The sequence below is a fragment of the Pezoporus flaviventris genome, unplaced genomic scaffold (genome assembly GCF_033815535.1).
Source record: "Pezoporus flaviventris isolate CSIRO_AGI_PZ_B2104156 unplaced genomic scaffold, CSIRO_AGI_Pfla_v1 ptg000025l, whole genome shotgun sequence".
In the NCBI taxonomy this organism is placed as follows: domain Eukaryota; kingdom Metazoa; phylum Chordata; class Aves; order Psittaciformes; family Psittacidae; genus Pezoporus; species Pezoporus flaviventris.
Genome location: NW_026892573.1, coordinates 25,471,696 through 25,615,874, shown reverse-complemented (window position 1 = coordinate 25,615,874; position 144,179 = coordinate 25,471,696). Strand labels below are relative to the sequence as shown.

The 144,179-nt window shown below is 41.5% G+C and overlaps 1 protein-coding gene across 3 annotated transcripts; it reads right to left on the bottom strand.

Moving 5' to 3' along the window:
- Positions 1-25,293: 25,293 nt before the first annotated feature.
- Positions 25,294-119,455, bottom strand: SLC36A4 (solute carrier family 36 member 4). Of its 3 annotated transcripts, none has more exons than XM_061457899.1 (11): positions 119,343-119,455; positions 111,221-111,344; positions 110,376-110,466; positions 109,195-109,283; positions 107,873-107,968; positions 107,034-107,118; positions 101,124-101,351; positions 99,892-99,990; positions 90,161-90,330; positions 86,106-86,275; positions 25,294-26,101 (listed from the first exon to the last, which is right to left on the bottom strand). In XM_061457899.1, exons 1-11 carry the CDS (start codon positions 119,368-119,370, stop codon positions 25,890-25,892), a joined length of 1,392 nt encoding a protein of 463 aa, XP_061313883.1. In that variant the 5' UTR covers positions 119,371-119,455; the 3' UTR covers positions 25,294-25,889. The 3 variants fall into 3 exon arrangements, with proteins under 3 accessions (XP_061313883.1, XP_061313881.1, XP_061313884.1); XM_061457897.1 differs by lacking the exon at positions 25,294-26,101 and adding an exon at positions 37,516-41,672; XM_061457900.1 differs by lacking the exons at positions 25,294-26,101; positions 111,221-111,344 and adding an exon at positions 37,516-41,672 and having other exon boundaries at positions 119,343-119,407.
- Between the last annotated feature and the right edge of the window lie 24,724 nt (positions 119,456-144,179).

The window sequence follows — 144,179 nt, the reverse complement described above, 5'->3', positions numbered from 1 at the left end:
CTCCTCGATTGTAAAGCCTGACTAATCAAGTGTAAACACTTCTTTTCCTGTATCTCCTTAATTTTATGAGTACCTCTTCTCTCTTTATTAGACTGAGCAATGGCCAGATAATTCATCGTCCCTGAGAGACAATAACAGCGAAGAGCTCTGGAGAAGCCCCAGTGAAGAAAAGCTGGACTTCTTTTATTTCACATATTTTCTATTTCTATTCCTTCCTGCACCTATTTTTAATAGACTAGAAAGCATCTGTTAAGTAATAGTTACTTTGCCAACAGTGTCTTTAATTATTACAGGATCCTAGATCTACTAAACAGGAGGAAAGACACAAGTTCATATCCCTTTTGTTTCCAAAATCAAAGCTATTGCCTCCTGTGCCAATACCAAAGAGTGATAAAACAAAACAAACTTTGGCTTGCATCCATGTTTACAGCCTCGTGTATCTTCCTAAGCTACAGTGTGGTGACACTGATCCACTTCACCCTAGGGAAACTTCCAAAGGAAATCCCTTTTGAAATGCCTTTTATGACTTATTTTATATATGCTGTATTTTGGCTTCCCAAGCTTTTTCCAAATTATATTTGTTGAACAATATGTTTAGAGACTCCATAGTACTAAATTCTAGTAGAATTTGGTAAACTTATACTTCAATTGCCAAATCTTTACCACTACAGTGTGCTAAGACCATGACTTTATTACTAACTTACTTTCACTTTCTACTCTGTTGCTAGTCAAAATCAATTCCAGTTAACGATTCCAGCTTAATATTCCTATGCAGTTGACATCTCTGTTGCAGGAAGGTGCTACACTTCCGTGGGTAACATGCCAACTTCATTATATCAAGAAGCTAGAGTCTAAATGAAGAGGATTATTCAAAGTCTGCTTCTTTTCTGTCCTCGTATCTGTTAGTCTGACAAAAATCTTAGTAAGGTTAATGCTTCAAGCAACACCTATTGAGAGCACCAGACCACCTGCAGCACAAATTATCTGTTTTCCATTATTTGGAAACTTTAATCTCCATGCAATTAATCAAAAGTACAGGCACAATTTAAAGGTACGTTCTTGTGGCTGTGAGGAAGCATATTATTTGTAATGTAATAGTCTTTATTCCTCGCGTCTTTGTTCCTCACTGTAGAGGGTAGAAGCCCACATGCAGCCTCGCCAGAGGTTGAGTCCCGGCTATACTGAGCTCTTGTCCAAGAATAAGCAATTTAATTACTGACAACAAACCGGCAAATTAACTGCAGTCACTCAGGAGCTGACTACAATTACAGGAGGTGGTTTCTCCAGGATATTCCCATTAGAAAGAGAAGAACCAGCAGCCAGCAACCTGTGGTACAAAACTTGTAGTCTTATACTACCTAATACACGCACCTGCATTTTGGTAGTATCCACAGGTATATATGAAAACCAAGTGGTTAATGGACTCATAGTATGTGTAATACTCTACCTATCTCTTTCTGGCTGCAAATTGTTTTCCATTAAGCACCCAGCAAGTAAGTAATTTCTTTCAGTGGTCCTCCAAACTCAGCACTAGTGTAGCATCTTCAAGCTCCCCTTTGGTAATGAGTGGTTTCCATTTATCCCTGGGGTGCAATCCTATTTTTGCACTCCTGCCAAAACTCTGAGGTACCTCATTGGTGGTGATACTTCCAGGGTCACTTCCAGTATACACCGTTACTTTCATTTCTTTTACTAATTCCAGTGTTAGTGACACTTCCAGTAATTCCTGAAAAAGACGGAATTTGTCACAGAATGCTAGAAATACTGAGGTTGGGAGGGACCTCTGGAGCTCACCTGGACTCATCCCAGCTCTAAGAAGGACTAGACTCAACTTATCAGGGCCTTGACAAGTAGTTTTGAATGTTTCCAAGGATGGAGGTACCTGAGCCTCTCTGAGCACCCACCCTAGTGCTGCACAGTCCTCATGGTGAAGGCTCTTTCCTTTCTACTGATTCAAAGTTCCCCTTGTCACAACTTCCGTCCATTGCCTCCTGTCCTTTCTCTGCACACCTCTGAGGAAATATTGGCTGTATATTCTCCACAACTCTCCTTAAGAGAGTTAAAACTTGCAACTAAATCAACCCTTAGCTTCCTTTTCACCAGGCTAAACATAGGCAGTCCTCAGAAATCATATACACCTCCATGTTAATGGCCCTCCACTGTGCTCTCTCTTGTTTGTTGATACCTTTTGTTCATCAGAGACCCCCAAACCAGACAGGGTTGTGCAATTCATCCCTCTTCTTCCCTAGTGTGAATCTCAGAAGTTCAATGTCTGGAATCACAGCTTGGTTCTGGTATTGCAGAGCATCCAGCACCATGGGACTCTGCACCTCCATGGGTTTTGTCTAAAAAGCAGTAAAAAGGTTACAGGCTTCAAGCCTGGAAGTGTTTAACATGCATGAAAAGCACACAAATGCCTTCACGATTAGTGCATCAGACAAGAAAACAGGACTGAAACTATTAGAACTATTGATGAAAGAAGAAAATAGAAAGCCATTAGGCTATCTAAATTGTGGAATATTTGTAAAGCATGAAAGCCATGTCCACATGCTGAGACCTGTCAAGAGTACAGAGACCATAAGTTAAAACCTGTAAAATTAATCAAGCATGTTGTTTCTGTAGGCAGAAGACAGCTGGTAAGTGACCCTGGCCTCCCTGCTGAACACCAGGCTCACTGCTGTGCACATTTACCTTCTACTGAAAGATTCATGAGCCATTTCTCAGCCAGATGGAGCAGACTCCAGGCTCCATCCACAGGCATGGGGGTACCAGGTGAGTGGTGCAGGCTTTAGCTGAGCCCTGCAGCTGAACTGGAGAACTCAGAAATTAATCAGAGCATCCCAGTCAGGGGTGGCAGGAGGTACCTAAGGACAGCAGCTCCAGCCCAGGAACCTCCTCACACAGCTGAGGACCTGGGAAGGAGCTGGACTCTACAGAGCATCTCCTTCTGCACACTGTCAACAGGGGCTTATTTGTAGCTGCTGCCTAAAACCTGCCTTCACTGAAGTATGCACATAGGAATTACATCCTTTTCTTTTGTTCCAATAGAATTATTTCACCATGGTATAAAATCACACAAAAATAAAACTTTAAAACATTTTTTTTTCTGTAGTACTACATATATATATTATAATATGGTTCAGCATGTCTTACCTTTAAAATCAACCCTTTTTTCTCCAATATCATGAAAATACAAAGATTAACAATGAAATAGAATGTTGGTCTAAACTGACTATGACTAACAGAATGCACTTTGGAAAGGTTCATTTTTTTCTACATGAGATGAAAAACAGTTGTCATCACTCTCCCGTGAGACAGTCACTGTAATTTCTGTTCTATAAGGATGCAATTACTGTGAGATGTTAAGTCCCCTCTAAAAGATGCTTGAACTCACTGCAGGGCCATTATAATTTACCAACATCACTTCACAGAGATCTCGATGATTTTTCTGCCATTCGGTTTCAGATAATATGGCCTCAATGACTTCAAGTTTCATTTAAATGTCAAATTCAGATTAGATCTCCAGCATGGCTGAATTCTGACCACCCACTTTGATGTGAAATTATATGGCTAGGTTGATAGAGCCCACACTCATAAGCATATTGCGTCATTTTAAGTACCCAGAGAAGTAGATAGCTTTGTCTAGAAAGACAAAAAAGGATAGTAATGGAAATCAGTTCAGGACAGGAATCTTAGATGACAGTCGTCCAGCTCAGAGAAGAGAGAAACTGCAGAGAGCAGTGCCTTTGATGGAGTATTTCTCATGAGTTAGGGTATAGGACAGATATCAATTTATACTTGGTATATTTGTATCGGTTTAGTTAGCAAATCTTCACAAGTGTGCTGGTTTTAGCTGGGATAGAGTTAATTTCCTTCATAGTAGCTACTACTAGGCTATGGTTTCAATCTGTGCTGGAAACAGTGTTGATAGCCCAGGGATGTTGTAGCTGTTGCTGAGCAGCCCTTACACAGAGCCAAGGTCTTTTCTGCTCCTCACACCACCCCACCAGAGGAGGCTGAGGGTGCACAAGGAGCTGGAAGGGGACACAGCAGGGACAGCTGACCCCAACTGATCAATATCTCTTTGGAGATACTAAAAAAAAAAGTCTATACAAGGTGCTAGGCAATTGGATCTCAGTCCTTTCCAACCTCAACTATTCTGTGATTTCATTATTCTGTCTGAAAAGGAATAATAGTTTGTTTTCCCTTATATATATAATCTTTCAACCAGCCTGACAGTGTCAAAATCAGGTCATCTCATCACATTAATGAAGGGTGGGATTGTTACACTGGGATATCATGGGTGTTTTAGTGACTGAAAGTGAACATCATACACAGTTGGGATGAAGGAAATCCCGATTGCCAGGTTTTATTCCTAGTATCACTGCTGTTTTGATGAATGAAATGGTTTAACCTCTCTGTGTCTTACTTATCTACATGAATAATGCAAACACATTTTATTCCTTTATATAATTAGCATTGAATGTGGTTTATCAGTTAATGTCCTTAGCAAGCTTGGAGATCATTATGTGAAAGGCATCACGTGTAGTACTAACATCAATTATTGAAACAGGTATATTAACAGGAGATAGAGATTAGCAGGAGAGAAATAAAGACCAAACTAACACGTGTCTTTGTGGGGTTGTACAACTGACTGACACAAATATTGCTTATTAGTTAAATACAGGCTCTACAATGCACGTTTGCAAGCATTCGATATTGACAAACAGAGCACCCATTTGGCCAAGTCCCAGGCTGTCTCCAAACCTCAGAATAAGAAACTGAGTCAAAACATAATTCAGAGTGTAAGCTCAAAAGTCTAAAAAATTAATGTTAGTCATCTTCATTAAAGCAGCCTTCCTCATGCAATCACTTCAGCCCCATATTCTTCCTTCCTCTGAGCAAAACCAGCACCGCTGCTTTGAAATAAATATTTGAGCATTAAATCACAGAATCACAGAATGGTTGAGGCTGGAATGGACCACTAGTGATCATCTAATTCAAACTCCCTGCTCAACCAGGGTCACCTAGAGCACATCACTCAGGTTTGTGTCCAGACACTTCTTGAATATCTCCAGGGAAGGAGACTCCACAACATCTCTGGACAACCTATTTCAAAGCTCAGTCACCCTCACAATAAAGATGTTCTTTCTCATGTTCAGGTGCACTTCTTATGGTTTACAACAGAGTCCATTGCCCCTCACCCTGTTGCCTTATACCACTGAGAAGAGTCTGGACACATTCATTTGACACCCTACCTTCAAATACCTACATATATATATATTTCTCATATGTGTGTGAACCTCATGAAGTTCAACAAAGCAAATCACAAGGTCATACACCTCAGCTGAGACAGTCACAGGCATGGCTACAGGTTGGGCAGAGAAGTGATTCAAAGCAGCCCTGCAGCCAAACGGCTCATGCATGAAGTCTGTTCCTGAAGCACTTCACCCTATGGAAGACACCCACGCTGGAGCAGTTACTGAAGAGCTGCAGCCTGTGGGAAGGACTCACACTGGAGAAGTTTATAGAGGACTGTGTCCTCTGGGAAGGACCCCATGCTGGAGCAGGGGAAGAGCGTGAAAAGGAAGGGATAGCAGAGATTACATATGATGAACTGCCCTCAGTCCTGTTCCCCATTCCTCAAGGGGTGGAGGTAGAGAAATCAGGAATGAAGTTGAGCCCAGGAAGAAGGGAGGGGTGAGGGGAAGGTATTTTAAGGTATTTTTCTTATTTCTCATTATCTTACTCCATTGTTAACTTGCAATAAATTAATTTCCCCATGACAGTAATTGGTAAGTTACCTTCCTATCCTTATCTTGACAGATGAGCTTTTTCATTGTATTTTCTCTACGTATCTTGCTGAAGAGGGCAGTGATAGAGCAGCTTGGAGGGCACCTGGCAGCCATCTATGGTTAACTCATCACAAGCAGTTCATGCGAATTGAACTTGTTATGCCAAACCTCATTATGCTGCTCTTACCAGAACAGCAGCACAACAAGGCTTGGCATACTCATCCTGAGAAACAACCTGACGTGTACCCATGAGACTTGAGCCTGTAGCATCAAAATCATAGCATTGCAGTCAGCTTGGAATTTCATCCTTTTGAGGAAGTCTGAAGAGTAGGTGCCATAATGGCTTGGTCAGTGATCAGGAATGTTACCCAGATAAAAATAACAGAACTGATGCACTGCTGGTTCCCAGTAGACTGTGTCTTCCCCTTGGAGGGAAGGGACTTTGAGGTAATCATCTGTTCCTCTTTCCCCTAAACCAAGGGCAGGCTTTCAAACAGAAGGTAGATTGGAAGCCTCCCATGGTGTACCATACCCTAATCCCAGTGACCATTATAGTTAAATGTATTTCTATCCTCTTCTGTTAAACCATTAGTTAATCAATGACTAGCTTTGAACACCAGGGTTATACTCATTAAGTTAACTTTAAATAAATCAATAACAGATAAAATTCCTATTGGTTTTGGGCAGGCTTTAAAAGAGGCAATTTAGAAACTGATTTTTCAAGGGTTCAACTCTAGCAATTGGCAAGGGCACAAAAAACCCCTCAGCTTCCATCAATGTTATAAATGTTTTTATAGAAACATTAAAGTAACATTTTCAAGGGAGTTCAGCACCCCAGATTCCCAGCCTGCCTGAAAAACCTGCTACTGGCTTGGTACTGAAATACCTGCTGAGAGTTTACATCAGTCACTAGCTTTTAAAGGCAAAAACTCTGTGCTGCCTACCACAAGCAGAAGGGGACTGCTCAGTACATACTCAGTACCAAAGGAAAAAATAATATTTTCTGAAGGAAAAAAAAACCCAAAACATTTTAATGAATGATTTTGCATTTCTTTGTCTATCCATTAGGAGAAAAGAAACAAGGCAATGGAAGAAAACTGCAAGGAGAGAAAATAACTCTTTAGGGAAATGCTAATACCTAACATTTGCATTTCTATTTTTCAGCTAAAGGGCTGTTGTGTGTACTATAATACTATAAAGGAAAGACATAAAATCTTGATTACTTTCATGCCTAACAGCCAAATCCCATTAGTGGGGAAAAACGTGTTTTACCACTTTTTCTAAGTTTAAACTGCTAACATTTTTCACACTTAATTTTCAGATTATACTATAAAAGTCCATCATGATCAAATGCAAGGACCCCACAGACGCTGAGAAAATGAGCCAGGCCACTGGTTGGTTATAAAAAATTCCTAAATAGCCTACCATCAAGGAACAACTAACATTTGGCAATTATCAGGAGCTAACCCCAAAACTGGGAAGTATTTTTCTGTGCCTTAAAACAAGGTATGGGTTTTGAGTGCTAGCTTCCCAAAAAATCTGGAAAAGAGGCAAGACCAAAGCCTCATGTCCTTCCATGGATTAGTCCTTCAGCAGTTACACCAGTAGAAGTTGTTCCAGTAGCTCTAATAGAATCACTTGTGGAGATTTTAATAGCAAGTAGAGTGGAGAAACACATCTCACTGCAATAGCTGTTACCTCTGTGTTCCCTAGAGAGACCCTGCCTGAGCTGAAGTGTGACCCAAATACAGTCACGTTACACTGAATGCTGTAATGAGTGCTACTATAATTATCCACATAGTAGGCAACTCCATTCAATCCAGCATGTAGTTCATGTCAGCCAGTCTAAAGCACATCTTTGCAAATGCCATTCAGAATTAAGCCTGCTAATTGAAATAACAAGCGAAACCCCCAATTACTTTTAATGCTTCCTGATGATTTCTGTAGGGCACATTGTGGAATCCTGCTGTGATTAATTGGCTGGTTGCAAGGAGATAGACACCTGAAGTGTCCCACAGTGCTTTACACCTGATTATTAGCACGCTGGATCATCACCATGACTTGAAAGCATTCAGATGGACAAGAAGAGCATATTGCCGTCAAAATCCCAGCATAGCCACTGGCTAGGGGGAAGAACATAGGAGGCTTCATGTTTAGCATGTAGCAAAAATGACTAGTCATACAATCTTATTATATACGATGTCTAACAGTTCATCTTGTTGCTTCACAGACTATCAAGCTAGTAAAAACAGCAAAATCAGGCCTGATATTTTTCTTTGTTGTAGACAAAACCAAGATTGCTGTTTAGTTTCTTTCATAACTTGAATACCAATAAAGTATCTGTTCTTGTGTGTCTGCCCCTGAGTGATTTTATCCCCCTTCTTTATTCGTGTACCCTCCTCTGGTTTTGAATTATCCAACCCTCCTGATTTTGAATTATCCAACCATTATAATAACCATGCATCCTGGAATCTTCCCATTCTGGGACTTTTTTGGATGCACAAGCATTGGGAGATTCTTGGTCTCAGGATATAGGTTGTTGCATACAGTTCCTCTTTCATGACTCCTTAACTGCTAGGTACATCTGGTCTCTTAATGAAAGTTATACTCACCAGGAATAATCACATAAAACCCACTAAATATTCTCAGGCCTGTTGCGAGCCGTGCTCCCCTTCATCTGCATATTGCCTTCCCTCTTCTTTGAGTGGTTGTTTGAGATGGAGTGACTCACACCGAACACCTTGGGATACCTTCAGCAGATAGAAATGAGATTGCTGAAAGCTAATTTAATTAAAAATGACAGGAACAGCGTGTTTACCTGTCTAATCTGATTTATTAGTGGTCCCCTGCCAGGTAATTTGGATGAGATTCCAGTCACATGAACACATTCACATGCTTGGCCTCTTACAGATATTTAAGAAGAAACGGTTCTTTCTCATGGAGTTTGCAGTGTAAGAAAAATCTGGTCAATTCACTTTCTTTCTTTTTACCCAGTTGGTCCTTTAAGCAAGCCACCACTGAAAGTATGGAGCACAGTTAATTTGGGAGATCTGAAGAACAAAGAGAAAGGCAGGTTTAAGTCAAATTAGCTCTGTCAAAATTTAATTTCTTCTTCTCTGGAATTATTTCTAATATTAAGGAGTTTTTAACAGAACATTCATAACAGGCCCATAAGTGGGTGGGTTATGCCTTCAAACATTCATAATTCAATGGACTGGATGTCGCACAAGAGGAAAGGACTGCAGAAAACAGTCAGTTTATTACTATGTAAACCTATAGTGTAGTATAATATTGCTATTGTCACTAAGAAGTTGCAGGCTTTGTACTTAGCTTTTAAGGCCTCGGGAGAAGGCCGGTCTGGCCTGGTCCATCTGAGCTTTCCTTGATCTGTACAAGCTGCATAAACTTGACGATCTGGAGCTAGACAAAACTGGCTTTGGGGGTAACAAAGAATAAGTATTTCTAACAAACACATGTAAAATGCACCATATATAGTAAATTCAGTCAATGTGGAGTTGCAGAGCAATGAAGAAAGGGTGAGGTGTAAAAGTGTATTAGCAAACACATAAACATGGCCCCATGTGGGTTCTGAAATGTGGGAGACTGCCACCATGCACATCCTAATCCTCCAGCAAATTACTGTGAATGCTGACAACTGGCCAAAACGCTCCCACAACCAAAATGAAACAAGGGGAAAGGTGAGGCAGGAAAGGTCTAGAAACTAAACAGAGTGAGGATAATAATTTTAACTGCATTCCTATCATTATTATTATTGAAGCTTTTTCTGCATTAAAATATTCTTTTTTCTGTAATAATAAGATCTGGACTATCATTGATTCTTGGATTAGGCTTCAGATTAGACAGACTTCAGATAGAAATCAGATTTCAAACACACTAGCAACAAATTCTTGCTTTATAGATGTTTCTTCCGAAATTCCCATTGCCTTACACACTCCCTATCCCTTCCCTATGCTTTGCTCCCCTAACTGCACACTCCAGAGTGGTGGCCATGCTGAAAATGAACCAATGTCAAATGCGGTGTTATATCCAGTGATTTGTTCTGGGAAGGCAGATAAACTTTGCAATGCATCAGAGTGAAGGGAAGATTATCACCAACTTCATTAACGCTGGAACCCTACTCAGTTTTATTATCCGAGCATTATTAGCATTTCAAAACTATCTCATTCCAACAGAATGTAAAATGCAGTAATAAGTACCTGTGAGATTTCTATAGCTATGTCCTGACAGTACAGCAGCAGCATTTTTTTCTACTCTTATTTATTCCTCTTTATTATACATACGCATTTGTTCCAATGTTCTTTTCTATTTTAAGTATAAAACTAGCTGCATTTTAAGAAACAAGAGTTTCGATGCTGTTTATATCTGAAGTGGGTCAGTGATTAAAATAAAAGTTGTATTTTCAATGTAAACTCTCTTAAAAATTACTATTCTCTGTGTTTTCATATTTCAGTGATTATGGCAATATGGGAAGTAAATGCCATATATAAAGAAACCTATAATTTATCCTTTAATACTTTTTTCTTATCTAAAATATATTTCTACAGAGTATCATACAAGCTAATTCTAGCCCAGTTTACACATATACAACACGACCTTTCTTGATGAGAAGCTGAAAGATGCAGGAAATCTAACAGGACACCATATGAGGTGATTTGCAATAGGTTATTCATTTAATCAGAAAAATGAAGAGACATCATGCCTGAAATACCTGTGCAGGGTAATTTTTTACAACATCCACCTCACAATAAGGAAAGAATTTCAGGTGTGCAGGCTGCAGGCTAAAGCTGTTCACTCATTAGGGCAGAGAGAATTCTTTTGTTCTTTGCTTATTCAATTTATATAGACATCCTAACTGATTAAAGTCTTCTTATAACCACAGGAAAAGCAAGTATTATACACTTCTTTCTCTTTTAGTTCAAACTTACCTGAGCTGTTGGTTTATTCTGGACTGAAGAAAACTGCAGCCTTGCACATGATGCCAGGGATTATCCTGAAACCTATGATCATGTTGAAGCTTTGCAGCTCTGTAGTGCCGCAGTTCCACCTGAGGCTACAGCCACTTGGATCCCATCACAGATGAGTGTCATACGCTGGTCAAGGTACTTAAGTCCAAGTTTCCAGCAGTTTAATGCTTGCCATCATTTCTTCCTTTGGTAACTTTTCAAAGGTTTTTCCTCAGTCTGGAGTTACAATTTTCTGAAAATAAACCCTAAATGTTTTTTCTGTCATTTCCATCTTAATAACTCCTTTACTGGCGAAGCGTAGGGATGGGGCATCTAAAGCATCCCATGGGATACATGTTGCATTTTCAGGGCAAAAACTCATTACTTGTCAAATTCATGTGTTCTTACATAAATTTTGTGTCTAGCTATCCATTTTGGTTGGTAGATTTCCTATAGCTCACCAACACTTGGATGGTTCTGAGCACCCCATGTGTTGCTCAAGAAAGCTGGAGGTCAGGGTTAGTGCAGGGTGTTGATCTGACTCTAATTCAACCTCAGTAGTGAGTTATCCAACACCGTGGAGAAAAAAAAACAAGCCATTATGCAATTACTCACTTTTGCACCCTGAACTTTGCTCCCCTGTATCTATGCTTTAAAAATGGGAGCCCTCCTACACCCTGGGAACCATCTGAACCTACCAAGGCAACTTATCCAGCCCTACCACCGTGCCTGCTGGTGGGTCTCCCAAAGGCAAGTTATTCTGACACCAGCAGGCTTTCCCTGAGCATCCAGCCTAACAGCAAGTAAGGACACAGCCACAGGGCAGGCAAGGGGTTAAAGTCCTCAGGTAGTAAGGAAGGGCTGGCTGGGGAACCCAACGCACCCCAGAAACATCAGGGCAGTGCAGCACATCTGGATCACCTGAAGAGTGCAGAGCACAAGGCTTTCTCTGCCACAAGAAAGCATGGTTTGTCACAGCACTGCTTTGCAACAAAGTTCCAAGCCTTAATCTGGATTTGTCCCTTTGTTTTAAGAATAAGCATATTCTTACTTAAGAGCTGCTTCTGGCAGTGCGGTGAGGGCCATAATGGGAGAGTTGGTATGAACGTACTTTCTCAAACAAGTGAAATCATTCCTTTAAACTGTTAGATCAGGAACTGAATAAGTGTTTGTCATCTAATTTCTGCTCTCCCACACATTCAGTGAAGTCAGTGAAAGTTTAGGCACCTAAAAGCTATTTTGGATTGACTTCAGTCTCCTAATCTGTCAAGAAGAACGAAAAGTGAATTCTGTACTTCTCTAATAAGAAGTGATCTCATCGCAATCCACTTATTTCTGCAATTACATGTAGCTCATTAAGAGTGAGTTATTTCACTTAATTTTTATCTCTTACCAAGAAAATCCTATTAGGCAGCTAAAGCAAAAGTCAGCAAACAAGCAGTCAAAATAAACTCTTGCTACAGTAAATCAATTGTTGTGTGCTGAGTTTTATTCATCTTCAGACTTTCTACTCAAAAGCCTTCACCTAAACGTGTATTCTCATCTACTCAGACCTCTAGTAAAATCTTTTGCACAGCTGACACTCCAGAACTTGTTAGTCTGCACTTTGTGACTGACTTTCAGCTGGAAATTATTAAAACTACAGCAACTCCTACACTGCTTTACAGTTGTTGACCCACATTGATTTGTGGTGCTGTGTTGACCATGGATTGAGAAAAGAACAGCATCCTAAAATGAAAAATAGAAGGGAGGAAAGAAATGGACAATAAAACAGAAGTGAAGACTGCTGCCCCTCCTTGGTAGCGGTTATACTGATGCTGGCAATCACACATGACCTCTTGGTGATGTGCCTGGTGCATTGAGCAGTGAAGCTGTGGGGCACCTCATCAGCCAGACTCAGGGTGTCTGATAGGCTCAGTGAGCACTTCCACCAGTTCCCTCAGTACACTTGGAGTTATTTTATAACTATAATACAATGCAGTTTTTATTAGTGCAGTTCTAATGATACTAACACTCATAGTCCAAATGAATCATTACCGAAGAGCTATACACAATCTGAAATTGCTATACACAATGTGGGCTTACTCAGTAGTCATTCACAGAGCTAAACTAGAACAAGATAGGCAATAATCAGTTGGACTACATTGTGTAAATAACATAGGAAAAATTATCTGCCTCCTTGCAAAAGTTTCCAATCTGAATACATTCTTAAAAGTGACAAAGAATGAAATCCTCTGCCTTCTCCTTTGAAAGCCCTTTGGAAAGTAACTAATTTGAAGGTAAAAGCACCAAAAAGAAATCTTCATAATACAGATTGGAAAGAGTTCATTCTTCCTTCCTTCACTGGGTTGGAAGCTGAGAAATATCAGGCTTATTTCTTCTTGTAAGACTTTCACTACATTTGAAAGCTTTTGCCACATAGAATCAACTAGGTTGGAACAGACCTATAAGATCATCAAATCCAACCATTACCGGTTACATTATAAACACTGACAGCACAAAGACACTGCAAAAAGTCATTGACGATGCAAAGCTGATGTTATTTTTACCAAAATACTAATTAAAATGTGAATAGGAGAAAAGCTAAATTAGCATCCTACCCTGAATGCAGAGAAAATCTCACCACCACCTGGTACATGGGGAGGCAGAAGCCACAGGCCAGGGAGGCAGTTCTCTGTCAGTTTTTCCCAAGAATATGGCTGTGTGAATTGATGCTGCATTGTCAAGTACAGAAACAACACCATGACATTATCTAACTATCAGTGAATTAATTAACAGCAATGCTCTTTTGCAAACAATAAGGTCAGGGAAAACTGTGCACACAGAGCAGAAAGAAACAGCCTTCAAATTGATTTTATCATCCTCAAGGGATGCTTTTATTATTCATGGCATGAAATAATGCAATAGCATTACTCCTACAAGAGCAAGAAATATTTTAAATGCTACCGAAGTATTTGGCATGAAATCACCTACGGAAAAGGCCACCCATTTCATCCAGGAGGTCATTCATGAACTGATACTGTGTAATTCCTCAGCTCTTCTTAATCAAGAACAGGTCATTATTTTACCCTCTGGTGACTGAAAGCCTTCATGATGTTGCTGAGAGTTCATCATAGTCATGCTGTCAGAAAGCCAGGCTTGCTGCCTGTAGCCTCCCAAATCCAGCCTCCAAGGCTCTGCCCTCATTCAGTCCTGCACTCTTGAGATCAGACTCCAGTTGGAGTGTTGCCTCCACTGTCTGCCCTTTCACAACTGAAACCTTGGAGCCTTTGCACCCCTACCTTCCCTGAAAATCTCCACAGGATAATTCATCTTCCCTATGACATACATGTGGAAAAAGCCGCTATTATCTCGCTTTCATCTCTGCTAATCTTTGTTCTCCAACTGAATGAGCCATGAAACCCTCTGGCTACTCAGCACTGCTGCCGTCCTTGGGGATGTGAGCATTGAGAACAAGATGAAACACCACTGAATTACTCACTCTTTCTTGTCTTGTCCTTGGGCTTTGAACCTCTGGCATTCCGAGGTGCTCATATTGCCAACCACCCTGAAGAACATGAATCATCCCTTCTTTCTCCCAGATCACAGACTGCAAAAAAGGGACGGCGCGAGTTAGAACATCAATAGATAAATGCTGATACTTTCATTTAACTTTTTAATTTTTCCTTTCTGCCCCTGAACTTAAGCTCTTAATTTTGTCTTTGATAACAATTGATTCAAGTATGATTTTGAGATAAGAATAAAGGAGAGTGAGCAGAAATGCCACCCGCTTTAGAATCTGACAATCTTACAAACACAACTACTTCTGTCATAATGCTTTTCTAACTGTTATTGCAAGGAACTTGATTTTACTGCCTTTATAAACAAGCACAGCACAGCGCTAGGATCCCTGAAAAACAGTGGTTACCAGCTTGCTGAAGTGTCCCACGATATGAGTTCCAAAGGAAGAATCCCTACATGGTATTACCAAATCCCGTCTTCCTTAGTCTCCTCAGCAGAGGCAGTGATCCCAACCATATTTGATTCCAAGTAAGCTCATTTCAAAATCTGAGCTGGGGGACTGGAACTTTTTTAAGTGTTTTGAAGAAAAAAGCGAAAAGCAAAAAGATGACAAAAAAGGGAAGAAACTGTCTGTTACCCCTCAAAAAAAAAAACAGTCTGTCTCAATAAGCAGCGACAGGAAACAAGGTAAAACCCACTGAATTGACCGGTTTGGTTCCAAAGCTAACATAGTGTCAGCAACTTGACAATTTTAATAGAAGCCAACAACTATTTGAAGAATCTGTCATTTAGAAGGACCCTCTGCTTTTTATTGTATCATACACTCTGTCCATTTTGAGATACAGGGAGAGAACAAAAGCAGAAGATGGATCCTTTTCAGAAAAGGATGGGATTAAAACAAAATGCCTTAAAGAAAAGAATATTTGGGGTATCACAGCAAGCACAGTAAGTAATCAAAGGTGTTTGTTAGCTGAGGGGTAGATCCCCATGCTTCTAGTGCTGAAAGTCTGTCCTCTGCAATGCGTATGGTCAGCATCTGTTACGGACAGCGGTAAACAAAAGATGCGAGCAGTTTAGGGAAATGCTGTTATTTCCACTTTTCGTTTTATAAAAAACAAGACAAAGCTGATCTCTGTTTTGCTGGTTTGTTTTGGTTTTTTTTTTTTCTACTAAATTAATTTGAAATGCTGACATCTTATTTTGAGGCACATAATTAAAATAATGTGTTTTGAAACTCACAGTATTGACTGTTGGTTTCATAGGACACACATAAATCATTGTTAGGGTTAGTCTTTTCAATCTTAATAACAGTTTTGCTTCAGCTATTGCCATGCATAGGCTGCTCATCCATCTTAACTACCTCCCCTGACCATATTCCTTGGGCTACTACCAGAATATCCCCACTGCCCTTGATAAATTTCATAGTTAGTCAGAATAAATCAACACATTATCTACGAGTCCCTGGAGTCCTATACCCAGAGGTAACTAAACCAAACCCCTGGTAAGAGATACGAAGAGAAATGTACTCCAATGTCAGTAACTGATTCAAAAGTCAATGCTTCTGAAACATTTTACTTTATTGATGTATTCAGCCATTAGAAGGTCATTTTGGCTGAAATATGAAACTAAATGTTTCATTTCGTTTCCTTATGAAAAAGATACATCAAAATTTAAGTTTTCCTATGAAAAATTTAAAGCAAAAAATCCGTATCATGATCTCAATCTCTTGACTATTAATGTCAGGGTCCATTGATAACAAATGGACAATTTTGATCATTTCCTATAGAGGGCAGCAAGATATGTGTTAGCAAATCCTTTCTGATGACAGTTATCTGAGTGCAAGTGACCATAACTAATTACTCTTTCTTGCCCATCCTTGACAAAGACAATAATAAGATAAAGATGATAAAGATGAAGATAATCATAAAGATAGAAATAAAGATTAAGATGATGAAGATGATGACGATAAAGATGATAAAGATAAAAGTTAAAAGATAAAGCTTAAAGATAAAGATAAGATAAAGATGTCATTATCCAACTCACTGTTAATTATCGAAACAACCATCACTGTAAAATTATCCAACCATATTATCCAACACATACTCAGTGCTTCAGGACACACCTGGAATACTGTGTTCTGTGTCAGTCCCTGCTATACAAAAAGGATGTGGACAGGCTTGAGAGGATCTAGAGAAGAGGCACACGGACTATCCAAGGACTGGGAAGCTGCTGTAAGAGGAAAGGCTGAGAGAGTTGGGCTTGTTCAGCCTGGAGGAGAGAAGGCTCGGGGGAGACCTTATCACCATGTTCCAGTATTTAAATGCTGGCTACAAAGAAGACGGAGAGTGCCTGATACAAGGAGTCACGCAGAAAAGACAAGGGGTGATGGGCACAAGTTATTCCTGGGGAGATTCCAGCTGGACACAAGAGGAATTTTTTTCACAATGAGAACAATCAGCCCTTGGAATAATCTCCCCAGGGAAGTGGTGCATTCCCCAACATTGGACACTATTAATATTCGGATGGACAGGGGCCTGGGACATCCAGTCTAGGTCATGCTTTGCCAAGAAAGGTTATGCCACGTGCTCCTTGAGGTCCTTTCAACCTGGTGTTCTGTGATTGTCAGAAGTCAAAAAACTTTCTGCAAAAGGACAGGAAAAAAAACAAGTTCAGGTGAAAAACTGCGACCCCTGAGACTTTTCTCAGGCTGAAGTTTTCTAAGGAAGAGGTTTTGGATCCAGCAGTGTTTAACAGGCAACTTGAAGTCAAGCATCTGAGCTGGTGTAGTAGGGGCTGCTGTGCTGAGTTACCTCTCGGCACACACTATTTCAGATGAGTACAGCTCTCACTGCTGGAAAGACCAGAATTTGAATTCAACATCACCATAATAACTCAAGGTCCTTTCAATTATAACAAAGGAGTTGTGGAAACTGGTGGTTCTTCTACCACAATTTTCATCTTCTGTGGATAAAAGTCATAGATCTCTACAGCAGAATTATTACTGGTTTTTTTTAATGACTTAAAAGGAGTGTCTCTATTTCTCTTGGGCAGATCAGTCTGACTTTATGATTCATCTTGGATTTGTCATTGTAACCACTCCATGCTCATTAATCCACTATGAACACATATATCTCCTCAAAATCTTAAATTAACATAATGCTTCTATACTCATTTAAACTGGGTTGATGAGACTGATTTAAGATGTAAATAATTGGGTCACATTGGTCTTTATTACTGCTTGTAGAACCTCAACTGAAAAACACCACCTTCTACTGCAAAATATCCTCTCATTGAGACTAAGTTTCAAAAGTGCACTTTTCTGCCCCAAGCAGCACTATCCATGGCAATTTTATGCTTAAAAAAACACAGCAGAAAAATCCTAATTGCATTGCTTTTGGCTATCTTCTCCTTCTCTCATTCGTACATCATTTATCTTCTTTTTAGGAGGTGAAAACATCAGCTCCTCTGTAGAAGGAGACAGCTGTTTTGAAGCAATGGTTTCCCATAATACTCTCCTTTTTTATATTCTCCTGTGAGCCATCAAGGTTCATCAATAATTTATACAGCATATAATTATGTAATAAGGCACAAGTGAGCATATTTTCTATAGCTGTTCCACGCACATAACAAGGCCTTGTTCCCTTTAAGGCCTTGAAGTGCGTGTAGTTATGGACCTATAAAACTTCCCCTAAAGAGCCTTACTGCTCTTGTTTTATGTTCTTTTAAAATATCTTGAGGGCTTTTTTTCCTGGAAAAGAGAAATTTCAGGCCTTCCCAATAGAGAATGTTCTTGCTGCTTTAGCTTCATCCTTTTATATGTGAGTACATTAACAAATAATCCAGTGCTGTCCTGCACTGGATTGCCCATTGCCCAAGCTTCACAGGAGCACATCACAGGAAGGAGAACATGGGATCTCAAGGCAGCAAAATCAGAAACCATTGGGTCTGTTCTTTCCTATTTTAGACAAGACACCTCTAGATGGTCCCGTTTTTGGTATTCCCTTTGTTTTCAACAGGATTCCTTTCACACTCATGCTCTAAAATCACTCCAGATCTCAGGTTTTCCATCCTGCAATGGGCAAGGTGTGTGTTTGCTGACTGAGAGGATTCTTGTAATTCACCTGTAAGCAAAAATACTTGCATCCTGTTCGTGCATCCAGGAACGTTTTGCTTTTTACAGCTAATCCTCCACATCTGTGGAAATAAGAGAGATTCAGAAAAATACCATGAGTTGAACATTCTTATTTACAAGTAAATCTATTTCTTATTGCAGCAAAAATTTCCTTTGTGTTAACCAGAAGCTTCGTTTTGTTAAAGAACAAACACAGAAACTGTATGAAGCCAGTCAAAAGATCCCAGTCAGTCTCCCCAGCAGAAAATGCCTTCAGAAATGGAACCACTATTCTGACAAAATACTCCTTCTCTTTGATGAAAAGCTAAAACCTGTCAAAGAAAACCGAAATTAAAGATCGATTTTCTGATGCATTTGAAGCTAAAGCTTTCCTGGAAAAAAATTAAACATTTCCCAGCAAATTCATTTGTTGTCCAGCTTCTGATGTTCTCCTTTCCATAGACTAAGCAGTGACCTCTTTTTGCCCATGGGTTGTTTTCTCAAACATGATAGAAACTGCTCTCTTTTCACACTAGAATAAACATTCACAGCACTAGGGCAACACCTTTGCCAGACATAAAGCATTGTTGTGCCTGTTCAATGATGAATTTTCACACTTAAGAGCCATTTCTTTGTTAAAATAACTCTTTGCCCTGTGCTAAATCTCTTTGAGGCTAAAGTGCTGCATGGATGTTATGCCTGGTCTTCCTAGGTCCACATACAACTCTTCATCCAGCACCACCAACTGAACCCTCTGGGCCAGGACACTGCAACAGAATATACTAAGGGAAGTACTTTTGCTTGAGTGATAGGTCAAACTCAGTTTTGTCTTCCTGATAGAAAACATCTGTATCAGTCAAGCTACCTGAAGTGTCCTCCAGCATAAGACTGCAGGAGAGATAACTCATCTGGAAGATACTGGTTCTACAGTTAACATCCCCATCTTCAATAACTGTGGTGATACTGGCTTCCTTGGTTACTTTTATAGGCTATCTGGATGTAAAACCTTAAAAACAATGAATGGATGTCTTCAATAAAATAACAAGTTTTCTGCCACAGAAGAAATCTGCAGTTAAAGAAAAACAGGAATATAATGCAAACCTGTACTGCTTTGGCAAATCCATTATTTTCACATATAATTATTTCCCACCCCATATACAAAATTCTTTGAAAATAGTTCTATTCTAGCAGCATGGTACAATGGAAAGAGATGAGAAAAAAATGGGATTTAGGCATCTGAGTGCAGGGAGGACCAGCTGCTGCTGAAGGGAAGCCAAGAGCTGAGGGTAAACTCAGCATGGGCCATGGCCTCACTGACCAGGTACAGTCCTGAGGGACCTGAACATGGCAGACAGCTGGGACTGGTAACAGGGTCCTTTGATAGCCCCAAACATGTCAAGCAATAAATGAAGGCTGAAGTCATCCAGGCAGCCAAGTCAGGAGTGAAATTAAATGGGGCCAGAGACAGAGCTGGACACAAGGCTACAAGACGGGTGTCCATCCAGGAGCTGGGGCTGAAGACAAGTCTGCAGCATGAGTCAAAATGGTCCATCCAGAACAGCAGAGCTGGAGATCAACACCCAGCGCAGTCAGAACCAGTGAGGCCCATTGGTGCCTGATGTTAGGCAAGGGCAATTCAATTTCCACTTCCGCCACGGATTTGCACGGTCTTGCAGCAGTAAGTTAACTCTGTGTGTTTCACTGTATTTTGTAAAATAAGCATAATAAAAGCTTGCTCTAATTGCACAGAAGGGAACTGTGAGACTAATTCACTGTGTTCTGAGGAGCTGTTGTGTCCTCAGGCCAAATGTGTGTTACTGGCAACGTTTCTTAATCTTGTAAGTGCCAATCTGAGCAATAGGCACCAAATTCTTTCCTTCCCTAAAGCCACTGAAGACAGACCATGTTTTGCTGTCATACCTGATCACACCACATGATGACCAAAATATCCTTGGGATTACTATTAAAAGGCAGGCCTATTTCAAACCTACAAAAACACTAAAAAAAGCCAACCAAATAAATGAAAAATACATCTCAGTAACAAAAGTTAAGCTGTATTCATCTAAACACAACACTAAGCTTAGCTAAGTATCAAGTAAACATGCTCTCCTGCACTTGTGACACATTTTCTATGTAGAAAAGGGACAAAACTACACATAATAGATGGATGTCCTTGACGTTCAAGGAATCGAAGCAGCAGGGGTCAGTTGCAGACAGCAGAGCAGGAACCACAGCTTCTGGAACTGTTTCCCATGCTGGTACCATTGCCACTGTATGACCTGTCATTCCATCTCTTTGCTTCATTTTATTATGTTTTTGTCCTTCTTATATTTTATTTACCTGGCAAGAACTACAGAATTAGTACTATTATCCATGTGGGTATAATACTCTGCATAGTTGTACCCAAGTGTGTTTGGTAATGCTTAGGGTTATCATACAGAATAACAGAATGGTTTGGGTTAGAAGAAACCTTAAAGCTCATCCGGTTCCAACCCCCTGCCATGGGCAGGGACACCTTCCACTAGAGCAGGTTGCTCCAAGCCCCGTCCAACCTGGCCTTGAACACTGCTAGGGATGGGGCAGCCACAGCTTCTCTGGAAACCCTGTGCCAGCGCCTCAGCACCCTCACAGGGAAAAACTTCTAATCTCAATCTCCCCTCTGTCAGTTTAAAGCCATTTCCCCTTTGTCCCATCGCTACATGTCCTTGTCCAAAGTCCCTCTCCAGATTTCCTGTAGCCCCTTCAGGCACTGGGAGCCGCTTGAAGGTCTCCCCAGAGCTTTCTCTTCTCCAGGCTGAAAAAGCCCAGCTCTCAGCCTGTCTCCATAGCAGAGGTGCTCCAGCCCTTGGAGCATCTTCATGGCCTCCTCTGGACTTACTCCAGCGGGTCCACATCCTTCTTATGTTGGGAGCCCCAGACCTGGACATAGTTCTACAGGTGGAGTCACATGAGAGCAGAGCAGGAGGGCAGAATCACCCCCCTTGACCCTCTGGCCATGATTCTTCTGGTGCAGCCCAGCATACGGTTGGCTTTCTGGGCTGCAAGTGCATATCCCCTGCAGGTATATGAATAACTGCAAGTGCGTATGTTTAGCTTTCTGTCAACCAACACCTCAAAGTTTTTCTCCTCAGGGCTCCTATCAACCCATGCTGTGGCTGTTAACAGATGAAATTTCACACTTAAGAGCTATTTCTCCATTAGAATAACTACAGATTCCTTTTGCCCTGACTACAAGTAAGTAATGAGCATGGGAAGAAAGCAAGGGGTACATTTATACACATAAATCTGTATTCTGCAGAGTGAAAACTACATGAAACTGTGATCAGAATGCCATGAATATGTGGAATAAGCTCTGAATGACAAAAGAGACACAGGAAAATCACTGCAATTGATGAGTGCATCAGAGTCTTAGAGCGTTTGGAAGGGAGGAAAGATGAATGCAATCATTAATCAATGATGCAGTTTTAGACAAACAGGCAGAGTCAGGAATACTTAAGAAAGCTGCAGAGACAAAGTTTGGCCCATCACCATGTGTACCAAGCTGTGAGCCAACCTTACCTATCAAGAGAAATCAGTGTAGAAGAGTTATCTGTTTTCCAGGAGCATAGCAATAGAACATTATGGAACTTTAATGCAGATTTTCCACAGCTGAGATTTGCAGCAAAAAAATCTGGACTTTTATGGAAACAATGAGTTACCTCCTAAGTCCTTGCAGAACACAGTGATGGGCTGGTTGGTTAGCAAACCAAATCCCTATTCTCCTGCTCACACTGGGGTGTGTGCCAATTTTCTTGTTATTTCTGTGTTCTCTCCATTATTATTTACTTGGAATTTTTCTGACACAATATACATTTTGGGGAGACAAAACCCAGCCCAACACAAACAAAAAATCAACATGAACACAAACCATTTCTGGAAAGGGACCTCCATTGATTTGGGGTTAATGTGTAAGATTTTAGAACCTCCTGCAAGAAGTTTCCTGTGTTATCACTCTAAACAGGGCACATCCCAAGCACATGGCATTTAGAGCCCTTTTCAATATTTCAAGACTTTTATTTGTGGAAAGTAAATTAAAAATTATTTTTTGTTTTTTTCTATTGAAATACACAATAGGAAACATTTCCAAATTACTTTTGGAAGATGCAGGTCCCTGTAAACACAGAGCTCCCTTTGGGACCAGTGTGTTCCAGGATGATTATTTGGCTTGTCCATCTTGCTCCTGTATTTTGCCTAACAACAAGTTTGGCGACATGCCATTGTTAAGCTTCTCTTTGTGAAACTTATTTTTGTCTGAATGTGCAATGAAGATATGTGAATGTTTAAGCTCCAACAAGAAGGTAAATAGGGTAATGATTTTGTGTGTTGCTTTTTAAAACAGAATATCTCCTTGGTTTTGGTGTACAATAACATCCACCAATGGACTAAGTCAGTGAGCAAAATTTTAAGACAAAAAAGGCAAAGGAATGTAAATAAAATTGTGTTGATTCCAATGCAGGAGAGAATTTAGCGAGGAAAAGGACATACTGGGTTCATCATCCTTAAATGAAAGACATTGCAGGACCATTTTTAACAGTGCTATTGAAAAAAAGTGAAGTAAATGAAAGTGTCTGACTAAAGAGAATACAATTAAAAATTTACTTTAGTTGTTTACCCATTTTTTTACTTTTATGACAGCACTTGCAGTTGCCCAGTAACTGTAATGGGATGAGGGAATTAATGCCCAGTTTTCAATGATGTCCTCTTCACCGCAGTATAGCGTTGACACTCAGCTTTTGCCTCAGCATTCCTGGAGATCCTCAGAACTATTAAGTCCCATTAAAATTCATTTTTCTAATCACTGAATCATCTTCCTGATCTCCTCTTTAAATATACATCCCAGGTGTACTGTCACCATGCTGTGCAGACAGGAGTATTTTATAACGTACCTGAACCCAGATTTCTAGAAAGAAATTATCAGTGAATTAAACATTCATATTGCCTCTTCCCTAATGGTACATATGTTTTGTGTATGTGTTATAGAAAGTCATACACATACTTAGTGTGGCTAAAGGAAATAATCATCACTTTTAGTCTCCGGTAAGCCAGCAAGACAATGACCCTTATTTAAATCTCAGTGATGATATAAGGAGGATTTCCATTCAAACGTCACTTGGCTCTGGGGAGGCACTCATATACACCAGCAGAAAGCCACCCTTCTGATCTTTGTCCATGGATCTGTCCATGGGCTAAGTCATCGTTAGCAGTTCATGTGTCCCACTCATGAGACACAGACAAGAGGAGTCTTCTGACAGGCCGGAGGGGAATGGAAATAGCCTCAAAGCCTTGTATTTGTGATGGGGGAAAAAAAGTATTTTAAAAAGTTATTGCCTAATAATAAAAAATTCGGATAGGCAAGAGAGTCAAATGCCATCTTTCCATCCAGTACTACCTTTCCAGACAGGGTTTTTTTTCATCAATGACACATCTGACTTGAGAAGGTTGGAGTAGAATGGAGGATCACCTGAAGCTGCAGATGCCTGTATTTAAGCAGATCACCTTTACAGCTGATGAAGAGACCTTTAAAACAGTAAAGAGGAATCCTTATTTAAAAACATCTTTTACTCATCTGTCACTTTAGAGGGCCCAAGGTGACAGCTTAAGCCTAGACATCTTCATTGCCCATAAGAGAAACTAAGATGCATTGCCCCCTTCTGTGTGCTTGGCTTTTTATCTGTTTGCCCTGAAATGCCCTTTAAAATATTGGAAAACAAATGTTCTTTCCTATTTAATATGCATTATGTTATCATTCAGGTTTACATGGAAAATCAATTTAATAAGACGTAATTAAATTATTATCTGTATCATCACGTATAATTATATGTACATTATGTAAGGCAATAAAAATTTACTAGAGACTTTTGAGGTTTCGAGAGCTTGAGTATCTCTGCAACTTCTGCAGGGGCAAGTGAATATGAGCCCTGCTGGGAAAAAGAAGGAGACAGAGCAAAAAGGAAGCATCAAAGTGAAGAAAACACAGCACAAAAGCAGACTAGTGATGGAAGAATACAGCAGTCATCATTGTGTGCACTGGCATCTAATGGCAAACCAGCATGTCCAACCTTGCTGAAACCAGTGGGTTTCAGCATCTCAGGATGCCACTGCAAACTGGGTTGGCAGCTACAGCCTCAGTTCTTTCATGGGTAGAACTTCCTATGTCATATATCCTACAAAAAGGTCTTTGGGGCTCAAAGGGTGAGCAGGAACACACCCAATCACTTCTTATGAGTCCTAGTTCATAGTACACAATTACAGCTCATTTCTACTTGTGTTTGCCCTCTACAAGTGAGCTCAGTCCCTGTCCTGAAGACAGCCTGAAGATGCTGAGAATGGTGAAGATTCTCTGGGACACCATTTCAGCTAATCACAGTGGAAGGACACAGGGACATCTCATTTGTACAGACTTCCATACAGCCAGTACTACAAGCTCCACTGTGGCAGTGATTTTTCCTGTTGACTCCAGATATTTAGCTGAAAACAGAAAGATCTCTGAGAATGCCTAAGACAGATCTGAGATGTTTCAAGAGAGTGAAGCTCATGTCAGGACTGATGAACTATAAAACCAGCACAGTTAGATGGATAATTGGTTTTTTGTTTAATTTATCTCCTTGCTTTCAATGTTAGGCACAGCTAAATTAATTTTTATTGTGGATTCATTTGAAATATAAGAATAGTTTATCAGCAGATTTGTTAGAATGCAGTGTAAGATGGTGATAGCAGTAAGATTTCATATCCAAAGACCAGTAAAAATATTCTGATAATCACTTTGCCATGAGTGTAGTGCCATATGGTTTGGAAGCCTGAATTGTCTAGGAGACACGACTGCAACTTGAAGACATTAAAAAACCCTCAGGAATAAAACATGAGACACCAGAGGCCAATAAAATAATGATGTTTAAGGTCTTATTACCGCCTTGAATGGCAATGAAGGCTGTGCTGGTTATTGCAGAGTGTCTTTACAAGGAAGAAAATTCTGCACAACGAGAACTAAAATTTTAGGGACAGTGAGTTTCAATTTGCACATTAACATCACTAAATCACACCAATCCACATCATTTGAGAGTCCCACTTCGGGTTTATCTGATGCCTTTAGATGAAAACAAAACGATCTTTGACAACAATTGAACTTGAAGAAGAATGAAAAAGAATGAAGGATAAGAATCTACCCAGATGCAGAGAGATTGTTCTGGAGCTTGCACAATAATTAATCTAGGATGGAAGGATGTGCAACATGCTTTTTCAGGTAATGGTAGGCTGTGCAACACCAGCAAAGTCTGACTAAAAGCACTGGGTGGTTGGTAAGAATATTCTCCCTACCAGAAAAAGACATTTAAAAATATTACTAATAAATGATCACGAAGCTGTTTTATTCTGCCTGTGCTCAGCACACTGACTATGAAAATGGTGTTTTCCTCTGAGTATCCCATCTCTAGGTTGCAGTCATGCCTCACCCGACATATTTTACCTCTAAGCCTTTCCCAGTCAGGACAATTGGTACATTTCTTGTCCATTCATTAAGGGATGTTGGAGGATGGGATCACCAATGCTGCCCACCTCATCATCACTGACAGCCTTGATAGCAATGCTTAAGCAGGCATGACCCGTGGCAGAGATAGCTTCTGTGTCACTGTGTACATTGCTTGCCAAGCACTCCCAGGCCTCTCCAATGAACCTGCAACAACCAGCAACCCACCCTGCAACAGAAATAGCAGGCAAGATTGAAAGCACAGACAGTGCAACCTGTCCAACATCAGGCAATAATCAGGTGATGTTAGTGAATGCTGGTGGAAAGGGTGGCTTTGTTTTCTTCTATCAACCTCTCAGCATTTGTCAGACACTTAGGTGTTCACATACTCAAGGGCTTGTCCAAAGGGGCCTTTCATTTGCCTACAGACTTCAAATGCTACTGCAGTATAAATGCCACCATGTTAAGTGCTACCCACAATGCTACCCACTCCTAGGCCTTGTGCTGAGTTTTTACCCTGTGGCTCTTTTCATTTGTTCTGCTCTGCTTCTGGCTCTAGACCAATTCTTTCTTTAAATCTCCTTTTGAAAGGTTCAGCATGAGAACACTATTCATTTAACTCCTGACAGTGGGCTCATATGTTCAAAAGCACTGCTGCAGAGCACAGAAACTCACTAATGCTCCTTGATGAAATACCCCACAGTTTTTAAAATGACTCAAGGGACAAAAGCATTTTGGCTGTTTTTCTGCTCTATCCCCAGTGATTCACCCACAGAAATATGGAGCTATATGTATGGAAAGCCATTCTGTAAACAAAATGAAAGCTGTTGCTTTGGTTTTGCGCAAGTCCTGTGTCAATCCTGTGGACAGTCTGAATTTAAGCCTGGCTTGAGCTTGCATGAATGAAGACAACACTTGCTGTCTAAGACACAGTCAAGAACTCTATGGAAGACTGGTACCCCTGAACCTGCAACGTGGGCTGACACATCAGCAGCAGCTTTAGGAAGCTTTAGAGAAAGATGCCCATGAGTTGGAAGGATGAAATCACCTGTGCAAACTATTCAAGGATCAAATTGATTGCCTCTAAATGAATTGGGCCAGAGAAAGGAGATAAGTGGCAACTGAGCACTGCTGGAGGGATGCAAAGATTGGAGCAAGATTGGAGTTCAGTGCAAGATAATTTGTAACGGTGAGACAAACTATTCCACTGGACCACAAAATTGAAGGAGCTGAAGGAGAGTCTGAAAACTTAATGCAATAAGTTCTTGGTAGCTAGAAAAGACTGCTAATAAAAGGAAGGATGAAGCACCTGGATTTAGTCAAATAAACAGATTCATGTAACCTTCTTCACACTAAAAAAAAGCCCCTTATTCAAGACTATTGCCACCATGGATCTAAATCAGAGATGTACGTGGAAGGGTGGGAAGGATTTTGCCACACTTTTTTTGACATCTCTTTTCAGGGGGTGATTATTCACATCTGGTGTCATACCCAGTATGAATCAGCTCTAGCTGAAATGAGCAAATAAAATATTCTGTGATAACTTGCCCTAAGCTTCTCCTTCCCTTATCCCCTCAGGGAGCAGCATAAAGGAGGACGACCTTGTAACAAAGCCAAGGGTACCACCTGCCTGTTGCAGAGCTGATCATTCTTGCTCCCCTCCAACAGGAGGATGTCTCCAGTGGATGGTTTCCCATCCCCATGTATCACCTGCAGGGGAAATGAAGTTTGGAATTAGCCCCAGCATCTGGCTGACAGACTGCAAATGCCATCTCCTGAAGAAGAAGGAACTTAACCTAATGTGAGAAAGCAGACTGGGAACAATTCAAACTTCAGGAAAGGAAACAGTGACTGTTCCTGGAGGCTGCTCCTCTCCTGACAGGTATGTACGAGGACCAGAGTATTAGGCATGAATCAATGGCCCCTACACAGGATGACTAGAGAAGCTTGTCCTGCTGCCAGTTCATTAGCAGTGCAGAAGAGAAGGGCCCTTTCATCAGAGATGCAGACATTTTGCTAGAGGGAGAAACAGTTTATGCTCTTTAAATCTGCTTATTCCTGAAGAATTTCTCATTATAAAACACTGCAGAGGAAATTACAGTTCTGTTAATTTTTTTCTTTTTTTTCACTGTCTGAGTACAAAATGAAATCATTCCCTTAATGCATTAACGTGATACCTGCAAATAAATGTAAGAGAAGATCTGGGACAAAACCAGTGCTGCCTACAAATCTGTGAGACTGATGAGGAAATTGGGCAGACTAATACAAAAAAAGTAATTTGTTTCAGATACTACAGCTTAGCCAATGTGATTTGTAGTTCTTTTTTTTTCCCCCTTCTTTCTTCCTCCAGGGAATAGTTTATCCATTATAAAATGCGGTTTTGCCAGGACCAGTTGTTATTAATGAAAAATCCCTCCTGTCTGAATAAGTGTTTTACTCACAAAGCTATCGCATTAAAAGCTGGGAATGCAAATATTGCCCTTACTTTCCTGAAAGGAAGCAAATGATCTGTTACCCACATTTAAAAGGCTGATAGCTGCCTAGACCCAGAGACATTACAGGATACGTTCAGACTCCCTGAGATACAGCAGTACATTCAAGTTATAAGTGGGGTTACAAGCACATTTTTCCCCTCTGCTTTGCATCTCCCTCAGCTCTGTGAACTCATTCCAGGGCCAGGGATAGTCAGTGCTGCAGGAACACGCCAGATCAGTCTCTGCACATCTGGCCTGGACTCGAGGTCATAGAGAAAGCCTGCACAGAAGGCAGACTCCTCATCTACAAGAAGCACTTCAGAAGTACCAAACTAGACTTGTTACAACACTAAGAAGTAGGAGTCACTTTCAGACCCACAACAATTTGAAATGCAGCTCTTACATCTCCTTGTCTTCCTCTCTTTACCAGAGCCACGCTAAGGATGTTTGAAGTGCTATACCCACAAGAATTAAGGATGCAGACTTCTGTGCTATGAATCTAATGCCTAAACTCTTTAACAGCCTAAGCTCTTTAATAGCCTACATGCAAGAGAAGTCACCAACCCAGGCAGCAATTCCTTGGAGGGCAGGTTTGAAAGCTACTTTTCTACCAGGGTAGGCTGCAATTCAACACAGAAGAGCATGGACCAAAATACTCTCATTTTAGGGTAATATAGGTTGGTTTTGGTCTAAATCTTGCCTTCCTCATAGGTAAAAACTGTGCTTGGGCATGGTCTGGCACTCAGAATGACCCAAACTCAACAGTCCCTGTAGAATTTTGCAATCTTTAACATTCAGTACTTTGTTTTCATTGTTGCATTTTCTTCCCTTCCTCCTCTTCCACAATACGCCCCTACTTTTACTTCTCATTCCCATCTTCAACATCTCTGTCTTCAGCCAGCTCCTCTCAGTGTAGGATATGTAAGTGTATTAACACACATTATTCTCTTCCTTCTGCATCATTACTGAAGAAATGACTTGAAAACAGAAATTACAAAGATCTTCGGTTTACTATCTCACTCTGCCAAAAGTACTGCCCTTAGCCCTAGACTTATATGTATTTCATGCCATTTTCAGTCCCAGGAGAGCTCATATTCAGGCTTATCTGAATTCTTTTGAGTGCGAGTTTTAAATATAGCTCTAACGTGCTATAATCCAATAGCACAATAAACTAAATCAATTGCTTTGTTTTCAATGACTCTCTTACTAATTCTGTGGGAAAAAAAAATCTGGCAAGCTTTATCCTTTATGAACATACTAATTTTTCCCTCATGCTGCTGAGGACCAAATCTTTTTCTCTATTAGGCTGGAATACCTCCATAAATGTAACTAACTTTATGCCAGCTTTCCACTAGGTATTTTATCAAACTTTCTGCCTCTTCTTCATAGCCAAGAAGTTCTGGATATTGACCTTAAAAAGTCTTTTCCATAGGAACATACTGACTTTTTCTTGGTTTGGGTTTTGACCATTCATTTTGAGACATTTTGGATCTCATTTGCAAGTGTATTTATTGACACCTTTGTTGGATACATCCAAGTACTAGCAAATCATTAAAAATACTAACTTTCCTTCCTTTCCCACTCTCCATGAAACACAAACACAGTTTCACTGTATTGCAGGCATATTATGAGGAAAAATATGTTACTGTAAGTTAAGGTCTCAGATACTGTGTTAGTGAAGCACATACAGGTAGACAGCTCCATAGATATAATCTATTTCTTCCTCCTTTCCCTTACACTATTGAAAATCATTACACTTCAGCTGTGGTTATATTACTTGTGCTAACACATAAAATACCTTTTTCCATTCTTCTATACTTTGTCCTTCACGGACTCAGGATGGGTTGTTGTCCCAGAGGAAATCACTGAAATGAGGAACAGGAGGAAGATCAGTTTTATGCAATAGAAACCTGACTTAATTATGTCTCAGGGTCTCTGAGTTGATACTTCCTGAGATCAAGTTGTTCTGTGGAATATGCCCTATTTCCATGTATCACCTGAAAAACAAGCCTAAGTCTCATTAAATGAGTCAATTAACATGAAGACTGCTCCATAACGAGGTAACAATAAGCCTTTGAGACCTGCTGGCCTCTGGCATTCCCATCAAGGGGAATATTTCAAAGGTCCTCCAGCACTTTGTGCTGCAAACATCACCACTCTCATAGAAATGATTTCTGGACTTTACATCAATCAGTAGAAGAAAGCCTATCAAAGCTCTGCTCTGCCTGTGTGAAACTAATGCCATAAACCAATTATTTTTACTTCACATCTATAGCCCAGAGAATTCTCTCTTAAGTTTCTCCACATTTGTCTTCTGGGTTTGTGGCAATAAGATCAAAGATCCTGTTGGAGGGGTATTATCAACAGAGCTAGTCCTTTTATTTTCAGAACCAAGTTAAAAACAATGCAGCGCCACATACATCTGCCCAAGGTTCTTTTAGTCTTTTGTTTTGTTCTCTGCAAATACATTTTTCTATTTTATAGCCTAGCTGTTCCCTTTTTTTCCAAATGAAAGGCTATAAATGCAAACAGATTCTGGAGTGAGGCCTGAGAACAATAAAAAACAGCGAGTAAACTAACTTAACCCATCTCACGCCACCAGTTATCGCAGTTGGTGTTGACTATGTAAACAGGTTCCTGCATGAAGAATAAACCTAACGAAGCCTGATATCACACACATCTGTGTTTAATGATGCTCACAGCCTCTTGCTTCCTTCCCTCCTTTAGCAGAACTGCCCATCCATCTCCTAGAAACTGAAGGGGCAAAAGCTGGTGCAAGCTCTGGTTGCTTGCAAAGGTTTGGGAGGGCTGCTGCTGGGCCAGCACACTCCATGGGCAAGCATGATAATCAGAGCAGATGGCAGTCACATCGGGTTCATTGAATGCCTTCCCCTGAGTCACAGTTGTGACAAAACTTTAATGACTACCTTTGGCAAAGTTTCAAAGGTGATGGCTATGCCTTTTTGCCACACTAGTGAATGGGTCGAGGTCAGTGAAGGGTGATGTAATAGGTAAAGATCCATTTATACAACTCAATAATTCATTGTCTTGGCATGTCAGGCTAAAAATCTCAATCTTCCCGAAGAACTGTCACCAGGAAGGAAATAGTGCAGTCCATACACAATCTACTTTGTGGAGAGAGAACAGAAACTTGACGTATTTATCCGTCAAAGAGAAAATCAAGTTGGTAATTCAGGTGTGACTGTTACGCACCTCCATGAGGAATGGATGCAGAGGATTTTCTCTGCAATATATAAATGCCATAGCAAGGCACAAAGATTGTAGTCTGAAGCTAGGACTTGAGTCTGGAAGCAAAATGCAGGTTTAATCAATGAACTAGGCGTAAAGATAAAATCACTGCAGATACGGTTTGTAGTGCATGATGGAAAAAACAGCAGATGTAGTTGATGATGGAAAAAACAGCAGAGTGGATATTAGTAAGAGAGAAGGCATCATTCAGAGCAAGCTAGCATTGAGGAAGTGATTTCACCGAAACAAGTGCAAATTCATATTCCTGTGAAAGAGAAATTAATGAGTTATGCACTGGGTGGAAACAGTAAAATCTGCAAGTGTTATCGTGGACAGACAGCTTAACGTGAGCACACACTGCAGGCCTGTTGTGAAAGACTACAGAAATAAAAGATCACAAAAGGTTACTGTCAATAGCTCAATCTGTTTTCAAAGATAGTCAATAAATCATCTCATTCAGATTTTGGAGTGCCTTTATGGGAGAAAATACAGTGTTCTAAGTCCTGAATGGGGTTTTAATCTGGTGAGGAATAAAAGAAATCATTCTAAAAGATGTCTGGAAGCAAAAAGGAAACAAATATAAAAGAGAAACTACAAACAAAATTCTAGCAGAGAGGGCGACTAAACTCTTAAGCAAAATGCCAAAGGAGATGCTGGATTTTAAGCTGCTTGATGTATTCGCTTTGAATGAGATATATTGTCATTCTTGCGTAATGACCTGAGGCCTTTCTGTGTAAGAGCTGAGGTTTCTGGATGTCAAGCAACAGTCTGCAGTGCACCAGGCTTGGGTTTGGTGATCTCTGGATACCTTTTTCATCTTTAAGCTATATGAATATGTGAATATTGTTGCCTTTACACTTTCACAGCAGCTCCTTTTCTTATTTCAGTCTCTAGCCAAACTGAGAAGGAAACCAACACTTCCTGCCTAGGCTTACAAATCTGTTATATGTTTTATTAATACACACACATTTCTGCTCCAACAGCTGAATTATCCAGTAATGAGCAAAAGAAGAGGTCTTAGTCCCTTACTCGTACTCCTAAGCTATATAACTTTTCATGGGTTTTTGCAAATGCAGTTAAACTCTGCAAAGTGTGAAGTGAAATCAGCAAAGCAGAAGTATGTTTTCTGTGCATTAACACAGCATGTTGGAAAATACATTCTGCAGGTTTTTCCTTACATTGCCTGAGAGGCTGTTCAGCAGCCTGTCATTATCCTGAAGTGCGTTATGCCTTGTAGATATTTATTTTGTGTCTATAGGTATTACAGGTCCAGTGAAAACTGATTTAATAGAAAAGGTAGAAAAAGAATGCTCAGGTTTGTGAGCTGTAGGTAGTGCAGTTATTACAGAAAAGTTTGAATGCGTTTATCAGTCTCCAATTAAAGACATTATTTAAAACGCAGATGCTAACAGCAGCGTTCGGTGAGGAGGCAGGAGATTAACAAGAGGGGTAAAGAAGGGTCAGCTCAAAAGAGAAATGTGTGCTCAATGCACAGTTCAAGCAGCCTTAATCAGGATCTGCTGACAGAGAGGCACTGGGATGGATAAGAGCTTCCAAACTTCCATCTTCTGGATATTTATGACTAAACTAGACAAAGCAGGGGTACATATATTTCCAAGCAACAGTTAACTGCTGAGCTAGATGTCTTATGTATCTTCTGTTTCTGCTTTCAAACTACATTCAGATACACAATAGGATCATCAAACTAGCCCTGAGCATAGAGTTTCCATCCTAAACCTGAGCAATCCCACCAGCTACTGCTGCAGGAACAGGGAGAATGTTTTGTACATCAGTGAGAAAGAAAGAGAAAAGGACAGGCCAAGATCTGCAGGTCCTTGTCCAATATATGCCAAGGGCTGTGCATGGAGCCCCTTGCACTGCACTGCACCACTTTTGCAGCACAAGTTGAAGCATCCCTAAATATTTCAAACTATAGTTAAGCCAGGAGCTCCTCACATGGCTGCAGAAAGCAGTGCTCATTCATGAACTAAGTATTGAAGAGTGAAGCTACACTTGCAGATGAAATCATCAAAGCAGCATAGAGGCTTTAGATGCACATTATCCTTTGCTAGTTATATATCTGCCAGAGGATGGCAGGATATATATGGCAGCATGACTCTGTATCCCCGATGGAGTTCAGGAAAAATGGAGAGGAGCCTTACCAAAAGTTTCTACGATGTTCTAACTTTCTGTTAAAAAGGAAGATACAAATAAACAGGAGGTAGCTATTTTGTAAAACACAGCAGTAACATTTCTTCATTACATCGATGGAGCAAACAGTAAATTACATTGCCTGCCAGAGTTTGACGGAGGCAATTGAACATGAGATGAAAATACTGTTTTACACAGGAGGATGTATAGTATGGGGAAGGCAAAAAGCAATAAATATCTGTATCTTGCAGCAAACATTGCCTGAAGGGAGCCACCCATACCCACATTTATGTACACAGAGCATTGAACATCTGCCATAATTATCTGATGGATGCTCCCTTCCCAAGTACAAATGCGTGAATATAAACCAAGGTTCTGAAAAGTAACTACCAGACCTGGGGAATCTCACTTGCATGTCTGACTTGAGATATTGCAAAACAGAGCCTGTAATTCAGACAGATCTGGGTAATTGCCCCTCTAGTTTTGTTCTTTTGATAGGAATACATTGCATTCCTGATCTTGAAGTGCCTTCCTTTGGTAGCAAAGAAGAAGGGAAAGAGAGAAAAAAGAAACCAGAAAGAAAGGTACCAAACTCTAACATAGCACAGAGGAGGAGAGGTAAACTGTACAGTCTCAACCAAAATAAAGAAGCTATTTCTCTTACAGAGATGTGACAGTGAAGTGTGAAATACAGCAGTGAACAACCACTGCAAAACCAGAAGTTACACTGTCTGAAGGAAGAGTCCAGGCAAGCCAGTCTTGTTTCTTGCCACTGGGCAGTTCACCTCACTGCAGGACAAACTGCACATTTCACCTGTCTCAGCCCCAGAAGAAATACATTGCACTTGAATTAACAAATTTTATTGGCATTGTAATGCCTGTAAAGGATCATGTCTCTTTAGGCTGAACAACAACTGCGGTTGGAAAATCACGATGCCAGCCTGGCCTCCAGCAGTACCAGGATTCACTGCCCTGTTCTGTATCAAAAATTAGGAGTGTTATAATTCAGGACATAGAAAAAGGGTCATCCTGCTGTACTTTAACTTTGCACTTTGAATATAATAAAGGAAAAAAGCTCCATACTATGAATAAAACACCTCCAATGGAGAGGCCCAGGACCAGTATTAAAATGCCCGACAAGCTCCTTACAAACTGCAGCATTACCTCCAAAACAAGAAAATGCCAACATTTACAGGACAAAATCACAGAAGCTGTAAATAGGAACTGGCACTGCATGTGATAGTGCAAGGCAAGGCCTGTTACACAAGTACAATGAATGCATTTTTAAAGAGGAAAGATCATCAGCTGAGCTGGTGGAAACTGATGGGAACAGCAGCTGTGAGCTGAATGGGGGGGGTAGTCTCAGGAAGAACAAGAGCTTGACTGTCTGATGCAGATTTAGTGAATGAAGACAGATCCAGCAGTAGTCTGAGGCTGCAAAAAATGGGGGGGGGGGGGGAAGGTGGGGAGTCCAGAAAGAGCCTGTAAAGGTCTTAGGGAAGAGCTGGGGCCACTGCTTGCTGCTGTGGGATTTTCTCAACAGCAGATCAGTACGGTCGCCACGGGAGGATGTCCTGATGCACTTGGACTGCATCCAGAAAGGCTTTCCAGCTTCCAGCCCCGATCTTCATCTCAGCTTCTGCAGCTGCACTTCACCTGAGACATGGCCCCACACTCTTCCTGTTCTCCTCCAACCTCCGCAGCCCAAATGGTGGGTTTTCCACAAGAGAGCCACATCCCACTCTGGCCGAGTCTTTGACTTTGGTGACTTGAGAATCAGACCCCAGGGCACCTTCTTTCATGAAGTCCTGTAATGAAGAGCTTCAGGCTGTCTAAGCCAAACTTTCCATTAGCGTCTCAGGTTATTTCAGGGCATGCCAGGAGATGAGATTTTCTGCCCAGTGCCTTGAGCAACTTTGTAAGACTTGGCAGGACATTTAGTGCCTGTGCTGTAGGCAAAAAATAGCTTAAACTGTGAATGTGGAGAGGAGGCAGATAAGTAGGTGTTACTACGTGTTGGGGGATGAATGTCCAAAACTGAGCTTTTGGACTCTTTCAATTAGAAGGCTGCTACTTGCCTGCTGCAACTGGTATGGGCTGGTTATAAATTCTGACAACAGCTGGGCTAAACAGAAGTGGCAAATCCTGAATCCTCCAATGAATAAAGAAACCTGAGACCAAGCCATCAGTCACGAGGCAAATGTGTTGAGCAGGGACATCGATTAGACCAGGTTGCTTAAAGCTCTGTCCAACCTGGCCTTGGACACTGCCAGGGATTTTATTAAGCATGATGAAGTATGAAAAATAGAGCACTGGGCTTTGGTTTCTCAAGGCTGGCAGTTGAAAACAACCAAAAAACCGTTCTATTCTGCAAAGCAATTGTATTGGGTATGAAAATGGTCCAAAAAATGAAAAAACTCTGAACTTTCCAATGGCATTTCTATCTCAACATTTAGAGGAATAGATATATCAAAGATACAGTTGAGTTCTGGGGTGTTTACAATATACCGTTTAGGAAAGCTTCTGAAAACTGAGATACAGAATCAATTCTCCCTATGTGTGCCTGGGCAGATACAGATGGGAGTCCTTCCAAAACAAAACTTTGTTTCTGAGTGCCTAAGTTAGAACAGAACCAGAAAGACTTCACGTGCTTCAGTAGTTTTGAGTTCACTCTCAAAGTCAAACCAATCCATCAGGCTAGGAGTCAAAGATTGTCCAGCACAAATTATCCACAGAAGCCATGAAAAGCACTTCCCAAAATTCCACATCCACAAATGTAAAGAGCTATTGAGCTGTTTAAAAAACACTAAAGAAGCTGTTGTCTAAAGAAAAGGTGTGCTGGGCACCCGTGACTGCAAAATCAGAGAAAGGCCAAACCTGAGCAATCCAACCCACAGTACAAATTGCCAGTAAGCACAGGTATGTATGTGTACACACACATACACTACACAGGACCAAATGCACACGGCCAGCAACAAAGATCAACACACACTGGAATCACAGTGCTCTCACAAACAGCACCAATGGCCTGATCCATTTCCCCTCTCTGGCTGATCAGGATGAAAGGCTGTTAATGGAAAAAACATATACACATATACGCACATATACACACATGTACATATATAGAGACACATTATCAAGCTCTCCAGCTTCTGGTTTTAGACATTCAGTCTCCAGCTGCTGACACTGAAGAAACCAGTTATAAATGGAGTTTAGTCAGAAGACAGGAAAGACTGAACTGGTCAGGCACAGACATGGACAGAGAGACACCTCTACTGACCATCCCCAGCTCACATGTGATTAACTGGCCCCCTTTATGTCTACATTAATACAATCATAGAACTCCACTTTTCCCAAAACACTTTGATCCTTTCCCTTCCCACCTTAGGCTCCTGCCCTAAATGCCTAAGTGCAACCCCAAAATACACTTCCCACTGGTGCCAGAGAGGCCCTCAGCCTGTGGCTCCCTTCGTACATTTAGACATTAACGAACTTACTAAAGCACCTCTAAAAAGATGCAGAAGCCTCACTTTACCTGTGCCCTCATGAAAAACCTTGGGGTGGAGGTGGGATTTTTCAGGACTGCCTATGCGACACTGAAATGAGATTCATTATCAATGAAAAGATAGCTCTTGATCTTGTCTGACCGCCTCAAGGCACTCACTTGCCATTCCTTGGATAACTTCAAAGGTAAATTCTGCATTAAGACAGCTATTTCGTCTAGTGATGTAGTAGCAGTGACAGGCAGGATAACAGTGAGTTAGCAGGGTAATATTACTGTAATCTTTATTGATACAGAAGATTTAAGTTACAGAACATTACGCAAACCCCCCTCTTACTTGCCCAATATTTGAGTATGAACAGTTACAGACAAGAAAATGATCCAGTTGCTTATAGTGCAGCTAATTATTAAATTACATTAAAACTGTTAACAATATTATATTGGAAAATATGAGTGCATGTACAGTATATAATAGCCTTCTGTTCCTTGTCAGGAACATAAGCCAATCACATACATTTTTCAGTTTAATTTACCTTGTGCTAAAGTATGTTTCCATCTTATATACATATTCATGTAAACCATACCTATTAAATCTCTCAGTTTCACTCCCTGCGTCTTAACTTGCAATTTATATTACAGTACTTTAAAAGCTGAATGAACACTCTTATTATTCAGAAGAGGTTTCTGTCAGAATTTCCTCTTTTAAATCTTTGGCAATGTTTCACAGGAACTCTCTTATTATTCAGACTTAGTAGTTTTTTACTACATGACATTTTAATCTCATCCAAAGCAAGATACACTGATTCCTGACTCTTTCTATCTGAAAGAGCAGGCCATGCAAATGCACTGTATGAGTGTTAAAGTAACAGAAGTCCTACACTGTAGGAGAAAATTGACATTGTGCAAAATATATTAATAAACATTTTAAAGATTCAAAAGATACAACATTGCTAGACATGAGAACACTGACCCACTGCACAGACACACTACGTCATACCTGGTCAGTCAACGGCAATGCACCGGTTTGAAGATCTGCTCCTTGACAGGCTGCACCCTGGTCAGACACAGCAGTAAGATGTGTAAGGGTTTGTATTTGAGCCAGGTTATCCATAGTTTGATGGCAAAGATTAGATTCCTCAAACCTAGCAAGCTTCTCAACAACTTGCCTGACTTACAGATTGATCTGCTGCATTCACCTGGGTACCAAGGCTGCCTATTTAGGTTGTAGATACCCAGTTCAGCAAAGCTTCATTAACAGTACCATGTCACTTGCACTGTTACTAACTCTGAGTGGTCAAGTCTTTCTGCACCCTGTCAGAAGCACCTTCTCAGAGCTGCTCAGTATGAGACAATTGATGCAGAACAGATGGTATGAATGGATATGACAGTCCTTTATTCTCCAAACACACACAGGTGGAAAGATGCAAAAGTAACAAGAAAAAATGACCTGCATTTTAATCTTACCAGACCTACTAAAAATGTTCCATGTAGAAGTATTTAAATGTCAAGTAAAATATGCTGCACAGAAATACATTCTATGATCAGCATGCAATGTATGGTTCAGGTAAACAACAGATGCATTATGAAACAGATGGAAATGCTTAGATTCAATGTCTTTTAAAACAGTTTAAAGACTAAAAAAACTTTAAGATGAAAAGCTGAAGTGACCTTTTGCTTCTCTAACTACCTGTGTTTGTTCCTCTGTGGCACTTTCATATGAAAGGTTTATTCTGAAGTATCGTACCTGCAGAGACTCATCCCTTTAAAGTGCCTGCCAAGTATTTAACTTTACCCATGCTACAATGAAAATGAACATTACTGTATCTATTAGCTTGAACAAACAAAGACAGTTTGAACTACATGTTAAAATAAATCTTTGTCAGAAATGCCCTCATCAAGATGGAGATGAAAGTGCTGAAATACAGTCACCACATGGTAGATAACTTGGGGAAACATTCTGAAGGGAAAATATATAGATGTATAAAGCATTATATTACTCTAGCACTGTAATGTGTTTCAGTAGTTCTGAGAAATATACTGAAGGCAAGCAAAATGTAACACATTTCTACCTTAATTTGTACAAATACAGTAGAGAGATTTTGGCATACCATATTTCTTGGGGGGAATGTTACCATTAAAAATATTTCTTAGAAAAAGAAATTTCTTCATAACAAGAATGAGCATGATAAATACAGTTCTGTTATCGTACAAAATATAGTGCTTTTAGAAAACAAGACCCAAAAATATAGCTTTATCATTTGGAGTTGAAGTCATCTATGAAGTATAAGCCCAAAAGCCAAACATGGACCCTGAAAAGTCAGGATTCCAGTTGGGAACTTGGCGTTGCAGACTTGGCGAACAAATCTCATTTTGACTCAATTACTGGCTCATCAACTTGTTCTTTTTTTCCTTCCAAAATAGACAAAAGAAGCACAAATCAGTAACGGGCATGTCAGATCCTATTTAAGGCAGAATGTAAGAATGCTAAAATAATGACTATGTGTTCCAATAGAAATATAGATAGGCAGTCTATAGAAAGGCAGTCTACAGACTTCTAGTAACAGATAAAATAATCCAAACAGTATTTCATGCATTTGTATAGCTGAAATCAAGGCTCAAGAAATGGTGTAAAAAATGGTCAGGACAGCAGTTACCTAATGTACAAAAATAAACTGCTTATCATGCAATGTTTTTGCATTGTGAAAGAAATATTGCTCTGAGAAACAACATCCTGCATTTTTTCATTCAAAATTCAAGGGGATATATAACCGCTTTCTAAAAAATACTGTATTTTCACATGTACACCCTAGGTCTCATAAACTGTACCTCTCCACAGAGCACCAGTAGTTGAAAGCAAGTCCTGAGTCACTTCTTCAGAAAACCTGCAGGCAGGTGGTGTGCTTGAAGTAAGGGCTTCAAAACAGACATCCCTGGTGACCCCCCCAGCTCACAGTGCTGTGGAATCATAAGCTCTTTCACGAATAACTCATACCTTTTATGTAAGAAAGTATGGCAAAAGCTCCATTCTAGAAAGTTTTGTCTCATATTTTCCTTTCTCATACAGAAATTAACATTGTGAATCTTTTAAGCTGCTCTGACAGTCAGACCTCTGTGGCTCTGCTGAGCATCACAGTTGCCATTTCCCTGGAGCAGGGGTCTGGCATGCTGAACATCTCATGGTACAGGAACATACAGTAACAGATCACAAAAGGTGGCAAGAACACTCCTAACTAGCTAACTTTTAGCCTAATAAAAGGTCCATTCTTTACCTCTAAACCTTACCCTACAGTCTTGTCCATTCTTCAGCTTGGACATTAAGATGGTCAGCATGAAAGAAACGCCTTTATGCTTACTGTCATGTAACCCACCAGTAGCAGTAGCCTGCTACACTAGCCACAGATGGCTTGGTCCCTCCAATTGCTTGAAACGCCCCCATTGGAGCCAATGTGAAAAGACTGAACAAGAGTCACAGTCATTCTGCACAGTACACTGATTCCAGACATAGTGACTCCCAGGAACCAGAGCCAGGCAACTGCAGCTACCCAAGAACTTCTGCACAGCATACATTCAAGTCCCCGGAAAGGCAATGAAAAACACAGCTGCTCTTTTTTACAAACGCAGTGCCCCTGGTTCACTGGGGTGCACTTCACCCCATCAGAGGCAGCAAGAGAAGGTCCATGCATTACCGAACTCCCACTCCAACCCTTACAACAGAGCTGGAGTGAAAACAGTTATGCCTAGACTTGCTGCCTGGATATGATGAATGGGCTGACTTCCATCTTTTCTGACAAAGAAGGAATCCTGACTTCCTTATTAAAAGAATCTTTCTTTTCTTGCAAATAACCTAAAATCATGTTTCCTTCCTATTTTCATGTATGTACTTTAAATCCTGACATCAATTCAGTTTTTCACTACATGAGCAGAGGCTGGGAACAAAGGAGTTAATTCAGGTAGCAGATGGGAAGGAATGAAGGAAACAACAAGCAAGAGAGTAAGAAAAGGCTGCATGCTATTTTTCAAAAATTCATTTAAAATCCATTGGAATTTGTCCCATACATAGGTCTGCCATCCATCTAGGATTTCTTGTTAAGGAATAAAGTTCACAGTGCCTGGTTATTACTGTAAACCAGCCACCACGTTTGTAACATTGACATCTGCAGCGATGCTCTCTGTTGCATTCGCCAGAACTGTGGATGCAGGATAAATGATTTCTTCAACTGTCACATATGTCCCTGTTAAAAATCCAACAACTCCAATGACAGCTATAAAGATGTCTTTGAATACTGTCCATAAATTTAAGTTTTCCTTGTAGAAAGTGAGGATTTCAACCAGAGGTGGCAGAATCAGTGCCAGAGTGCTGCTGCTGACGGCTCCAACAAAAGAAATCACCAGGTCTAGGCGAGGGATCAAAACCGCTACGGCACCTGAAACACAAGAATAACAATGGTGGCTTCAGACTCAACATCCTCATGAAAAACAAAACCATGACAAACACATCATGTAGTGGTTCAGGCTGTTTAAGAGGTTTTATCATTCACTGTTTTTCCAGCTACAAGTGGTATGCCCTATATACTTGTCTTGACTATAGCTTACTAATGCTTTGTGATTCTACAGATACATGATAGGCACCTTGTGACCAAAGGAAGCTCGGGTAGAGAAAGAGGCGTCCTTCAGGTAACCTCAGGAACACCTAACACTCAAAAATAGGTAAGATAAGTCTTCTATCCCACTGTTACGATGGAACCTACTCAATATCAAACAAAGAGTTTCTTCCACTGCATGAATATGACATTTAAAGACTGGAAATGCCAAACGTTTATACATTAACTAGGACAAAGCTGAATAAAATGAGAAAGGAAAAATGCCAAAGTTAATAGAAGTCACAAAGTACCCACCTCTCTAACTTTTGCAGCCACAATTCCATTCAAGCCATAAATTCAGGCCCTGTGAATGCCTGAACAATACAGGATGAGCACTCAGACCAGACTGACTGGCAAGCATGCTTTATAACTTGCACAGCAATGCACAGTCCGTAAGTAACTTAAAAGGGCAGCAGAAGCGTATTTGCAATGTCTGGTAAAACTCTCAGCTAATGAACATGTTGAATGTGTTCTTCTGAAGTATAAGAGATGGCGGCAGATTTAAAACTGTTAAAAAAAACCTTAACTGAATTTCTGAAAAAGCATGCTGAAAAAGCAGCTCAATCTCTAAACAAAAACTAAGGAGAAAAAGGAACAAAACAGAAGATAAACTGCATTTATACTATGAGGTGACAAATTCTACTTTCACAGGTGAAAGATAAAGAGATACAGCTTGCCCACAAGACAACCACAAACACCATATGGCTTGGCTTTATTCCCTTTGGAATGAAAAACTCTTTTATCATTATCTTCCTGCAGCACACACTATGCAGAGACAGAAAGTACTTCACATCATTTGTCCTCACACTGCAACGATTGCTTTGTCCAATGTTACTAGGGAAGACTACACTCACACAGGAGAAGATGGCTTCTTTACCTGAAACATCTTTACTCTTTACAATGAGAGGTAATCCAGGTCACTGTCCCAACACACAGCAGACCCATAATGACCTGTACAAGGAAAAGGCAGATCCATCCCTTCCCCAGAACTGTCTATATCCATTTCTCAAATGTATGTAAGTAAATTCACTTTTTACAGCACTTTGCATCAGACTTCAAAGCAGTATACAAAAGATTTTATAGTTACATTCTTTTTATTCCTTATGCAGAAAGATACATAAAGAATGACATCAGAATAAACAGCGATTTAACAGAGGTAACATCCCTTTTGGATGGCAACATACAAAGCAAACCAGGCAGCGAGACGCTAAGGAACGTTCTCATGCTGCAGGCATGAGCTGCAACACAAAGTGATCTTCATAAAACCAGCAAGCACAAGGTGTCTGGCACAGCACATGCTTGATTATGCACAACTGTATTTCACCATTTAATTAACTACAATCCATGGGCTCAGAAATGACATCTGGTTGGGCTGTTACACCTGAAATGTTGTATTTATTTGTCTCTACAGTAAATTTGTTTGAGCTTTGCTACTGATACTTTATCATACAAACCTCTTTAGACATACTTCAGTGAAATAATGTAAATAATTGCTAGATGCAGCTAGATTCAACAAATGTAAAGCACGCAGCCAAATTCACTAAGATTGAGTTCTAAATGGATGATCCTATACCTTTACAGTACTGACACCGTTCCCACTGTCAATCACTTTCCTTCAGCCACCTATTTTTACGGACCCACCAGAAATCAGTCTACAATTGAACTTCTGTCCTCTTGTTCTCAGTCTCTTAAAATGAATTACAGTTCTGAGACAGCTAAAGGGCTCCCAACAGTGCAAGCAAAACTTAATGTTTACTGGTTTTGCTGGAGGGCCCAGAGGTGAAGAAAAGAGTTGAGAGCAGTGGCTATGTCTTGAAGAGCTGGCCATGCTGCTTCTAATGCTGCTACAAAGTCCTGTTTCCCTCCACTCACCATCACCACACCAGACTCCCCAGTCTTTCCCTTGGATGTGTTACATATATCAAGCTATGTCACAGGAAAGTCAGCAGTGATCCATGATTAATGTGTTGCCTCACAGCAAAAGCAAGACCCAGGCAACAATAAGTCAAAATAATTTTATATAAAGAATTTTGTCTTGTCCTCACCCTTGAAAATAAAAAATTCATTATATACCTTTTGATTACTACATGAAGTAAGGAAACAACAGAGTTGCCTTTGCCTCAGTCATTCTAACAGCCCCTGTGATCAGTGAAAATGTTCAACAAGAACTATCACCACTGGATGAGGATTGAATCAGGGATTACTTAAGAGAACTCAAACCATAAGGGTATACAGGACATGATGGGTTGTATCCAAAAGAGTTCAAGACAAGGGGGAATGGGTTTAAACTTAAACAGGGGAAGTTCAGGTTAGATATAAGGAAGAAGCTCTTTACTGTGAGGGTGGTGAGGCACTGGAATGGGTTGCCCAAAGAAGTGGTAAATGCTCCATCCTCAGCAGTGTTCAAGGCCAGGCTGGACAGAGCCTTGGGAGACACGGTCTAGTGTGAGGTGTCCCTACCTGCAGCAGGGGGTTGGAACTAGATGATCTTAGGGTCCTTTCCAACTCTAACTAGTCTATGATTCTAAGAGAACTGGCCAATGTCCTTTTAGCACAACTCTATATTATCTTTGAAAGGTCATGGAGACTGGGGGAGATCCCTGGTGGCTGGGGGAAAGTAAGGGTCAAGAAAGGCCAGAAGTATAATCCAGGGAAATACAGCCAAGTCAGATTCACTTTTGTCCTTGGAAAAAAATCAAGGAGCAAATAATCTTGGAGCACATTTTTGAGAAAAGATTGTCTGGAAACAGAAAATGGATTTCTGTACGATAAATCATGCTTGACCAATGATTTATGGATACTGGTACAATGACTTGATTTATGGATGAGGGAAGAGCAACAGATGTCATTTACCTTAATTTTAGAAAGGTCTTTGATATTGCCTGCCACAATATTCTTGTATCTGGATGGAGGGAAACCAGATGGGTAAAAAACTCACTAGACAAAAGAATAGTGGTTAATGAGTCAAGTGGTTAATGAGTCAGCCTGAAGGCTGGTAAAAATCCTACAGCTAGTAGGGAAAAGTAAAAGCTCCCTGCAACCGATAAAAATATGAAATGATCACTCAAAATGACATGAATGATGTCCTTTAAGCCTAGAAAGTGATAATGCGCTCAGTGCAATACTAATGTCTCACAAAAATGTCCCTATAGCACAAAGTGACAGTGTTGAAGGTGAGCCAACATCCTATTTAAGTCCAAATCAATTTAAATCATTGATCATTAATCATAATTCAAAACTGGATTAAAATTAGTATTTTAAAAGTGATAATTCACAGGGAGGTTTATTTCTGAAGTAAAATGGCTTAAAAATATATTAATTCTGGCTTATTTCAGATGAGGTATCATATTATGCAAATAATAGTAGTGCTAAGCACCCTACAAACTAAATACTTTGGTCCCCAGTGAAATTTTAGCCCCTTCTAGATGGGAAGCCACACTCTTGATGTCACACAACCTTAAAAGCTTTTCATAAAAAGCAAATACTTGGATGTAGTACTGAAGTATCTGAATTGGCCTGCTTATTTGGGGCTGTGAAAAGGCAGAGGGCTTTGTTATGATCAGTACTTATTGCATATGGCGTGTTCTATTATTACTACTGACATGCTAATAAATAACTTGTGAATTTACTGCAACTATCAAAAGTAAATTAAAAAATATTGCCCATAAAGAGATAAGAATCCCACTGCAGTGGATGACCAATCCATTTCCAAAGTAATGCTTTGCAACAGCTGGTGTCTCAGGCACAAGTTAGTTAAAGCCTGCTGTGTTGATTGATGATATAGGAAAAACAAGCTGCCAAGTGCCTTTGCTTCCCGGGGAGAGCCACGTGCAGAAGCTAGTTGAGGTTCAGCTTCCTCTGCTGCCAACCTTAGGGAGATTAAGTACTGAATTATGGCCTGCAGTCCAAATCCATCAAAAATTGCAGTCATCTGCAGATGTTTTTAATCTTAATTTGTTGGCATTTCATCTTGCAAAGTAAAGTTCAGGGGGAGCAGCTTGCTTCATCATGCACGGAAACTCAACTACCAAGTGCATAGCTGCCTGCAGCTCAGAACAGGGAAATTCAGGAACACCATGTGTCAGAAGCACCGATCTCCCTCAGAGTCAGCTCAGGGAGAGGTGTGCTCGGTGCAGGCTGGGGCTTACTGCACTGGTCAATCCTTAGGAAAAAATACTAAATTTACATGTGTCTTGATAATCACTTTTAATTCAGTAATCCCACAGAAAATAAATAATCAGATTTATTGATTTCACATCAAACTGTTTTGATTGCCAGCAATCGTATATTCGTCTTTTTTTTCTAATAAACAGACCGCTCAAATAATATGTCCTTTTCACATGACAGTGAACACTTATCCCTTTCTAATAGCAGTAAGTAAATTTCATTGTCACATCATTGCTAGTATTTATTTTACTTCTGGTAAGCCTAAAATTAGCCATCATCATTAGATCAACTAATAAAGCCAACAAAAACATCTTCGCAGTATGTAATACCATCTCCATACTTTGATAAAAATGCTTTCACTAGTTAAAGTTTACTGGAATATTCTTGTGGAAAGCACAGAATGGTTTGGGTTGGAAAGGATCCTATGATCATCCAGTTCAACCCCCCACCATGGGCACGGACACCTTCCACTAGACCAGGCTGCTCAAAATCCTGTCCAACCTGGCCTTTAACACTGCCAGGGATGAAGCATTCAAAACTTCCTTAGGCAGCCTTGTCCGGTGAAATTATGTACATTTGCTGTCTATGGTCTTCATATTACTAAAAACAGTGTAAAATAACACAAAAAAGTGAACTATGGTATGTTTGAAATTCATCAACCCCCCTACCTTTTTACTGTCACAAAACCTGCTGCAGTGATTTCATCGTTAGCTCTGGATCAGACTATATTTATGGTATAATATTCAAATTTGGAGTACTTTTGTTAAACAAAATTAACTTAATTGTTTAAGTATAGGAAAGATCTTGCACTGGGTTTGTTCCCTTAGCATTGATTTGGATGTTGGAGCACTGCTTTACTCTCAACCTAAATTGAAAGAGTAGTTGATTCCTTGCCAAGATCTTTGTGAATATCGATTTAAGGATGCGATTATAACCATGGAACAAATGTTAGAACATTGATCTACCCATTGTCAGTATAAGAATCAATTTAGAAAATAAGTGAATTTTTAAGAGCACAAAATTGCCACAAGTTTTGTCAAGTAGAAGAGATGATACTGCTCTTTCTAGATCAGACAGGGAAGAATTTTCTCTCAGTAGTTTTCCTTTAGAGAAAAAGTCATGAAAGAAACAAGAAAAAGGAATTAAGACAATACTCACAGGAGAAGGGTAATATAAAACTGTATCAGGATGGACTAAGAGGATTTTCCAACACAAGTAAAGAAAAAGGATGAAAAATTATAGTTGAAGTGGATTTAAGGGGCTTATAGCAAGGTAGATCAGTATTGACTTGCTTTTGGGGATAAACAAAAACTGATGGTTAGATCAATCTTGAATGTAAACAGCATGTCAGAGAAAATCACATTTTATAGGTTAGGCATGGCCGAACACTACAGAGCACCATGGAGGACTGTTAACACGGTCAGAAAACACAGGAGGTCAAAATTCTGCTCTGCCTCACCAACAAATATCAATACCTCGGTGGTAATACTCCATATCTGTGTGAATGAAAGTTTGGTGTGTACCCCATAGACTGAATCACCCAGCATGTTTATTGGTTAATTATACTTCATTATTAAAATATTTACTAAAATAAGTAATGTAAATAAGTAGAATATATTTTATGTCATTTGCATAAAATATATAATATTGATTATAGTTAATCATAAAAACAGTACTTAATTTCAGTTACTGGATGAAAAGCAAAGAAGTGTAGCACAAGAACATGTACTGAATTGCACTGAATATGGACAGATTAGGCACACATTGAAGATGATTGCTCCTTCAGACTTGATCTCAATGAGACAGGATATCTATGATATCCTATCACAAAGACCTTGAAGGATCTGTTACAAATGAAACTAAGAAATCTTTCTGTACTAAGGATTGCTCAGATTTTATCCCTCCCTTTTGTTATCACAAGATACCTTATACATGCTCATGGTGATTCTTTTTCAATGAGACAAAGCACTTGAGAATATAGTGTAAAGAAAGAAAGTCCTATAATAAGGAAGAAGAGTAAATGACAAGGTCTTATCCAACCCTTCAACTTATGACTTGAATTTAGTTAGTATATCCAGGTGAGCAGATCATTCAGCCATTTATAAGCATCCTCCTCTTCAGAGTGAGTGGCAATATTTCAACAAGGCAGGGGAAGGAAAATCACATAAAAAGAAAATCAAATAGAAACGTGAAAATGTAACACTGCAAGCATGTGATTTATTTAATATGCTATACACGTTTTCTTAATTTTGCTCTGGTATTTTAAGGCTGTGTACCTTTTTTATGACAAGTGATCTTTAAAGTCCTAACTGCAGTAGGCTGGTGAAGTCATTACAAGGAAGTCACAAAAGACTTCATTCTCATATGGGTCCATCTGCATATCTTTGCTTCCCATTACACATGGTAAAGGTAGAGGAAACAAAACAGGATAAAAGTTTAAAAATTGCTAATTTTGACTAATGGCAGTTCAGAAGACACCACAAGCTGTTATTACCCAGCAATTCCTTTCTATTCTTTTATCAAACAAGACAGACATTTGAAAGCCTGCTGTTGGAAAGCCTATCCCACTCTGCTCAGCAATTGTCACCCGGAGTAATGTGTTTAGCTTTTGGACCCTGATATACAGAAAGGATGTGGAGAGGCTGCAGAGGGTCCAGAGAAGAGCCACAAAGATGATTCAAGGGTTGGGAAGCTGCATGTGAGGAAAGGCTGAGAGATGTGGGCCTTTTCAGCCTAGAGAAAAGAAGGCTCAGGGGAGACCTTATCACCATGTTCCAGTATTTAAAGGGTGGCTACAAGGAAGACAGAGACTGTCTTTTTACACAAGGAGACACATGGAAAGCAAAACGGGTCATGGGCACAAGTTACTCGCAGGGAGATTATGGCTGGACAGAAGAGGAATATTTTTCACAATGAGACAATCAGCCATTGGAATAATTTCGCCAGGAAGTGGGGCATTCCCCAACACTGGACACTGTTAAGATTTGGCTGGACAATGTGCTGGGCCATCTAGTCTAGGTCATGTTTTGCCTAGAAAGGTTGGACCAGATAATCCTTAAAGTCCTTTCTAACCTGGGATTCTATAATTCTGTAATTGTGAGGATCAGGTTATCAAACCACTAATCATGAATAACACTAAGCCATCATTTGTATTTTAGCTTTTATGCTACGTGAAGCACTAGCAAAGAAAATGCCTGGAGTGACTAATTCCAGCTATGAAGTAATTTTTTAAGAAACAACTTCAAGCAAAGCACTGTATCACTTTAATCTAAAAGAAAAAAAGCAGTAGGATGCCAGCATACACACTGGCAGAAAAGTTATCCTTTGATGGCCCTAAGTATTTTCTTTATTGCTAATTGTTTTCAATATACAGAGAAAAAGCTCTCAAATATTTTCAAGGAATGCTGCTTTCACTACCTTTATCCGCTGCAATCTTCAAAAGGCTTACTTGCAATCTGCCTATCATTTCTAGCATCTTGAAAGAAAAACTTTGCACATTTGGCTCTCTGTAGAACAATGTATCTATGCATGAGGGAAAATGTTTTTCCCCATCTATAAATTAGGAAACTATTTTGAAAATAAAGGGCTTTTCTAATTAGAAGTCTGCATTCAGGACCTCCTGCCAGTTGCCATACAGCCTAGGCAGCAGATGTCTTGCTGGGGCTCATTTTAAGAGACTTCCAATCTATTTCCTTTTTTTTTTTTCCACTCAGTATATATTAAATATGGTTATTTTGCTTTTCAAATTGTAAACGTTCTCTCACACTAACCTAGTGATACAGGTGGGTAAGAACAGTTTTCACTCATATTCATATGAGCTCCCACAAGACTGCAGTCAATTGGAGATGCTGACTGCACATCCCATACCTTCCCTGGAAAGCAGAGTTTGCTCTCTACCAAGTAGTGCTACTAAAGGAATGCAATCACTTCTAATCCCTGCCACTCTTAAATTTGAGTAAAATCTTACCTAAATGCCCCTTGTCAGTTGACTGATAACCAGAGTGCCACACACACGTAACTTAAGGAAGTGTCAATTCTCCAGTGAACGATCTGCATGGACAGAATCCATAGCAGGGAATTCACTCAACCACAGTTTGCCTCTACTAGAGCCACAGTTGAGTATCGTATTGGTTTACTTATAGGTAGGAAAAATAATTACCACTAGAAAACTAAAACAAAATGCAAGAATTTGTAAACATAAGATGTACCCAGGTATCTTTAGCCGAGTCACTGCCTTCTTGCTCAGAGGTCAAATCTTTCCACATGCCGCACTTGTGACTAAGACATTAAAACATGTGCATATCACTGCGTGAAACATTATCCCAATCAGTTAGTTTTACTAGTTAGACCATTTTCTTCTACAAACTTATTGTGAGGACAGCATATCCAAGAGAAATTAAAGTCCATACACTTGTGTTGGGTTATGATTTTCTTTTTGTCTGGTTTTGTGGTTTGAGTTAGAAAGCAATACTCTGAAGGAGAAATGGCTTCTGTACGTAAGTTGCAAAAGACTGGTAACAGCATCTCTTAGCATTTTGCTTCATATTTTACATTGTTTCCTGAAGGAAAACAAATACTTTCAATGTTTTGACAATAACTTTCACTTTCCTTTCCTCATAAAATTTCTTTGCTCCCCAGTTACATTCATTTGAGGGAACACTTAGTAGCACATTTCATAGGTCTTATTTAATAGCATGTACCTGAAAACAACTGAGAATTGTATCTACATGACTTTCAAAACTATATTAAGTAACATCATACAAGTTTCCCCACTAAGAACTTGATAGACTTCATTGTCAATTATTCAGGGGACTTTATCTGAGCAAATACTGCTCAGCTGGTGTTCATGAATTTTTTTGTACTCACTTTTTTCCCAAGTTGAACTACTCCTTAACTAAAAACTTCACCTTTACTGAGCTAGCTTCTCAGCAGGAGAGGACAATGTTCAGCATCTTCCAACTTACTAATTAGCCTGCATGTCTCTACTGGCTAATTAAATGTCCTGTCTGCAAAGAGAAAAATTAAGGAATTCACTGGCTATCCCATCCTTGCTTTAAGCCAGAGCCACAGGTAAGACCACTTGATTAAACACGTCACTCCAGGCTGACTGGATGACACTGAAGATACAGACACAACTTTGCAAGAAAGGGACAACAATCTGTGATAAATCCCAAGGCAGGAGAAGTATGAAAGCTGGGCTTCCTTTTCCTTAACCCAAGCTTGTAAGGGAATACTGCAAGAAACAGATAAATTCAGCAGCGCAACACTGAGATAGCATAAAGATGCCCTAGGCAGAATTCTTATATCTAAAATTCCTCTGACTTTACAAGTAAATTTTTCAGGCTTCATTTTCACCCATGCAAAGAAATATAAATGAACAGAAACACCAGCAATATGTTCGCTTTAACAAGGCAGCTTGAAAAAGTAGACTTACTTAGTACTCTAAAACAGAGGGGTCATCCACCTGGGCAATGGACTCATTTGTTCTTTTGCTGTAAACTGGCTTACATGCATCTTAAATGGTTTTCTGCTGATATTTTCTCAGTGTTGATAATGAAAATCATATTTCACTTTTTGATCTACACAACACTTTAATGACTGGCAGACTTGTCACTCTCAGCTCAATATACTGAGCATCAGTTACAGAGCTGCACCAGCGTGAGTAGCTGAAAGCAACAGTGCACCAGCTGATTGCCACACTAATGCTTTTCTCTTAATTAGCTCTTAATTAGCTGCAGTGAAAAAAGGGAGATAGAAGGAGGTGAAAGAGAAGGGAAAGTAATGATTCTCAAAGAAAGAAAATATCAGTGATAATGAATGCAATACAGTTAAGACACTGTGATGATTAACATTTGGACATCTATATCACTATGGCAGGAGTTCACTGTGCTGAATACCAGATAAAAGCACTATCAATTTTATTTCATACAGCTTTCTTTCCTTCCAGAAAATCTCTCATGCCTTCAGGTGAATGAGAATCTCACTTCTGAATTCAGCACAGACTTCTTGTAAATAGACATCAACAGAGAAAGACGGCAAGACTGCAAGGAAGAGGTAATGTTATTTTATTTTTAATCTTATCATAAAATAAAATTGATACAGAATCCCACAATTTTTTACAAGTTGTTTTATACTTATGATGTTAAAGTCCCTGCCCTCACAATTTATAATCAAACAAAAAGCTAAATATAAGATGCAGTAGTTACACATAAGGACAAAAATAGCTGCCTACTTCAATGCTAAGTGGTTTTATATTTTGCTAGACTTGTATGATAGTGTCAGAAATAAAAACATGCCCTACTCTACATTATTGTTCAACTGCCCATGAAATTGTACACTAAAGATGAAACCTTTCTGAAATGATGTTGAAAAGGATCCAAAGCAATTTCATTTCTCCATTCAAGAAAACAAAAATCAATTTCATGAAAATATTTTCCTGTGCAATATTAGAGTTTAAAATGGTATAAAACAGAAAATTCTGAAATTTAGTGGTGGTGTTGGAGACCCATACTTTTAAAAAATACCTACTTTAGTCAAGGACAGAGCTGCCTGAAATGCCTGACAAACTATAATCAACATCACAGCACTGCTTAGTTATGTCTTAACCATGCAATGTGTGATGCAGCAGCCGCAGAACTGTGACAATCACACACTACCCAAATAAGCACACTTTTTACGTCAGAAGTGGTGGCACAGTAGCTCTATGTAAAAACAGTATGGTAGAACTTGGATGTTCTGGCCATTATTCAAGCTTCTACCGTGTTAAGACAGAAAAGAGTAACTGTTAGCAATGCAAAGCCCAAGGAAGTTGTTTGATTTTCTTCTAAAATTTAATGAAATATTTAGTAATCATTTTGAGATCACTAAACTCCCTAAATTGAGACTTATCCTGACTTTTCTGCTCCTTTGTTGACTAAACTGAATTTCTACTCTAGCAATTATTTAGTTTAGTAATTATCCTAAAAGAAGTTTGTTTAGGCACAACTGCTAATACACACAACACTACCATAACTGTGCAATAGAGACCTGCTTTTGGCACATAAGGAACAAGATACAACCTGCTTTCTTGACAGGTACATATTCAGAAATTCTGAAAGCATTATGACTTTTTATTAAATACTCATGCTCACCTATGTCACAGAATACATATGGTTCTTTAACTATAGAGTGGTTAGTTAGAGAAGACCTTAAGATCCTCTAGCTCCTCCATTCCTCTACTCTGCTGAGACCCCTCTTGGAACACTGAGTGCAGCCCTGGTGTCCTCAACATAAGCAGAACACAGAAGTGTTGGAGCAAGTCCAGAGACGGCCATGAGGATGATCGGGGGCTGAAGCACCTCCCATATGAAGACAGGCTGAGAAAGTTGGGGCTGTTCAGCCTGGAGAAGAGTGGAGACCTCATAGCAGCCTTCCAGTATCTGAAGGGGGCCTATAGGGATGCTGGAGAGGGACTCTTCATTAGGGACTGCAGTGGCAGGACAAGGGGGAATGGGTTCAAACCTAAACAGGGGAAGTTCAGGTTAGATATAAGGAAGAAGTTCTTTACTGTGAGGGTGGTGAGGCACTGGAACAGGTTGCACAAGGAAGCTGTGAATGCTCCATCCCTGGCAATAAAAGTAACGCAAATAAATTTAAAGGCCACAGCCCTTCATAATCACATATGCATGTTACATTCTATGGATGTTCTAGAATTAACTAAATACTTTATGGTACTGGATATTAAATACTCTAAATTTTAACTAGTTTCATGTTACCTCACCACATTCTTGTTCAGTCTGGACTATTTATGGCTGATTTCACTCAGTTCTGCTAACAAAAAAAATCAAAGCACAGGACTTTTGAAGAAACTGGACTAAAATCACTGCTTCACAGTTGGCCCAGACATGTACTGAACTGCAGAGACTGATATCAGTGCAACATGATTTCATCCTACAGATTTGCTGTGGCCAGATTTTCAAACTCAGGACCTCAAAAGTAGTCAATATGAAATCTCCCCAGTACTGTATCTCTACATTAGCATCTAAATAAGCAGACTGCTTTCCTCACAGCCTGATCACCTACAGCTGCATAAGACAAGCTAATGAAATAAAACTTATTGGCATAAATGTATCAGCTGTGCAAATCTGAACATCCGAGTGTTTTCATACAGTCAAAGCTAAATATCACTTAAGCACCTCATCAAATCATAAATTGCTTCCTATAGATAAACTGAAATTTAAAGTGACTTAAATGTATTAACACAAGCATAATTCAAGACAAGTGTCTGAATGACAGCATTAAACCTAAGTGTCAGACACAGACTGAAACTTGAAGAACAAAAATAAATCCTCAGGGTTTTGGAATACTCTAAGACAGCAATAGAAAAACATTAGGAAAAACACAAAAGCACTTAAACTTCCACGAATGTAAGTGCTTTTAATATTTGAAATTTTTAGATCTGGACTGCTTATGGAGACCAAATTTTATTTTATATTTTCCCAATTCTACAGAGTTGACTCTTTCGCTGCCAAGAAGTGAACAGGTACATAAAGCAACTTTAACATCTCATTCAGCGTTAATGAAGTTGAAACTTGAATGCTAAAGCAGAGATGGTGAAAGCTGGAACAAAAGAGTTTATTAACATGCAGGTCAGAAGAAAAAACAGGTGATAGGAACAATTTGAAAACTGATGTGATTACTACAAGAAAAGAAATGTAGAAATGCAGCTAGATTTTGTGGAGGACAGGGATTCAAAAATTCAATGACTAAAAGCCAGACAAAACTGGACAACACAGAAAAACAAAGCTTCACAAACCTATTGATTTTGGTTCATAAGCCTTTGCTTAAAATGGAAGATTGCATCTTACTCGAACAGACTTTTGTGATTTTGATTTGGGTTAAGGTATCTATCCCATTCAGCAAAAGGTATTTTGATAAATGTGAAATACTGTAGTAGAAGACACAGCTACTTGTGTTAGCTGCACCAGGGACAGATGAAGAGACTTTGCTCGTGAAGCCAAGCCATCAAAATTGCGGGAGTTCAACACAAAGGAACAACTGTGTTCTGCATCCTTATTGTACAGATGCACTTTTTAAGGCCCCAGTCTTGAAAAGCGTAATATGGAAGAATTAGCACTGTTGATTCCACTGCCCAAATGGTCTCTTTGTGAGAGTGGGAGACCTTTATTTAATGTTTAATATAAATGCTTTTCACAAATTTCTGGCAACCAGATGAGTATGTCGGCATAAAGAATGGGCATGACATTATACAAACGTATATATTTCTATATATATGGAATGTAATATGCTCTTTAGACAAAATGAAGAATTAAGACTGTACAGGCGACCTTGATTTCACGATTTCTTGATTTCAGAGCTTCACAGAAAAACTAAGGAATTGTACAGGGTAACCCAACTCGAGACCAGCCTTGAACACAAACCTGCATGCTGCATACTGAATATGCTTGCTTTTTTTAAATAATGACAACTTTTCCAGATAGAAATTGTTTCAATTTTTCAGCACACTACCAGCATCATACAAAAAAACTTATTGGCTATGAATGTTTGGTATCATCCATATAAATGTATTTAAGCAACAGAAAAAAAGGCTGGACAACGCTGCTAGCAAGAAAAAAAAACATTATTCCTTTTATTTGAGAGTATTTTGGTAAATGTTCATTTTCTTGTTGCTGGACTTGTTTAAAATATAACCCCACATCCATTTTACCACATTTTTCATTTTCCCTCCTCTTTGTCTCAGCACAAAACTAAAATCACATACTCCCATTTTCAACTGCAGTAAGTATCTATACCAATAGATCCCGTCATCACACTCAGATATTTTCTGCTCACACTAGCTTTAAATAACTTCACCATCCTATGTGAAGAATTTCTTCCTTATATCTAATCTAAATCCACTGTATTCGAGTTTAAAGCCGTTCTCCCTTGTCCTGTCACTACTGGCTCTTATAAATGTAAAAGTAAAGAATACTGAATCAGAGCCTTCACAGTTACACCTAATGCCTGGACAAAAGACACCAGGCAGAAGCTGAAATACAAAAACTTCTTTTGAACAAGATAAAAAACATCTCCCCTGTTAGGGAGGTCAAACACCAGCACAGGTCACCCATGGGGCTGTGCCATCTCCCTTCTTGACGGTATTTATACAAGCTACCTGGACACGACCCAGAGCAGCCTACTTTCACTGGACCTGCTCTCAGCAGAGGACCAGGGCTGACAGTGCCTTCCTACCACTGTTGTTCTGTGATTCTAGAATTGCTTTCATGTTCTGGAAGATTATTTTGTCATTTACCTGTATAATGGAAGTGCTCACATACAGATGCTATCCACCTCAGGGGTTTTTTTTTCCCATATTGGAAAGAATGTCTGGAAAGGGGCACTGCATGGACAAGGTAGAAAAGCAGGAGTAATTTAATGGCAATACTGAACAGAAAGACAGAATAAAGATCTACTTCATAAAGTCTAAACTGAAGAGCACAAGAAGTACTTGGCCTTAACTCAGTACTATAAGCATCTGCCTTTTTCAGTGTGACATTAATTAATGAAGGTTTAATGGACAGTATGTTTACTCTAACCTGATTTTTGTATACTTATAAAATAAACTGAGTGAATTGAACATGTTGGAACCATGGCTTTTATCCCATGTCTAAATATTTCAATATAGAGATCCTCTGTAAATGACCTAAGAGTCTCCCTTTGTCTCTAAGCCTGAAGTATTCAACTAGCAAAAGGGGGAGGGTGGATTAACTGCACTGTAAGAACACCAGGCAAAACTAGAGTATTTGTAATGAGTCACATGTGTGCTAAATGGCACCAGTTCTCTAGAACTCCAAAGTACCTAACAATTAGTATAACTCTTGACAGCATTTGGACAAGTAAGTAGGTGGCAAGAACATTGGCACACTGGCAACAAAGGAACATCTAATTTTCCCAGTATGTATATGCATCACCAGCTCAGTGGCCATCCCCTACAGAGCAGATAAGGTACAATGAAGACAGTATAAGTACCATGTTTTACATCTCCACTAGATAAAAACATACACACTAGCATTGCTACTTCAAAGAAAGAAGCTATGGATGTACAGTAGGAAAACCAGAAATAACTGCTTGTTCACATGATAAAAAAAAACAAACCAAAAACTAAAACAAAACAGAGATTTAACACCAATGAAGCATCAAAACTAACTGGTTTCCAACAGTGGAATGTAATGCTCAGTTCTTCTACGAATATATAATATCCTAACTGAATATCGTAAAATGTTCTCCCATATTCTCATATTACAACTCAGGAAATGACAAAGGGGAGGTTTCTCATCCAAGCAAAGAGAAGATTGTGTTGCTACAAAAAGATGGTAAAGAATTGTGTCGTGAATAAACAGAAGTGTTTAGTCTTTAAAATCTCTGACACATTTAAAGTAAATATTTTCAACAGTTTTGCATGCAATTAAATATTTTTAAATATAATTAAACATGTAAGCCATTAAACATGATTTTACTATGACCAGATAAAGTCCACAGGTTTTGCACATACACAACAGTGCAGAGTCTCTTGACTTCTGTTAGCCTAACTTACTTTTACCTTGTTTTGACTGTGACAGCAATTCTCTAGCCATCAAGTTGACTTCTGCCTAACTTGTTCTAGCTTATTTCTGTGACTACGATATATGTTAATAATCTATCAAACACTCAAGTTACCTACTAAGTAACCCTACACTGTTTGGAGCAATTTTATGTTGTGTACAGCTTTTCTGTAATAATTCATTTGGACTATGGTATTAGCATCATTTGAACAAGACTAATAACAATTGCATTGTCTTTTAATTATACTCATAAAATATTAACTAGATGTGATTAATAAATCCTTGCACCTGTGTATGTTTTCTGTCTTAGCCCACAGCAAAATTTTGAGTGTAAAAAAAAATCCTAATTGAGACTTGAGCCAACTGTATGTATCATTGTGTGCTCTGCTATTGTATCACAATAAATATTACTCATCACAGAACTTCAGTCCTAACAGAGCATGCTGGTTTACAAAGCTAAACCACTGATAGTTTCAGGAGAAGCTTCAGATAATTAATTCAGATCAACAGCATTTTGCCTTTTGCACTCATCCACTTCCACACCTGCACTTACAGTAGCTGTTAAATATTTTTCTGACATACTACCTTACATGCACTTCATAACAATGAAAATCTTCCTCTTCTCTAAAATAAGGATTCATCTTTTCCCATTCCTCCCTAGGAAACTGCTACAGCTCCCAGATTTATTCACTCATCTTATGCCTCAGGATCTATGAAAAACTCAAGTGAAGGCTCAGTCTGAAACCCTTAATTCAGTTCCTTGGCTTGGAATGAGGCCAATAGCTAGGAAAACTGTTTTTACTAAACAAGTAATTTAAATTTTCATTTATCTATTTTAAGGTTTTTTTACTATCTATTGATAAGCATCAGCATTTATGGAACAGAATAACCCTACAATTACATTAGTTTTCAGCTTTCTCATGCACAAAGAACACTGGAATGAGATGGAAAGATAAACGGGATTCAATCTGTAAGACAATTACTATCTGATTATACAGCATTTCAGTATAAATACAGGGTAATTAAACAAGACTTATTTCAGATATTGCAGCACCTCTGCCACTGCCAGCACTGTGCTGTGTAACCCCGTTATGACTGGGTTTTCTGCCTTCACTTCCGTACTGTAAAGGCACCATCTTTAAAAGAACTCTGTATTTAATACTGAAATACACTTTTCCCAAATAACTGATCTTCTCATCGTTTTTGAAAGATATTCTCATGTGTCCTGGACTGTAGGAGTACCCAACCACCTGCAGACAAACTTCAGGAAGGAGCAAAGCCCTGCACTAAAGAGACAGGAGATGCAGACAGTATGTTGAGGACAATGAAGCTGGGAGTCAAACAAGACGTGCCCTGGTCCAGGTGCTCCTCATGTATTTTTTAACAAGTTGGGAGTTACTCACTAGAAATATATGGAATGTTTTTAATACAACACTACTACAGCACTTGACGTTTCAGAATGAAAATGGAAAACCAGCATAAATACCATATGAACAACCTGGAATGGATGGATGGGACTTACTAGTTCTGATAACATAAGGCCTGAAAGAAATGTGCAAAACCAGTTGGAAGAAAAAAAGATAAAGAGAAAAAAGGTTCCTCAGACTAATCTCTGCACTTCACATTTTGGAAAGGAATTCTAGTACGTGAAATCTAATCACATTCCCAACACAAGAAGCTGAAAAATCAATTCAAAAGCCTATTAAAAGGAAGCATTGCTTAGGTTTGATTCCTCTGCTGCCTCTTAGAGGGATAAGAAGCTATTGTCTGTTTCTGTAAAACAAGCTATTTGAAAACAGCAAGTGAACACAGACATTTAGCTATCATTTTACATTATTGTAGAATGTTTGCTTCCCACTTATAGAAAGCTCAGACCCTGAAGCCTACACTTTTAAATGAGATACCTAATAGCAAAACGTAAGGTCCAAATTTGTTTGTCCCCAAAACCAAAAGCACAACATTAAAACAGATTGTGCAATTTGTCTCTTAGTCTCCAAATGAACACAGCAGATAATGTAATTATATTCTGGAATGTAGAAGCACAAAAGGAAAAAAAAAATCATTTTCATTTTTGTTCAGAATAACGAAAGATTTGAACTTGTAAAAAAAGAAGCTAAATCCACCTGAGATAACCAGTTACGCATTGACCAGCCTAGCACATAACATACTAACATTTATATTAAACTGCTTTAAGTCTCTTATCTGTGTAAATGTCAGTTGATTTCAAGGGAAGACAGAGTTCACTGGGATCAGAAAGAAACATTCCCAGCACCATCAACACTCCCCCACGCCCGGAGGCAACAGCTCTCCAGGAAATACCATTCAACTGTTTGGCCCCATTTCTCTGTATAACTTTTCCTTGTAAATCATTCCTTCCCTGCCTGAATTCCAGAAATTCCCAAATCCCCAACAGACTGTTTTCAGCTTTGCCATCGTATCTCCTCTTCAGAGTTCAAGGTCAGGCAAATACATCACCTACCCTGCTGCACTCTGAAGTGATGCTGCAAGTCAATACCAGCACCCACAACTGGAAAACAAATAAAATTACTAGCATCTTTTCAGAACACTGCTCCTTTGTATACTTTGCTCCCTTACAGTTCTATATTGATGAAAAAGGCTGTCATAAAATTAAGGACCTAGAATTACATACCCAGTAACCCAGCTGAGTAATTTTAAAAAGCTGTTGTGTAAGAAACTCAGTTCCAAATTATGAGGGAAATAATAAGGTTTTTTTCATGACTCAAAATAGGTCACGTTCTTTCTCCCTATAGCCTAACTTTATTTTTTTTCTTTTATACATGTATATATATGAATACATGTGCCCTCTAAATTCTCCAGCATCAGATAAAAATATTGCCATTGGCATCTCAGCATGCAGCTTTGTTTAAATTTATTATTGTAAATACTATAGATGTTTTAAGCAGCTCAAAGAAAAGTGGTTTGAAGGTAGAAGACATTTACTGAAATTGCCTTGATAATTTAGTGCATGAAATGCTGCTCTGCAAACATACAGCAGTTAGGAAAAAAGTTTAACTATAATTTTAGTTATTATGCATGCTTTCGATACCACCTGTTATTTTTGTGATTTATAGTCTTAGTCTTTACACTGTAAACTACAAATGACCAAAACAACGGCAGGTGTCCCTGCCAGTGGAAGGAGGCTGGTACTATGTGATCTGTAAGGTCCCTTCCCCCAAACCATTTTGTGATTCTATATCCTGGCAAGTAAGATGGACAATACTCACCATTGTGAACTGATAGGAACTTGCTCCATGAATACTGTCAGGTTCATGGCTTTTATATTCAAGTTGCAGCACTGAGAACCACAGGACCCAAGATCCTTTTGAGAAAACCTATCACACTGTTTTTTTATTATATACAGTCCTTTGTTACAAAGAACTTGAAGACTGATCATCTTTAGTGAATTTAAAATGCTACCCTGCACTTTGGTAACCAAATCAGTAATAATGAATTCTTGCTTTTCTATCAAGCCCTTTGTTCCTATTTAATCATAGCAATTATTTCTATTGTGCTTACTCCCTGTAATTTTGTTATACAGAATGACAGTGTCTGAGCTAAAACAATTGCTCACAATAATCTGTGTTTATTTTTATTGTCATTACTGTCATTCCAGCTCTCTCATTGCAAAAATAGAGCGCTCAAAGTTATGCATAACAGACCATTTATTATCTATGCTGATCTTTTCCTTGGGGTTCAACCACCTACTAAAGATAAAACAAAAACCCCACTAATGCAAAGAATGAAAAGTAAACAAAAGATATCTTCTTATCTCTCCAATAATTGCCAATAAACATTGTAATAGTAACATGAAAAAATAGTTACTGAAACCTGTACTGAGGTTTTTTTGCATTGGACCATCAGATATTTTTTTGTTGCCAAGAAATGCCTTTTAAAGAGAGATCCATTTACCAACATGTACGAATAAGAAACTGAATCCCACAGAGCTGAACCTGAGCTAAAGTCAGAGAACACTTGCTTTTTCACCTGTACTCTCTCTCACCTCAGTACATTCTCGTCAAAATACAGAGATCAGAATTGCACCAATACTTAAAGCTGTGGGAAGCAGTTTTCTATGGCAGCAAAATGATGCTCGGCGTCTTGTTCTCTGACAACTGCATTGGCCTTTTGGCTGCCCGTGGATACTGAGCTGATGGTTTCAGAAACCTCTTGACTCTAAGATCCCTTCCCAAGTTTTACTGGGTACTTCCAAGCCCAGCACTATTGTAAGAACAAATGAAATTACTTTTTTCCTCTTTTTTTCTTAACCTAACAATTTATCTAAAATGAATTTCATCCGCTATTTGCAAGCTTCTCCTCTTTGCAAACTCCTCCAACAGCTCCTCACCATTGCCATGGCGCTCTGCTATCCACAAGGTCGGATTCCCAGCTCCATCCCCACTAGACCTTTTCTTGCTTTTTTAAATACACCAAAATTATATCGACAGCCTGCCCCTCCCATGGCACAGGGGCTGTTTGTAATAACAGTTCACACACAGCTTTGCATTTTAGTGCCAACTTCCTTCAGGACTCTCAGGTGAATAAAGTTAATAAAGAAAAACAGGAATACAGAAATAAGCTACTTCAGCTCTTGCCATGGAGGAAATCTACACAAATATCAAAAAAAGAGAATTGAACTCTTCTCACCTTAATCTGGGTGCCTAGAGACAAGCTCATTGTGTAGATTCTATTATATTAGGTAAAGATCTATTCAACATTGTAAATTAAATTTTGGGTACAATTCACCTAAGCAAATACAAAATTCTTACTCAGAAAGCAAGGCAGCCCTTACACTCCACTAACCATATTGATTAAAATTCATCTCATGGTAGTGGGAGCTGGCACAACTAATTTAGATGCAAACATATATAGAGAGATGCAAGACAAATTGCATTCCAAGATACATAATCTTCCAATAGTTAAAACTGGTTGAGAGACTTCTGTGCTTTGTGACTGAATTTATTTATGACAACTTTACGCTTTATGACTGAATTAAAGATACTGATACTTAAAACACTCTAGGATCTCTGTAACTGACAGCATGAGAGCACCTGTAAATGTAATGAGGCTCATGAGGACCTAACTAGACGATTACACACCATCCTCCCCCTGTGAGTTTAAGCTCATTCTTAATTCATACAAGAACAAGTCTTGCATGTATGCAACAGATGAGAAACTCTATGTGATCCTTACATACCAAACACAACAAAAGCACTTTAAAAGAAAAGTGAGGAGACTGCAGAAGTGAGAGGATTGCAGAGGCATACTTGCAGATGCACCTAATGGCAACAGAATTTGCCTTGAACCCATATGAAGACCTGGTTTACACTACATAATGCCAATTACTCTGAAGAATCGTATACTAAATGTTTAAAATTGAGCACTTTACAATGAAAGAACACAGCCAACTTCAGTTTTTCCATCTTAACTCTTACCTGTTAGTTTACTTGTAGAAATTCTGAAAACACATTTGTGTTTACAGTGCATTTAAAAGCTAGTGTAAAGAAAAATAACCTTGGAAATTATTCCATTTCCAGACAAGATTTGAAGGGTGATTTGCAGTTTGTTAAATAAGCCCTATCTGTATTATGCCCTAAATGAAGGACATATTCTGTAGAAAATCTATACAGTCTCAAAATCCCAAGCATAATAAATATGGTTGAGTCTTAAAGCACATGAGAAGTAGTTATGGTAAATAGAGTGTCTATAAAGAATCAGAGATGAGTGAGACTACATATGCAAAAGAAATAAAAACTTAACACAGATCCACTTGCCAGGAAGACCCTGGGAGTCTGTCACAGTGCACAGCCTTTATTAACTCACTTCTTAAAAGCTAAGGGAGACAGCTAGAGTTGAAGACACGCAAACAAGCTGTGTATGATCTTCTTCATATTCCACAGTACGGACTATTAACTGACTCATAAACAAAAGGAACAAAATCAGAATAAACAAATACTATTTTTTAAAACAGAGCATTATTATTCTTCTCTAATATCTCATATAATTGAGCTGTATGATAGGCCTTCACCAAAGAATTTTCTTTTTGGAATGTATTAAAGCAGAGATGCCATATTTAATCTACACGGTTCCAGGGCAGCATCAAACAAGTCTGGAACATCTGACAGGGCAAAACAGACTTGATATAGATGTTAAACAACAATACATTAGAGCTACAATCAGGCCAAATTAAAAGTTACCAGTAAGTCTGACTGATAGGATAATATTTTCAGCAAGTAATAACACATTTGAACTTGGGAGTAATTAGTTTTCGTAGTATAAATAAGTAATCGTACATGATACTTTTCAGCAACTGTCACCAACAGATGTTCAACAAAAGCTGTTTGCACCAATGAGTAATTAAGAAGTGTTTACAACTGGTATTATGTGAGACTATAACTGGAAAATTACATGCATAAGGCAGTGGCTCATTCCCTGCTGAGAACCTGGTGGGATGCACAGTTCTCACCCACGTTTACGGGAGACGTGCATTAACTCAGTGCTCCTCCTCATCTAGAGCAAAAGACTTTGATTTACCATCTTGAGAACCATGGCAGCTACCAGGTGAACACGCGGCTGATAGTACAACCAAAAGCAGTAACATGGTCATAAATATGAAAGAATGTAAGTAAAGAAAGGGAAGGTATTGTTTTGTACTGAAAACTGTTTCAGTTTTGGAAGATGTGGAAAGGACTGTATGTGTGTTAGTATTCTTTTATACTCTGCATAAAAAAAGATTATCTTAAACAAGTATCAGAAAACGCCTCCTACACTCAGTCTATGTAGTTTAACAGAAAGTACACCAACTGTAAATTAATTACAGCCTGCTTGCATTAACATGTGGAACAAAAAATGTGGTAAGAAAGAATCCTTAAGCCTAGCAGACAAAAGCTAAAGCAATCATAGTAGCTAAAAGTTGAAACTTTGTAAATGCAACACAGAAAAAGGAAGATTTTGAAATACACAAACAAAACAGCAAGGGTAATATGACACTAGACTCATCTTCATAATCAACTTGGATGTGCCTGACACTTCAAGCCTTTTCTCCACTTTGAAGTGACAAAACTCGAGCTACAAGGGATGGCAACTCCTTCTAGCAATTAGAAAAGAGCTGCAAGGAGGAAGCCATTTCTAAAACACTGACTCATGGAAAGATGCCCAGCACGACCCAAAACACAAAGTGTTCTGGTCCCTTTTCTTTCACTGAACAAATGTTAACATTGCCAAGCAATTCACAGTTCTTTATAATACCACATAAGTACCCTCAGGAGGCAGGTTAATTTATCAATACTCCACAGTTTATTTGCTACAAAGTTGTGTGAGAATTAAGATCTAAGATATCAAGATCAATAGAGCCACAAACATGATTTATATTAGTTTTCATTTATGATACTTTAACCTTTCCTTAGCCTCAGCTAGCTGCCTCACAATTCCCTTCTAGCTCATTAAATGCTATTTTGGATTGAATTTATTAAAAAGAAAACATATATTAAAAATTACTTCACTGTACAGACAGGGCTTTCAATTAAACAATGATATCCAAAATTATTACCCTCTTTTCCCAACAGTGACCAATCTAGAATATGTGCTTCTGCAATCAAAAGTCATGCAGGTCTCTGAGCTGCATATTAACGCTACTGGGTATTTCCACAAAACACATAATTTCCTGATGTCAACCTCAAAACAAGATCAACATTTCAAATCAAGCTCTACACACTTTTAGAATGTATCCTTTTACACTGAACTGAATAGTAAATTATTTTAGCCTAGTCTATATGTCTAAGCACCAGGTCTTAAAATTAAGCTCTTACTATATTCTCAGAGTTGCACTTTGCAGCAAGTATTTGGAATCATTTTGCCTCCACATTCCGATAAGAAATACAGTCCGTAGCTAGCAAATAGGGGTAATTAAAAGAAACATAAACCACATAATCACAGCTCTCTTAGCCATACCACTTAGATTTCAGATCTGGAATATGTTGTGTCAAATTCATAATTTGTCACATAATAATAAAGGATCACTCCATGCATTTATACTAAAAATCTTCTGGCACCTTCTCTGATATTACAATGATTATGTCAACAATAAAAATAAAGCACAAAATAAAGGGGAAGGCATACAAATAAAGATTAAAAAATAAACTAAATGTAGAAATGATAAAACCCAAAAGGTTTCTGGATACTGGATAAAGAGTGGATAAACACAGAACAAGATTTGAGTGGCTTTTCCAACAAGCAGCCCAACTGGAGATAGAGAGCTGAAAGGGCAAAGAGGATGCAATTAGCAAGATCATGGGCAGGAACCGGCAGGGCGAAAAACGGTACTTCACAGAAACAGAGGTGAACAGAAACAGAGCTTAACTGTGCAGAAGAACAAAAATGTGCCATCTTATCAGAATCCAGCAAAGATAAAGGTCTAGCAAAGGTTACAAAGGAAGAAATGTGACAAGAAGGCAGAATGAAGAACGAATGAATGTGACAAGAAGTCAGCTGATTGGAGCTAGCCCAGCCAGAGCCAGAGCCGGCACGCTTCAGCGACCGCGAGGGTCAACAGAGCTTCGGAAAATCAGAGGGGATAGCGAAGAGGCATCGCGATTCCCGACATATCGCGATTCCCGACATCTCCCGATCCCCGAAGCCCCAGCAGCCCAGGGGGCGTTCCCACGGTGACGGCGACCACCCCCCTGCCCCTTGCCTTGAAAGAGCCTCGGAGAGGGCAGCGGCGCTGCCCACCGGGCGCAGGGAGGAACAAGCAGGTCGTGTTGCTGACCCTGTTGCTGCTGTCCCACACTGCTGACCAATATGGTCGCCTCCAGAAAGAGAGCTTGCAGTAAGAAGACTGCAGCAACTCAGACAGAGACCCCGTCCCAAACCCTGCCTCTTCAGGTCTCTGGATGCAGGGAGTGCCAGAACCTGCTGCTGCCAGGGGAGGGAGGACAGCATTCCACCTGCGGGAGGTGTGAGCAGGTAGAAGATCTGCTTAGCCTGGTGGCAAAACTTAAGGAGGAGGTTGAGACGCTGAGGACCATCGGGGAGTGTGAAAGGGAGATCAGCTGGTGGAGTAACTCCCTGGCGTGCCAGTTGGAACGGTTCCAGGGAGATACCCCCCAAAAGGGGATGGACCCCCTGCCCTCGCAGGCAGAGGGGGATGGCCCGAGACAGCCCCTGCCCCAGCTGATGCTCTCCATCATCTTTACCGAGTCTTGGGAAACGGGAGAGGTGCCCGAGGACTGGAGGAAAGCAAATGTCACTCCAGTCTTCAAAAAGGGCAAGGAGGAGGACCCGGGTAACTGTAGACCAGTCAGCCTCACCTCCATCCCTGGGAAAGTGATGGAACACCTTATCCTTGGTGCCATCTTAAGGCATATCAAGGATAAGAGGGTTATGAGGGGCAGTCAACATGGCTTCACCAAGGGGAAGTCATGCTTGACCAATCTCATCGCCTTTTATGAGGAAATAACACGGTGGATGGATGATGGCAGAGCGGTGGATGTGGTCTACCTTGACTTCAGCAAAGCATTTGACACAGTCTCCCACAGCATCCTCACAGCTAAATTGAGGAAGTGTGCTCTGGATGATCAGGTAGTGAGGTGGACTGTGAACTGGCTGAAGGAGAGAAGCCAGAGAGTTGTAGTCTATGGGGCTGAGTCTAGTTGGAGGCCTGTAACTAGTGGAGTGCCTCAAGGGTCACTACTGGGACCAGTATTATTTAATATATTCATCCATGATTTAGATGAGGGAATTGAGTGTACTGTCAGCAAGTTTGCTGATGACACTGAGCTGGGAGGAGTGGCTGACACGCCAGAAGGCTGTGCTGCCATCCAGCAAGATCTGGACAGGCTGGAGAGTTGGGCAGGGAATAACTTGATGAAGTATAACAAGGGAAAGTGTAGAGTCCTGCATCTGGGCAGGAACAACCCCAGGTTCCAGTACAGGTTGGGGAACGACCTGTTAGAGAGCAGTGTAGGGGAGAGGGACCTGGGGGTTCTAGTGGACACAGGATGACCATGAGCCAACACTGTGCCCTTGTGGCCAAGAAGGCCAATGGCATCCTGGGGTGTATTAGAACGGGGGTGGTTAGTAGGTCGAGAGAGGTCCTCCTTCCACTTTACTCTGCCCTGGTGAGACCCCATCTGGAATATTGTGTCCAGTTCTGGGCCCCTCAGTTCAAGAAGGACAGGGACCTGATGGAGAGAGTCCAGCGCAGGGCATGCGCTAAGATGATTAAGGGAGTGGAGCATCTCCCTTATGAGGAAAGACTGAGGGAGCTGGGTCTCTATAGTTTGGAGAAGAGGAGACTGAGGGGTGACCTTGTTCGTGTCTATAAATATATAAAGGGGGAGTGTCACGAGGATGGAGCCAGGCTCTACTCAGTGGCAAACAATGACAGGACAAGGGGTAATGGGTACAAACTGGAACACAAGAGGTCCCACTTAAACTTGAGAAGAAACTTCTTCTCGGTGAGGGTGACAGAACACTGGAACAGGCTGCCCAGGGAGGTTGTGGAGTCTCCTTCTCTGGAGACATTCAAAACCCACCGGGACACATTCCTGTGTAACCTTATCTAGGTATTCCTGCTCCGGCAGGGGGATTGGACTAGATGATCTTTCGAGGTCCCTTCCAATCTCTAGCATGCTGTGATACTGTGACTTAGGCTGGGGGCACAGCTCCAAGCTCTGAACGCTGCTGCAGCTCCAGGCCTTGCTGGGGTTCTGGTTTTTACCATTCTATAAGGTCCCTACATCTTTAAAGAGCTCCATGCATGCACTGGAGACTCCTTAAGAGCCGGCCTGTGGCCAGCACCTCAGTGTGGCTGCCCAGCCCTGAGAGCTTCCACAGAGCAGGTGCTGGCAGCTTCTTGGTGGCCAAGTGAAGAGAACAACTTGTGCAGGCTTTTCCTTACGGATCCCTGAGCCTTTGACTGAGCCATGGTGCTGCTGCCCTTCCTCCTCCCCAGCGTGGACCCATGGCTGAACATCCTCAGTGGGTCTTGATGGAGGATGAATGGAGCAGCACCTACAGCTGTGCTCTCAGATCAGCCTTTGGGCTGTCCTGGCTGGGTTTTATACTTGTAGTGTTGTTAGGATGTTCTGTTGGGTGTCTGGGGAAAAAACAGCATCCTTTAAATAGCAGCTTAGTATTTGCAGGGTCCAGTTTCCCTGCCACATCCCTATCAGCAGGATGGGAGCAAAAGGAAGGCTTTTTGCCTTGCTAACGTGTTGCTGGTGGTGCCCAAAATGGAATGCTACAGCACTACCCAAAGCACCAAAGGTATCTGGCACGGGGATGTGAAATACAAATAAAAACCTGGATGAAGTCTGTGTCCAGCTCTGGGGCAGCAACACAAGAGAGACATGGAGCTGTTGGAGCGAGGCCAGAGGAGGCCACGGAGATGCTGCAAGGGCTGGAGCAGCTCTGCTCTGGAGCTGGGCTGAGAGAGCTGGGCTGGGTCAGCCTGGAGAAGAGAAGGCTCCTGAAGGGGAGACCTTAGAGCAGCTCCAGTGCCTAAAGGGGCTGCAGGAAAGCTGGAGAGGGGCTTTGGACAAGGGCCTGTAGGGACAGGCCAAGGCGGAATTTTATGATTCAATACACAGAGAAGGCTCAGATCAGAAGTGCAGCAACTATTTAGCCCACCTCTAAAGTACCCTATTCCAATTCTGTCTTTCACGGAAGACCTTCAGGTGCTGCCTGCTCAGCTCAGGACACGACCAGTGGGGGAAGAGCCCATCCAAGCCTCCATATCATATGGTCCCAACAGTTGGCAAAGCCTCCAACTCCTCAGCTGCAACCACCTTCCTCAAGCTGAAAAGTCTGCCCAGGTAAAGCCAGAAAGATGTTTCAGGAAACGTCTCTTTTGTCAGTCAGATCCTACAGTGGACCCAAAAGCATACATCTCAAGGGTATATAATGGAAGTCCAGAGCTGAGAAAGTTTTCATCATCTCAAGAAGTGTTTATATTTGTGGTTCTGTTGTTTGAGGTCATGATTGAAGTGGGCCATCGACTGCTTGAGTGATTTCCCTCACGTTTAGAACATCTCCCACAACAGGGCTGTGTACGTCAAGGAACATGGGAACCAGACCCGGCAGATGCGGGCAGGGCTCCTGCCCAGAGGCTGCGCCAGGCTCAAACTCAGGACTCATCCTTCCTCCTGAGATTCCCTGCGGAGCATGCTGGAGGGCGGAATTACCACCCCTCAGAGAAACCAAATGTTAAACCAGGTTTTTAATCACATTTGACTTCATTTCTGCAAGGTTTATGTAAAAAAACAGAACCCATGACTTCAGTCTTAGGAGCCTACCTTCTGCTGCTGCAGATGATTTGCTGGGATATAGTGAAAACAAGAGGAAACCAAGCCTGGGTGACCATGACGTGTCCTACCATGGGGCATGGAGCTTTCCACCTTCCAGAAAATCATTCTCAGAGGCTATTTCAATGGCACTGTTTCTCCGGATGGACATCGACACCGACTCCCCTCCCCATAGAAACATCTTCTGTTACCTTTTTAATAACAAAATCACCCTTCTTAGCCAGCACTGAGTGTGAAAACGTAGGAGCAGCAAACAGCTGCTCTCTGCTACAAACACTTGAGATAAAGCGTATCAAATCAGCTCTACAACACAGCAGCTAATGCCTCATACCTACACGGCTCAGCAGCGCATCACCCTCAGCCACATGCTGGGAATTCTGTTTGGTGAGCAGCAGTCTGCACCCAAAGGCAGGAGATCCAGATGTTTGGCCACATCTCCCACACACATACCCCAAACTAGAATTTAACTCCCAGCTTACAACCACAGGACCTCAGTGTTTCCAATTCCTTTAGATACAAGCCTCAAAGAGTTATTAATATGCTCAATTTATAGCAGCACATTGCAAATGTGGTCAGGCATCCATTAAGCTTTCAGGTATCCTGTTGAGCCAACATCCAGGCCAGTTTACTTCTCCAGATGGAGTGAGATCCTGGTGGTGGGAAAAGCAGTGTGCACGGTGGTCCCACAGCCAGTATGAGACACAGACAGGAGAGCAAACACCTCTGTCTGCACATTTAGAGCTCTCTGAAGAGGGAACCAGCAGAAAGGATTTCACAGTGGTTTTGCCCATCCTCCCATCCTCGCCTTCTTCAGTAGATGCTCTTTGCATCTAGTGATACAAACAGCCTCTGGTGGTTTGCATCTAGTGATGCAGAGGCTCTGAATCTGCAGTGATTCACAACCACTGCAAGCCCAGCCCTGTGGAGCTCAGCAAGGCAGAAGCCAAGGCTCACCCTCCTGCTTTGTCCATCCTCTGCATGAACCAGCCCTTGCATTAAAGTTCCGTTATTTCATCTCCTGGAGCCTGTTCTGCACAGATTTTCTTCTCAGCCAGGAGCATTTTGTGCTGTCTCCCACCCAGGGAAGGCTGAGCTGCCTGCACAGGGAGTCAGCTGCAAGCTTAAGCTTCCCAAAACATCCCAAGAGCTCACACTCATGGGCTTTCTCCAACATTTAATAACCGGCTTATCAACCCATCAGGTCCCCAAGTGCTTCCACACCTCAAACTCAGAGGACAATCAAGCCTGGCTCATGCTTTGTTTGGGGAAAGTGGCCTAGAGGCAAAGACTGAAAGGATTTGTTACTGGCATTCACACGGTGGGGAATTCAAGCAGGCCAACATGGAAAAGCTTCAATTTCAAAACCTGCTGTTATCAGCTGGGAGACAAAAATGTCTACCTAAACTGTAGGACTTGCTTGGAGCTTTATAGCAGAGGCAGGATTAGAGCTCAGACCCTCTATTTCAGAAGCACAAGCTCTCAGCAATTAAACTGAAAGAGGTTTTCCATTAATGAGCAGTAATTAGAGCTCCTGCTCAGAGCCAAGCAACTCCAGTTCCATCTGAAGGTGGAAGCTGTGCTCTTGTGCACTGGCCAGCTCATTACAGGGGTTATATTTGCCATCCTCATGCAGACAGCATGAAGACAACTTACCTCATACCCTCCTCTGTCACCATCATCACCAGAACAGCTCCCACACTGCACAAAGGGTGCCAGTGGGCAGAGCAGAGCAACATAGCTGAGACAGACAGTCTAGGGTTTAGGCTATAGGCAAACTGGGAATCTACCTTATAGTAAGTATTTCTTTCTTATTCACTATGATTCTTTTTCACATCATCCACTATTTAAAAGCTGGTTTCATTTTACTGATGCTGCATGCTCTGAGGGCTTTACAACACCTAAAGCTTAAAAAGCCATAACATTTTGTTCAAGCTCTCAAGAATAAGCGATGTCTGTGTAAGTTTTGTTTCTGAAGAGACATTCCTCTACAGAAATACCAATTCTCTACTTCAATACTGACCTGACACAAAGTTGCTGAGCTTGGAAGATGGAAGCTGAGAGCATAGATCAAAGAGGAGCAGGCACAGGACAGCAGCATTCCTAGCACTGCTCCGACAGAACTGCAGGACACAACTGCTACAGAGCAGAAGGAGAGGAGGCACTACTCCAGTTCCTAAAGATGGAGCCTTCCTCATACTTGGAAGGCACTTTTGGACACAGAGGCTGTTCAAAGCTTGAATTTGGAGGGATTTTGTAAGTGGGCCATTGGCTTTTGGCTGAACTAAATCCTCTTGAACTTTGAGGGCTGGTTCTCTGCACCAGCTCCCCTCTGGATTTTGAAGCCTGAGCTCCACTCCACTAATTAGAAGTGGTCGTTAAGCAGTACATAAAACAGCCTTGGAAGATGAGGAGCAAATGGTAAATGTAGGGCATAGGGATGGAGTGGTGAAAGGCTCCCTCACTCGGTCAAAGAGGTCCTCGTACTGCATTTGAAACTCATTTAAAGTTGTTGGCTTGATATTCACACGTAGCCGCCTTCCCCACATGTGGCCAGCCCCACTCCTCTTCCTCACAGCAACCTGCTACCCCAGTGCTCACTGCCAGCCCTCCTCCCTTCCCACAAGACGCCAGAAAGTGTCTTCATTAAGCCTGACCAGCAAACAGCTTCACACAGGAAGGTGGGAGCAACCAGAGGACATGAACACAACAGGCACACAGGAGCACGCGCAGCCCTTCCTGCAGGCTGGGCTGGCCCAAGGCTGCAGCACACAAACCCACCCAGCAGCCCTCTGACCATGGTGCAGGGAGCCTGCTGCAGGTGGCACAGGGAGGAAAGCACAGCCCGGGCTCAGGAGGGTAAAGTGCGAGAAGGCAACAAATAACACAAAGTGCTTTGATTTCAGGAGCACCCCGTTATTTGCAAATGGATTTCCGTGTGGAAATGTTCAACCTTAACATGTGGGGGTTTGAAAATACCCCCGGGAAAACTCCAGGACACGAAGTGTCATTTTCCCCCTTGTACTCCTGCCAGAACAGCCCTGAACGAGGCAACTTCACATTCCCTCAACTACTGCAGCAACCCCTTGCAAGAGCACCGGCTGTTCTTCCAACCATAGCTGTGGCAACATAGACTTGGGATGGGTCTGAAGCTTCAGGAAGCAAGATGGCCAGTCAGAACTGAAAAAAAGACTTCAGGAAAAGCCTTGCTGACGAAGCCACCAGGCTACCACAAGCCTGCCTGGAGCAGCTCTCCTGCCCTCAGTCGCTGCCATCCTCACGTTAGTAAACAAGGCACAAGGCTGATATAAAAATTCCTGAGCAGATCAAAATACAACTTCTCTTTGCCCATAATACTGAACCACTGCTCTCACACACTCCTGTCCCAGCTTCTGCTCTTTCAATTGCTTTTCTGCAAAGCAGAGGCATGTCATGCCCCAGAGAGGGGAAAAAAAAACAAACAAACAAAAAAAAAAAAACAAACAAACAAACAAAAAAAACAAACAAACAAAAAAAAAAACAACCGCTTTCATAAGAAAGATCCAAAAGGGATCCAGATGGGCTAGGATCATAGAATGGTTTGTGTTGAAAGGGAGCTTAAAGCTCATCCAGCTCCAACCCCTGTCACAGGCAAGGACACTTCCACTAGAGCAGGCTGTTCCAAGCCAGGGATGGGGCAGCCACAGCACCTCTGGGCACCCTCAGCACCCTCACAGGGAAGGATTTTTTCCTAGTGTGAAACTAAATGAAATCCTGTTTGCAGTTGTTACCTTTGTGTGTCTTGAAAATGTTTCTGGACCTGAAAAAACACCTGAGATTTCAGGCAAACGACAGTCTCATCATTCAGCTCATGGCCAGTGCAGGGAATGGCACAGCACAGCCCAGTCTAGCTCAGCACAGCTCAGCTCAGCTCAGCACAGCTCAGCTCAGCTCAGCTCAGCACAGCCCAGTCTAGCTCAGCACAGCTCAGCACAGCACAGCTCAGCTCAGCTCAGCACAGCTCAGCACAGCACAGCTCAGCCCAGCACAGCTCAGCTCAGCTCAGCACAGCTCAGCTCAGCACAGCACAGCTCAGCCCAGCACAGCTCAGCTCAGCACAGCTCAGCCCAGCACAGCTCAGCACAGCACAGCTCAGCTCAGCACAGCACAGCTCAGCTCAGCACAGCTCAGCCCAGCACAGCACAGCTCAGCTCAGCACAGCACAGCTCAGCCCAGCACAGCTCAGCTCAGCCCAGCACAGCTCAGCTCAGCTCAGCACAGCTCAGCTCAGCACAGCTCAGCTCAGCTCAGCACAGCTCAGCTCAGCACAGCACAGCACAGCTCAGCTCAGCCCAGCACAGCTCAGCTCAGCTCAGCCCAGCACAGCTCAGCTCAGCTCAGCACAGCTCAGCACAGCTCAGCTCAGCACAGCTCAGCTCAGCACAGCATAGCTCAGCACAGCACAGCTCAGCTCAGCACAGCACAGCACAGCTCAGCACAGCTCAGCCCAGCACAGCTCAGCTCAGCACAGCACAGCTCAGCACAGCTCAGCTCAGCTCAGCTCAGCACAGCCCAGCACAGCTCAGCTCAGCACAGCCCAGCACAGCTCAGCTCAGCACAGCTCAGCTCAGCCCAGCACAGCACAGCTCAGCTCAGCACAGCTCAGCAGAGCTCAGCCCAGCCCAGCACAGCTCAGCTCAGCTCAGCACAGCTCAGCCCAGCACAGCATAGCTCAGCCCAGCACAGCACAGCTCAGCCCAGCACAGCTCAGCACAGCTCAGCTCAGCACAGCACAGCTCAGCTCAGCACAGCTCAGCTCAGCTCAGCACAGCACAGCTCAGCTCAGCACAGCCCAGCCTAGCTCAGCACAGCACAGCTCAGCACAGCTCAGCTCAGCTCAGCACAGCACAGCACAGCTCAGCACAGCACAGCACAGCTCAGCCCAGCACAGCACAGCACAACATCGCATGCCACAAAGAAAACTCCTAACTTGTAAGGAAAGGCTGAAGCTTCCAGTAAAAATCCTCTAGGTTATCACATTACAATGGGTGCATATAGTTATAAATATATAAGTACACACACAGGTAGATATACAGATATAGCTACACATACAAAGATGTACATGTAGATATATATGTACGCATATATATACGTATAGATATATACACACACACATGTATATTATACACGTTACTACTTTCAAGAGTGGTTGACCTGACACTTAGCGGGCAGGGAAGCTCCATAACGTGCCCTATGGGTCCCACCAGCCAGGGTCCCAAACGCCAGTGACAGGGTGACAAGAGCCAGCACAGACGCCATGCAGGGGGCCCACAGCAGAGAGGGGCAAGGACAAGAACAACCCAAAAGTGCCACAAGCCCCTTTCCCACCGCCACCACAGCAAGACCGGGAAGGACACATGGCCCTAAGGAACATCACTGGGACGGGAAACCGCTGCGGGCCGGGAAACCGAGATCTAGGGCAGGGAATCGGCAGCAGGGGAGGAAACCACGGCGAGGGGAAGCGGCCGGGGTCCGCTGGGCGCGAGGGACTGGTGGAGCAGCCGGGACTGGCGGAGCGCCGGGTGGGGCCTGGTGGAGAGGGGCCGTTGGCCCACGCCCAACTGACCCTGACCCTCGCTCAGGGCAGGTACGGCCGCAGCTCCCGCTCCTCCCGGTGCTCCTGCCCCACAGGTAACCCCCAGCCCGCTCTGCCTGCCATTTCTCACCCCAGCACCTCTCTCTGCTTCTCCCGACAGAGAGGTTTCCCCTCCGCCTGCCAACGGCAATGGAAGTGTCTGGTCTGAGCTCGGATGCTCTGGCCATGCAGCGACCGATCGCGACTCGCGTGCTGCCCCTTCTCCCGAGGCCGCCGCTGTCCTTGGGCCCTGCCCGGGACCGGCCTGGTCCCCACCACATGGCGCAGGGGGTGCCTGGGGTCCCCGGGGCAGCGCCTGCAGCTCTCCTCTGCGCTGCCGCTGCCACCCGCGGCACAGCTCCCCTGCGCCCATGGGCAGGAGGCGGCCGCCACCAAGGACCGGGCAGCCATGGGGACACCATCGGCTCCGCCAGGCCCCACCAGACTGCCCCGGCTCTGCTGGCAACCACGAAGCCCAGAGGTGAGGCCTGGGGGGCTGAGGAGCCTGAGCGCAGGCAGCCAAGCTGAGCAAAGCTTGCATCGCCCCGCGCCTGCCTCCCCTTTGCTTGCCTTTGCAGCACCAGTGACCACCCCAGCAGCAATGGCACAGCCCATGCAGGTGTCCCAGCAGGGACCAGCCGCCCTCGCTGACGCCCTTCCCGAGCAGGCAGCGGACACCAGCTTCACCCATCGGCTCCAGGCATCCTTTGACACCATGGACGGACATGGCACCAGCCCCGATGTGCCCGACTGGGAAGGCTTCCTCAGGCAGTTCCCTGAGCTCTCCGAGTACATTGTGGAGGGTGGTGGCGTGGTGGTGCAGGGGCCAGGGGACATAGAGGACACTGTGCCTGATCCCTCCATTTCCCCAACAGCCTCACCATCCCTGAATTCTTCAATGAGTTCTTTGACTTCCTGGAGCGTGTGGTGAACGGAGACTGCTTTCTGGACCAGGCACCGCTGGCGCAGCTCCGCAGCAAGGAGGACAACACCGTCACCACTGATGAACCCAGCTGTTCTGTTGAGATGCCCCACAAGCTCCCTGAAAACTGCAGGCAGGTGGCACAGGGTGGCTGCTCCAAAGAGCCATTGGTGGTGTTGGGGCTGGGGGCTGGCCAGGACACAGTTCCTGATGTCCCCAAAGTTCCCATTCCAACCACCTCCCTCAAGAAGCTCCCCCTCCTCTTGCTGTACAGAGCAGAGGACAGCAGCACTATAGAAACAGAGGATGCTGACACCACCTTCCATGGAGCTGCGGAGAATCCCCAGAAGGATCCCATGACAGATCCTATGGAAAATCCACTGCTGAGCCCCCACTGGCAGCCCAGGGTGCTTCTGAACCGCGTGCCACTGCAGAGTGTCCTGGACCCGGCTGCCCTCCCACACCATACACCCACCACACACAGACTGGTGCAGGACACACTGAACAGCCAGTCAAGGGTGGTTCTAAAGGGATTGCCAGCACCAAGTCCTCTGGCGTGTTCCCCAGCAGCCCCCCAGCACCAGCCACTCATCACGGACAGACTGATGCAGGAGGCACTAAACAGCCAGCCAAGGGTGGTTCTAAAGCGATTGCCAGTGCCCAGTCCTCAAGCCATTTCATCGGCTAAATCCCAGCACCAACCACTCAGCATGGACAGACTGGTGCAGGAGGCATTGCACAGCCAGCCCAGGGTGGTTCTAAGCCATTTGCCACTCCCCCTGGGACTCGTCTCATGCCAGGGGTTGCTCACACTGGCAGGGGTGGGCAGCAGGCCGTTCAAGCGCCCCCTGACAGCCAGCACCACCAGTGAGCAAGAGTACTCCCAGCAGGACAGCATCCCAGCAAAGAAAAGGAGGAAGATGGAGCTGAGTCAGCTGAGCAACCGCTAGGAAACGCTGTGCCAGGGGCTGACACACAGGCACAGCACAGCAGTGGCCAGCAGCACACAGCGGGCAGGAAGCAGCAAGGGGGGAGATGAGGACGCCCTGCACCGACCGCATGGCAGCTTCCTGAACTCCATCCCGAGTTTGCACCCCCTGGGGCAAGGAGTGAAGGTGCTGGGGCCACTGTGACCATCATGACAAAACCTTAACAGAGCCAGAAATTGCCCTGACAAACCTGGAAGAGAGCTCCATGGCAGCCAAGTCCCTGCAAAATCAGAGCAGGTGGCAAATCCCATGGGAGATGGCAGATGAAATCAATTTGGAAAAGCATAGGAAGAGAAGGTGACGAGAAGGAAGGATTTCCCAATGAAGGCAGCCGGTTACAGCTCAAGATGTTCAAACAGACTCTGCTCACAGAATCATAGAATCAGCCAGGTTGCAAAAGACCTTTAAGATCATCATCCTAAGCTCTTTTTAAGGCCGCCATCTCCCCATCGGCTCTGCTCCCAAGCAAAGATGATTCCATCCCTCTGACTGAGCAGGCACAATCCCAAGTCCCACAGCAAGGAACTGAAACCATCTCAGTGGTGACTGCAAAGTGCCTTTGCCACCCGGGACTGGTGCTGCTCAGCTGCTGCAGCACAGACTCTTGGCAGGCTCCAAGATGAGGGCTGGTCTGGGCAAAACTGCACTTGTGGCACCAATCCACCGGCATTTATGCTTCTACAAGCAACAGTGCAAATAGAACCGCATCAGGCAGAAGACGCCAACGCCAGCCATCACATCACCTCATTTGACACAGGAGATGAAGATGACACCATCGCTGATGTGCCCGACTCAGATGGCTTCCTCCAGCAGTTCCCTGAACGCTCTGAGTACGTTGTGGAGGGTGGTGGCGGTGGGAGCAGGGGACGCTGAGGACTCTGCCTGATGTCTCTATTTCCCCAACAGCCTCACCATCACCGATTTCTTCATCGAGTTCTTTGCCTTTTTGGAGCATGTGGCAAATGGAGACTGTGCTCTGACCAGGCAGCACTGGCGCAGCTCCCTGACATTGAGGACAGCACTGTGACCCCTGATGGACCCAGCTGTTCTGCTGAGATGTTCCTTGAGCCCCCCAAAACTCCAGGAACACAGTGCAGGATGGCTGCACAAAGAGCCATTGGGGGGGAGCGGGGGAAGGGTCACTGAGTACTCTGCCTAATGTCTCCATTTCCCCAACAGCCTCACCATCACTGAATTCTTCAATGAGTTCTTTGACTTCCTGGAGCGTGTGGTGAATGGAGACTGTGCTCTGGACCAGGCAGCGCTGGCGCAGCTCCCCAACAAGGAGGACAGCACCATGACCACTGATGAACCCAGCTGTTCTGCTGACATGCTGCACGAGCTCCCTGAAAACTGCAGGCAGGTGGCACAGGGCGGCTGCTCCAAAAAGCCATTGGGGGGGGGGGGGCTGGGGGCTGGCCAGGACACAGTTCCTGATGTCCCCAAAGTTCCCATCCCAACCACCTCTCTCAACAAGCTCCCCCTCCTCTTGGTGTACAGGGCAGAGGAGAGCAGCACTATAGAAACAGAGGATGCTGACACCACCTTCCATGGAGCTGCGGAGAGTCCCCACAAGGATCCCATGACAGATCCTATGGAAAATCCACTGCTGAGCCCCCACTGGCAGCCCAGGGTGCTTCTGAACCACATGGCACTGCGGAGTGTCCTGGACCCAGCTGCTCTCCCACACCATGCACCCATCACACACAGACTGGTGCAGGACACACTGAACAGCCAGCCCAGGGTGGTTCTGAAGGGATTGCCAGTGCCCAGTCCTCAAGCGATTTCATCGGCTAACCCCCAGCACCAACCACCCAGCATGGACAGACTGGTGCAGGAGGCATTGCACAGCCAGCCCAGGGTGGTTCTAAGCCATTTGCCACTCCCCCTGGGACTTGTCTCATGCCATGGGGTTGCTCACACTGGCAGGGGTGGGCAGCAGGCCGGCCAAGCGCCCCGTGACAGCCAGCACCACCAGCGAGCAAGAGTCCTCCCAGCAGGACAGCATCCCAGCAAAGAAAAGGAGGAAACCAGAGGGAGAAGTTTTTGAGAGAGGAAGGAAAATAATCCAAACCCTGCTGAAAGCCGGTTTTGCCATAAAGCAGGCTAAGGTCAAGGGACCTGCACAGGAAAGCCGGTATTTGGGAATAAACTGGCAGGAGGGACATGGAGACAACGAGCTCAAATAAGTCACCCATAATCACCAATACGCTCCAGTCACCCAGGAACCCTAGGAGTCCTCATGGACTGGGCACAGGGCAAAGACTGTGGAATGTCACCAGAGGAGGAGGTGACACGTGCTGGGAGGCCCCACTGTACCACAGACTACCAAAGAATCTGCTGGGGAAGACGGTCTGGGTTAGTCCTGCCTCGGGCAAAGGCAAACCCACTCGTGGGACTGCTTTCGCTCAAGGACATGGGTGCACTTGGTGGGTGATGTGGGAGGATGGGCAAGTCTGGTGTGTGCCTCAAGGGGATTTACTCTTGGGTGAGAACAGCCACTGAATTGAACTGTGTGATGCTGTATACACTGGAAACTATCGCTGCCACGGTGGCCATACACCCAATACAGCGCCGGACACCTCGTGGCTCCCATCTCCACTGCTCCAGCTTGGAGGATCTGAACCCTTTTAATCATCACATTAACGAAGCATGCACTCGATAAAATTGGACAAGTGCAGTGAAGATAGATTCAGAATAAGCTTCAACATGCAACAAGCCAGCACCACACACCACCCAGCTTTCCTGCCCAGAGAGACACATGACAGATGGAGCCCCAAGTCGCACTGAATGAACTCAACGAACATTTGTAGTGATGGTCCACAGACAAGGGGAATGATATCTCTGTGTGTGCATACACGTATGCATATGTATCATATACATACACACATACATATATATATATCAAAGGACAGGAAAGCTGATGGTGGAAAGTGTGAGACCTGGCATGTCATGAATGGTATGGAATAAGGGGTGAAAACTGTCATGGTTTCGGCTTGAACAGAGTTCATTTTTTTCCCAGTAGCTGGTGCAGTGCTGTGTTTTGGCTTCACTCTGAGAACAATGCAGATAACACACTGATGTTTCACTTGATGCTCAGTACCATGCACCCTGATCAAGGAGTTTTCAGTCTCTCATGCTCTGCCATGAGAAGGGCACACAGATCCTTAAGGGAGCAGACAGGACACCTGACCCAAACTATCCAAGGGTGTATTCCATACCAGAGCACATCATGCCTGGTATAAAAACTAAGGGGGGGTTACATCAGAGGGACAGATAGCTGCTCAGGTCGTGCAGGATATCGATCAGTGGGAGGTGAGCAATTGTATTGTGCAGCACTTGTGTTTCTTGGGGTTTTCCTCTTTCTCTTTTTAGTTTTATATTCTACATAAATATAACCTGTTGTACTTTTGTTATTAAACTGTTCTGATCTCAACCCGTGGGGTTTACATTCCTTTGATTCTCCTCCACATCCCATCCAGGGAGGCGGGATGAGGGGCTGAGGAAGCAGCAAGTCCAGAGGAAGCCACAAGTATGAGCAGGGGCTGGAGCTCCTCCATATGGAGGCAGGCTGAGAACATTGGGGCTGTTCAACCTGGAGAAGAGAAGGCTGTGTGGAGACCTCAGAGCAGCTTCCAGTGTCTGAAGGGGGCTACAAGGATGTAGGAAAGGGACTCTTCATCAGGGCCTGCAGGGATAGGACAAGGGGTGATGGGTTTGAACTGGAACAGGGGAGATTCAGGTTAAATACAAAGAAGAAGTTCTTTGTTGTGAGGGTGCTGAGGCGCTGGCACAGGGTGCCCAGAGAAGCTGTGGCTGCCCCATCCCTGGCAGTGTGCAAGGCCAGGTTGGACACAGGGGCTTGGAGCAAGCTGCTCTAGTGGAAGGTGTCCCTGCCCATGGCAGGGGCTGGAACTGGATGAGCTTTAAGGTCCTTCCAACACAAACCATTCTATGATCCTATCCTAGCCATGTGGCACAATCATAAAGTACAGACCCCACCATATCACAGGGCTCATTAAACAGGAGAGCAGCAGCACAGCAACCACTGAAAGAGCACCAAGTGTTATACCTCCTACTGAGAAAAACACTCCTTACAATGCAGCTTCTCTTGGGCTTTCTACCCTTAGCGTAAACAAGACATAAATAGGAAGCATGCACCCTCCTAGGGCTGGCTGCTACACTTGGCAGCTGCAATCACCTCCTCTGCATGCAAAGATGGCTGCCCACAAACCAGCTACCAGATTTCGGAGCCATGGACATAAGCTTCACTGTGCTTTAGAAGGGCAGCAGAAGTCAATCAGGGCTCTAAAACAAACTCCCAGCAGCGTCAGCCTTGAGATACCACAAGAGAGGAACTCCCCCAGGAAGCACCGCCGCCAAGAGGCAAGGTGGAGCCTGGCCCTGAGCTTAAACAGAGCTCCCGGACCACAAGCGGGGGTGAGCGAGGCCCCATGTGAGGCTTCATCAGGGACTGCCGTTCTTGGTGTGCTCCGGGCTCCCTGCTGCTGCCTGGGCAGGGGCAGGTGTTGATGGGGTGAGCTGGGCTCAGGAGACGCTTTCTTTTCAGTGCAGCTGGTGGATAACCTCGGTTAAGGTGTGCTGGGACATAGAGAGGAGAAAGCTTCTGTGGTCTTTCTCCTTCGTGTGCATTTATTGTATCTAAGCTGCTGCTAAATGCTGGCCTGATGCTGCCTGTTTTTAGAGCTACAAAGCGTGGCCTCACCCGGTTTTAGGAGGCCTTTCCCAGGGGAAGCATTGATGGCTTCTAGAATCCTTTTCCCTCTCACTATTCAAAGCCTCCCCCGAGCTTCTGGCTACAAAGCCTGCCTGAAAGGGTGAGCGCAAGCACGGCTGGAGCTAGCCCAGCTACAGCCGCAGCCGGCACGCTTCAGCGACCGCGAGGGTCAACAGAGCTTCGGAAAATCAGAGGGGATAGCGAAGAGGCATCGCGATTCCCGACATATCGCGATTCCCGACATCTCCCGATCCCCGAAGCCCCAGCAGCCCAGGGGGCGTTCCCACGGTGACGGCGACCACCCCCCTGCCCCTTGCCTTGAAAGAGCCTCGGAGAGGGCAGCGGCGCTGCCCACCGGGCGCAGGGAGGAACAAGCAGGTCGTGTTGCTGACCCTGTTGCTGCTGTCCCACACTGCTGACCAATATGGTCGCCTCCAGAAAGAGAGCTTGCAGTAAGAAGACTGCAGCAACTCAGACAGAGACCCCGTCCCAAACCCTGCCTCTTCAGGTCTCTGGATGCAGGGAGTGCCAGAACCTGCTGCTGCCAGGGGAGGGAGGACAGCATTCCACCTGCGGGAGGTGTGAGCAGGTAGAAGATCTGCTTAGCCTGGTGGCAAAACTTAAGGAGGAGGTTGAGACGCTGAGGACCATCAGGGAGTGTGAAAGGGAGATCAGCTGGTGGAGTAACTCCCTGGCGTGCCAGTTGGAACGGTTCCAGGGAGATACCCCCCAAAAGGGGATGGACCCCCTGCCCTCGCAGGCAGAGGGGGATGGCCCGAGACAGCCCCTGCCCCAGCTGATGCTCTCCATCATCTTTACCGAGTCTTGGGAAACGGGAGAGGTGCCCGAGGACTGGAGGAAAGCAAATGTTACTCCAGTCTTCAAAAAGGGCAAGAAGGAGGACCCGGGTAACTGTAGACCAGTCAGCCTCACCTCCATCCCTGGGAAAGTGATGGAACACCTTATCCTTGGTGCCATCTTAAGGCATATCAAGGATAAGAGGGTTATGAGGGGCAGTCAACATGGCTTCACCAGGGGGAAATCATGTTTGACCAATCTCATAGCCTTTTATGAGGAAATAACACGGTGGATGGATGATGGCAGAGCGGTGGATGTGGTCTACCTTGACTTCAGCAAAGCATTTGACACAGTCTCCCACAGCATCCTCACGGCTAAATTGAGGAAGTGTGCTCTGGATGATCAGTTAGTGAGGTGGACTGTGAACTGGCTGAAGGAGAGAAGCCAGAGAGTTGTAGTCTATGGGGCTGAGTCTAGTTGGAGGCCTGTAACTAGTGGAGTGCCTCAAGGGTCACTACTGGGACCAGTATTATTTAATATATTCATCCATGATTTAGATGAGGGAATTGAGTGTACTGTCAGCAAGTTTGCTGATGACACTGAGCTGGGAGGAGTGGCTGACACGCCAGAAGGCTGTGCTGCCATCCAGCGAGACCTGGACAGGCTGGAGAGTTGGGCAGGGAATAACTTGATGAACTATAACAAGGGAAAGTGTAGAGTCCTGCATCTGGGCAGGAACAACCCAGGTTCCAGTATAGGTTGGGGAACGACCTGTTAGAGAGCAGTGTAGGGGAGAGGGACCTGGGGGTTCTAGTGGACACAGGATGACCATGAGCCAACACTGTGCCCTTGTGGCCAAGAAGGCCAATGGCATCCTGGGGTGTATTAGAAGGGGGGTGGTTAGTAGGTCGAGAGAGGTCCTCCTTCCCCTCTACTCTGCCCTGGTGAGACCCCATCTGGAATATTGTGTCCAGTTCTGGGCCCCTCAGTTCAAGAAGGACAGGGAGCTGCTGGAGAGAGTCCAGCGCAGGGCATGCGCTAAGATGATTAAGGGAGTGGAGCATCTCCCTTATGAGGAAAGACTGAGGGAGCTGGGTCTCTATAGTTTGGAGAAGAGGAGACTGAGGGGTGACCTTATTCGTGTCTATAAATATATAAAGGGGGAGTGTCACGAGGATGGAGCCAGGCTCTACTCAGTGGCAAACAATGATAGGACAAGGGGTAATGGGTACAAACTGGAACACAAGAGGTTCCACTTAAACTTGAGAAGAAACTTCTTCTCGGTGAGGGTGACAGAACACTGGAACAGGCTGCCCAGGAGTCTCCTTCCCTGGAGACATTCAAAACCCGCCTGGACACATTCCTGTGTAACCTTATCTAGGTGTTCCTGCTCTGGCAGGGGATTGGACTAGATGATCTTTTGAGGTCCCTTCCAATCTCTAGCATACTGTGATACTGTGAATGCTGCTAACCTAGAGGAAGAGCAGCAGCACTGGGAGCTAGGGAAGAGGAAGCAAGAGCTGGCAGTCTCATGGTGACTCGTGGCAGTTTCGTGATCATGCCATGAAACCGTGATACAAGAGAACTGGATTTATCCTGGAATAAACTGATTCTAATTTTGGATCCTCCTGAAACTGAACTGGATTCTCCTGGAAATTGCTTCCTTGGGAATGGCTCAGTGAGCCAACACTGACCTTGTGATCATCCTCCTGCAAGTCCTCATTTGTCAAGTCCTTACGTAAAATAAGCCTAACAGACCAAACATGCCCCCAGAAAAACAAACAACAAAACATTCCAGATATGCTTTTCCTCAGCAAAGTTTCCAATACACTACAATGATACAACAATGACCTAGTTTTTGAGTAAGACAAAAGCCCCACAAAATAGTAATATCTGACTTTTCAGCTCTTCCCTCAGAAAGCTAACGCATCATTAGCAACACAGCTGAAGTTTCCCTTTTCAGACAATTAGTTTCAAGCAAGCTGAGTCCCTTTAATCAGTGTATGACCCCTGAATGGTCCAGACATTACAGCAGATTTTGTCACTGATACCAAAACCATTTCATTTTTAAAACTTAAAAGATTTGGGTTTTTTTCTTTCTGTTAGAGAAACACTTTCTGAATCCTGTTAGGAACCATGTTCTGCACTCAGTTAAAGCGAAGCACTATTTAAATCAATTCGGTTCAAAACAAGTGCTTCGCTGAAAAATGACAAACAGAAAATGAGCGTAAGCATGGGAGCTTACACAATTGTTGGTGAAAAAGTATTATAGATAGTGCATGCGTGCAGTTGGTAGAAACCACAAAAAAAACACATAAAAAAAGACTGAATTGACAACTAGGATTCCTATCTTATTTAGCACTTTAGATGAAAGCTGTAAGGCAAACCTAAACCTCCTCCTCGGTTCAGGAATACCGATTACTAGTTGTGACCATGCTCACTGTTCAATGTGCACTACAGATTCCTGCTAGTATTTATGACATCTAGACTAGCTGTGAGAAAGGCTGGGACACAGTAGGAGGGATGGGAAGAGTAGTGAACAAGCAAGAAAAACAATATGAGTAACAGGCAGTGACGGCAGAAATGCAAAGCTACTTTGGAGCATTAGCACCTAAAATAAGCGGCCTTCCTTGAGCACTGCAACTACGCATCCATGTTTGTGAGTACTATTTTATGGGTACAGAGCAGGACACCTTAGGCTTAATCCTGAGACCAAAAAAGCAGAAAAAGTATTTCTCCATGAGCAGCATGTACTGCATAGAGAAATGCTGACATTAAACAGCAACGTGTGACTACTACTTAAAACCTTTCATTTTAAGAAAATTATGTTCAAGTGTCAGCTTTAGAGTATTATTGGCAAAAGAGATGGTTGTCAAATAATTGGTCACACCTACTAAAGAAAGTGAGATCAAAATATAAATACAAGGTTAGATTCATTCATTTGTGAAAGTCAAAACACGGAATCATTGAAGCAAAACTGGGTTTACTAGCCTCCAGAGAAATAAACAACCAAACATGTACTTATTTAAATAAGCAGGCCCCAACAACGTGTAGCAGCAAACATTTTATGTATGTTCTGCACATACTTACAGGTTGAGCAGACCAATAGCGCTCTCACCGCAAGTTCAGTGAGTAACTGCCACTTCTGCTCCACTTTGGAGGTGACAGCTGGAATGAGAATCTCCGCAGGGACGTAGTACTGAATCGAATAGGTCACAAAAATCCCAAAGGAGTACAGAATTTTTACAGACTGATACAACCTGTTGAAAACATTTACATATGTTCATGTAAGCTTTGAACACTTCACTAAAAAATCAGCTTCCTAATGGTACTTAGGCTATAAATATATATATAAATACATATTTTTCCTTGCAGCAAACACGAAGACAACATTACCTGCTTGCAAGTTCTAATATGAATATATTCACTTGAATATATGAAATTGCAGAAGATAGGCTGACCAACAAAACATGGACCAGAACAAATATTAATGCAATCATAAATGAATAAACTTAAGAACATGTTAAACAGCCAGCAGTTACTTGGGAAATTTCCAAATTCGTATCAAATAAAATCTGTACACATTTCGTAGTGATGGTAACTACTGGACGTTTTAAAGACTGATATTGATATCCTGCAGAATTCCACATGTTCACAAAGTGTTCCTAAAAAGATTTTTCACACTGGGAAGAGTGCACCTCAGGAAACTCTATTTGTTAAAATTGGAAGGAGTACCTGGTACAGCTAGAAATCACCCACAGCCATATTTGCTTTTGCTGTCTACACTCTCCTCTTCAAAACCGCTAGGTACAGGACACCATTAAATTACTGTGTCAGGTCATAATATTTCATAGGGTTTATAGCAATAGAAAGGAGTACCAAAGTGCAAATTGTGCCAAATTGGTGGATTGGCAGGATATAAAGAAATTGGAAAAAGAATATAGAAGAGAGCTCCTTCTGATGCAGCAATGTCTTTCCTACCATACAGAACTAGAGCTGCTGTAACAAGACAAATGTTTTGGGGATTGAGATTTATTTTTTAAGATACTGCCTATTTTCTTGCAAAGCTGCCTTAGGATGGCTTTAAATTCTGTGCCATACAGACAAGCTGCTCTCTTGCACCACTTTAAGAACTCAGTTACATAAAAAGCAAAACCATCTCTACAGTGACTGGTAAAAGGCACAAGCTGCAGTTTAAGAAGACATGTTTCTATTCTCATTCATCTCTTTCCATTCTAGGGGTACTGCACCCTGTATATCATCCGATTATACATAAAAATGCTCAGAAAAAGCATACTGCTCAGAAAACATAGTGGACAGTTTCTTTATAACAGTATAAAGCTCCATTACATTTAACTTCTTTCTGCCTAAATTGGTTTAAAATACTTTTGATGGTTCCAAAAATATTAAGTGACTTCAGATCATCCAGCTTTAATCTTTACAGGGTTTTTTCAGATCTGTGCAGAATCAGAAAACCCCATCCTTGGAGTAAAGGAAAAGCTTATGATTATTTATCAGAAAAAAAGTGTCATATCAAAGATGAAGACAAAAGAAATCAAGGAAAAAAGTTCACATCTACCCTCATATAAAATGTACCCCAGTAAGACATATAATAAAAGCATCTGTGAGGCTCAGACACAGAATAAGGAAAGCATTTTAAAAAAATGCCTGCAACAGTTGACAGCCTAAATTGTGCATCTTGCCTATGTATGTTGGAAAATAACCCATATATAGAATCACAGAATGGTTTAGGTTGGAAGGGACCTTAAAGATCATTCAGTTCCAACCCCCTGGCATGGGCAGGGACACCTTCCACTAGAGCAGGTTGCTCCAAGCCCCATCCAACCCAGCTTTGAAAATTTCCAGGGATGGTGCCCAGCTTTTCTGGGCAACCTGTGCCCCTCATCATCCCCGCAGTGAAGAACTTCTGAACATCTAATCTAAGTCTGCCTTCCTACAGTTTAAAGCTATTCCCCCTTGTCCTATCACTACATGCCCTTGTGATCAGCAAAAACAAGCCGAAAACTAATCTTTTCATGAAGTCCCTTTTCAACATATTCTAATTAATATATTCTGTTGAGTGACAATTTGCATTCCAAAAGACAATCTAAACTAGAACTGCAACAAGTATCTTCTCAGAAAGCTCTAAGCTAGCAGAATGTTTTTAAGAATATGAGAAGTCCTCTATTTAAATTAAACTCAAGGACTTCACTGGTCTAGGGTCTGTGCATGCCTTCTGGTCAATTCATATGCAAGAACATCAAATACAACTGAAAGTCACAGGATTTAAATTTTCTTCAGTGGGAAAGGCTTATTTTTAAGACAGGGACTGTCCAGCTGGAATTAAACACATAAACCAATCTCACTGCTTAGCTTCATTGCAGGCTTTTTGCCATGACCACTTTCTTCTTAAAACTTGCCCATTACTTGCATTTCTCTGGTTAAATCCAGACACTCCTGGCTTTTTATGTGAGGATGAGGTAACAAAATATTGTCATATGGTTCACTGGAAACCTGTTTTGGTAGCACAGCTAATTGCACACATCTGCTCATCAGTACTCTACCAGGGAGACCCACAGTACTGCACAGCAATAGCATCATACATCACAACCCATCGGCATACCACTTAGGTGCTTTTCCTCCTAATTTTGTTTGGTGCTCTGGGCAACTATCCAGGGTAAGACAAAAAACAGATGACTTTGTTATCTCTACATATGTGCCCTGAGTGGCTCTGAGGTTATTAAACTTAACATGCCAATTCCCCACCTACAGAGCATCAGTTTCCATCTCTATAATCTCTTTCTTTGCATTAGGCCTGTAAAGCCATGAGGATAAATATCTCATCATCACATCTGCCCTGTAGCCAAGAGCTATTTGGAAACTTATATCTGAACAGCCCAGTTAGACTGCAGAATAAAGCAGATTATTATAGCAGAATAAAGTTCATTCTGTTGCTTGCATGAGCACAATAAAAAGCAACAGTGAGTAGTAACCTCACCTTACTCCACATTCCTCTAAATCCTTTTCTAAAAGCACTTCTCTTAAGGCACAAATAAACATAGAGCTACCACTTAAAACAAACTTTTCACTACTCATATCAACCACGAGCACTAGTCAGCATTCAGTTCAGCAAAGCAGGTTTTGATTCACATTATTTGAGTGAATACTTCACAGTGCTACAAGAGGCATCAAACAGCAAGATGCAAGCATGTAACCTGGAAGACATTACTTGATCAGGATGAAAACATTGAAATACTTTTCAGCTTTCACACTTGTGCACTGCTGATAAACCTAATTTTAGGCCAGACATAAAAGGACTAAAAACATTAAGTTATATTTAAATTAATAGTTACAGTATATACCCATCCATAGATAGATACAGAACTAACAAAGAACCAGTTGAAATAGTCTTCAGTGATTCTTCAGCATGTGGGATTCTCATATCATTAAAAAAAGCTAAATAAAAATTATAATATCTCTGAGACATGGCATAGAACCATAGAATCAACTAAGTTGGAAAAGACCTTTAAGATCAAGTCCAACTTTTACCCCAGGACTGCCAAGTCCATCACTAAACCATGACACTAAGGGAAGACTTTTTTTTTAAGAGTTCCAGGGACAGTGATTCCACCACTTCCCTGGGAAAAGCATAAGCTTCATTTTCCTGATAGGAAGTCATTATTATACACTCTTCATGTACTTGCATGTGAACTATGAATCTATTCAGTTTTTGATGCCTTCTATTCCAGTAGTTTACCTGCTAAACTCAGTGATTCCACTAAAGAAGGCCACTATATTACAAGGATATCTAAGATAAAAATAGCTGGTTTCAGAACTGCAATATGGCTGGTTACATATATATATTCCCTCTTTCAACACACCTGGAACTAGCTCCTTCTAGAGATGGAATACATTACTATAAAGATCATTCACCTGTTTCTGTATGCAATTCCTTTTAATATGCAAGCAATTGCTGGCTAGGATCATAGCTCAACTGTGGAAGGCACAAAGACAGTATATATAGTACAACTTTAAAAGAGTTGGAGCACATATCAGTTATAAACACGACAGCACTGAAGCATGCAACAACCTTTACAAGGTTTTTGCCTTGTGGATTACTGGTTTTAAGTAATGTATGCACTTACCATATGTCTTGTGGCAGGTTTAAAGTTATGCTGCCTTTGATTTCATCCCCAAAGCGCAGATACCCCAGAGTGGCCAGTGAGATATACAAGGTCATGACTATTCCCATGCCAATGTTTAATGCCTGTGGGAAACGTGTGGTGTCCTTCATTCTATTTTCTAATGGAAGTACCTGGAAATAAAAGGAGAATCAATTACATCAATTACCTACAGTAAAACTACTTTTCTCCCCCCTTTCAAAGCAGATTTCCAAAATGTAGATGATTTTATTAATAAGTAAGATTACTCTACAATAATGTTTTACAGCCTGGAAGATCACAATGGTTTACGTAGCCTATAGAAATGTTCAGTTATTGAAAAACACCCATCTTGGTTGGAAAATAGCAATGGTGTGAGAACATAAAGCAGTATTTATAGGTTAGAAAAAACTAACAAGAGAAACTTAGGGTGTCCAGATTAAAATATACAGGCAATGAATAACATCAGTATTTAGTAACAGAACAGTTCAGAATCCAAGGGTAATTCTATTTTCATTAGGCATGTCTGCACTGCCAGTCTCCATCACAGACAAACCTACCGTGCACATGGTTGACACACAACCTCATGCTCAGCAGTCAGCCTCAGCTCTCCCAGCAGCAAAGCTTGACTCCGTGACTACCAGAATACAGACCCACACACTCTTCCATTCTTCTGACAGAAACAGGGCAAGGCACACTAAGCACTGCTTTTTAATAAATGTAGTGTTGGGTGCTCTGCTCCTGAATTATAGCCAAGTGACCTTGCTGGGCTTGCCATCATTTCAATATGAATACACAAGCATTATAACCATTTCTCCATGCAGTTTGCTAGAGGGACTGGCTTTTACATGCACTATATGGCATACACAAAAATAGCCCTACTAAGTTCTTGAAAACACTTAAAAACTTAAAGTTTTTAGCTCCCAATAAAAAATTTCCAGGCAACACAGGAAAACCAAGAAATAAACTGCTCTTCCCAGCTTGAATTTTATCAGGATAACAGATCCTCTTACATCTTCATTAAAACACAAACTGAAAGTACGTGGATGCTCCTAGACAAGAATGCTCCTAGACAAGAATACTTTATCTAGGGAAAATACTACTAATACCTCTCTATCAGGCTGCCCAGAGAAGCTGTGGATGCCCCATCCCTGGAATTGTTTCAAGGCCAGGTTGGATGGGCTTGGAGCAACCTGGTCTAGTGGAAGGTGTCCCTGCCCATGACAGGGGGTTGGAACTGGATGAGCTTTAAGGTCCCTTCCAATCCAAACCAGTCTGTGATTCTGTGATCATCTGAACAAGTGTAGAACTGAAATCACTCAGCTCAGATACTCAATAGCTCCTCACAGGCAGCATACAACTACTGTTCTATTCTGTCCGTAACAGCTGTTTATATTTTATTTTTTCATTCTTAATCCTTTTACATTCTAACAAACTTTCTTGTAGGCAGACAACATTATCATACAATTATCTATCTGAAACTTAGTTCATAAAGGAAAAGTTCATAAAAGGCCAAGTGATGCATATTATGTTCAATGCATTTGTGTCCAGAGGAAGCATTTGAATATATTTTTTTATTATTATTATTTTTGCCAGTACTACTATTTTTTATCTTTTGCATTTAAAATCAGTCAGTCTGGAGGCCCATGTTTCACCATGAAAACAAAGACTTAATTAAAAAAAATTAAAAAGCCATTAAAAAACTTTTCAGGACAATCCTCCTACGCACACTAACCCTCGCTTTTTAACTATCTATTAAATCAAGCTCAGTCATTAAAATCAGTGATGCTGGATGTCATTCTAAGCAACCTGATCTAGTTGAAGATGTCCCTGCTCACTGCAGGGAAAGTTGGACTAGATGACCTTTGAAGGTCCCTTTCAACTCAAACTACTCTATGATTCTATGTCACTTCATGCACACTAATGAGTAGGTCAAAACAAAACATACCACATCTAAACACATGTTCCTGCACCAACACCCTCACCTGAACATTACAACCTTCATTTATAGTAAATTTAAGAAAAAGATATGCAAAAAGAAATAGTACTATCAGTAGCCTCCAGAACAGATGAGGATGTTCATGCAGCCTTTCCCACATAGACAAGGCAACAGCATCCCTTCCCAGACCCAGCAGCAAGCCTTCCCAGGTTCAAGGACTCTCTCTGAGTAGCAGTAGGCTTTTGAATCAGTTGCTGTCACTGCAGGAGATGCTTCCCTTGGCAGCACTAATCCCCAAAGAAATTATGCAAAGACCTTGAGTCGGGTTTTATATGGTATCCAGTATAATGTATTTCAGACAAGCTGAAAAGTTGTGTACCTCACAGGATTAACATGAAGCCAAATAACAACTAATTACACATATATTGCACAAACTCCCTGCTCCTTAAGCTGTTAATTACCATCAGGATGCAAAAGATCCTTGAAGTGTTCGTAAGGAGACAGAGGCTGACAGGAGGTGCAACATGAGCCAGTGCTTTTTCTGACACTGCCACTGTTGGGCAGCTGCTGGTTAGATTTTCACTCTACATTTCTCTCTTGTCCCTTTTGCAACAACTTCAGAAAACCTAACATTTTAACTGAATGCCAAAAACATGAGGTTCTTTTCATGAATGCTTTTGAGTTTGGGTCTTATTGCTTCTTTTTTGGAACCCTGAAGTTGAACAGGCTTTCTTGTTTTTTCTTCTGAAGCCAGAAATTAATTTCACTCTTCAATTCTTTTAAAAGGTTTTCTGAAAAAGTTAACACCCTACCTAGATGACTGCATAGCTTTGAAAGAAAACAACCCCACACATCTGATTCTCTCTGTCCAGTACATTATAACATCTTCTCTCCAAAAGGATGTTGCATCGAGTATCGCACACTAAGGCTTCAACGTTGTTCTACACTTGTTCAAATGACAATTTCTGCTGTAACAGGCAGTAACATTAAGCTAGTCCAGTAACTCCCACACTCTTCAGACCTATAACCTGTTACCACGTATGCAACCACTGCAGAACCTAATGATGAGAAATACTATGGTCAGGGAAAACTTTGGGGAATAGTCTTCTCTCCCCAGCAAGGTCACCAAGGGCAGAATGCTGGAGAGGAGAGAACCATGACATAAGTTTCAAAGATTTTTTTTTAATGGGTCTTTTCCCTGCTTCCAACTTCCATGCTTTTGCTTCCTTCGTGCTCTTTCTCCCACAGTTCACACTAGTCACATCACAGCCCTAACCACCTATAAAATCAGATATTTTAGAAGATACCAATCCTTTTCATAATTCCTTTTTTCCCCTCATTTTTCTCTCTCCTCAACTGAATAAATTCTACATCTTTTTTTTTCTCTGTCACCTGCTTCAGAGAGATCTTCCTGTTGTTTCTGAGACACTGGCACATGTCACTACTATTACTTTCCTTGAAACTTCATACTTGATCCCTTCAGTAATTATGTACATTTGAGTTCTTAATTTCCAAAACAGGCATAATACATCTTTTTTTTCATTCATCAGATAAACTCAAACATACCCATCATTTACTGACAAAGAAGTATAACTGCATCTTTGAAATAGCCTGGCTAATCTACCATCACCCATTAGGCAAAGTATCCTCCCTTTAATTCCAAGCTGCATGAAGTAGGTATAAACATGCCCCAGTAATACCACTGTCTCCTCATTCCTTCCCTTGAATATCCTGCTACACTCCCTTCCTACAATTAGGCAAAAGGTGGCTGTCTGCTTCTCATCAGAAATCTCTACTGTACATTTTATACTACTGGATCAAAAAAAACCCACAGGAGAATTCAGCCTACAGATAATCAGATAAACTGATTTAATTGTCATGGCCACTAAAACCTAATCTTGTAATGGATAATTTAAAAGCAAACATGCTTAATGTTTACACATAGATGGTCATCTTTCCCTTTCTTAGGAAATATCACTAAAATGGCAAAAAAGAAGCAATCCTCCATCTCTTACACTTTTAAAGTAAGTATTTCATGTAGGAGAGAGCTATACAGATGTTTGTTTACTGCATGGTACAGACAACACAAGAACTTTGGAAAATTAAACACAATATATTTATCAATATTTACTCAGGAAAAAAAATGTATCCAACTAGAATCATGTCCTACTGCAAGAAAATAAAGTTTGTTCATTCAAAGCAAAAAAACTGAGGAAACTGGTATCAAAGGATGGAATTCAAGGTATGTAAACATAAATTCTACTACATAACGCCCAAAGGCAGAAGACTGAATCCTCAGCAAAACAATGTAGCCCCAGCCTGGCCCATTCTTTCTTGCTGCAGAAGTCACTAATGAATTCATCTGTTCACTGAAAGGTGGATCTACAGCCCTACAGTGTACTAGGGAGCTGCCTAAAGACAAAGTGTGGTTTCTCCAAGTAAAATGATCATAACATATATTATTATTACATTGCTATATTTTGCTTGCCTGTCCTTGACAGCTACTCTGTCACTGTACAGAAGAGAGTCTCACACATTGTTTTGAGCAACAAGCTTTTATTCCATCACTTTTAGATGCATTTTTAAAGCTCACTCGCTTGAGGAAGATATAGAACATCACTATTTTGCACAAGCGCAATAAAAAATCTAATTTTCCTTAACAGATCCCCCATGACTGCAAATAAATGGGTGGCTACTATTACTCACAGAAAGATGCAAGCCAAATGGTAACTGTACATCAATTTTTGCAATAAAAGGTTTCTACAAAAAAAATAAATCCAGAAGCCAAGTTCTCCTTACAGAACACCACCTTCTGAAATCTGCTGAGCAATTCCAATCACTCCAAAAAGCAATCTTCTCAGACTCTTCCTACCTGCCTCTTACTGACACAACATTTAAGGTTCACATTTACCATGTATATTTAAGAGTAGGTCGTTTCCACGGTCATTAAATCCAGTCACCTACCCTTGCCTGTCCAAATGCAAAAACATCCTCTGAGAACTCCTATCATTCATATGTTGAGGGTACAAGCCTTTGCACCATCTCAAAGGAGCACCAATGAAACTGATACACCCCAGTTTAGAGATGGCCCAAGTACATTTGGATGATGTCATCTTACCCATGAAATGTCTGTTCCTGACAAATCTAGTCTGGTCTTAAAGCAACAGAAGAACACCATTGGGTTTCATTATTTTTTTTAAAGGATAATACTAATCTGGGCAGAAGAACTTTTGATAATGAGAGGCTTTTATCTCAGAGGCACAGGCCTCACAGCCTCATCTGCATCACTTTCAAAATCCAAATAATGATGTTTTAAAATTATAATCCACTTAACGTTCTCTTCTCTAAATCTCCTGGAATTGGTTAGCTGCTGCCTAATGTGATTCCAGAGCCTGTCTTTCCATATACAAATACCACCCCACCTTCTACTGCAAAGCTGTGATATCCAAGTTCAAAAGCAATTTGAATAGACATCTTTTAGTCATAGGCTAAAATACCAGAAGCCTTATTTTCCAAACCTGAAATTAATATTAAAAAGAAACAATTTCTCTTCCCTAATCAGTCTGCAGCACTCAACAGGAAAAAAGCCCACAAACACTCAATTGTACAAACCGCACTTCACTTACATTTGTATGTAACAGAGAAGAAAAAGTATCTTTCTGTTTTAAAATGTTATGAACCTGTTTCATCCTGCATCCTTCTGATGCTCACATTAGAATATCACTTCCACATTTGGATTTGGTTTTCATACCTCTAACGAGAAAGCCAACCAGGCTTTCACCAAACATTCATTAGGTGTAACTGTTATTATACAAGTTTAACATGATGCGAAGCTATTACCTGCATTTCTGTTGCTACTACTGTTCCACAGACTTTATTGATGCCACTAGTTTCACAAGGAAACCATGATGGTCTTAAAATCTTAACTTACAAGTGCTGAAATCCCAAACCAGCTCTCAACACTGACTGATAACCACCAGATTGACAGTACAGAGCTCTCAGATTTGCTCACTCAATATTAAGGGATCATGGGGTACCCGTGCTGCCAACTCCTCCTGTTAGCACATAGTGATGATCACCACCTGGCTGCCGAGACATTCAAAATTTGCAGCAGGTACCTTACCTCAATAAGCAGTGACCCCATTTTTACAGACAACTCAAATAGGGAGCAAAGAGATGAACAGCACAAGCAACAGACTGCAGCACTTTTTAATCCTGTTACAAGTACACAGTTGAGCATGCATTAACCTTATTTCTGCTGTAGCAGTTGTAGCAACAAATGAGCAACCTGTCTGGGCTTTAGCAAAATAACAAATTGTCCAAATCTGCCATCAAATAAGAGTTTAGGTTGATCTCCCAGGCAGGTAAGAACATCTTAATTCATCATATTAATATCATCAATTCATCACTGTAATTATGCCAAAGCAACGATACTTCAAATTACTCCCATACTGCTGATTTTCTTATTACACAGGGACAGCTAATCAGTTCTAAACTAATGACAGATTTTAACCAAAATCCATGTTTGTACACTCACTGTCTAAAAGAGAAATACACTCAATCAAGATCAAGAAGAAAATCCTACTAGGAACCTGCTGAATCACTGCACCTTCCTGAATCACTTTCCCCATAGTGAACAGGACTTTTGACTCCTCCATTTAATTAGTCTCACTCATTTTAATAGTTACTGAAGAACTACAGTCATACTTTAAATAAGGACAAGTGCTAAACTAAAAGAAACAAAAAAAAAAACAATATATAAAAAGCTTTTGGGAACAATGGGATGAAAAAGAACCAGTGCTAGAGTATTTCCCCTGCAGTCTCTTATTTGGTTCAAAGAAACCAGACAAACACATTTCCATACTGAACATGGGATTATGAACTGACAATTATTTTCTGTCTAGATTAGCCACTCCCCTGTTAATAAAAAACAAAAGCAACTATGTGTCTTTGAAAATAAATCCTCCCAACTGCTGTGGTTAAGGTGCACTGTTTTATACTGTGCCTTGTAGATAATTTACTGCTCTTCTTGAACTGACCATTAAACACTCCTAGCAGGAAAGACCATTTTACACAGAACAACGGTGGAAGAAAAACCACAGAGGGCATTTTTCTTCTCTTGTCAGATTCTGTTTAAGATGATTTAACCAGCCCAAAAACCTCAGAATTTCATTTGCTGTCCCCGTTCATATATTCAGTAATCTGGCAGCTCTCAGATGAGAATTAGCATAATGTATGTTTGAAATCAAGGACAAGGAGAAATGAGGCTTCATAACTGTTTAAGGCCAACTTACTGCATAAAATGTAACAACCACAATCAACTTTTCTGATCAAATTGAAACCGCAAGGCTTCTGTTTATAATGTGATGTCCAGATAACTTCACATTAATAGTGCTGTTTCCAAGACATTCCAGAATAAAATCTAGAATCAAGTCTCTAACAAAAACAAAGATTAGGTAAATCCATCTTGAGTCCCTGCAGGCAGAGAGCAGACTAAGAAGCCAATATAACTAAATGGTAAGCGTTTTTTCATTACCAGATAATTCAACCACACGGACATAAGAATGACAATAAACAAGACACAGGGTAACAAACTGTAACACATCCGATACACAACAGCAACTGACTACGCGAGTATTCTCAATCCATTGTAATGTGGGTTAAAACACATTTGCTTACATCTCTGGAAGAATTTTAAACTAATCTTGTTTCACTTCACATTTGCAAGAGGTCACAAACATGTATACAGAGAGATCACAGCTCAGTCTATGATGGCAACTTACTGAGCTGTAATAACTGGTTATTATATCAATCACAGAGAACTGTATGAAATATTAACTATGTGAAGTGGCAGCAGCGTTCGCCTCTCTTTGCTTCACTCATCTTTTTTTACTTCATGCTTCAACAACTTTGCTCAGTTCTGATTATTCAGATCCATAAAATCTTTTTTTTGTCAAATCTTCCCTCTGGTGCACACAACTACAGCATAAGAATGCACAGCAAACACTCTGCTTCTGAGGGATATTTTGGACATGTAGAGAAACATGAATATCATCCTGCATATAAGGAAGAAATATTAAGCAGTTCTTTAAAGGTTTCCATTGGAAGTCAACGTTACTACTGCTGTACTAGGATTAGTTTCCCCCCCAGGGTGGGTTCTAATGTGCCAGAAAATAATTACTATAAATCAATTCTCCACCTATAATGTAATAAACTACCAAGTGGTAAGCCTTCCATGCTTTCCTGAGACCCACAGGAGCCTCATTTAGGATTTCCTGGCTACAACCCACACCTCTGTGCTATAAGCATATCTGATACAACTGGGATATGTATCAAGACCTATGGTACACGACTTGCATTTGACCACATATAGTAAGTGTAGTCTGTCCCAGATGGACTGTACAATTTTAGAGCAATAACCTTAGTATAGTCCAATCTGCCTGATTCACTGCGCATGGGATTTTTGCCCAGTAGGCATCAATCAAAATGAGGAAAATTAATGATTTCCTATGATGGAACTTCCAGATGACAAAAGGAAAGATGTCTGGATACACTCAGATATATGGTAGCTAAACTGCTGCATCAGTCAGTTCACAGTTTGAAAACAAGAACAGTTTGAGAAACAGACTCACAGTCATTAGATCCAAATATCCTGTGTGTGAAAACACACTGTTGCAACATAGTAAGAGTTAAAGGGTTTTCCTATTTATCTCTTCTGGCAGTGATATTGCAACACCAAGATAAAATATTCTGGTTTAAGTCAGAGCTGATAATTCCAAAAAAAAAAAGAGATTTGAAAACTCTTCTGTGTTATGTCAGTGACAGACAATCATTTCAGATTAACCACATGCTGGTTTGGGGTTGGTCTGGGTTTGGTTTTTGTTTTGTTTTGGAGGGGCAGGAAAGGGCTGTTTATTTGGGCTTTAATCATACAGTAACACTTGCTGAAGCGTGTAATTGTATTAGTAACAAATAAAGTGTATAGAGTAATTTCCTAACAGTTCAAAGACATTATGACCTACCATTCCCAGTAGCCTCTTCAGCTATTTTTTAAAACATGACATGTGAAACAAATGCCAACTAACTTGCAAACTTTGCTAGCCTGAGATGTAAGCACGAAGCCCTTAGAAACAGCAGAGACTGAAAATTATCTACTTTCAAAAAACAAGCTTTCAAAGTGATGAATCTATTCAATCCACATCTTTCAGGAAACGATGAGGAACTGAGGTTCATTGTCAGAAGGACATGAATTGGAAAAAAATTCTATTCTTTTTCTCATCATCTCCATCTCTGTCAAGTCATATTTACAGACAAGTCTGAAGCAGGAAGAATAATGCATTTCTAATAAATCACTTTGTCTTCTGTGATCCCAAAGGAAAAGAAGGATGCTAAATAAGTTTCTGTTTTTACACTCTCATCACCTAAAACTGAGCTGCTGAATCACTGTAATTATAGTATCATCATATTATTAGCTGGGTATTGTATTATTATCTAGCATATGATGATACTAGTTATGATTACACTATTGTCTCAATCTGTTTGGAACTAAAGGCATTCTTGTAATTTGGGAAGGCGCCAAAAGTCCAAGTAGCAATTCAAACTCCCTGTGACGGGGATGTTATGTCCTCAACTTTTGCCTGATTTGATAAGATAAATTAACCCTTTTCATATCAGTGCTTCAACAAAAACAACGAAAAAAACAGCAGGAGTAAACTGTCTGTATCACATCATCTAACATAGATTGAGATATTCTGAAGAGTCAGTAAAAAGCACTTACCACACCGATTCCTTCAAAAGCAAATATTGCAGTCCCAAAAAACAGTGGGTATTTCTTCCAGCCGACCACATGAGGCAGTTTTCGTGGATCTATTATATCCTGAAGAAAACAATGCAAAACAGTGCTATGTAAAGTGCATTATCTGATCCTACAATTTTGATTGAAACATTACCCTATAGCAAAGAAAACTCAGCACATGCTGAGTGGTGCATACATGGCTATTTACAATCCCAAACTCAGTCCTTTATACAGATTTATAGCTGCCTCCCCACCCACACAGATACTTGCACATATATTTAATCTACATTCATACTAGTGACACTAGAAATCATGCATTTAAAGTATCACACTAGCATGTATGAGTGAATATCAATTAAAACAAAAAGGAAAGCTCACACCTCAAGCTTAATCTTCTGCAAACTTCTCATAGTATTGTTTTCATACTGCAGTTACTCTCACAACCATAAGCAACAGCAAAAGAAAATCTTTTAAATACAAGCTGAGCTTCTGCAGACCAATTAATTCCAGAGTAATTAATTCTCTGCTTCCCACTCATCTCATAACACTCACATGATAGCTTTCTCAAGCAATACTGTCACTCAGCACTTATCTACACTGTGCATGCAACAGCATCTTATCACTTTTCAAAAATCCTAAGAAATAAAAAGGTAAAGGTTTTTACACGTGATTTTTTTTTTCCAACCATTGGTTTAATTTGTTCCATTATGAAATGCCTCCAAATATGAAAAACCAGCATCAATCCAGACTATGCAGCAACTATTCAACTTCCCAGGAGATGGAAGTCTGCAAAATGCATTCCTAAAGGGTAAGTCTTAATTTTTTCTGACTGTACTGGAGAAATACTAGAAATAAACACTGCTGTTGAAATTGTTCTTCTGTTGCAACAGAAAGATTGACCACAGATTAAAACCTTGACAGTTCTGTATGCAGCTCATAAAACCCACATATTCTTTTCCCCAAGGACTCCGATTTGTTACAATACATATTTTTTTCTGAAGTGCATCAATATTATCCTGTCTTTCAAAAGTACTGTAGAATTCTGTGCTTAAAGCATGTCAAGTAATAGGGCACCTGTTCAAATTAAATACAAGATAATTCCACCTTTCAGAAACTGTTAGTCAGTATCGTATCTATCAGAGACCAACTGCCACATGCAACAAATACAATCTGCCACACTGAAAACAAAAGACAATAAATGTTTTTATACTCACTCTAACAATATACTGGTAAATGATCACCAGGCTGACAGCCATGGATAGATTGGCAAGCAGTGAAAGCATGGACAGGCTCTTCAGGTCACGAATAAAGACCAGGAGGATCAAGAATGGCAGGAAACACAGCATGTATATTCGTAAATCAGTACTCCTTTTCTCAGAAGGACTGCTGGTGGCACTGACATTTATGGGAGCTGTCTTGTTTTCCAAGAATCCTTCATGGACCTGTACAAATTAAACAAAAGATGATGATTCCAAATGGAAACAAGAGGAAAATTTTTCCCAAAGAGAACAATTATCCGTTGGAATTATCTCCCCAGGGAAGCGGTAGACTCCCCGGTGTTGAACACTTTCAAGATCTGGCTAGACAGGGTGCTGAGACATCTCGTCTAGGTCATGCTTTGCCAAGAAAGCAAGCAGACCATATGATCCTTGAGGAACCTTCCAACCTGATTTCCATGATTCTATGTTATCAAACAGTGCTGTCACTGAGTATACGGTCACTCTGCTAACGCATGACTAAACATGGCAGTCACACTGGGCCAAGAACAGCAGCCAAAGTAGAGAAAGGAGGACAGGCTGGAGATACAGTTGGTAATCAAGGTATCATTGGCACTTGAGACTTGCATGACGCAAAGGGCCTTAGTTGATAATGGAAAACCAACTGTATGTAAATCAAGTCATTCAAGTTGGCACATTTGCCAAAACTCAGATTTTATAAGTCTAGGAGAAAAAAAAATACATAAAAATACACAATTGATTTTACTTTCATTGTTTCAAACAATCAGGAAGACAGAATTAACTTAAAATTCTGTCATCTGGAACAAAAAGCACTGGATAGATTTTTTTTCTCATTATGAAAAAGGGAAAGGTAAAAGATGTGATTCTGCAACCACATTTTCCAGAAATCTCACTCTAAAATGAACACAGAGGACACCAGTCATCATGGAAACACTGACTGTTTCCAGCTCGCAAGAACCTTAAGTGTCACTTACAAGACACTTACCTTCTGTTAGTTTTCAATAAGAAAGCTACAAAGAGCTAAATACATTTTGATCTGAATTCCAGTGAATTCACACAGCTACAATAACTCTACTTTCCCAAGCAACATGTCAAACACTCAATCAAATTACTTCCCTAATGCCACATGAAGTAAAACTCTCTCCAAGTTTCCTGCTTTCCCACCATACTTAAAATGGAAATACAGAAACAACAAAATACACAGAAATACAACTTTTAACAGCCTTTCACCTTAACAACAGTCTCATGTGTTTACTTGCTTGCCGGCACTGACAGGCAGTCAGAGCCACTCTGCACACACAGACATGTAAGGGGGATTCTAAGAAACACAGTGTGATTTCAGCACGTAAGTCCCATTGAAAACCTCAGCTACAATAAATATTCAACCTACCATGCATTCAATTTATACAAATAACTGGATGACGAGCTATTAGAAAACAAATTACATTCTTCCTTTAAGGAAAAGGAATAACAGCAGCAGGATACAGTTCAGGTTCTAAAATACCTTTTTAAAATACCAACTGGATTCTCAGAAATGTCATGACTTTGAGGAGCCTCCATCAGATCCTGCTGCTCAAAGTGCAAAGAAAGAAAGAAAAAAGATGAAATCCTGAACCTGCCCCATCCCTGGAAGTGTTCAAGGCCAGGCTGGACACAGGGGCTTGAAGCAACCTGCTCTTAGTGGAAGGTGTCCCTGCGTGTGGCAGGGGGTTGGAACTGGATGAGCTTTAAGGTCCCTTCCAACCCAAACCAGTCTATGAATCCATGAAAGGTTAACATTGTAGAAGAGCAAACAGACAAGAGTGATTGACAGGTGGAAGAAAGCCAAAGTAAAATATTAACATTATAAAAAGGATCATTATTCTTCCTCTTAGAGCAGAGCAATTGGCTGTTTACTTGACAGTAAACTCTATATTGGTCTGTCAAGGTGCAAGCCAACATTACCATCACTTTGAAAGTATTTTATTAGATTTTTTTTGTAATTAATCAGGTATTACTTTAAACTGTTCTAACAAGTAACAAAATACAAAGCAGTAGGAGGACTTTTTTGCACTCTTTCTCATATGCTGTTTAGCTCAGTGCATGTTTGCTGCTGATTGCGTTACAATGGACTATGACTCACTGTCTGTCCAACTTCTTCTCCAAAACATTAGAATTAATATTATCTCGGATTCCTATTTTGGACAACAATCACTTTCACTCTCCTGCTGTCCTCCACTCATGCATCACTGCATATGGCAGTCATGCTGGGCCAAGATCAGAAGACATTGTACCTGTCTTTTTCCTAAACAAAGCAACATAACCTGAAGTATCACCGGAGTATCAGCCAACTTAGTCATATCTTTTACTTACCCGTCCATTGGATCTGCTCTTAAAAAGACATACATAATATTCTGCATATGTCACAGAGCCCAGTGAACATTGTTCAGCTTCCAACCTGAACACACATTATCTGCATTTTTTTCTGTGCTTATCGTGGATGCTATCTGTGAGTTCCACAAACATTTCCCTAACCCACATGAGGAAGTATCATCATGATTTTAGAAAGGCAGCACACAGCTGCTGAAGTCACTATGCATAGTGACTGCAAAGGCATTAACTTACATGATAGTGTCATGTCTGAAACAGGAGTGCTTCATCAAATGTCTCATTCACGCATTCATCAACTTCAGCTGTATCCAGGAAGATCAAACACTCGTGCAAATCTGGTTATCAGACTCCTTATGTCAGGTACTCAAAACATGTCTAATGCACAACTAGTGACTGCAGAAAATTCAGTTCAACTGAACTACCTCAGAAGCCACAAATAATTCCTTTCCTTAGTCTCTTCAACTAAGACCACTGTTTCCTTGCCTGTATCCCTAAACCTTCTCTTTCTGTCATACAGTCCATGGACTTTTTAATATCTAGTGGGATCAAAACAGTAATCATTGAACTCATTGGTTCCTCCTAATGCCTTTATTTATTCAACTCAGAGCAACACCCAGTACAATACTCAGTGCCAGAGCTGGCACAAAAGTATGTTATTAGACAGATAAAGACTGTGTTATTTCATTATTGCATAGTGCTGAATGTTACAACACTTTTAACACACATAGTTTTATTTCCTAAGTTTGAGGAGGGTTTTTTTCCTTTTTACAAAACCTAGGAAAAAATCAATATTCCATTCTTTAGCATCACACCGATGGGTCATCTTTGAAGTGCTAAACATCTAATAAAGTGTTCCCACACAGCAGGAACATGTTTTCATTTTTTAGCTCCAACAGCAAACAAGGAAAAAAAGGACACTTTTCCAAAGAACTCAGCAAATATTCACGAGCAAGTCGAGAAATACCAAGAGTCAACTTAAAGTCCTCTGTTGCTCAAGTAAGAAAAGCAAACTATGACATGAAAGGGGACCATGCTCTTTGGAGCACAGATTCTTTTTCCTATCCCTCCTACCCCAGTGTGTTCCTGCTTCAGTCTTGATGCAGCCAAGCTCTTTTTTCCAGTTTCACCCTTCCTCTCCAGTTGCAGACACCTTCACCTATAAGCCTCTTATTGCAGAGTTAACCAGAACTCTACCAACCTAAGTTTCTTTGGAAAATATTCCTTAGGAAAAGCTTCATTTGAAACTTGATATAACTGGAAATAGGGTCTTGTAGCACAAAGCATCTGGAAAACACTGGTGTAATGCAGTCAATGTTGTTATAATCCCCAAGACACTAATGAGAAAAGATTCAGCACCAGAAGCTATACTGTATATCCTTAAGTGAGAAGGATACATCAAACATTTCATAGAATTCAAATGATGAAATAAGTATTTAGACTCACGTACCCCACTGTGTCTAACTAAATATTCACCTCAGAGTAATCTGGGCTGATGAATATTCCATTCATGTGCCAGAACCATTTTAAAATGCTTTGTCACGTTTTCATTCTCCGAAACAGCAAATGAAGTGAAGGCAGAGATTACCAAATTTGGGCTGGCTCTAGGTTTAACTAAGACTATCAAAGAAAAGATCTCGGTGGAAATTCCCATGAGTTCCAGTGGACTTAATTTGCACACACTAACATGCAAGCATGATCGGAAAAGTACAGAGCATAATGCAGAGCGTCCTGGGTTCAGCAGTAGCAGTCATTTTTCTCCTTCTTGGTTTTGACTTTCAGCCTGGGAACGCACTGATAACACCAATGTTTTTAGTTGTTGCTAAGTAATGTTTAGTCTGACCAAGGACTTTCTGAGCCTCATGCTCTGCCAGAGAGGAGGGGAAGCTGGGAGGAAGCAGAAACGGGACACCTGACCCAAACTAGCCAAAGAGGCATTCCATACCACAGCACGTCATGCCTGGTATATAAACTGGGGGCAGTTACTCGGAAGGGCTAGATCACTGCTCAGTCGGACTGGATATCGGTCGGCAGGTGGTGAGAGGTTGTATTCTCTTCCCTTGTTATTTCCCTTATCAGTATTATTATTGGTGGTAGCAGCAGTGATTTGTGTTATACCTTAGTTACTGGACTGTTCTTACCTCAACCCGTGGGAGTTGCATTCTTTTGGTTCTCCACCCTATCCCTCCAGGAGCTGGGGGAGGAAGGAGGGGGGAGTGAGCAAGCAACTGCATGGCTCTGGGTTGCCAGTTGGGCTTAAACCACAACACAGAGCTATTGGTCAAGAAGCTGTATCAGTAACTTTCTATTATGTTGTTCCTTTATCTCAGCTGTCTACAGGCGCCACCCTTCCCCCGCAGTTCCCTCTGTCCACCTTCGTTCTCCTCCTCCACTACCCCAAACAGAGATTTTAAGCAATACCAACTTCTTTTCTCTGGTGCCCTCTACGGGACAGACTTCTGCAACAGAGAGATGCCAGGAAGACTCCACAGACTTGTCCCTCCCAGAAGAGAGAGCACAGGGCAACCTAAATCAAATACACTTGGAATATTGGAAGGGGAACTTCTGAATTGCTGATGGCTTTAGTTCATTCACAGGTTACATGCCATGGGTCTCTGCAGCAACTGCTCTTGTAGTGGTTGCTTCCCTGTAAGATCTTTTAATTCTTCTTCAAGAAAGCAGCAACAAGTTCCTGAAAAGGTTTCATGGGTTGTTTTCTCCCAAAATCTACAAAAGCCAGAGTCAGTAAGCGTTCAGTCTCATCTGTTGCTTAAGGTCAAAACACATACATAAAAACTGGCTGATCAGATACTTATTTGATAGGAAAGGCTCAAACTTACATGAGAAAGGATGACACATAAATCTCCACTCCAGGAGGCCAACAAAAGGATGTCAGACATAAAATAGGATTTTTAGGTATTGAGATAGATTGTGACAGTAGGACTTCAGGTTTTACATTTCTCGTTGATTTTTGCCCTCTACCAAGATACAAATTACAGAGTATCCAAATATACAAATTAACCTCATCTTCATCTGTAGAAATTGGAATACTTTTTATACACAATATAAATACTCACCTACAAGGTGAGGGTAAAAACATACTATCCCCTATGTAGTAACTGCCCCACAAACAGAGAAGAATAAATTACTTATAGCTAGAATATAAAATAAAGGATTTAAAATGCCAGTAAGAAATTTTAAGCTTCTACAAAGAATCAGCTGTCTAACAGATAGGAAAGCATTGGGACTGACTGCTGAGGAGGATGCAGAAATTTCAGTGTCAGGCATTTTTAAGAACAAAAATCAGGACTGGTTTACATCCAATGGACTCTGTGCCAGATGAGACCATTCTAGAAAATCGAATGGTCTAAACAAGAACCAAAGAAAGATTCCAGTGACATAAGGTCACGGGGAAAAAAAACTAAGTCAGCAGAAGGCCTGGCTGAAACAAACAAACAAACAAAAAAAAAAACCAAAAAAAAAAAAGAAAAAAATCAGAGGCAGGGTAACGTTACTCACTTGTTTCACATTTTCTGCCAAGAACACAACATAGACGCTACAAAATCCCAGCTGTGTTATCACTAGGAAAAAGTCGACAATATACCTGAGGAAGAAAAAATAAACATGCATTATACTTAGGATCCAAACAATAAGCCCATTTCTACCTAACAGGCAATTACTGCTCCTTTTACACTAGTCAATACACTAGATTCAAATGCCACATTAATCTCATGAGCACTGCAATGCAGGTTCCTTTTACACTGCACATCAAGACTACTAATGCAAGGGAAAGAAACTTTTATTGTCACTGCCACTTTAAAGTAGCTGCATGTCATTATTGCAAAATATCGTGCGTATTTCTCCATTATTTGTATGTTACATTTAAACAACATAAATCAAATAATTGCTTTGCTTCCTTCCAGAATAAATATACTGAAGTAATTAACATTTGCAGTGTCAACCTGCTTGAAGCAGAGTGAACTCTGATGCAGAGAAAGGTGTTTACGATAAAAGAGAATGACAACTTAAATTACCTTATTACATTACACAATACAGAATGCACTTCTGGTTATACCACATCTCTTCCTATATTACCAAATTCTTTTCTTCGAAGCTCTTAAGGACCTGAGAATTGAAATGCTTAACAGAGAGAGACACTCCCCAATACTCTCACCTTTCCTCTACTAGCTGGCTGCAGGAAGTAACAAATAACTCTGTGTCAAAGTATTTCAAGCATACAGAACACGCTGTCAAAGCAGGCAACATCTTAGTAAAAAGGAGATCTCCTGACTATTCCAAGTATAGCCACTAAATGTTTCATAAAGAATTTATTAAATTAAATTCTAATGCAAACTTACCGCCCCCAGGAAGCTCGTTTCTGAAGAGGAGTCAGAGGCCCCACTTCCATGGCGTAACTAACTGTGTCACTATATCCCAGTGAGGACTTTTTCATCCTGAAATCAAAGAGATTGAAGAAAAAACTGAGTTACGAGAAACTACAAGGGCTTCGATCCCTACCTTGAAAATGCTGGTGGCCTCACAGAATCACCTGTGGCACCATTCTGTGGCTGCTGAACTTTAGAGATATGGTTTGGGCTTATTTCCCCCAGGAAGGACTAATCAGCACTCCACAAGCATGTGAACCACAACGTTGCTTCCCCCTAATGCAACAGTTTCTTGATACATTAATCCAAAATCAGATTCTTATATCAGTTTAAGAAATTCATCTCAAATCTAAAAGTCACAAAGAGCTTCAGAAGGATTCAACAGATTTTCCTGGACAAGGAGGCATTGCAGTTGTTTCAGCGATCTGTTTTACATACATCTTCGAAGGCCATTAAAACTACAGAGGAAAAAGTAAAGAACTCAGGAATGACAGGATCCACAGCACAATATCATCTTAAACTGATATGGTAGTTTTTTCACTACAGGGACAGGGACAGTTTTGTGATTCTGCTCAGTTCAAAACCTTCATTGCACTTTTTAAAAACAAGACTCTGCTTCTGTTTAACATCCGACAGATAAAAACATTTAATAAGTTACTATTAATCAAAAGAATCAGTCAAACTTTATAAGCTGCTTTCTCCCCCCCCAGTATTGTAAATGTCACTTGGAAGTGCATCTAGTGTTTACCTGCATCATTTTAACACATTCCTTCAGCACTAGAATTTTAAACGATCAAATTATCGCAATCCAAAGACACAGAGCTCACAAATACTCTTGAAAGATTAACTGTTAACAATAGTTCTTAGTCTATCTTTTATCCCTATGAAGTACTTATAAACTGGCTATTTATAAACTGGACACTTTTCAAAGCTATGAAGATCCAGAAGCTATGAAGAAAGCTATGTGGATAAAGTAGGACTAATAGACTGAAACCAAGCAATTAAAACTGTAATGAGAAAGACCCGATTATGTGCCAACAAAGACAGGAAACCAACTTCATTTTGTGTATGAGCAGAGAACAAATATTTTTTCAATATATTAAACTATAGCTATCATTTATAGCTGTACAATACAAAACTGAGTGTTACTTCTTGCAAGTTCAAGATTCTGAACTGAAGAGAAGAAACTGCTACAGCATCAGGACGTTCTGTAGGCCAACAATCAGAAACAGAAAAGAAGAAAGAAAAAACATAATACTCAAATTCAGCAACAGAATGAGCAGTTCCACATTTACCTCTGACATAGACAGTGGCTGCAACGTACCAAGATGTGCATACAATGAACAGATATAACTCCTATGAACACAAGGCTGATTGGTCCAATCTGGTATGGAAAAAAAAGGGAGAAGACAGGAAATAAAGAGGATTTTTCATTAAAATATGCTGGGAGAAAATCTTTACATGCAAAAACATTTACATGGTAGCAAATAAATTAAGAATTAAAAATTTTATGCAACTAGATTCCCTCCCCTCAGATGAGGATTCACTGCTGATCTTTTACGGCATTCCTTACTTCTAGCTCGTTACTTGAGAGAAGGCTACTAAGGGGCAATAAAGCACAAACACAGAATGGGTGTGAATAGCTTCATCCTCTAAAAGCTTTACTGAGATATGAGCCAAAAAAATCTGTTAAGAGAAAAGACTGCATATACTGCACAATCCAAAACAGTGGTTTGAACTACTTCAAAGTGGCGTAACACTTTCCCTTGCATTAGTAGACTTGATGTATAGCATAAAAACCAACCAAACCCTTGATAATTTCTATTATTACAGATCTAAGTTAGAGATAATTTGAAAACTGAACAATTTGTTTGAGCAGCAGTTTGACCAAAGGCTTTCACAGAAGATACTTGCTTCTCACATGTAACTTTCATTCTTAAACTGAACACCCAGTAAAAAAGAATTACAGGATTATGCAGTCACGTGAAAATGTCACTTGATTAAATTTAGCCTGGCTTAGGAAATGCCCAGGTTTGCTACCCAGTATAAACAAGCTGTGGTATACCCTGCTTCTGCAGAAACACAAGACTGAGTTAACAATCTTGTTAAATGCAATCTGTACAAAGAGATCAGATGTAGAGAAGCCTGTACAAAGGCAAGACAATGCCAGAATAAAAATCCCTGTGAGTTTGAGTGCATCAAAGTCTTCCTCCTAACAAAGTTTTGCTTTCACCAGAAAAACACTTCAGCTAAGCAAAAATACAACACAGTTTCAGGGTGAAGTTGTAAGTTTAAGAATCAAATCCTCAATCTTCAGTATAAAATTCAGTCTAAAGAGACAAAAATAGAACACAATCCTCTTGAAGCTGACAGTGATAAAATCTCAATACAAAAAGTATTGAGATATCAGTTTTTCAGGCTTAGACACACATCTTCATATCTTCCCAGATAACTTTTCTAATAATTGAATCCTTACCACAATGCCAGCATTTTTTATAGCAAGTGGAAGACCAAGAAGCCCAGTTCCAATGTTTCCCTTGAGGAGGTGTGTCAGTGTTTGTGTAAACCTGAGGGTAAAAATACGAAGTCATGTTAGAAGTACACTGAGACTGGGAGAGAGGGGGGAAACAGAAAAAACAAAACCACACCCTCTGTCACTTATTAATAAATGGATAAATTCTGAGCTTCAACTGCTTTAAGGTAGTCCAGCTACTTTAAATGATGCACGGAATACTAAAATAATGTTCTCATTCCTCTTAACATGTGAGCTCCCCCAAATAGAACATACAAGTCTGATCTTCAGTTCTTCCCTCCAGCTTGTGAAATGTTATTTTTCTGTGCAACTTTACTGTCCTTTAGCCTCAGAGTAAAAATTAACAAGTTTCATCACTACTGGTTTAGTATCAGCAACATTCTGACCTGCAAATCACAAGTCTGACAGCCAAAGCTCTACCAAAAGAAAATAAAAGCTTCACACATTCTTCTAATGAAGCTTTAAGAAACTGATTATTTCCAAAGTCATCTTAAGTTTCTTTACAAAAACATAAAATCAGTCAAAACCCTTTTTAAACAGTGCTTGGGTTCTGAGTGACACAATCGCTTCACAAATCAGCACCCTGGAATATTTTATGGCCAGTCCATTGTTAGCTTACGAAAAGCACAGAACCTACTCAAAAGCGGCTGCTTTTTAGCAGAACTGTGCAAAGTCCCAATGTATTACTACAAAATTGTACCACAGGTGCAAGAAAGCCCCTTAAGAGTTTAGTAAACTACTCATGAGAAACAAATTGAAGGAACAGATTTTAACAAGCTGATACATACGTAATGCCTCCTCCATCACCAAGCTGGTAATGCTTCTCAACTGGCAGGATAGCACTTTCATGCTCTTCATCTGAGAGGCCATCTGAGTTTTGTTCATCAATTAAAGGCTTCATTACTTCCATGTCTGTACAACAGAGTTAACGGTACATTAGCACTAGAAACAAGCTTACAGTTTAGAAGTAAAAGAGGACTCAAAGTTCCCATGCCATGAGGTTTGCATGTGCTCCTAACTATAAAGCTGATTTAGGCAGATAGATATGCACAGCCCAAGTTCGCACAGGGAATCCTGTCTCTTTAAAGCAGCACACCATCACATTATTATTATGGCCAAACACTGTTTTTTTCATTATGAAAAACAACTTTATCATAATATCAATGCTTTTGATCACTTTGCAAGCTAGTATAAGAAAACCAAACCAGAAAAGTCATCCATTGCTACCAAAGGATGAGATCTTACCCTCCATTAGCTCCTGCAAAACTAAGCATTTAGTTTACTGTTATCAGTGGTGAGCAAGGGTACTCTCAACAGTCACCCCATCCTAAAATGGGTAGGTAAAACAGGTACCGTGGAGGAGCTCTCCAGTTACTGGCAAGAGAACCAAGATGAAGCAATTATGGTGCATGCTTTGAAACCTGAAATTACATTAACCTTTTCAAGTAGCAAAAACTGCCACCACAGTCAATAAATGCAATTCCACCATCCAGCCAAAAACAGCGCCAAGCAACAGCAAGCAGCCAGCAGTGAACAAAACTGCCTTTGAGGCAAAACTAACAGCTTACACCAGTTTAATGTTGATTAAATTATAATCAATTATTTTTAAATTACTACAGTTAAGCAAAATGAATCCTGCCAAGAGCAAAAAGATTACTTCTTACACTTGCCTACCACAGTATCATTCGTCAAACATAGAATCACAGACTGGTTTGGGTTGGAAGGGACGTTAAAGCTCACAAAGTTCCAACCCCCTGCCACAGGCAGGGATACCTTCCTCTGTACCAGGTTGCTCCAAGCCCCTGTGTCCAACCTGGCCTTGCACAACACTGCCAGGGATGGGGCAGCCACAGCTTCTCTGGGCAACTTGTGCCAGTGCCTCAGCACCCTCAGATTGAAAGATTTCCTCATGTCCAGTCTAAATCTACTCTATTTCAGTTTAAAACCCCTTCCCCTTCCACAGGCACCACAGGCCCTGCTAAAAAGTCTCTCTCCAGCTTTCTTACAAGCCCTCTTTTAGGCACTGGAAGGCTGCAATAATATCTCCCTGGAGCCTTCTCTTCTCCAGGCTGAACAAGCCCAAGTCCCTCGGCCTGTCTCCATAGCAGAGCTGCTCCAGCCCTCAGAGCACTTTTGTGGCCTCCTCTGGACTTGCTCCAATGGGTCCACATCTTTCTTGTGCTTTCAGAGCTGGATGCAATACTCCAGGTGTGTTCTCATGAAAGCTGAGCACAGGAAGATCACTATGGTGCAATGCTACACCATTTCCTATGCTAACAGCGGTATCATAATAGTCCTTTTTTAAAATTTCCACAAGGAGACTGCATTTCCAATCACACACTGCCAGAACACAGGAAGGAAAAGCTCCCCTCCATGAGCAAAAGCTATTGCTATGCATAAGTCGCATACACGAACCTTCACTTGCCTTGCAGTTTTGCAATGGCACATTTTGTCCTCGTGCCGTTTCTTGAGCTTTCACTTAAATGACTTCCCATGCAACTGACCACCAAGCATGCAAGACTTTTATGTGTTCTGCTTTTTCATCTTTTCCTCCTCTGCTGGATCCACTAAATTATCTCCATATCAAAGAACACATAAATACTTTGGGCTTGATTGTTTCACTTTTGTGCGTTTGCCTCCATGACATGACATTTCCTCTCCGCCCCACAACTACTCATTTTTTAATGTGCCTATAAAATCTTCTTTGTAACTTCTCCTTATGTCTTTTGGTATATGCTGTGCTGTACTTGAACCTTTCTCCAGGCAGCCTGCCACCTCAAGATTTGTTGACAAGATTCAAGAAGACCCATAAAACTGCCAAAAATTGGGATGGAGTTCTCTGAGCTACAGCACACAGCCTCACAACTGAGAAGAACAACTGCAAGCAGGTGCTCTTGGTATATTTTCTTATTCCACTTTTACAAAAGCACAGTTGTCCTTTTCACTGCAAAGTTTTCCTTACTATGGAACCACCTCAACCCAAAAGAAAGAAGACAGTGAATTTAACCGCCCCTGCTTTTTAACTTGAGTCACTGGGGTAAAGCACCTGACAATCCTTTCAAGGGAAAAAATGGTGTCTAAATACCTATACTATGGTGGCTTGAATGTTTATTTCTGGTCCTGGGGAGGTGTAAGTTACGTATCTTTTAGTATCTGTTTTCCCACACCATTCTGCTATTTTACTAGTGTCACTTATGCAACAGCCAAATTTCATACACCCGGATGAAAGCTATCTCTGATTATGGCAGAAAAGCAATGCATCATAAAAAAAGATTTATTTTGAAAATCATGTTAAAGTTTATTTACAAAGTGGCTCAAAGTACAAGGCAACACATTTCATACAAAACTTGAGTCCTGGTAGCATGGATCCTCCTATTTGAAAGGAGTACCTGTTATTCTGTAGTCACTACATGCAAGAACTGAACCACTTTCTGCTGTTTATCAGTTACCTACATTCTGCTTTCAGTACGTATCACAGTAACCTTTCTAGTATCATTGGTCTACTGGTAGATTTGAATAAAGACCTGAATGTCAATAAAAGTTATCAGAGTGGCAGGATCTTGGGCATTTCTTTAAAAGTGCTTCTGTCAAATGCAGCTAAGCAAAAGCAGCCAGACAACACTGAAGTGTCAAGCTGCTAAGTGTCAAAACACTGATTTTACAAAGAATTTCCTTATGTGAAGAACATAGCACCAGCTGTTCCTGAGAGAAGGGGAAAATTCACCTTACTTAAACAATGAAAATGGGTCTGTTTGACCACACAGAAAGAAGGTAATTTACCTCACATGTTCCACTACAGAACGTTTTAAAGATGCATTCAATTGAAACAAACATTTACGTACATACGTACATTTCTTTTTATAGATACAATCTCTGCCAACCTTCATTGCACAGTATTTGCAGTACGTAACTGATTTTATTGCTATTAGTTTACCATACTGCTGTACTTCTAAAACTTCTAAAATGCTTATCAAATTGGTATCCTTAAAAGAAAAAAGGAGTTAAGTTCATCTGACACTTCTCAGAAATACAGCCAGACCTTCCAAAGCTCCAAGACCACTGACACCAGCTTTTCTCTGAGGTGGTAGCTGGTCACAACAGCACCAACAACTGGAGCACAGTCAAAGGCTTACTTAATGATCTACAAGTGGCCTTTTTACCAGACAAGAGGCATTTATTTCCACACAGTTATTATGGAAACGTTTGTCTGAGCATATGTCCGGAAACAAAGAAACTCTTTTCTTAAAAACAGGATTCAAAGCACTTACTACAGGTTCCCCTCAAATACTGCTATTTGGTCTCTATTCTAGCCACAAAAATGTTTTTGAGTTGCCTCTTTTCCCCATTATTATCCTTTTATCCCATGAGTGGTGCATAGCTTTGGCCTAAAACATGTGAATCCCTTAACAGTAACGGTATTGGTACATAATATAAGGTTTGGATCATGCAACTTTCTAAGCATTTGAGAATAGATCACTGTTGGAATACCAAGGCTACATACGTCCTTATGGCACAGTCCATATTCACAGTGACATCCAGATTTGTGAAACATCCACATTTCACGGATCCAAACTCGGAGCCTAGAGTGCATTAAGTAAGGCGGCTTGAGATTTTTCTGCCCCATAAGGCAGATGCATACTCATGTAGATGAGCAAGTGCCCTGCATGCTGGGACCTAACCTGAAATTAACTTTTCTGGGAAGTCCATGGTCACTGCCTGAAAATGGGCACAGGATACATACATTCACTTTGATTCCTTCCTAGAGAGGTCCGGTATGTGCAGTTCAAATGTGCAGCTACAAAAACAGGATACACATACGATGCCTGAGTCAGAGGCTGCCTGCTGCTTCACGGAACACAGGGCGCAGAGTACACCTCAGCCTACCTTAGGCCCACGTCCACCAAGCGGTCCACACTGCATCCAGACACCACAGACTATTAATGACCCGATCCAGTCTTCAGTCACATGACTCACTAAAAATTTTGCATCAACTTTATTCAGCACAACTAAGAATGGAGGAATTCACTTCTGCACACCCTTTTGTTTGCACTTAGCCAAAGTACCAGCCAATCTTCAGCCCTGCCTTTCCTTCCACTAATATGAATTTCTTTCTCCTTGTGCCGCCACAAAACTCTTTTCAGATCAAATGCTGGCTTCCAGCTATTTTAACAGTTATTTAAATAGCCCTCATTGTTTCTGCTTTCTTCTGTGAATGCCCATGTAAGAAGGAGGCCAAAGAGCTCTGCAAGTACTACAAGGAAGGCAACACAAAGTGCATTTCAACTTCTTCCAGAATTACCTCTGCAACATTAACCTGATCCCTTAACCCACTGGAGAGGCAAATCGCTGCTTCACTACAGCTACACACCATACTGTAACCAGGCATAAATGTCAACACCATATCCCCCGAGACCTCTGACGAATTTCAATCACTACTCAACTACTACTTACATACTGAGATGATGATTACTGTAGTGCTTAAATTCTTATGACCAGTATTTCCAGTTTAGTATCTTCAAGTGTATTTCTCTATCTCCTAGAGTTTGCCAGCATCTTGCCAACATTCACGCACATACTGCCAAAGAAGCCTTCGAACCATTACTAAATGTACTTAGTCCTAAACCTTTTATAACACACTCAAGCAATCCTTTGGTTCAAAAGCTCTGCAAGAAACTGAAGTTTAACTCAGAACTTAAGTTTTCTATACTGTTCAAGCAATTAACACTTTCAAAATTAACTGAACCTTTTAGGTCTACATGAAACAAAACTTATCTCCATCATTTTCATTTTATGGCAGAAACAGTGACAAGAGGATGAAGCAGTTTGCCAGGGCCACATAGCAAGTTAAAGGCTAAGGAAATATTAAAAACAAAGCCAAAATGCAATCTTCCATTGTTCCTTTGGAGAAGGTCACCCTCCCAGACAAATTCTATCTAAAACCCCTTTTCTAATCCACCTTGGCAATATGATCTGTTGGGCTTCTTTTTTTTTCCTTGAGGGTTTTGAAGTCAGTGTTGTCAAACAGAAAGAACTGGATTTGACATATAAGCATAAGAAGATTTGGGGTACAGGATGTAGCTTATCGTTGTTTACATCAACTGTTTTCCTCATTTATGGGTAGAAGAATCACACAGGTCTTGAAGTACCACTTCACATATACATTAAATGCGTGGCAAAAAGCATTATGCAAACTGGTTAGTCAGCTTCTACACAAAACCATGCTAACAGGGCCAGAAACACAGCGCACAACTCACAGTCCTGTGAAATGTGTTTATTAAGTAGAGGGTGACCCAGTGCCTCTGTAATAGGGATGAAGATTCAATTCAATAAGCAGCTGTTTTGACTGCTGGTTAAAAGAGAAAATCAGAACCCCAGAATCTTTACACTAGCCTAAAATGTGGGCTTATGCTGGTATTTTCTCACAGGCTACAAACTGCAATCCACATCCACGATCCAGAGGGCATATCCAGTGAATCCGCCACCTAACCAAGCCTGTAACTGCTCTTACAGGACAAGTTTAATGACCAAGACGCTGAATAGGACACACAGTCAAGGACATACCACTACAGTGTAACACAGAAAACACACTGATATGAGATGGCAACCACAACTGTAGTAACAGGAGAAGCCTCGTGTCCCCATCAACCGCATTCAATTTATCATCTTAACACTGTGGAGAGGCTTTTCAATCCAGCATTCTGAACCAGGGCTCTCAAGAAAAACACAGTTACAAAGAAAACCTTGTCACTAATTATTTTCTGAATCTGCAACTGGTTAGTAAACAGCTTGCCCCGTAATGCTCAGTTACTCCCTCAACCACAAAGAAATCTCTGTTCCTGCACTCTTCATCCTATAAATAGCCTCCAACATTTCTCCAGAAGGCATCAAACTGCAAAGTACAGTGTTGTCCATGAAGCACACGTGGATCTGGCAGCATCTGCTACGTTACTCACGTGCTTCCACAACCATGGAAGAACTTAAGAGATCCACAAGAAGTGACTGGGAATGGCAGTGCTAGGGCCATGCTGGTCCAGATCAATACACTTCTGTCAACTTCTCTAGTTCAAGAGGGAGCTAACAGAGAACCCCACTCAACCACACACAATCCAGCTCCCTTTTTATTTTCCACAATTCCTACAGAATACAAGAGAGACAAGAATAAACAGAGAAACCCTCTCAAACTAAAATGCACTGTCCAGAATTAAGAAGGAAAACTCCTCTGGTTTAAAAATTCCTATAAAATATGATAATTACATTTTCAGGCTAGCAGAAGCTAGCATTAGCTTTTATTGTTTATTTTTCCAAGAACTTTACTTATGCTTCATGCAGTTATCTGAATCACTCTTCATTTTTTCTTTGGAAAACATATATTGTGTGTCATTTATTTCTCTCCATTACAAGCTGTAACCTAATAGAGTAAATTCATCATGCTTTATGGTGAAATTTATTAATCCTGAGAACAGCTGTTTCCAAACAAATATTGAAAGTCAATAATGTCACTCCATAAGCAGGAAGAACTGTTTGCTTTTACATCCTGCCCGTCAAATCCAGAAGCCTAATGAAACAAGACACTTGAGTTATTAACCAAAGCATACACAGCTCTCCATAGTTTATTACACACTCTCAGTGGAGCTCTTTTACACCAACCCACAGTGGATCATTTATTTGGGAAGATGTCAGTCTTAAATAACCCACTGTCCTGTCTGGAAAAAGCTACACATTTCTACATGATTAATACACTTCCAAATGACACATTGGTAAGACTCAAGTTTTATTGAGTATTCAACAGGACCAAAACATGTAAGATTTCAGAAGCTTTTTACCAGGTGTTGACCTTCACTTAGAAACCATTGATGTCATGAAATACTCTGATTCTAAGGGTTCTGACAGAGAAACTGACAGATACGTGAAACTTAGCCTACAAAGTCTAAGATTTCTATCTGCCACCTATGTCAGAAGGTGGCAACATCTCACTGTAAGATGAATCAGCCCCTGGGACAATACAGTCGGAAGCACATCTGCTTCCCAGCGTTACCACTGGACAGCATGAATACTTTGGATTACAGTGGAACATCTCTTTGAGAGTTTTAGTCTGACCAGCCTACCATTACCTATGCTTTATGAGTACGTTACCAATTCTCTCTTGTCATCTACGGATACACAAATTAGGGGGCGAACATAATATGTGCCTTCTGCACTCAAGATTTAAAGCTCCGAAGACTAACCTGCAATAAATACAGCTAAAATATCAACACACATAGCCCCAAAAGAGCCCAAATAAACCACAACCCTTCACCGACGGTAACCGCATCACCTAACAATGCACATAGAAAGCGTTTCCGCTAATTTCTATACAGGACTTCCCAACGAAATGAGGGTCCAGCCAGGCGCCACTAACGCCTTCAGCAGCCGCCCCGAGCGACGGGCTCCGGCTAAGCGGGACCGCGGCCCGCCCTGAGCCCTGCTGCGGCGAGCTCTAGCTGGGATCCCCTTCTGAGGGGCCCGCGGAGAGAGACGAGGCCCCGCCGGCTGTGTGCCGTGCTCCGCTCCCTTCAGCCCCGCCGGCCGCAGATGCCGCTGGCCCGGCTCCAGGCGCCCAGTCCTCGCCTCCCGCCTCCCCGTTCCCGCTGCGCTGCTTCGCGCTGGGGAAGCCCCGGCAGCCGCCGACGCCTGACGCGGGTAAGCGGCCGGACAGCGCCCACCCCTCCCCTAGGTGGGATGGTTCATCCCGCCCGCCTCGATGCGCTGAACCACTGCAGCGCATCCCCCGTAGGCAGAACCATTCCGCCTCGAGGGGAGGGGGATAAAGTTAGCCGGCCGCTCCTCACGCTCACACCCCCTCCTCTCCGCCCCGCGACGCTCCGCCATCCCGCAGCCCCTCGGCCGCTCCCGCCGCCCCGCACGCCTCACCCAGCTCCTCCCGGCCGGCGCCGTCCATCGCCCCGCCGCCTCTCAGCTCGCCCTTCCGCCAAGGTGGAGCCGGCCGGCGGGGCTCTGCGCATGCGTCCTGCGCGATGGGCTGGGACCCGGGGGAGCGAACCATAGATAGCAGCGGGAAAGACAAGCCCGGTGTGGCTGGTGTTGGTCCTCCCGGACTGTGTGTGTGTGTGTCTCTCGCCCTCGGCATTCCCAGGGTTGATCCTGTGCACGGCACAGGCTATCCCTGCTGGTGCGGGGCTCCGCATCCACCTTCCAATGGCTTCCACTGCTGGAGGTTGTCCCTCTCACACCTCCAGGCCTCACTCTCACAGAGCCTCCCTGTGCCTCCTGGCCCGGCCGTGCTGCTGTGGCAGTGCATGGTTCCTGCAGAGCTCCAGCCGCCCTCAGAGAATCAGAGAACAGTTTGGGTTGGAAGGGACCTTCCAAGCTCATCTAGTGCAATGAGGAAGGACATCTTCAGCTAAGTCAGGTTTCCCAGAACCACAGCCAGCCTGGCCTTGAATGTCTCCAGGGATGGGGCATCCACCACCTCTGGGGGCAACCACTCCAAACCACAATCAAGTCACTGTTTTACCACTCGTTTTACTTTTTTCCCTCGTATCCAGCATGCATCTCCCCTGTTTTAGTTTAAAACCATCACCTCTTGTCCTATCACAGCAGGCTTTGCTAAAAAGTCTCCCTATCTTTCTTATAGGCCCCTTTTAAGAACTGAAAGGCCACAAGAAGGTCTCCCTGCAGTCTTCTCTAGGCTGAACAACCCCAACGTTCTCACCTTTCCTCACGGGAGAGATGCTCCATCCCTCTGATCATCCTCATGGCCCTCCTCTGGACTTGTTCCAACAGTTCCATGTCCTTTTTATGTTGAGGACACCAGAACTGCACACAATACTCCAGGTGAGGTCTCAGGAGAGCAGAGCAGAGGGGCAGGATCACCTCCTTCGACCTGCTGGTCACGCTCCTTTTGATGCAGCCCAGGATGCAGTTGTCTTTCTGGGCTGTGAGCACACACTGCAGCCGGCTCATGTCCAATCTTTCATCCACCAATACCCTCAAACCCTTCTCCTCAGGGCTACTCTCAATCTCCTCATCCCACAACCTGTACTGATAACAAGGGTTGCCCCGACCTAGCTGCAGGACCCTGCACTTGGCCCCATTGAACCTCATCGGGTTCACATGGGCCCACCTCTTGAGCCTGTCCAAGTCCCTGTGGATAGCTTCCCATCCGTGGGTCATGATCACCCCTGGGAGAGAGCAGCAGGCCTGAGGTAACACATGCAGCTGGTGCCTTGCCATGTGCAACAGCTCATTTGGTTATGAAGCACAAATTATGGGTAATTTGTGTTTGCCTTCCAGCACTAGAAAATTAACTTGTATCTGTATTTTTTTAACCTTCAGAGCCATTCAGGAGCAGCTGCTTTTGGATCAGCACAGGCTGCATTATGGGAATTAGTGTTGCTGCTTGTGTCTGCTGTGGTTCCAGGTCGGATGGCCCCATAAAGCTTTGCCAACATCTGTTGCCCTCTGTAAGGCTGGGGAGCCTGGCTTTGGAGAGGGCACTGCAAGCATACAGCCATGATTAATAACTGAAGGCTGAAAACAAGGTGGGAGTTAAGAGTTCAGCAGTGCTTGACAGCTCAGCTTCTCAAGAGATTTGCAGTTTGGCCTCCTGCAAGACAAGCTCAAATTATTATACCTGTGTGAAACAAGAGATGATTCAAAAGGACATTTGTGAGAATCATAGTTAATGATGGATCAACCTTCAGAACAAGAAGAGTTCTTAAGAGTTATCAAATGTTACCTGTAACTAATCATTTGATAGCAAATTACTCACTTCCTGAAACTGATGTTCCACTTCTTGTAGATTCTACAGGACCACTGCATCTTCTCTGTGCACTCTTGCAGATAAGGATATTTATTAACAGCTTCACCAGTAAGCAAAATAAATGTTGGGGAAATGCAGACAGTGTGAAACAGTGCAAAACGGCAGTTTAGAAATCCTCTCTTTATAAGTAAATGCTTCTATTCATATTAAAATAAAGCAGTATTTCCTGTAATTCCTTTGATATTTTTTTTGTTTTATATCTTTAGAAGTCAATTGTACAAGGTGCTAAAACAGATTTCAGCCATACTCTGTAATCAAAGCTGTAATCAGAGCTCAAGGTTACTCTGAAGTGATATTCAGAATCCTTACTCTCTAAACCTTTCCTCTGAAATTAAGATTTAGACTTGTGCAGTAAAAGCTTTAATAACTCCATGAACTTTAATTTTAATTATTTGAAGACCATAATATAGAGCTGGTTGCAGGGGCATGAGGAGAAGGGATGGAGTGTTGTCCTAGTTGTCCTATATTGAAGAAAGACATAATGCTCCGAAGGATTTTCAACTGAAGTTACACTGTCTAACCCAAATGGATCACTCTCTGGTAGAGCCTTCTTCCAGCAAGCATAGTCTCTTGTGAATTTTGAACACTTGGAGACTCATCTTCCACTAACCTGATACCCACCCTTTAACTTACCTTTCATGAGAATCATATATTAGGGATTTTTATCAAAACTTGTCAAGGTTCTGCCTACATCTATGGCTATAAAGTTTCCAGCTGTTGGTTTCCTTTAACAGAACATCTTTTGTTTTTTTTGCAATGAAAATGTATGATAAAATTACTTGTCTTTTCTCTACACAGGAGAAATGTGGAAATCTTCTGAGCCTCTCAGAAGCTTCAGTCAACTTCAGACGTGCATCATTCCTTCATTTATCTACAATTAATAAGTTCCAATGGGGAAAATACTCATTTTCAATTGGCAATATATATTTCCAGATACCACAGTCCTCCAAACTTTAATTAAAAAGAATGAGACATGTGATTGAGCTACTGCTTGGCTACCTCAAATTTGTCTTGGAAAAGCGTTCTCAGTCATCAATCTGTGACTGCAGGTTACTGATTTAAGGAACTGAGTCACTAGTTACAATGCTTGTATCAAGCCTTTACACAGTGTATATGTCTTTTCTTGATAATCTTGGATATACTTTATTCTCCATTGTTTCTAACAATGCCAAAGTTTGCTGAGAAAGTAGTATCAGATCATTAATGTCTATTCAGAATGTTTACTCGGTTAAGAGTATTCATTTCTTCTCCCTTGTCATTGCATCTCAGGACTTGGCTCACAGTAAATCCCGTAAAGGTGCTGAAAAGACATTAAGGATATAATACATCTGTATTTCACATCCTGCCCAATGGAAAATGATTTGTTTCTACCATGTGCTGCTGTTGGCATCAAAGCTTCTTCATTGAGGAGGACGTTTATTATGTGTTTAGAGAGGTTTTCTGATAGGCTCCAAAATATTATATCAAGTATCTAATAACCAGTGGTGACCAATGAATATCCAAAAAACATAGGAGCTGCCATAATGTGATGGATATTTGTGATTTTGTAATATGCATTTTGTTCCTCTTTGGTAAGAACAGAAGAATTTACTTTAATGGAAACATCTGGTTAAATCCTAGTCATCCATCCATCAATGCAAAACTACTTCATGATGTGAATTTTGTAGTCACCAAATGCTTGTTTACCCAAGGCTTCATCTTCTGAACAGCATATACAAATTCCCTCTTAGAAATCATGGATTCAACTTGTGTTGGTTCAGAACAAGGCCAGATGCAATACAATACCCACTTCATCCATTTTTATTGTTGTTTTTTTATTAACAGCTAAGCCTGAAATCTGTAGGGGCTGTTTTCAGGATTTTTTTTTTTTTCTCTACTTAAATCAAGTAGAGAATTGATTATTAGCTTCTTAATAGAACAGCTGCTCTGCTTGGTCTGGCTAAACCTCAGTTTAATCCATGGCTAATTTTCCACACTTGTTTAGGGAAGAAAAATACAGGAAAATATGCAGAAATAGTGTTTTGCTACACAGATGTCAGCTAGCTTTCATTCTGACATCTTTAGCTATCTTTAGTTCTTTAGCTCAAGTCTTGAGGGACTTTTCTTTCATTTCTCTATGGAATCTTTTTCTTTGCAATCCTTTCTGTTTGGCTTTCAGACTATTCCATGGCAGTGAGTCCTGAACTTCAATTATGCATTGTGCAAAAAAGTGTGCCTTTGAGCCTACTACTTGATATTTAACCCCTAGTTTTGTAATCTAACAATAATTGTTGCACTTAAGTTCTCCAAGTCATTCCTGGTTTTACAGATCACTCATTCTCTTCTATCTCTTTTCCAGCTTGAAGAGTCCTAGTCTATTTAATCTCCCCTCACAGAGAAGCCATTCCATACTTTTTATTATTCCCATCCCTTCCTCTGTGTTTTCTAGATCTCCTATGTTCATATGAGGACACCAGAAATGCAGAAATACAGGACACTAAAAACCCTTCTCCCTACATCTGACTGCTTTTTACTTCTGCTTTTTATAACAGTTTGTATTTAACTTTTACTCAGGTACTCACTTGCCAGGTGATTACTTTGTGTGATGTTTTAATAAGCCATTGGTAGAACTCAATTATGTTGCCATCTGTCTGTCTGTAGACTGTAATCCTGTCTGATTGGCAGATGATTGGCATTCCTCCAAGGTTTATATCACTGGTTATATTTAAGAGCACATTTAGAAATCACCTTGAGTATGAATATGGCATCCACATTCCATTAGATCCTGGACAGCATTTTGCTCATCTGAGTATCGAAAAGCAATAGCTCCTGTCATTTCATCACTGACATGAAAACACATATGTCTCTCCTTACCTCTTTCCAAGTTGTTTCACGCAAAGTCCTTATGTTCAGTGTTCTGGTCTATAATGGGCCGTTTCCAAGGATTCCCATTCTTGCTTTTTCTTGGTACAAATATTCTGTCTTCTATGCATCCTCCTTTCTGGTATTTATAGACATTGATGAGATCCCCCTGAGCCTTCTCTTCCCCAGGCTGAACAGTCACAGTTCTTTCAGCCTTTTCTGAAAGGGAAGATGCTCTAGCCCCTTCATCATCTTTGTGGCTCTTCATTGGACTCTCTCCAGTATGTCCATGCCTCTTTTGTACTGGGGAGCCTGGAACTTAACACAGTACTCCAGGCATGGCCACACAAGTGCTGATCACCTCCTTTGACGTGGTGCCAATACTTTGCTTAATGCAGCCCAGGATTCCATTGGACTCCTTTGTGGCAAGGGCCCACTGCTGGCTCATGTTCTACTTGGTGCCCACCATGACCCCCATGTCCCTTTTTGCTAAGCTGCTTTCCAGCATATGCTTGTGCCTGGGGGTGTTTATGAGGTGTGTGGAGTTGACAGTCGTGTTGTCACTGTCAGCGATTAAGAACACAGATCATAAAACAACCACTGAGTTCAACAGCTATGCTTCAAACTCCAAACCTGCTGTTCACAACTTTGATTGCTACAGAGGTAATGAACCCAGAAATATTAGCTGGTCCCCACTGGAATCTGTAAAACACAGCTGTTGAGTAACAAAATGTTAAAAGCCTGGTATGTGTTGACTTTGATGAAGAATAAATATGATTGCAGAAGATGCTGCAGCTGTCAAAAGTGCTGCTGGTGTTTCATACTTCAAATAGAAATATTCAAATATCAGAAACATGGAGAAAGCCGACAGGATTTTTGCCAGCATGAATCATTATCCCGTGGCTAAAGTACAATATTTTTTCTGTCACTTAATGAAAATAAAGGATCTACATTTGCATATTGATCCGTATATACTGGGACAAACCAGTCAAGTGTTGCCAATAGCAAGGTTCAGTTTTGTTGTTTAATTTGGTGGGCTGCCAGTGTCAACTTCCTTTCAGTACAGTTCAAAGTTGAAGTACAGCATCACTTCAGTAAATAACTTGGGAATATATCACAAATGTCTTATACCATTTATCTGAAATATTTAAATAGAAACAGATGCAGTGCATGACAGACTTAACAAGTTGTACTAAAGATCATTATGATAATTTTGGACAGGGTTTCAGATTTGCAACGCTTTTCCATATAATCCTGCTAACTTCACAGTACTACAGTCTGAAAAACAGTGCTGGAATTCTGAGGCTGTCCTAGAAATACAACACTCCATTTACTCTAAGCATCTGCATGACCTACCTTTATGCTTGTGAAATTAGCTAGGTGTCTAAAGGTCTGCATATGACCAGATAGATACACTACAGGTCTTGATAACTGTCTCCAGCCTATGGTCAGTTTTGTCTTGTACTAGGGTATTCAGTAATAGAATCGTAGAACGGTTAGGGTTGGAAAGGACCTTAAGATCAGGGAGTTCTTACTTTGTGGCCCTGTTCTAGACCTCTGACTGGCTTTCTCCAAGACTATGTCCTGGCACTGTCAGGGGACAGTCCTCTTCAAGTCAGCTCCCAAAAAGCACTGTGGACAAGAACGCACAAACCCTGGTTCTGCAGTCCCCCAGTACTATTCCAGCGGGCTCTGCACCTTCAAACAGCCTGCATGTCCTTGTACAATGCTTCCAGGGCATTTAGTGTACACACAAAGACTGAAAATAGGTGACAGAAGAAGGGAAAAGAATTGGCAGGAGTGTGAGAAAAATCCCTCCCATTTTAAAAGGGAATTCCACCATTCATCGTTTCCACAGCTAAATATAATACATCAGTCCAGGTCTCTTTTGATGCTCATGGCCGTAACATCACAAAAAGACATGGCCACCAGCAGAGCCCTGATGCTGTGAGCCACCCTCCCACCCCTGTGATTCACATCAGCTTGGGAACTAGCACAGCTTACGGCACAAAGCATTAGTGCCAGAGTCTGCTCTAATTTGTGAAAAACCTCCAGAGAACTACAGCTCAGAGCAAGTGCTGATCCATATCGCAGCATGCGCTGCAGGGACTCCTTTCATGCGTCCTGGGGGATTCTCCCTCCACCAGCTGCAAGGCTTTCAGAGCCCTGGTATTCCTGTGAAGTAGCGTTCAAAGAGGAGTGCAAAGGGAGGGAGGATTATCTGCCTTATTGAGCTTCCTGAAGGAAAAGCAGTTGTAGGGCACTCTAAAACCATGGCTAGTTAGGGATTAAAAGATGATACTGAGAATATTTCTTTTTAAGCTGCAGGAAATGTTAATTATGGGAATTAAGCAATAGTTGCATAGATCATTGATTCTGAGGAAAAAACAGATCAAATCAAACAACAGAAAAATAGCACCTCCTGGAAAGAGCCAGAAGGTACTGGATATTAGGAAATCTGTGATCATCAGACAGCTGAACATCGGAGTAAGTACACCTGGAGTTTTTCCCCAGGATCCATTTATTACTCTGAAATTTCCTATTGCTCTGTATTACAAGTACCTGCACTGGTACTGATTTCCTCAGTGAACATGGGAATGCAGCTCTCTTTCATCTGCTCTTAGATTTATCTAATGCTTTGTGAAAACTAAGGAGTGTGCCATGTTCATCTTAGAATCTCTGGTCAGCCACTGATACTCAGGAAGCATTTAGAAGCTGTTGAAAAGCTCATGGGCAGAGGAAGATCACTCACCAGTTACCATCACAGGCAAAACAGACTCAGCTTGGGGAAACAAATTTAATTTATTGCCAATTAAACAAAGCAGGATAATGAGAAATAAGAACAAATCTTAAAAACACCTTCCTCCCACCCCTCCCTTCTTCCTGGGCTCAACTTCACTCCTGACACCTTCTACCTCCTCTGTTAACTGCTCCAGTATGGGCCCTTCGCACAGGGTGCAGCCTGCAGGGCAGACTGCCCCAGCATGGGTGAGAAATCAACTCTATCCCAGCCCCAACCAGTACGGCATCCCAGGTATGTAAGAAATGGTATCAGAATAGGATGAATGGAAGTGGATGTGTTGGCTTTATATGGCAAGTTTTTGGTAGTGGGAGAGACTGCAGGGGTGGTTTCTATAAGAAGAGGCCAGAAGCTTCCCCCATATAATTTCATAGCCAGCCCATTTGATTTGTGAAATGTCAGTGCCACAAATGAGCAGCCATCATTTTGTTTTCTGTGTAAGCACAATGAAGTGGTGTCTTCCATTCACAGAGCAGTACTGCTGCACTGTAATCACAAACAAATCATACTACATCCTGACAAAAAAAAAACATTTTTCTCCTTAAAAATCTCATTCTTTGTGGACTGCAGTGTTTGCTTTTGAATTGTCAGTTGCATAAAACTCTGTATCCCAAACCCCAGAAACAGAGGGTTTAGTGGAACAAAAGGATGCACTGACTACCGTTGTCTTTTTCTGGAGTACTTTCCTGGGATCATGTTTATCAATACAGTGAACACCTCCTTTTCTATGGAGAAGTTCATTCTCTTCTTTACTTCACAAAGGAATTTTCAAAATAATGACTATATCCACCTTTTGCAAGTGCTGTATATTTAGACAGAAGTAAATAATAATAATTTGTGTGCATTTAATGCTGAATATTATACTTCAGCTCTGGACTTCTGACAATAGAATGGAAAGCTGATTGGTGCAGTACTGGTACCCATTTACAGCTACAGTGCTGTATTTAACATTAAAATAAACTACACTGTTATCTTAATCCCGTTTTTAGTAACCCTTTCCTTATTTCTTCCTCTTACTTTCTCAACTTAGGTTCTGAGGTAAGCTTGATGTCAGCAGCAACAAAGCATGTAACAGTTATGCAAAGGTGACACTACAAAGAGGGACTGAGTCAAAAGGTCTGCTTCTTGGTGGAAGCCATTGGTGCTTCCAGTGAGGTCTCTGTATTTGTTGATTTGCATTAAAGGATTGCATACAATCTAGAAAAGAAAATATGTATTTTTGGAAAACCACCTATTTACATCACCATTTTGTGTTCTAAATGGGAATGTTTTGGTGAGGACTGCTATTGATTACAAAGCGGCAATCATGACTTCATTATTTTAGAGGTGACAGCCTGGTGCATGTGTGCCAGTCCTGGTTTGTGGGTGGGCTGCATGCCCCATTATGGAGCCGTTTGGACTGCCTGTACCAGTAAGCTTACTAGATGGTGGGTACAACCACTGTTCCGTGATTATCTAGATCAAATTCTAATGAAAAACCCAGCTTGGTTGTGAGCTGATCTTTCACTTTTCCAGACAGAGCTTGCATGCAGATCATTCCCAACAAGGAAATTGGATGTAGCTAACCCATTTTGGAGGGCGATGGGCTTTAGCTATATGGGCTGTGTTCTATTAGGTCCATTAGTTTTACGTACCTCATGCTCAGGAAAGACCTTGCCCTGTTTTGATTACTAGTCTAGATTTTGTTCACTGGTACAGATTCATTGAAGAGCAGGTCAGTAAGCAGATGATTCCTGAAGGAGCCAAGAAGTTGCAGAATCTCCTCTGTCTGTAGCTGGAACAAGAGCAAAGTATGGGCAAGGTGGAGAGAGGAAGAAGGTGCTTGCTGTGTAACATGCTTCATTCATCCCTGGTAAAGAAATGTTGGGAATCATACCAGGAGTTACAGATTAGCCATCTCTTGTGTAGCCAGTGGACACAGTGGAGGTCAGAATCTCCTGAGATCTGTTCTCCCTGACACTCCTAGTCAAAGTGTTTGTAATGTCTTTTTTCAGTCATAGCTTTTTTCAGTCACTGCTGCACAGTGATAACCACTAGTGAAAATAGGACATAGTTACTTTTACTTTGTCCTGTTCAGACAAACTAAGATGGAATGAAAATAAAAATATTGGTTGACATACACCAACTGCTGGTTCTGGTAGCCCATCAGTGGGAGCTTTTATAGGTAGTATGGATGTGATTTCTGCTCAGTTCATCCAGTGTGGGTCAACTGCCCCTATGTACACTACAGAAGTGTAATTAGTAGCAGTTCAACAGCATTTCACAAATGAAAGTGAGTAAACTGTTCCCCTGCTCAGCACAACACTTTTGTTCTTAAGAGATAATCCAGGCCTGGGAAGCCTCCTGAGGATCCATGAAAAAAGGCTGTAGTTTCTTGGGGAATGGAGGGGAGAGAAGCAAATGAGGCAGGTCCATTTATATATGTGTTTTCTAGTTATGCAGGAGTTTGTCACATTTAGCCAGAAGTAAGATTGTGCTGATGAAAGGCTATTAATGTAGAAAAGGAGAGGCAGAATCAGAGAAGGAGACCAAATATTGCAAGGATAAGAAATGATCCTGGCCAGATCCTCTCTTCACTGTATAGTGAAGCTGGCTTAGGAACCTAGAGGGAGAGCAGAAAGGCTAGCTTCATGCGTAGACAAAGAGTACATGGGCTTTAAATACTATTTAGTCCTCCATGAGGATTTTAAGACTCTGTACTGAGGACACTGAAGGCTTTTCAATGTAGATTAATGCTCCTGTGTTAGCAGCAGAGTGGCTGCTTCACCCTTCCTGGGCATCACAGGTACTGCAGAGATAGCAGCTTCCTTGGGCATCTCTGTATACCATTAATCAAGTTCTAACCTCTATGGCATTATTAGAGGTTGGAGCTTGAGGGTCAGACGAGACTATTATTCCTTTTGGAGATGCAGGCACACCTGTCTGAATTCAGGCAGCAGCAGATAACAAAGAGCAATGAGCAGTGGGGTCACAGTGGTCAGGCCAGGAATGCTAACCCACCCTTTTTCTTACTTTATTAATCTGTTACTCTGAATGTCTTACATGAGCAGCTTAGTCCACTGGTTACTCAACTCACACCCCTTTTGGCTGAGATTAATATTTTTTTTGTTTCAAATTATTATATTTCTTAATCTTTTTACTTTGGTCAGTCTTTGCAAATAGCTTTAGGCAGCAGGCTGGACCAGGTTTCTTTTATCCTGGCTGAAGTTAAATATAAAGAGCCATACAAAACTGTGACAATATTCAGACTTTTCTTCTTAAAAAAAAACGTATTCACAAATTATTCAGAGACATTTGTATATTGTACTGTTATGATAGCAGTCTGTAGGATTAATCTCTACTGGGGAAGAAAGGAAGTTCCATTATATGCCACTTAAAAAACAAGAAAAGGAGAAGACAAGGAAGAACATGGAGAAAAAAGAGCATCTGGGCTAAAGCTATACAGAAAGTCTGTGGTATGATAAGAAGTCCACCCTCTTAACACATGGGCTAATACCATTCCTGCCCCATAAAAGCCTTTGGCAGCTGTATTTTTAATAGACCTCATGTAGATGAGATAATGTAAGATGTTCCTTTCCATCAGCACCGCAGATGATAGTGGAGATTTTCCTACGGCAAAGCTGTTTAAGGGCAGAGAATTAACAGTTGTTCTTAAAACATCCCATTCCTTTAACAATGCAGCACCACCACAACCAATTCGTATAAAAAGTTTCCAGTTCAGTGAATAACCTGTTTATGTACACTTATAAGAGTGGTCCCAGATGTACCAGCGTGCACCTCCAATGTGACATGTCACAGCTGGCAGTGCAGCTGATGGAAGCTCCCTAAGTGCACTCCGATGCTCCCAGTTCTTAACCAGCTCTTGCCTCCCATCTAGTGGCTACCTCCATACACCAAGTATTTTATTCAGGTTTTTTTGAAATGAATGGGCAGAAGAAGAACCTTGTCTGTGTTAGAATAATGGAAGTCAATAGCCCACGGCCTCAGAGTTTTCTAAATAACTTTGCCATGTATCAGTAACTCCAGTCATTCAAATACTGTTGGTTCCTTCAAAGTCTCTACAGGAGCTTTAGTGTTAGGAGATTAAAAACAGAAATCTGAATGTAGAGCTCTTCTATTCCATCTTTTTGAGTCCTGTAAGGAATCCATGCTCACAAATCTCTCACTGTTAAAACAGAAAGCTTACTTTTCATCTCAAAGCAACAGGTTAAAATCTGGTATGGAAAACTCCCTCCAGAACAGCAGCCTCTAAGGAAAAAACTAAGAGACTGAAAGAACAACAATAAAATCCCAAAGGCATGCACAGACTCTTGACTTCACCTCATACAACAACCACAGAACCATAGAACTGTCCAGGCTGGAAGAGACAAAGGATCATCAACCTTCCATGGGAAGGGGAGCCTACATGAGATTATCTAGTGCTGTGTCCAGCTGCATCTTGAAAACCTCCAGTGAACAAGGAATTCCTTCTCTTCAACTACAAGCTGACCTCCCTCTGTTTTGCACAAGTCATCTCCCAAGCAGGCAGAGCGTAGCTGCAGCATCTGATCGGAGAACTGAACGTGGTGAAGTCGGTCATGAGTGTGGATCACACAGCCAGAGCTGGGGGAGGGAGGTAGCAGGAAGGATGCCAAAGGGCCAAGCCCAGCTCCTCACTGCTCCCAAAAGCAACTGCATGTTCACAGGGAGGCCTGCAGCTAGAAACAGCATCCAGCCTTTAGGAGAAAGTGCTGTAGGTGGGAAAGGGAGGGCAAAGCAGAGATGCTGTTAGGGGATAACAGGGTCTGGAGTGGGTCTGGGTAGCTACGAGCGTTGTTCTGGCTGCCTCGGTTCAGCTGGGTAACTGCCCAAATGAATATAACTTTTATTAGACATCTATAAATATTAATCATTCACCCTGTTGAGGAGTATAGCAATCAGAATACAAAGCAGGGAGTTATCCCGTGTCAAGAACATGCTGACATGTACAGCTAAAATTTAAATACAATTAGTTCTTAAATAGGAAATACTTCCTTTGGGGTTGTTCCAATATAGGGCCTATCTATTTCTGAATTATATTCAGCATCTAAGAATGGCTCAGAACTGATAGAATCTGAGATACTTTGTATTACCAGCAGATACTCCTATTAGCAGTAACAGTAAATTAAACAATGGCAGGGCACAGTCTTAGGCACAAGCAATTGTTTATACTGCTTAATTGTTAGGATACAGCCTGAGGCATTTTAGTGTTCAAAGGTTCCTGAACAGCTCCCAGGTATAATTTAGGACTTGGCACAGGCCATGCACATGTTAAATGGTTGCTCTGTTTTGGAGGGAAAAAGAGTTTGAAAGTCAGTCCCCATGCCAGAGGAGGCATTTAGCATGGTACTACAGACACTGACTTCGGCTACATATTGACTGGGAAATGAAAGAGGTCGACTGAAAGTTTAGATAAGGTCCCCCTACATCCATAAGCTCTGGAGCTTGGTGGGCTTCTGTAGGCAGCTTCCCTTCACCATGGTTTGCAGAGATCAGAATATACTTTTCTGCCGAAATACGCAGCTTGCAGAACCCAAAAGTGCTCCCAGTGTTTGTAGCAGCTGTGTGTAATCCGCCCCCCCTCCTGAAAATACAAGGAAATAGTACAATTTAAAAGAAGATTGAATTTATTTGTCTTGCTATTCTTTAAATAAAAGACAAGAAATCCCCAGCAGTGTGTATTCTTCAGTAAGGAATAGTATTCTGGTTCTGGATCTTTATGGAATAGTGATATAGGGAAGCATTACCTTTATGAAGCCAACAGTTTCATTAACTTCAATTAGTTCCAAAGATCCAAAGTGATAACTTTGAGAAAGTGACCATCATTTTTAACCAGTCCTGGTTCAGTTGAATACCTAATAAAGACCATGTATAAAAAAAAGCATGGGTTTTACCTAGAGAATTACAGGAGTGACCAGTGTAGCACAGATGTGTAAAGAATTAATATTGAGTGATAATAAGTGAATGCACAGAAAGTTGGAAACCTGTAGAGTCCTCTAACTGCTTGCCCTTAAATTCACCAAGTATCCTGATCTTACAAGTACTACGTGAAGTACAATTGGCCTGCAAAGAAGTAGACATACTGAAAGAAAGCACTGAAATGATAATGCTTGAATGTCTAAAACTCCCTAAGAAGTTACCAAGTTCAATTTTATTCCAAAATCAGCCATTTTTTTTCCACTTTGCAAATCTTACTTGATCTGTCTTTGAAAGGTAAAAGGCAACTTTACCAATGGATAAAACGGAACCTTACTGTCTTTAGCAACCCTACTCTCTTTTACATCTAATGTAATCTAAAGGAGCTTCACAATAAGCAGTCTGATCCAAAGTCTGCCAAAGATAATGGGAACTTTCCTACAGCTTCAGTAAGTTTAGTGTCAGGCCTTAAATAGTGACATTTGCAAAAGACTAAAGTACTAATGTGAATGTAACACTTCATTAATGAAGGATCTTATACTTACTTAACCCCAACAATTTTTATTAATAGTTCTGTGGGTACATATGTGAAGAACTAATACTTTGAGCCAGTTAATTCAGCAGTAATTTCCTGCTTTGCAACTAATGAGATCCCATTGGAATAAATATTATCATAGCTGATCCAAGGCAGAAGTGCAGTTGAGCAAGTTTGGAAAAATAACATCCTATCATCATAAATGCCAACCAGATTTGTTTAATAAATGATACTTCAGGCAGAGTCCTCAAACAAAACATCCATAGAGCCCACAGATTCTTGAAGCCAGCTTCTACTAATGAACGATGTGTGCGCAAACCCCTAACCTCTGTAGTAGTCCAAAGCCAGATCTAGGTTGTTGGGGAAAAAAATTCAAAGCACGTTAAAGATCACCATGGTATACTTTCCTTTTCCACTGAAGTCAGCTGTTCTACTAGAAACTGAGTTCCTCTAGACACTGTGCTATAGTGGCGGGCATGATGTGACTGGTGTTGTGATTGAGATAGTTTGAAGCATTACTGGCAGCAAAGCCCCAGCTGTCGCAATCTCTGGTAGTAGTTTTGTTTTGGGATGGACTGGAAAATAAAAAAGATCCTTGCAGATTTCAGCAAATGATGGTCTTTAGTGTGATATCTACACAAAGATAGCATACAGCTATCCAGCACATGTCAAGCCCACTGCATTTATATGGGCTATAGGGATTCTGGGGATGGACTCTTCATTAGGGACTGCAGTGGTAGGACAAGGGGTAACGGGTTAAAACTTAAACAGAGGAAGTTTAGGTTAGATATAAGGAATAAGTTCTTTACTGTGAGGATGGTGAGGCACTGAAATGGGTTGCCCAGGGAAACTGTGAATGCTTCATCCCTGGCGGTGTTCAAGGCCAGGTTGAACAGAGCCTTGGATGACATGGTCTAGTGTGAGGTGTCCCTGCCCATGGCAGGGGTTTTGGAACTAGATGATCTTAAGGTCCTTACCAACCCAAACCCATCTGTGATTCTATGATTCTATATCCAAACCATACAACTTGTTACATGTTGAATCCTGTCTAAATTGTATGTGATTCTCCAGTGATGATAATGGTTTTGTGCTGATGTGAACTGTAGTGTAAATACAGATAAGCAATGGTATTTCCACTGAGAAGGAGGAAATATATCGGTATGTTACACCCTATTAACCTCTCTAACTACCTCTAAGCAATTAGCTACAAAGACATTTCAACTCCTTTTAATTCAGTAAAGGTTTTCTGTCCATTATCTTTGTCTTGGTTGCATATTCAATTAATTCACATTACACTCTTGGGAATCACTGGGGGTTTTGACACAGGAGACTATTTCTTGGGCATGAATAGTGCGATACCTATAGGACCACTGTGGGGAGTTTGGGAAGCAGATACCCTTTCATGTTTTTAAGTTCCACTCTGAATAAATACAGGAAAAGAAAAAACCAAGTGACCATTAGTTGTTACAGCTAGAGATCAGCAGACTGAGAAGAAAGCAGAAATCTTGGAGCACTCAAGAAGCTGAGACTTAGTGGCATTTCAAGTGATCCAGAGTTTGGGTGATAAAGTGAAATATATTCTTTATAAAAGCATGGTTTCCATAAGTGTTTTTTATGTGAACTCAGCATCATGAACTGATATTTCTGCTCAGAAAGGAGCATCAGCTATTTTTCATATTCATGTAGCATTATGCAGGGAATCAGAACTCTGTTCCTGAGCGTAGGCCCAACATCTTCAAAGCCTCCAGTCAAGCTCTGGAAAGCAAGTTTAAGTGAACTCAAGATTTCTACATAGACACCAGATGTGTTAAAGCACAAGCCTGTGTAAGCAAGCCCTTGAGAAGGAAAAGACATATAACACCATTCTAATTTATGCTGCAGAATGATTATTGAATCCTCTGTAGAGACGAATCAGTAGCCTTTGGTGTATTACAGAAATTCAGACTTTATCCATGAAGGTAGGACTTTGTATCAAAACACAGCTCTCAACTGTGCTCCTTGCAATGATGTTGTTGCAAACATAGAAGTGATATGCAGTGTGTGAAGAACTATGTGCATGCCCTTCTCAGTGCCTTTCTTCTGCTTTAAAAAGCCTGTCAGACATACACACATTCTGCAAAGAATGCCTGTGTATAGCAACTGTACATCTCTACATCTTGAGCTGCTCCATCTCAAAGTTAGGACAGTCAGAGCAGTAGATATGGGTAGGTAACTATGGGTAGGTAAATATGCCAATAGTTATGGCCATTCTTGGGCTTGTAAGACTTACTTAGTTTACCATTTAACAGTCAATAAAAGTGTCTTTACCTCCTCCAGTATGTTGCTGGCCACAAAATATGGAGGCATTTCTAAGCAGATAAAAGGATAAGTATTCTTAGACATACAGCACGTGACTAAATACTATTTAGATACAGCAGGACAGGATAGTAACAACACAGGTTTTGATATAAGCCAACAGTGCTTCTAAAGCATGTGTGTTTGGATACTTTTCTGGAAGAAAATCAGTTGGAGGTTCCAATGGCATTTGCATGAGTGATGTTTGCTTAAATAAACATGTTTGCATCTATTTAAAGATAAGGGTTTTTTTTTTTGTGGTTACTAATTGCTTGTATTAATGTTCAGTCATGGCTATGACTGAACAACAACACACTAATGGGTCTAATCCCTTCAGGGTGAAGACATAACCAAACTAAAAAGGACTGTTTGGTTTGACTTAGCTGCTGTGGCTGCTTGGTAATGTTCTGCTCCTTGAGGAGTTTGTGGTTAAGGAGCAGTCCTAATCAAATACTGTAACGGCTACCATTATAGGAATTAAACCATACTAAGTAGAGCAAAATGGCAAATGTCACGTGGAGGAAAACAGCTGCTAACAGGATTGCTCTGTGGTGCTGCTTGGTGACAGCAATGACAGGAATGCCAATGGCTCTGTTCTGTCACCAATCACCATGCTAGCACAGGCGTCAAGGGAAGTTTATCCCAAAGTGCTAATGTGATGCAGGTGGTGAACTCCAGAAAAACCATTCCCAAGTCAATAAAAGATGTTCCTGTTTTCTCCACAATTCTCTTTTTTTACAGACTAGAGGACAAGGAGAGTCAGCGGGACATTTGGGCTGCCTGCAAACATGGGACAGACTGATTCAGTGCCGTCTGCAAGCTCATTGAAATCGGTTGTAAACTGGTAAGATTTCTTCTGCTGATTCCTCCTGGAGGAATGCCCCACTCTGCTAAGTGGGGAGAGTCAAAGAAATGGAAAATCTACATCTGAGACTGTATTTCTTTGATGAGCATTGTACTGAATGCAGAGTACGGGTAAATCAGAGCACAGAACCCATGGAACAGCAGGTGGGTACGTGATGCTTGGCAACAGCCTCAGGCATCTCACACCTGCTTGAAGGGCTGAGTCCCACATCACCCTCCAGAGGTCGTTTGATAGGGGTTTTTTTATAGATAAAGAATGTCAGATATTGGCAGGTCGTGTGGCTTGCTCCAGCTCCTAGAGTTTTCATTAAACTGTTGGGAAAAGAGAAAGAAAAGAAGTGAATTGTGACTATCAGACACCACTTTTAAGGGTAATACATTCTCTTCTTACCAAAATAAAGCTTTAGAAAACTTCAGTTATGAAGAAAATATTCCTCCATATGGGAGGGCAGGGAAGCATTGTACAACAATTTAAGGATCTTCAGTTAAAGGAATCTAACAGGATCCTCAGCCTTTCTGAGGAACAATCACATCAAATAAATCAATGAAAGGAACTGATCCCTTAAATCTATGAAATCAACAGAAATAGATACAGCAACATTATCCACAGTAATATAGCACCTCTTCAATTTCATACTTATGTGTGCTAAAAAAAATGCCTCTTTTTTCATTAAGGAAAATGAGGGGGAGGTTAAACAACAAAAGAATGTTGAAGAATCTAGTTTTCATTCACAGTACTTCTCTGGCAGGTCTATCACACACTTCCTGGAGATAGAAAATGTCCAGTTCTACTCTCAACAGTGGGAGCCATCATTCAAAATTAAATGAGCCAAATAAATCCTGGGTGTATGACTGATTGTGTTATTTAGTGCTCAGTGAACTGGTCTTCCACCAATGGAAGGTCTGCAGTATATAGGTCTTGATAACTTAGGCTCTCACCTCTGTACTGGGATGTAGCCTGGTCTTGAAGGAGGCACAGGGGACAAGTCAGAGTGCTGATGGCAGAAGAGTGAAGCTGTGGTGTGCTGTGCTGTTCAGTCCTCAGTATTATGCTTGAAAATTCCCTGTAAGTCAGAAATAGTCCAAATATTCCTTAAAAGTTAGCTGAGAAGCTAACTGGACAGAAATTATTTCAAAACCACAATCTTCCAGATTCACATGGAATGGAAAGCAAGTTGTCATACAGTGCTTTTGCATTTTAGTCCTGTTTGGTTCTTGCTGCATTTTTGGATAGTGATGCATTTATTACAATGTAATCTTCTGTCTGTCTGTGCCCAGGAAGAGCGCAGTTCTTGCTGACTATATTTTCCTTTCTGTTTATTTGCCCTGTTTTCCCTCATGTGCTAAGCCATATTATTTTGCTGCACAGGCCTAAACCTGAAAGAATTTCAATGCAGTTCCCCTGGGGACAGAGGAATGGAGCAGTAGGATCATTAACTGCATTTCTAAATATATCTCAATAGTAGCCTAACAGACTGTAAAGAATTCCAATATCTATAAGGAAAAACTGGACAAAAATAAAGCCTTATTGACAGAAGCCCACACATGGTGAATACAGCTGAAGGGTGGAAATCTGCCAGCAGTGGCAATGTCATTTTCTTCCCAGCTTTTCTTGGGGGCAATGCTCAAATTATATCTCTAGTTGACCCCCTTCAGGAAAAAAGAAAAATCTTTTTCCTGCCAACTATTTATTGACTGTATTTCGAATGGGACATAAAGAAATTATATTGACATAGGTTAGCTGGTAGGGTTTAATTAACACAGCTGAGAAGTCTCATGCCCAGAAGGCTCAGCTCCTTTCATATGGTGGGAGCTGGTAGAGCCAAAGCCGAGACAAGACCCTAAGTGCTACTGATGAATTCTACATATGTCAGAGAAGGGCTGCTGGAGACCTCCTGGAGTTAATCTGCAGGGTTAGCACATGCTCCATGCCAGAACATACCACAACCCGCAGCCTTGCGGAGTAAAGCATCTTGTTAGGATCAAAGTGAAAAGAACCAGGCAAGGAATATTTGAGAGTCAGTCTTCTGTCTTCGACAGAGAGCAAGAGAAAGGCTTCAGCCTGCTTCATTGGACATCATACATGCAAATGCACATGAGAACATCCATCCTCGTCCTTCCTACTGCTCTGTTATCCAGCCCCTGACTACAGTCCAAGTAACCCACCCAAGCCAATGGCTGGATTGCCAGCCAGAGATGTGTGAACCGATAACCCTTTTCTTGGGGGCAAGGTAGAAAAGTGTGTGGTAGGTTGTAATGCTCCTTTCTGAGGAAACAAAGAATCCTGGTGGCCAAATCTTCATCTCAGGAGTTTTTCAGAAGTTCAGTGAAGGCTGAGAAGTGGTTTCAGGAATTTGCAATGTGAAAGGAAATAGATAAAGTTATATTTTTTTATGCAAATTCTTGCAGGACAATTAGTAGAATATAAATGCAACAAAGATAGCTGCAATATTTCCAGATGAATATGTGTTGTCAAATTAGTCCTAAGAAGACTCATCTGATGCACAGTGACTGTGTCTCTTTAATTATCACAGTTCTCTTTCCCTCATTCGTTGTCCTAATAAAACTGTTGAAGAAACTTCATTTTAAGGCTGGAACTAATACAATTAGAAATATCAACTTCAATCTCAGCTGAAGTCACCCAGTTAATTAGCAAAATTAATGGCGGTTTGAAAATCAGTTTCCATTAGAATATGGTGGGACCTGACTCTGACAGGATCAATAGCCATTTTCTAGTTGTCAGTAACCAGTGTCTGGAATAACAAGAAGTAAATAGATGCTGATGTGATTTGAGGACTGGAGGTTTGGAATTCTCCTAAAATATATATTTGGATGTAAGGGTGGTCACGCTGGGTACCTGTACCCAATGTGTGTTTTAAAAGCTTTGTACTTGCATGTCTTCTTACACAAGATCAGACTCTCAAAATACCTTCCATAAATACGTGGTCAGATATTTTTGAGTGCATTTCAAGTGCTGAGGTGGTTTTTTTGAACCTCATTTTCATTATTTTCCTGGAGCTTGAAGATTTCAACAATGTGGTTCTGATTATGGAGCTAAATCCAAATAAACATCTGGAAATATCCCAGCTAGCAATCTGCAAGGCAATACCCAAGTGTGATCCAGGGTTGAGCTCACTCCCAGCACAGCTCCCAAAACACAGTGTGTGAGACTACACCACTTTTTGCCTGGTTCCTCCAGAGCTATTGCAGAAAGACCAAACACACCCTAAGTGCCCTTGTGCCATGTGTTAGGCCTGGCAACATGTACCTGCCATTTAATGCTAAGACAAAATCAGCTCTTACAACATTACAGACACCCCAAAATGTGAATATAGAGAAGAGTAACTTCATTGAAGGGCTATAGGGGCAGCAAATGGCATCCAAGGAAGACCAATGCCCAAGTGCAAGCAGTGTGGATGCAGATGGACAACTTCAGCTTTTGGAATTTGATCTGGGAGTGAAGGATCCCGCTCATTTAATTGTGTAAATGTGACCTCACCAGTCTGGATGGTAATGAGATGTAGGTCTCAGGACTTCAGCCCTCTTCACAGCCTGAGGACACATTTGAGGTGTGTTCTGTAGTTAGTACCAAAACTTAGAGAACACCTGCAGGACGTAGATCCTCCCACATAGCAATAAGTAAGTGATAAAACAAGTGTTTGGGCTACGTAGACTATTCCTAAAAAGAAAATAAAAGTAATCCTTTCCAGAAAAAAAGGCTACAGTAGGAGATTTCTGTGTGTGTGCATGAAGAACACTCAGTCTGACAAGAAAATTACATACTTGGCAAAGAAAACTTAAAAATACAGGGCTTGCCTTGCTGGGTGGGTCTGACTGATTGTCATGTGTAATGTTTTGAAAGGTTTGAACTATGTAATTTAGTAAGACAGCAGGGCCCCCATCCTGCTCGTCTCTGAGACAAAAAGCCTAACTTTCTCAGGGAGAAGAACTATCAGTTGCTGTTATTCAGAGTAACCCTCAGTTTGCCTTCTTCTGTTGCAGTGGTCGCTCCCTGAGATATTGGAAATACAAAGTCTGGGTTTTCCTATGCATCAGGCAGTGGTGTTTCTGTTGCTGACTTTACTACCCATTTACAGGTCACACCGGCCAACTGAAGAGGCAGAAAGCCTATCGGCGTTTTATCCTAGAGCTGTTCAAGCAGCAAGGCCTGCAACTGACTGATGGTTTAAGACAGGTTCTTTTCATACACTACTTAGTTCTTTTAATCCCTCAAGAGCAGTTCCTTAAAACCCTTTCTCACGAAGTCACTAAGCTGTACAAAACACTAGAGGTAGAGTAAGAGTTGTTACACTATATTATACAGATGTTAGGTAAGCAGCAGGGTGTATCGTGATTTCTGGGAGTGGTTGCAGTGATTGTAAGAGCATCTTATCTTACCAGCTAATACCTGGAGCGTCTTTACTTCTGCATGTGGCACAGACATGAGAGAAAATGCTGAGTTGTGCAAAGCATTGTCATTCTGCATTCTCATTAGGCTTTACGCTTCCCTGTGAGCAAGGCTGTGTCATTCCCCGAGGAATACCTGGGACACTTCCTGCCAAAACAGGGTCAGAGAGAAAGCAAAATGCAAGTGGCACAGCCCCTACTGCAGGTCTCAGAAGAAGCTGACAATATCTGAAACTCATTTTCCAGGTAAAATACACCAATTGTGGCACTCTGCATTACATTCTTCAGAAAACAAGGTGGGAAAATCTATCTCCGAAAGGTGACTTGTCATTAGAAGGGGTCTCTGTGAGCACACTTACTCTTCTCTCAGTGGAGGAGCCCCCATCCATCTCACGTGGATTCATGATGAAGGCTGCGTCGAGAGTCCTTGCCTTTGCCTTCTCACAGGCAAACTCCACTTGGCAGGTTTTGCTCTCCCAGTGTCTTTCTGCTTTAGTGTTAGATGGAAAAGGCAGAGAGAAAAGAAAGGTGGTAAAGACACTGCAGAAACCACAGTGAGCTCTGATCTGAAACCCTCAGCTCCACATACCCCAGGCCTAGAAGGATAAATTGAGCTGAAAAAAGTACTTTGAAGGATGGTTATTTCAGTCAGAGGAAGAGAAAACCTCTTCTGGGAGAAAAGCTCAGAGCTGGAGCTTAGCCTAGCAAAACAAGAGCTGAGACATAGCTGCCCTAGAAGGTAAACAGCAAGGAGAAGAAATATTTAAGGTAAAGAAAGAACATGTAGTTATGACTGGTTAGAAATAAGTTTTACTCTTCAGATTGGAAGAATGTTTTTCAACTCTGACTGAGGTTGGGCAAAGCTTCAAGAAGGATTTATAAGGGAAGGAAAACTAGTTTTAAGTTTTGCCAGTAACAAAAAAATGATGTATGGTGGCTTTCTGTGCCATGAGAACCTGGACCCACTGATCCAGGAAATCCTTTCACAGTTCCTGAGCTTCTTTATTTCCCTGATGAATTAGAACAAAAAAATAAATCTCCAAATCTCTTTATATATTTTCACCAATGTCAAGCACATAAAGAACCACTGGGGGGGGGGGGGGGGGGTGTGTGTCAAAAGACCTGAGGATTTAATGTGGAAAAAAAGCTGTATGGTTGTTTTGGTTTTAATATTAGCTTTCCTTATCTATTAGAGAAGTAGCATCTAACCTAAATGCCTTTGCAGATCACTTTCCAGTCCATGCCACAATTTCAAACCTTTGTGAGTAAGAGTAATTGAAATCTCTCCATGCCACTGGCTGTTACCATATCATTAATATCAAAGATAAAATAGATGCCCAAATGAAGATATGAAAGGCTCTAATTAAATTAAAGATGATAATGTTATATAAGGAAATACACGTTTAAAGCAGACTATAGTATGTGACAAAGGGAAGTTTTATTATGTAATTATTTTGACTTGCCTAACAATCGAATGACAGGGAGGAAAACACTAAATGCCTTAATGTGTAATTAAATGTACAACAATAGATTGATATTCACTAAGAAGCAATAAATATTTAGGTGAGAGCAACAGTTTACTATTGCCAGCAGCATTAAATTATTTATACAGAACAAACTATCTGGCAATAGAGCAAAGGAACAAAATAATGCTTTTTCCAGTTGTTACTCTTTGGAACGTGCCACCAAGTTTCCTTTAGATCTGCTCATCTCACTGCAATGGTGTTGTGTGTTTGCTGGGAAACTCAGTTGCTGTACAACCAACAACAGCTGCCTGATGAACCCCCCATTCTGGGATCTAGTGCTCACACCAACTGTGTGAACCTCATGAGAAGCTTCACAGAAATCATTACCAAGAAAGTTCAGACTTTAAAAACTAAATCTTAATCAAAGTTGCCTGCAAAGGAGGGCTGTAAACATTACTGCATGTGTAATAAATGTCCTAATAAATGGTTCTTTTGGCCAATATAGATTTTTGTGTGTGACTCCGGTAGGGGAGCAGCTTGTCCATGGCCACAGGTTATAAACACTTTTGATGTGCCTGTGCTTGATTTACAACTGTAATGGATTTGTAATGATTAATAATGTATTAACCCTTTAATAAACCCTCCATGAGCAGAATCTAAAGACCTAGGCATCTTTAAAACGTTGACATTCCTGGCTGTGACCGTTGCGTCAGGGCCTTGTTACACATTTCCCACATTGACCAAAGATGAAACCAAATTGGGATTTGTGGAATTAGGAAATTTTGTTATGCACCACAGTCATAGAATCTTTTTAGGCCAAAAACCAGTGTGTGTCAATGTAGGTGATGGACAGATTTTCTCACACAGACACCGCTATTCATAACCCTGTCTCAAAGAAGGGAATAAGCAATCAGAGTTAACGCTGACTAGTGCAAGAGATACCTGTAGAGGGCAAAAGTCACCAAACCACAAATAAATGCTCCAGTAAATTAAAGAAGTAGGAAAACATCATTAGAAGCAGGAAATTTAAAAGGGTTCAGTCTCACCTCTGTGCCTGGCAAAATCTTGGAGCAGATTCTCCTGGAAGGCATGCTAAGGCACATGAAAATCAACAAGGTGCTTGGTGACAGCCAGCATGGCTTCACTAAGGGCAAATCCTGCCTGAACAATTTGGTGGCCTTCTATGATGGGGCTACGGAACTGATGGACAGGGGTAGAGCAGTTGATGTCATCTACCTGGACTTGTGCAAAGCATTTGACACTGTCCCACACGACATCCTTGTCTCTAAATTGGAGAGACATCAATTTGATGGATGGACCACTCGGTGGATAAAGAACTGGCTGGATGGCTGCACACAAAGAGTTGTGGTCAATGGCTCAATGTCCGGCTGGAGACCAGTAACGAGTGGTGTCCCTCAGGGATCGGTGTTGGGACCGGTCTTGTTTAACACCTTTGTCACTGACATGGACAGTGGGATTGAGTGCGCCCTCAGCAAGTTTGCTGATGACACCAAGCTGTGTGGTTCGGTTGATACCCTGGAGGGAAGGAATGCCATCCAGAGGGACCTTGACACGCTTGTGAGGTGGGCTGATGCCAACCTCATGAAGTTTAACCAAGCCAAGTGCAAGGTCCTACACCTGGGTCAGAGAAATCCCAGGCACAGCTACAGGTTGGGCAGAGAAGAGATTCAGAGCAGCCCTGCGGAAAAGGACTTGGGGGTGTTGGTTGATGAGAAAATGAACA

Bases quoted from the DNA above. Each gene is read 5' to 3' on its own strand.
- SLC36A4 (XM_061457897.1), bottom strand. From the start codon at position 119,370: ATGGACGGCGCCGGCCGGGAGGAGCTGG. The intron at 107,119-107,872 runs GTAAGTTTGCAT...TTTCTTCCTCAG, and splicing joins AAACGAGCTTCCTGGGGGCG to GTATATTGTCGACTTTTTCC. The intron at 86,276-90,160 runs GTAAGTGCATAC...TGTTTTCAACAG, and splicing joins AACCTGCCACAAGACATATG to GTTGTATCAGTCTGTAAAAA.